The 144,179-nt window shown below is 42.3% G+C and overlaps 8 protein-coding genes and 2 non-coding genes across 24 annotated transcripts in view; 2 read left to right on the forward strand and 8 right to left on the reverse strand.

Annotated features, from left to right (window-relative positions):
- The first annotated feature begins 7,395 nt into the window (after nt 1–7,395).
- On the forward strand, nt 7,396–12,777 carry c31h15orf40 (chromosome 31 C15orf40 homolog). The gene is made up of 4 exons (XM_064951644.1): nt 7,396–7,737; nt 11,829–11,958; nt 12,132–12,259; nt 12,351–12,777. The coding sequence occupies exons 1-4, from the start codon at nt 7,540–7,542 to the stop codon at nt 12,441–12,443; spliced, it is 549 nt and encodes a 182-aa protein (XP_064807716.1). The 5' UTR covers nt 7,396–7,539; the 3' UTR covers nt 12,444–12,777.
- Nucleotides 12,778–23,958: 11,181 nt separating this feature from the next.
- On the reverse strand, nt 23,959–30,434 carry LOC135524261 (small ribosomal subunit protein eS17). Its single transcript, XM_064951645.1, has 5 exons — nt 30,348–30,434; nt 29,269–29,420; nt 27,417–27,522; nt 24,435–24,500; nt 23,959–24,082 (listed from the first exon to the last, which is right to left on the reverse strand). The coding sequence occupies exons 1-5, from the start codon at nt 30,348–30,350 to the stop codon at nt 24,005–24,007; spliced, it is 405 nt and encodes a 134-aa protein (XP_064807717.1). The 5' UTR covers nt 30,351–30,434; the 3' UTR covers nt 23,959–24,004.
- Nucleotides 27,681–27,810, reverse strand: LOC135525369 (small nucleolar RNA SNORA71). The gene has a single exon (XR_010453139.1). It is a non-coding gene; the product is annotated as a small nucleolar RNA SNORA71 (small nucleolar RNA).
- On the reverse strand, nt 29,494–29,625 carry LOC135525370 (small nucleolar RNA SNORA71). Its single transcript, XR_010453140.1, has one exon. It is a non-coding gene; the product is annotated as a small nucleolar RNA SNORA71 (small nucleolar RNA).
- A 2,605-nt stretch (nt 30,435–33,039) lies between the features above and the next one.
- Nucleotides 33,040–91,686, reverse strand: LOC135524262 (casein kinase I-like). 9 transcript variants are annotated; one of them, XR_010452924.1, is made up of 16 exons: nt 91,600–91,686; nt 91,356–91,480; nt 75,163–75,510; nt 69,508–69,548; nt 69,173–69,242; nt 53,868–54,019; nt 53,453–53,687; nt 48,943–49,028; nt 48,512–48,596; nt 47,872–48,020; nt 47,412–47,519; nt 44,076–44,180; nt 42,920–43,026; nt 41,981–42,004; nt 39,115–40,723; nt 33,040–33,718 (listed from the first exon to the last, which is right to left on the reverse strand). XR_010452924.1 is itself a non-coding variant. In XM_064951647.1 (15 exons), exons 3-15 carry the CDS (start codon nt 75,338–75,340, stop codon nt 40,669–40,671), a joined length of 1,392 nt encoding a protein of 463 aa, XP_064807719.1. In that variant the 5' UTR covers nt 75,341–75,510; nt 91,356–91,480; nt 91,600–91,686; the 3' UTR covers nt 33,040–40,668. The 9 variants fall into 9 exon arrangements, 8 of the variants coding, with proteins under 8 accessions (XP_064807719.1, XP_064807718.1, XP_064807723.1 ...); XM_064951647.1 differs by having other exon boundaries at nt 33,040–40,723; nt 47,872–48,017; XM_064951646.1 differs by having other exon boundaries at nt 33,040–40,723.
- A 993-nt stretch (nt 91,687–92,679) lies between these two features.
- On the reverse strand, nt 92,680–94,749 carry LOC135524263 (PCNA-associated factor-like). The gene is made up of 5 exons (XM_064951655.1): nt 94,558–94,749; nt 94,405–94,476; nt 93,711–93,794; nt 93,328–93,502; nt 92,680–92,853 (listed from the first exon to the last, which is right to left on the reverse strand). Exons 1-5 carry the CDS (start codon nt 94,565–94,567, stop codon nt 92,811–92,813), a joined length of 384 nt encoding a protein of 127 aa, XP_064807727.1. The 5' UTR covers nt 94,568–94,749; the 3' UTR covers nt 92,680–92,810.
- A 13,177-nt stretch (nt 94,750–107,926) lies between these two features.
- LOC135524264 (cytosolic carboxypeptidase 2-like) lies at nt 107,927–132,102 on the reverse strand. Of its 7 annotated transcripts, none has more exons than XM_064951657.1 (24): nt 132,050–132,102; nt 130,081–130,185; nt 126,126–126,172; nt 125,003–125,069; nt 124,474–124,620; nt 117,866–118,045; nt 117,559–117,666; nt 117,288–117,438; nt 116,482–117,148; nt 116,176–116,318; nt 115,860–116,019; nt 115,585–115,711; nt 115,409–115,509; nt 115,182–115,300; nt 115,029–115,095; nt 114,827–114,940; nt 114,504–114,590; nt 114,263–114,379; nt 113,949–114,006; nt 112,838–113,065; nt 112,544–112,568; nt 111,996–112,379; nt 111,643–111,783; nt 107,927–111,196 (listed from the first exon to the last, which is right to left on the reverse strand). In XM_064951657.1, exons 2-24 carry the CDS (start codon nt 130,088–130,090, stop codon nt 110,929–110,931), a joined length of 3,516 nt encoding a protein of 1,171 aa, XP_064807729.1. In that variant the 5' UTR covers nt 130,091–130,185; nt 132,050–132,102; the 3' UTR covers nt 107,927–110,928. The 7 variants fall into 7 exon arrangements, with proteins under 7 accessions (XP_064807729.1, XP_064807730.1, XP_064807731.1 ...); XM_064951658.1 differs by lacking the exon at nt 132,050–132,102 and adding an exon at nt 131,835–132,034 and having other exon boundaries at nt 114,827–114,937; XM_064951659.1 differs by lacking the exon at nt 132,050–132,102 and adding an exon at nt 131,835–132,034 and having other exon boundaries at nt 112,838–112,960.
- A 1,055-nt stretch (nt 132,103–133,157) lies between these two features.
- On the reverse strand, nt 133,158–134,853 carry gdpgp1 (GDP-D-glucose phosphorylase 1). Its single transcript, XM_064951664.1, has one exon. The coding sequence runs from the start codon at nt 134,373–134,375 to the stop codon at nt 133,260–133,262; it is 1,116 nt and encodes a 371-aa protein (XP_064807736.1). The 5' UTR covers nt 134,376–134,853; the 3' UTR covers nt 133,158–133,259.
- A 72-nt stretch (nt 134,854–134,925) lies between these two features.
- LOC135524266 (calcium and integrin-binding protein 1-like) lies at nt 134,926–137,456 on the forward strand. The gene is made up of 7 exons (XM_064951665.1): nt 134,926–135,101; nt 135,488–135,522; nt 135,826–135,925; nt 136,426–136,579; nt 136,687–136,805; nt 137,021–137,109; nt 137,196–137,456. Exons 1-7 carry the CDS (start codon nt 135,051–135,053, stop codon nt 137,215–137,217), a joined length of 570 nt encoding a protein of 189 aa, XP_064807737.1. The 5' UTR covers nt 134,926–135,050; the 3' UTR covers nt 137,218–137,456.
- A 3,906-nt stretch (nt 137,457–141,362) lies between these two features.
- The window catches only part of LOC135524267 (protein unc-45 homolog A-like), a 10,238-nt gene continuing 7,421 nt past the window's right edge, over nt 141,363–144,179 (reverse strand). The window contains exons 14-17 of the mRNA XM_064951666.1: nt 144,104–144,170; nt 143,893–144,006; nt 143,308–143,697; nt 141,363–143,175 (exon numbers count right to left, since the gene is read on the reverse strand). Of these exons, the coding sequence (XP_064807738.1) occupies nt 142,900–143,175; nt 143,308–143,697; nt 143,893–144,006; nt 144,104–144,170 (847 nt within the window). The 3' untranslated portion in view covers nt 141,363–142,899. The remainder of the gene's footprint in view (nt 143,176–143,307; nt 143,698–143,892; nt 144,007–144,103; nt 144,171–144,179) is intronic.

Genomic DNA, 144,179 nt, shown 5'->3' on the forward strand with positions numbered 1-144,179 from the left:
AGTGAGACTGCACTTGTGAAGGTGGTAAATTACCTTTTCATGGCGTCAGACCGAGGCTCTGCATCTGTCCTCGTGCTCCTAGACCTTAGTGCTGCTTTTGATACCATCAATCACCACATTCTTTTGGAGAGATTGGAAACCCAAATTGGTCTACACGGACAAGTTCTGGCCTGGTTTAGATCTTATCTGTCGGAAAGATATCGGTTTGTCTCTGTGAATGGTTTGTCCTCTGACAAATTAACTGTAAATGTCAGTGTTCCTAAAGGTTCTATTGTTTTCACTATATATTTTACCTCTTGGGGATGTCACTCGAAAACATAATGTTAACTTTCACTGCTATGCGGATGACTCACAGCTGTACATTTCAATGAAACATGGTGAAGCCCCAAAACAGCCCTCGCTCGAAGCCTGTGTTTCAGACATAAGGAAGTGGATGGCTGTAAACTTTCTACTTTTAAACTTGGACAAAACAGAGATGCTTGTTCTAGGTCCCAAGAAACAAAGAGATCTTCTGTTGAATCTGACAATAAATCTTGATGGTTGTACAGTCGTCTCAAATTAAACTGTGAAGGACCTCAGCGTTACTCTGGACTCTGATCTCTCTTTTGACGAACATATCAAGACTGTTTCAAGGACAGCTTTTTTCCATCTACGTAACATTGCAAAAATCTGAAACTTTCTGTCCAAAAATGATTAATCCATGCTTTTGTTACTTCTAGGTTAGACTACTGCAATGCTCTACTTTCTGGCTACCCGGATAAAGCACCAAATAAACTTCAGTTAGTGCTAAATACGGCTGCTAGAATCGTGACTAGAACTATTTTTTTTAAATCATATTACTCCAGTGCTAGCCTCCCTACACTGGCTTGCTGTTAAGGCAAGGGCTGATTTTAAGGTTTTACTGCGAACCTACAAAGCATTACATGGGCTTGCTCCTACCTATCTTTCCGGTTTGGTCCTGCCGTACATACCTACACATACGCTATGGTCACAAGACGCAGGCCTCCTAATTGTCCCTAGAATTTCTAAGCAAACAGCTAGAGGCAGGGCTTTCTGCTATAGAGCTCCATTTTTATGGAATGGTCTGCCTACCCATGTGAGAGACTCAGACTCGGGCTCAACCTTTAAGTCTTACTGAAGACTCATCTCTTCAGTGGGTCATATGATTGAGTGTAGTCTGGCCCAGGAGTGTGAAGGTGAACGGAAAGGCTCTGGAGCAATGAACCACCCTTGCTGTCTCTGCCTGGCCGGTTCCCCTCTCTCCACTGGGATTCTCTGCCTCTAACCCTATTACAGGGGAGTCACTGGCTTACTGGTGCTCTTTCATGCTATCCCTAGGAGGGGTGTGTCACTTGAGTGGGTTGAGTCACTGACGTGATCTTCCTGTCTGAGTTGGCGCCCCCCCCCTTGGGTTGTGCCGTGGCGGAGATCTTTGTGGGCTATACTCAGGCTTGTCCCAGGATGGTAAGTTGGTGGTTGAAGATATCCCTCTAATGGTGTGGGGACTATGCTTTGGCAAAGTGGGTGGGGTTATATCACACCTGTTTAGACCTGTCCGGGGGTATCATCAGATGGGGCCACAGTGTCTCCTGACACCTCCTGTCTCAGCCACCAGTATTTATGCTGCAGTAGTTTATGTGTCGGGGGGCTAGGGTCAGTTTGTTATATCTGGAGTACTTCTCCTGTCTTATACGGTGTCCTGTATGAATTTAAGTATGCTCTCTCTAATTCTCTCTTTCTTTCTCTCTCTCGGAGGACCTGAGCCCTAGGACCATGCCTCAGGACTACATGGCATGATGACTCCTTGCTGTCCCCAGTCCACCTGGCCGTACTGCTGCTCCAGTTTCAACTGTTCTGCTCTGCCTGCGGCTGTGGAACCCTGACCTGTTCAACGGACGTGCTACCTGTCCCAGACCTGCTGTTTTCAACTCTCTAGAGACAGCAGGAGCGGTAGAGATACTCTGAATGATCGGCTATGAAAAGCCAACTGACATTTACTCCTGAGGTGCTGACTTGCTGCACCCTTGACAACTACTGTGATTATTATTATTTGACCATGCGTGTCATTTATGAACATTTGAACATCTTGGCCACTTTCTGTTATAATCTCCACCCAGCACAGCCAGAAGAGGACTGGCCACCCCTCATAACCTGGTTCCTCTCTCGGTTTCTTCCTAGGTTTTGTCCTTTCTGGGGAGTTTTTCCTAGCCACCGTGCTTCTACACCTGCATTGCTTGTGCTATAGAGGGACAGGCTGCCCAGAACAAGGCAGCACGGCTGGCCCTTAAATGTACACAGACAGCTAACATTAATAATATGCATGTCAAACTCTCCTGGCTCAAAGCAAAGGAGAGATTGACTTTATCACTACTTTTTTGTAAGAAGTATTGACATGTTGAATGCAGCCGTGCTGTCTGTTTAAACTATCACACAGCTCAGACACCCACACAGCTCAGACACCCTTCACAAAGTACTACATAGAGCCATGACTACATGGAACTATTCTACATCAAGTAACTAATGCAAGCAGTAAAATCTGATTTAAATACACACCTTATGAAACAGTGGGGACTGTGAAAAGGCATAGACATGCACATGGATTTTGTGTTGTAGGTATTTTTATTTTACCAGGCAAGTCAGTTAAGAACACATTCTTATTTTCAATGGGGCAGAATGACAGATTTGTATCATGTCAGTTCGGGGAGTTGAACTTGCAACCTTTCGGTTTCTTGTCCAACAGTCTAACCACTAGGCTACCCTGCTGTCGTGGTAGTAAAGTAGTGGCTTGAGGGCACTAACTGTTGTGAAATCTGTTGTGAAATGTATTGTAATGTTTTTTAAATTGTATGTGGGGTGGCAGGATAGTCTCGTGCTTAGAGCGTTGGACTAGCAACCGAAAGGTTGCAAGATTGAATCCTGGAGCTGACAAGGTAAAAATCTGTCTTTCTCCCCTGAACAAGGCATTTAACCCACTGTCATTGAAAATAAGAGTTTGTTCTTAATTAACTGACTTGCCTAGTTAAATAAAGGAAAAATATATACACTGCTGATTTTGCAGGTTTTCCTACTTACAAAGCATGTAGAGGTCTGTAATTTGTATCATATCATCAACTGTGAGAGACGGAATCTAAAACAAAAATCCAGAAAATCACATTGATTTTTAAGTAATTAATTTGCATTTTATTGCATGACATAAGTATTTGATCACCTACCAACCAGTAAGAATTCTGGCTCTCACAGATCTGTTAGTTTTTCTTCAAGAAGCCCTCCTGTTCTCCACTCATTACCTGTATTAACTGCACCTGTTTGAACTCGTTACCTGTATAAAATACACCTGTCCACACACTCAATCAAACAGACTCCAACTTCTCTGCAATGGCCAAGACCAGAGAGCTGTGTAAGGACATCAGGGATAAAATTGTAGACCTGCACAAGGCTGGGATGGGCTACAGGACAATAGGCAAGCAGCTTGGTGAGAAGGCAACAACTGTTGGCGCAACTATTAGAAAATGGAAGAAATTCAAGATGACGGTCAATCACCCTCGGTCTGGGGCTCCATGCAAGATCTCACCTCGTGGGGCATCAATGATCACGAGGAAGGTGAGGGATCAGCCCAGAACTACACGGATTAAAATCATGCAGCGCACGCAAGGTCCCCCTGCTCAAGCCAGCGTATGTCCAGGCCCGTCTGAAGTTTGCCAATGACCATCTGGATAATCCAGAGAAGGAATAGGAGAAGGTCATGTGGTCTGATGAGACAAAAATAGAGCTTTTTGGTCTAAACTCCACTTGCCGTGTTTGGAGGAAGAAGAAGGATGAGTATAACCCCAAGAGCACCATCCCAACCGTGAAGCATGGAGGTGGAAACATCATACTTTGGGGATGCTTTTCTGCAAAGGGGACAGGACGACTGCATCGTATTGAGGGGAGGATGGATGGGGCCATGTATCGCGAGATCTTGGCCAACAACCTCCTTCCCTCAGTAAGAGCATTGAAGATGGGTCGTGGCTGGGTCTTCCAGCATGACAATGACCCGAAACACACAGCCAGGGCAACTAAGGAGTGGCTCCGTAAGAAGCATCTCAAGGTCCTGGAGTGGCCTAGCCAATCTCCAGACCTGAACCCAATAGAAAATCTTTGGAGGGAGCTGAAAGTCCGTATTGCCCAGTGACAGCCCCAAAACCTGAAGGATCTGGAGAAAGTCTGTATGGAGGAGTGGGCCAAAATCCCTGCTGCGGTGTGTGCAAACCTGGTCAAGAACTACAGGAAATGTATGATCTCTGTAATTGCAAACAAAGGTTTCTGTACCAAATATTAAGTTCTGCTTTTCTGATGTATCAAACACTTATGTCATGCAATAAAATGCAAATGATTTACTTAAAAAGCATACAATGTGATTTTCTGGATTTCTTTTTAGATTACGTCTCTCACAGTTGAAGTGTACCTCTGATAAAAATGACAGACCTCTACATGCTTTGTAAGTAGGAAAACCTGCAAAATCGGCAGGGTATCAAATACTTGTTATCCACACTGTAACTGCCTTTATTTTGCTAGACCCCAGGAAGAGTAGCTGCTGCCTTGGAATAATAAATACAAATACAACTCAGTTGCCAGAGTGGAAAGAAACCGCTCAGGGACTTCACCATGAGGCCAATGGTGATTTTAAAACAGTTACAGTGTTTAATGGCTGTGCTATGAGAAAATTGACGATGGATCAACAACATTGTAGTTACTCCACAATACTAACTTAAATGACAGAGTGAAAAGAAGGAAGCCTTTACATAATAAAAATATTCCAAAACATGCATCTTGTTTACAATAAGGCACTAAAGTAAAACTGCAAAAAAGGTGGCAAATAAATTTATAATAATAAATGTCCTGAATACAAAGCATTATGTTTGGGGCAATCCATCACAAGACATCACTGAGTACAGCTCTTCATATTGTCATAACGTTGGCCTCTTTGGGTATAGCAAGCCCATCCCCCTCCCTGACTCCCCCTTTCCTCCAACTAGGTTGCTGTGGTCAGAGAGATGTAAATTCCTGAGGATCTCCTCATGGACACATAGTAGAGAGAGAGTAAATTTTCACAGATGACAAAGGAAATCCTTCCACCTCACAGAACTTGAGGTACGAACAAATTTCATGTTCCTTTCATGTTCCGGAGAAAGTATAAAAGATTGAAGAATCCAGCTACGAACTGGTCCGTTTGTCACAACTTGGGAAAGCTCATGGGAGACATTACCATAACGCTGTTTATATAATAGCCTCAGATATGAGGTTTACATCTAATTGTTGTATAAGATGAATGAGTGAGTATAATACTGTTTGTATAATTGTGTAATATGATTTTGGACTGTTTAATGAAGAAAAATACAATTCCCTTTTGATTTGAACTAAATCAGAGGACCGCCCCTGAGCTCAGTTAAGGTCAGGCCTCCTGGGACAACCCCTTTTCTGCCATTCCGAATAAAACCCAACTTTGAGAAATTATCAGCAGACCCGAGTTTACCTCAATTACGAGATGGCTAAAGGTTGTAGACCATGTTTTTCTCCATTAGGAGGACAAAGGTTGTAGACCATTGCTGAATCTTTTAACCATACCACGTGGTTAAACTCTTAGACTATCGATACCGACAGAATAAGAACAAGTCTTTGATATTAATTACTAGTCTGCAGCTAGGAATACGGTATCATTGAATGCGAAGAACGACAACCGCCGAAACATCCATTCTATAACGAATGTCACTCTGAACAATCCCCTCTAAACAAAAACCGAGAGAGAGAGGGGGAGAGAGACGGACAATTCTACAAAAGAAACAAACTTTTCACCAGCGATCAAGACGACACACTGAGCGTAAATATATATATTGATTGCAATTGTTCCCGAATGAGTGAGAGTTCATGTGTAAAGGATTAGCATTTCAATTGTTATAATTATTAACTCTGTAGTGACTTCTTAGTCGACCCCCACTTCCCCTTTTGTCTAACAAGCCACCATGCCAGTTTAGCCCACTAGGGCACATTCTCCTATCATTTCATTTAACCACATTTACCTTGTTTGTTTGTTTGTTTATGCATTTCTGTGAATTACTTAGTTAGTAATAAATAAATGCTTTAAGACAATTGATGTATGGATGACTCATAGTGAAGACTGGGTTCGTGCAGATAACCAACCATTTACAACGTTTGGAATGAGACTAACGTGAGGTAAAGTAAATAATTAATTAATTCGAAGACTAATTGATCAGATAAAATATCTGAAAAGTTATTTTAGGAAATGATAACTTTGTAATCTGAATATTTTTCCTTGGTGCCCTGACTTCCTAGTAATTACGGTTACATGATTAATCAGTCTAATCGCGTAATAACTAATTACAGAGAATCTTTGATAAAAACTATCAGTCTTCAGTTAATGATAGTAAAGACACGACAATATGTTCAAGCGTGGTGGTGGCTGCTTCATGTTATGGGTATGCTCGTCATCGGCAAGGAATAGAGAGTTTTATAGGATAAAAAGTAACGGAATAGAGCTAAACACAAGTCCTAAAGGAAAACCTAGTTCAGTTTGCTTTCCAACAGACAATGGGAAACAAATTCACCTTTCAGACAGGACAATAACCTAAAACACAAGGCCAAATATACACTGGAGGTGCTTACCAAGAGGACATTGAATGTTTCTGAGTAGCCTAGTTACAATTGACTTAAATCAGCTTGAGGATCTAAGGCAAGACTTGAAAATAGCTGTCTAGCAATGATCAGCGACAGAGCTTGAATATGTTTTTTAAAGAATAATGTGCAAATATTATACAATCCAGGTGTGCAAAGCTCTTGCTGTAATCGCTACCAAAGGGATGTGAATACTTATGTAAATGAGCCACTTTATTTTCAATAAACTATCTAAGATTTCTAAAAACATGTTTTCACTATCCTCATGTAACACAAAAATGTGGAATATGTTGAGGGTTATGAATACTTTATGAAGCACTGTACAGCCTAATCTATGGATTGTGCACCCATGAAATGCTAATATTTGTGTAAACTCTACACAGTTGTGTTCTGCGAGTGTCAGTGAGTAGGCTGATATCCCATTTCATGAGTGCACAATTAATAGGTTAGGCTGTACAGTGCCTTCATAAAGTATTCATAACCCTCAACATATTCCACATGCCCCAAATGCAATTCTAAAGTATAATACATCCACCGTGAAATTTCAAAAGATTTTTACTTTTTTGTGTCAAATTAACTAATTATTGCATTTTACTGAATTTATATAACAACATTCCGACTTTGTTAAGTATTATCTAGTCCAAACATGGCATGATTCCACTATTTCAATTGGGACTTTTATTTTGAAAGCAAACCGGAAATTACACTATTGTTGCTAATCTTTAGTCTGGCTAGCTTCACATAGGTCCCAGACAGCACTGTGTGCAGTAGCTTTGTTAACATTTTCTGACCGCTGTGCCTTGACGTTACTGGAGATAAAAAAAAAAAATAAATAAAAGCACTATAGTTTGAAGTCACTGAGATTCCTTGATGTTCACCCAAACCCGTTCTCTTCGTTTAACCCGGACAACATTATTTCAGGTGTTACATTTGAGCAACTTTATCCAAAAGCATCTGGCTCTCTACTTCTATCGGAGACTGTCCTCATCATCACACCAGCTTGAGGGACCTTTGGAAGCAAGAAGAAATTACTCTGGAAACCATAACATGCCCAAAAAGGACAAAACGGTAGGGCTGTGCTAAAACAATGTCCGTGTAGTACAACCTCCGCCCAGTACAGTACCCTGCCCAGCCCAGAATTTAGTTACTATTACTAGCCGGCTACCACCTGCGTTACTCAACCCTGCACCTTAGAGACTGCTACCCATACTGTTTTACCCACTTCACATGTATACACATGTATATACTGTATTGTAAAAGCCACTTTATGCTTGATCCGAAAATGTGGTCGGAGACTTCCTATGGAGGTTGTGACGCAATTACGGAGCCTCTGGGGCATGCAGAGGCCAAATCAAACTCTGTTCCGTTCTAAAATGTTGTAACATTGCGGATGGCTCTGTATAGCTCCGCATTGACATGCTTGGCTGACAGTAGGCGGGGTGGTATGTGCAGTATAAACACTAACTTCTTTTAACAACGTCCTTCACAATAGCTCTGCTCCACTAAGCTATGAAAGCCTTAAAGTCTATGGAGGCTGCATTGCAATAAATTCTGTACGGCCACGTCAATTACAGATTGACCATGGAGAGCCTATAAGGCTCATCCTATATAACTACTGTAGGCTACACACTTTTTCTATTCATATACTGTCCATAAACTGGCCAGCAGCATACCACCCTGCATCCCACTGCAGGCTTTCTTCTGAAGTTAAGCAGGTTTGTTCGTGGATGGAAGACCAGATGCTGCTGGAAGTGGTGTTGGAGGGCCAGTAGAAGGCACCCTTTCCTCTGGTCTAAAAATATATATCCCAATGCCCCAGGGCAGTGATTGGGGACATTGCCCTGTGTAAGGTTCTATCTTTCGGATGGGACGTCAAACGGATGTCCTGACTCTCTGTGGTCACTAAAGATCCCATGGCACTTATTGTAAGAGTAAGGGTGTTAACCCCAGTGTCCTGCTAAATTCCCAATCTGGCCCTCATACCATCACAGTCATATGATCATGCCCAATTTACAATTGGCTAATTCATCCCCCCTCCTATTCCCTGTAACTATTCCCCAGGTTGTTGATGTAAATGAGAATGTGTTCTCAGTCAATTTACCTGGTAAAATAAGGGTAAAATAAATCATGTCTATACTGTAGCGACCCAGGTTTATAAGGGAGGTTATCGACTCAGTCCAATGGTGCTTCGGGACAGATGTTTGTGAGTTCAGGTCGCGCTCCCTGCCAAAATGAATGATGTCCTATTGTATAGACAATAGAATGAAAATGAACTAAACTTTTAAGAGATCAGATTTTTTTATTCATAAATACTTTAACACACTTAGCTAGCTACCCACTTTCTTCCTTTCTTGTAAGCATGTATTTTCAGATTCCACAATGATTATTTAGTTGTGGACACGACGCCACCGCATTCCGTCTTGCTCTTGGCTCTCCTCATCTTTGTAAGTCACCTTGATTTTGCACCTGTGTGCTTTAACAGTTTCCTTATTAAAATTAGCGAGCTCCATGACAGCAGCTAAAGCAAGCATGAGGCTACAGCAGAACACAGGAAGACTACAAATGCATGCTGGGCGGGGCATGCCCTGAGCTTGTGAAGTGAGCACTACTTGGAGCCCTACTGGAGCGGGCGAGAAGTCCAACACTCCAGCCTTTGGGAAATTCGAAACTCGCTCCAGTTAAAAATTGGGCACGCTCCGCTCCAGCTTCGCATGCAAGCAACAACGCAGCTAACTTGGCTAGTCTTATGGGGTGAGCAAACAAGCTAGCTAATTAGCTAGGTAGTCTTGTTAGCTAGCTAGCTAGCTTGTTATCTATGCTGGTTGTTAGCTTACATAACTGATTTGTATAATTGTAAGGGATACTTTTATGGAAAATATTAACATTTACAGAGTGGGTGAGCTCCATTCCTGACAGGCTGATCAGATTCAATAGCAGCCTGAGAGGTTGATACAGTTAATTCGGAAAGTATTCAGACCCCATCCCTTTTCTACATTTTGTTACATTACAGCCTTATTCTAAAATTGATTAAATATTTTTTCCCTCATCAATCTACCAACAATACCCCATAATAACAAAGCGAAAATGGGGGAAGGTACCAAAACATTTCTGCAGCATTGAAGGTCCCCAAGATCACAGTGGCCTCCATCATTCTTAAATGGAAGAAGTTTGAAACTACCAAGACTCGTCCTACAGCTGAGCAATCGGGGGAGAAGGGCCTTGGTCAGGGAGGTGACCAAGAACTCGATTGTCACTCAGAAAGAGCTCCAGAGTTCCTCTTTAGAGATGGGAGAACCTTTCAGAAGGACAATCATCTTTGCAGCACTCCACCAATCAGGCATTTATGGTAGAGTGGCCAGACAGAAGCCACTCCTCAGTGAAGTGCACATGACAGCCCACTTGGAGTTTGCCAAAAGACACCTAAAGGACTCAGAACATGAGGAACAAGATTCTCTGGTCTGATGAAACCAAGACTTAACTCTTTGGCCTGAATGCCAAGCATCACATCTGGAGGAAACCTGGCACCATGCCTACGGGGAAGCATGGTGGTTGCAAAATCATGCTGTGCGGATGTTTTTCAGTGGCAGGAACTGGGAGACTAGTCAGGATCAAGGGAATGATGAATGGAGGAAATTACAGAGAGATCCTCAATAGAAACCTGCTCCAGAGCGCTCAGGGCCTCAGACTGGGGCAAAGGTTTACCTTCCAACAGGACAACGATCCTAAGCACACAGCCAAAACAGTGCAGGAGTGGCTTCTGGAAAAGTCTCTGAATATCCTTGAGTGGCTCAGCCAGAGCCCGGACTTGAATCCGATCAAACATCTCTGGAGAGACATGAAAATAGCTGTGCAGCGACACTCCCCTTCCAGCCTGACAGAGCGTGAGAGGATCTGCAGAGAAGAATGGGAGAAACTCCCCAAATACAGGTGTGCCAAGCTTGTAGCGTCATACCCAAGAAGAGTTGAGGCTGTAATCGCTGCCAAAGGTGCTTCAACAAAGTACTGAGTAAAGGGTCTGAATACTTACATAAATATAATAAAAAGAAATTTGGTATACATTTGTAAAAATGTCTAAAAACCCATTCTTACTTTGTCATTATGAGGTATTGTGTGTAGATTGATAAAGGGGGAAAAATATTAAATCCATTTTAAAATAAGTCTAACGTAAACATTTGGAAAAAGTAAATGGGTCTGAATACTTTCTGAATGCTCTGTAAATCAGGATTCTACCTTGTTGGCTGTTCCATAGGTTAAGCTCCTTGCAGAAAGATTAGCAAAGAGTGCATTATGTAAATTATCAAGAGTTAATTCCTGGCAGTCTGATTAGATTCAAAAGCAGCCTCAGAGACTGGCAAGTCAGGATGCTGCCTTGTAGGCTGTCTGCAAGGATCCTTACAAATAAAACAGCCTACAAGGCAGCATCCTGATTGAATCTGATCAGCCTGCCAGGAATAGAGGTCACTCGCTCTGGTTTATATTCATCAGCCTATAAAGCGCTGACAGTTAATCTGCCTGCAATGAGCTTTACCTATAAAACAGCCTAAAGCATCTAGATATCAGCCTTTGAGTCTGAAATTTAATCTGATCAGCCTGTCAGGAATGAAGCTCACCCACTGTGAGTGTAAATATTATACACAAAACATGAAGTGTCACTTATAATTACACATATATCAGTTACGTAAGCTAACAACCATCATAGATAACAAGCTAGCTTGCTAGCTTGCTAACAAGACTACCTAGCTAACTAGTTAGCTCAAAAGACTAGCCAAGTTAGCTGCGTTGTTCCTTGCATGCGATTGGCTGTAGTCTTGGGGGCAGCAAGCAGACTGGGAGACGAGGTTGTCTGTCAGGCATCGTTCAGGGCTTAAATACCCTGCATTGTAATCAACCTGTGGCTGATTGATGAAGTGGTTATCATGCATCTGAAGAAATTAATAGATCATTCATGGTACATTTTATTATTTTGTGATCTCAACAAAACAGCTTTTGTTATGTAGTGATCATGAGATAAATACGTTGTGATCTTGACATAATGAGGTCTATTTTTTTATTTTATTCATATGTCCTCTCTGGAGAGGTTTGAGTCAAATTAACTTTCATGCAGACCAATGGCTACTTACTACTGTACTGTAAAAATGTTGTCCCTCTCTCTTCATCAGAATAAAACTGTAGGCCTACAGAAGCCGTCAGAGAAACCTTCACCTTCTGGGCCAGTAGCTCGAAACAAGAACGGAGTGGTGACAATTTCAGTGCACGCGAAGCCTGGATCTAAACAGAACGCAATTACAGGTGCACTCTTTTTGTATAGCGAAAAATGATGGCAATAGAAACTCAACTTGGAGACTAATTGAGGGCTAGCCCCATATTTGTGTGCCCACATTATTTGTGTATTTTTTTGTGTGTAATACATTTAACGTAGCTGTGCTATGTCATTTTTAAAAAACAAAAATGATCTTTACCAGATGTGTCTATAGAGGCAGTAGGTGTCGCTATTGCCGCACCGCCAACAGATGGGGAGGCCAATGCGGAGCTTGTGCGGTATCTCTCCAAGGTGCTTGAGTTGAAGAGAAGTGAAGTCGTTTTGGACAAGGTTTGTTTATATAGCCTACTGTGTTGCCCATAACAGAACAGTTTTAAATTGAAACTAAAATGCTGCATCATGTCCTTATGTCTCTCTGCAGGGCTCCAGATCCAGAGAGAAGATTATTAAAGTGACTGGGTCACTAACCCCGGAGCAGGTGTTGGACAGGTTAAAGCAAGAGACTTCTAGATGACATCATGGAGGACATTGTATTCCTGGTCCTATGCACCTTTACAGTATTGGTTGATTTTAAGACATCTATGGAAAACAGTTCAGATAAAATAAGATTGTAGCTATGTGTTTGCATCAGCAGATACATACACCAATAAATACACAATATGTGACATGCCCTATATGGAAGCATTCTATAATTATTTGAAATGTGTAGGAGTCTGAAATGATTCCCAAAATGTTGAAAGAACCCTTGTTTACGGAGGCCATCCTCTCTCTTTTCTCAGAAATAATTAGCTTATCATCTTTTGCACTATGATAGTTAAAATAAAAAATAAACATATGAATCACAATGAGTCTTGCCTCAGGTGTGGTTACTTATTTGATTGCTATTGATGTATCATGTTCATACTGACAAAGTTATCTTAAGTTACCACCTTTTCAGCCCATCTACCTTCAGTGCAAGAGATAGCTCACGGTATGTAGAAATGTCACTGGAATGTATAGCGTCCGTTTAGGGGCTCCTGTCCAATTCTGATATTTTGTGGGGTTTTTTTGCCGCTGATATTAACTTTCTTTGTACATAATGTTTCTGCCACCGTTTCCTATGACCTAAAATAGCTTCTGGACATCAGAAAAGCGATCGCTAACCTCGACTTGGATGAAGAGTTCTACTTCAATCAGTCGGCGGCGCAGGACATACTACCCACCCCGGACCAGGCCCTAATCCTGACACTCGGAAGAGAAAGAGATATAGAGGCCGATGTGCAGGTACCCTGATGAAACTATGGCGGCAAGTTAATAATCCACCTCAACCCTCTGTTCTATTGGCGAATGTACAATCACTGGAGAACAAACTGGATGAGCTCCGTTCAAAACTACCTTATCAACAGGACATGAAGAACTGTAATATCCTGTTTCTTGTAAACCTGGCTGAACAAGTATGTGGATAATATTCTAGCTTGTTTTTCTCTATGCATCGGCAGACAGAACGGCAGCGTCGGGTAAGCACAAGGGGGGTGGTGGTGTGTGTCACTTTGTTAACAACAGCTGGTGGGCGATCTCAAATATTAAGTTAGCCTCAAGGTTCTGCTTGCCTGAGTTAGAATACCTCATGATAAGCTGTAGACCATATTATTTACCAAGACATTTCATCCATATTTTTCGTAGCTGTTTATTAACCACCACAAACCGATGCTGGCACTAAGACCACACTCAATGAGCTGTATAGGGCAATAAGCAAATAGGAAAATGCTCATCCAGAGGCGGTGTAAGACTGCTAAATAGTTAACCAAATAGCTACCCGGACTATCTGCATTGACACTATTTGCACGAACTTTTTTGACTCATCACATACTCTGCTGCTACTGTTATGATCTGTCACTTTGTCTACCTCAATTACCTCTTACCCCTGCACATCGACTCTGCACTGGTACCCCTTGTATATAACCAACTTATCGTTTCTCATATGTATCTATTATTACTTTTATTTTTTACTTTGTTTTACTTTTCTGTTATTTCTCTATTTTCTTTCTCTGCGTTGTTGGGAAAGGCCCGTAAGTAAACATTTCACTGTTAGTTTACACTGTTCACGAAGCATGTGGCAACTAAAATTTGATAACATTTGATTTGGTTAGTTAAATCTTTTAGAAAATAGCTTAGATCCTTTTGCCAGTAAAATGTTTTCCCTGCATTCTATTTGTTGCCCCTAAAACCTACATGAATATACCAAACATTAGGAACACCTTACTAATATTGAGTTGCTCCTTTTTGGCTGGATGTCCTTTGGGTAGTGGTGGACCATTCTTGATACACACAGAAAACTGCTGCGCGCGAAAAACCCAGCAGTGTTGCAGTTCTTGACCAAACCGTTGCACCTATTACCATACCCTGTTCAAAGGCACTTAAATCTTTCGTCTTGCCCATTCACCCTCTGAATGGCACACACAAAATACTTGTCTCAAGACTTACAAATCCTTCTTTAACCTGTCTCCTCCCCTTCATCTTTACTGATTTAAGTGGATGTATCAAGTGACATCAATATGGGATCATAGCTTTCACCTGGATTCACCTGGTAGTTTGTGTCATGGAAAGAGCTGGTGTTGTTAATGCTTTGTATACTCAGTGTATGTTTTGTTTATTTTTTTTGACCTCATGTAGGTACCAGTATTTATTTCTGTATCTGTTTTTCTTCTCATTATTTTACCCCCCTTTCGTTGTATCCAATTGGTAGTTAGTCTTCGCTCCTGTAGGGACTCGGGAGAGGCAAAGGTCGAGAGCCGTGCATCCTCCGAAACACAATGCCCACTTAACCCAGAAGCCAGCCGCACCAATGTGTTGCAGGAAACACCATCCACCTGGCAACCGTGTCAGAGTGCACTGCACTCGGCCCGTCACAGAAGTTGCTAGGGCGCAATGGGTCAAGGACGTCCCTGCCGACCAAACCCTCCCCTAACCCGGATGACGCTAGGCCAATTGTGTGCTACCCCATGGGTCTCCCAGTCGAGGCCGGCTGCGACAGAGCCTGGACAAACCCAGAATCTCTAGTGGCACAGCTTGCAGTGCCTTAGACCACTGCACCACTCGGGACGCCCTTTATTTCTGTATCTTATTGCTGTAGTTGTGGTAATGGAAATGGCAGTGAATTCTCAATGACTCTATCTCCCCTGTGGTGTGACAGCAGGACAAGGCAGTCTGCCTGAATCCTGTACTTTTAATCAGGCTGTGGATGAATTTTTGATTCACAGCAGGAATTAACCTTTATTTTGAATGCCCTTCTATTTACTTTTATGCAGCTGCTTACCAAAAAAAGTGACAGGATGACTGCTATATTGTTGTTACATTTTTAAAATCTGATGACATAGTCCAGATAACAACATGTACAGTAATCCGTTACTACCCAACCTGCTCAGCTCCAGAGGACCCAAGTAAGGGCCTTCAGCCCTGTCGGAAACCGAGCAGCTTGCCACGTGAAGGCGCTCCATTCCCTGGGTCTCTCTCATCATGCTGGGCTCCACTGTGTACAACAGTTCCCCGTCGATCTGCAAACTCCAAGGCTTGGCAGTACTGGCCCAGTTTGAGCAGTCGCTGGCAGGAGTACACCTCTGCCACACTCATGTCCGGTAGATTAGAGAGCACTCTTATTAAAGAGCAGAATACTGGGTGCCATTAGCCGAGTTCTCCAATGATGGAGGAAGGGTTGGATGTTTGTGTCTAATGATTTGTAAATATTGCTGCTTTTCTCTGTAATGTAGGGGGCTCGATTGTCTCCAAGTAAAGGTGTTGGTAGAGGTTGATTTCATCATCCTGCTTCTGAAGGCTCATGTCAATTGGCTTCACTCCATGTATTCATGACCAATGTTCCCTCAACATTTTTGCAGCACTGAGAAAATGTCAGGTCTGCTGAGCGCAAATTTGAACGTTGTGAAAATTCTGAGCAACTTCCAGTTCTTGTTTACTGTGAACACGGAGGGTGAACCTGCTTTAAGTTATAGTTTTAACAGTGTCCATGGAGGTTAATGTGGCTATTTGATCATAATGTAGGCTTACCAGACTGTCCTACCATCAAAAACAAGTTGGGATGAGGTTTTGATGTTGGTGTGCTGTGCGTTCATTCCAGACAACTGAACTGTAGATTCGTCTGTCCGCAGAATATTTTGCCAGTAGCGCTGTGGAACATCCAGGTGCACTTTTGCAAACGTCAGATGTGCAGCAATGTTTTTTCTGGACAGCAGTGGCTTCTTCCGTGGTGTCCTCACATGAACACCATTCTTGTTTAGTGTTTCACGTATTGTAGACTCGTCAACAGAGATGTTAGCATGTTCCAGAGATTTCTGTAAGTCTTTAATCTGCCACAATCCTTTCAATAACAGTGATATATCTTTTCAGAGATTCATCTGGACATAGAGCGTGAAGAATTTTGAAAAGGTTCATTGGCAAATGTTGCGCACTCCAGTTGTGGAAAGCTCTTAGATACTTACCCAGAAAGACTCAACTTTAAACGCTGCCAAAGGTGACTAACATGTATCGACTCAAGGGTGTGAATACTTACGTAAATGAGATGTCTGTATTTCATTTGCTAACATAAATATTTTTTAAATCACTGTTATTATGGGGTATTTTTTTGTAGATTGGTGAGAAAATAATGTGTTTCATCCATTTTAAATTCGGGCTGTAACACAACAAAATGTGGAATAATAATATGTATTTACAGGGCCTTCAAAGTATTCACACCCCTTTACTTTTTTCCACGTTGTTGTGTTACAGCCTGAATTGAAAATGTATTTGATAGTGGAATTTCTAAATTCCTGTATGTTTTGTAGCCAAAACCAAATTCTCACTCATTCTAATTCATGAATGAGTTGTAAGTTCATTAATTATGCATGAAGTAGATTGAGACCAGTCTTAAAAGCCAAAGGTAACAGCGTTTATTTCAAGAGAGTACTAACTACATACACATATTTCCACAGGTTATAAACTGAAAATGACATCAGTTTCCCACACTCTCTCCGATTCTCACAATAGCCCAGTGTTTTTAGGTCCGGAGATGTTTTCTACTCCCCTCATAAACCAGACATTCCAATCTGTCTAAAAGATATCTTCTCCTCCACAAATGGTACATCAAGGACCATTCTTATCTGTCAGAAAAGATACGTCATCTCTCTCCCTTAAACTTCCCGAGAGGTACAGACAATTAATTCGTTTTGCTTACATTTTCAGTAACAGCTTAACCAAGAGCCCATACATAATAGATTTAGAATAGATGGTTCTAATTGAAATTTATACATTATTAATCATTTCAACTATAATTTCCTCCAACAGTATTAAATTGAGATTGTACAGTGCCTTGCGAAAGTATTCGGCCCCCTTGAACTTTGCGACCTTTTGCCACATTTCAGGCTTCAAACATAAAGATATAAAACTGTATTTTTTTGTGAAAATCAACAACAAGTGGGACACAATGAAGTGGATGGACATTTATTGGATATTTCAAACTTTTTTAACAAATCAAAACTGAAAAATTGGGCGTGCAAAATTATTCAGCCCCGTTACTTTCAGTGCAGCAAACTCTCTCCAGAAGTTCAGTGAGGATCTCTGAATGATCCAATGTTGACCTAAATGACTAATGATGATAAATACAATCCACCTGTGTGTAATCAAGTCTCCGTATAAATGCACCTGCACTGTGATAGTCTCAGAGGTCCGTTAAAAGAGCAGAGAGCATCATGAAGAACAAGGAACACACCAGGCAGGTCCGAGATACTGTTGTGAAGAAGTTTAAAGACGGATTTGGATACAAAAAGATTTCCCAAGCTTTAAACATCCCAAGGAGCACTGTGCAAGCGATAATATTGAAATGGAAGGAGTATCAGACCACTGCAAATCTACCAAGACCTGGCCGTCCCTCTAAACTTTCAGCTCATACAAGGAGAAGACTGATCAGAGATGCAGCCAAGAGGCCCATGATCACTCTGGATGAACTGCAGAGATCTACAGCTGAGGTGGGAGACTCTGTCCATAGGACAACAATCAGTCGTATATTGCACAAATCTGGCCTTTATGGAAGAGTGGCAAGAAGAAAGCCATTTCTTAAAGATATCCATAAAAAGTGTTGTTTAAAGTTTGCCACAAGCCACCTGGGAGACACACCAAACATGTGGAAGAAGGTGCTCTGGTCAGATGAAACCAAAATTGAACTTTTTGGCAACAATGCAAAACGTTATGTTTGGCGTAAAAGCGACACAGCTCATCACCCTGAAAACGCCATCCCCACTGTCAAACATGGTGGTGGCAGCATCATGGTTTGGGCCTGCTTTTCTTCAGCAGGGACAGGGAAGATGGTTAAAATTGATGGGAAGATGGATGGAGCCAAATACAGGACCATTCTAGAAGAAAACCTGATGGAGTCTGCAAAAGACCTGAGACTGGGATGGAGATTTGTCTTCCAACAAGACAATGATCCAAAACATAAAGCAAAATCTACAATGGAATGGTTAAAAAATAAACATATCCAGGTGTTAGAATGGCCAAGTCAAAGTCCAGACCTGAATCCAATCGAGAATCTGTGGAAAGAACTGAAAACTGCTGTTCACAAATGCTCTCCATCCAACCTCACTGAGCTCGAGCTGTTTTGCAAGGAGGAATGGGAAAAAATTTCAGTCTCTCGATGTGCAAAACTGATAGAGACATACCCCAAGCGACTTACAGCTGTAATCGCAGCAAAAGGTGGCGCTACAAAGTATTAACTTAAGGGGGCTGAATAATTTTGCACGCCCAATTTTTCAGTTTTTGATTTGTTAAAAAAGTTTGAAATTTCCGATAAATGTCGTTCCACTTCATGATTGTGTCCCACTTGTTGTTGATTCTTCACAAAAAAATACAGTTTTATATCTTTATGTTTGAAGCCTAAAATGTGGCAAAAGGTCGCAAAGTTCAAGGGGGCCGAATACTTTCGCAAGGCACTGTATCACTGATCTACACACAATACCCCATAATGTCATATTTTCAAAGATGAAATGTCTTGAGTCAATAAGTATTCAACCCCTGTGTTATGGCAAGCCTGAATAAGTTCAGGAGTAAAAATGTGCTTAACAAATTGCATATTAAGCTGCATGGACTCATTCCGTTGTCAATAATAGTGGTTAATAACATGATTTTTTTTAAACTACTCCATCTCTGTACCCCACACATACAATTATCTGTAAGGTTCCTCAATCAAGTAGTGAATTTCAAGCACAGATTCAACCACAAAGACCAAGGAGGCTTTTCACAGTCTCGCAAGAAGGTCCCTGATTGGTAGATGTGTAAAAACATTTAATAAAGCAGAAGCTGAATAACCCTTCTTGCAATATGGGTCTCCCGAGTGGCGCAGCGGTTTAAGGCACTGCATTTCAGTGCTGAAAGTATCATTACAGACCCTGGTTCGATTCATGGTTGTATCACATCCGGCTGTGATTGGGAGTCCCATAGGGTGGCGCACAATTGGTCCAGCGTTGTCTGGGTTAGGATTTAGCCAGGGTAGGCCGTCATTGTAAATAAGAATTTGTTCTTAACTGGTCAGGGATTTCACCATGAGGCCAACAGTGATTTTAAAACATTTACAGAGTTTAATGGTTGGGATATGAGAAAGCTGAGGATGGCTCAACAACCTTGTTGTTGCGGCAGGTAGCCTCATGGTTGGGCCAGTAACTGAAAGACTGCTGGATTGAATCCCCAAGCTGAGAAGGTAAAAATATGTATTTCTGAACAAGGCACTGTTCCTCCCGTAGGTCGTCATTGTAAATATGAATTTGTTCTTAACTAATTTCACTAGCTAAATAAAGGTTAAAAAAATGTAGTTCCTCCACAATACTAACCTGATAGTGAAAATTTGGAAGCCTGAACAGACTAAAAATATTCCAAAACAATTAAGTAATACTGCAAAACATTTACCAAAGAAATTCACTTTTTTGTCCTGAATAGAAAGCGTTTTGTTTGAGTACCACTCGAGTACCAAATCTGTCGTTCTGCCCCTGGCAGTTAACCCACTGTTCCTCGGCTGTCATTGAAAATAAGAATTTTTACTTGCGTAGTTAAATAAAGGTAAAATAAATAAAAAAATAGTTATGCTTGTCAGAATAGGATCAAATGAAACGGACTAGACACTGGGAGACGAATTCACCTTTCAGCAGGACAATGACCTAAAACAAAAGGCCAAATCTACACTGGAGTTGCTTACGAAGACGACATTGAATATTCTTGAGTGGCCTAGGTACAATTGACTCAAAATTGACGTGAAAATCTATGGCAAGACTTGAAAATGTCTGTCTAGCAATGATCAACAAGCAGCTTGAAGAAGGTCAATCCATTTGATTAGCAGCCTTGTTTTCCTCTGAGGTCCTGGGTGGCAGGAAGCTTGGCCCCGGTGATGTACTGGGCCGTACTCACCACCCTCTGTAGCACCTTGCCATCGGGTGCCTTGTCGTTACTGTAAGTTACTGTTCCTTGTAGTTACCAAGCGATGATGCAGCCAATTAAGATGCTCTCAATGGTGCTGTAGAACCATTTGAGGATCTGAGAGGCCCTTATGTTGATGGTCAGCATGGCGGATGTGTTGTTGCCTACCCTCATCACCTGGGGGCGGTCCGTCAGGAAGTCCAGGATCCAGTTGCAGAGGGAGGTGTTCAGTCCCAGGGTCCTGAGCATGGTGATGCGCATGGAGGGGTGCTCAGCTGTAGTCAATGAAGAACAGTCTTACATAGGTATTCCTTTTGTCCAGGTGGGTGGGGGCAGTGTGCAGTGCAATAGAGATTGTGTCATCTGTGGATCTGTTGGGTGGTATGCAAATTGGAGTGGGTCCAGTGTGTTTTGGATGATGGTGTTGATGTGAGCCATGACCAGCCTTTCAAAGCATTTCATGGCTATGGATGTGAGCGCTATGGGGCGATAGTCATTTAGGCAGGTTACCTTGGCGTTCGGGGTGGTCTGCTTAAAACAAGTTGGTATTACAAACCGGGTCAGGGATAGGTTGAACATTCATTCCAGTGAAGACATTTTCCAGCTGTTCAGTACACGTCCTGGTATTCCCTCTAGCCCTATGGCCTTGCTAATGTTAACCTGTTTAAAGTCTTACTTACATCGGCTATGGAGAGAGATCACACAGTCGTCCGGAACAGCTGGTGTTCTCATGCATGGTTCAGTGTTGATTGCCTTGACATGAGCATAGAAGGCATTTAGCTCATCGTCTGGGTTTCCCTTTGTAATCCTTGATAGTTTACAAGCATGTCAAGTTTCATTAAGATTAGAGGTGAGCTCAACTTTGTAGCAAACTCTATAGCAAACTAAATGTAACATTAAAGCACAACCGAAAAGTAATTAGGAGACAAACATTTAATGAGTGTCTTAATTGATAAGAGACCTTGTTTTGATCGATGGAGGAAGTCAATGGGATTGATTTCGGTTGTACGGAGGTGAATTTCTGTTCCTGGGGATGAATTGAGATTGATTGGGTCAGTTGGTGTTATTGAAGTCCTCTCATCTGGCAGTGGCATTGGTCCTCCTCAATCACTACTGCTTGATTCAGAATAGGTAAAGCAATAATTTTCTGTGAGATTTTCCTGGTAATCTGGCTCATTTTCTAAACTTTTTTACAACACAGAGGAGATTAAGGATGGAAGCTGTTGGAGGATAGTGGGTGTGTTGGGGAAATGGGGATGGGGTGTGAGCACAGTGAGTTTTGAAGATGGGCTATGTAGGCAGCGCTAAACAGACTTCAAAAGAAGACAAGCGGGAAGCAAATTGTGGCCAACAGCCTGGCGGAAATTGGCAGAGGAACAAGGGGAGGACTTTAAACCCTTTTACTTGCCCCTCTTTGATGGATATTTATAGCAGGAGGTTTCACAGCACTGAATAGTGGAAAACCCATTTTTATTGTGCCCCGGGCACACAGAACTGGAAAATAAGATTTGGCTTTCATTCTTGATGCGCTTGTTGAGACGAGATTACATGATGTCGAATCCTAACTTTAAATAACTCAGATTTTTTACTGCACGTCAATGCATGATTTTATCAGTTTAAGTTAAGTACTTATGACTCAAATTGATAATCTGCCCTATGCAAAGATGAAAAATACTGTATATCCTAATCATAGTACTACTTTTTTACCCTGTTTTCTCCCCAATTTCATGGTATCCAATTGGTAGTTACAGTCTTGTCTCATCACTGCAACTCCCGTACAGACTCGGGAGAGGCGAAGGTCGAGAGTTGTGTCCTCTGAAACACAACCCAATCTTGACACAATGCCCCCTTAACCCAGAAGCCAGCCGCACCAATGTGTCGGAGGAAACACCATGCACCTGGCGACCTGTGTCAGCGTGCACTGCGCCTGGCCCGCCACAGGAGTTGCTAGAGCGCGATAGGACAAGGACATCCCTGCCGGCCAAACCCTCCCCTAAGCCGGACGACGCTGGGCCAATTGTGCGCCAACCCATGGGTCTCCCGGTCGTAGCCAGCTGTGAGAGATCATAATACATTGAACAGTCCAATATCTATATCACTGCAGTTCTACCTGCTACCAGTGGTGCTTGTGTTATTGAATACCTAAAAATAAAGTATAAAATAGGTTACTTTAACTGTGTAATAACCATTTTACCATGTCATATATTCTTAGTGATTACCTGGTATTTGCTATAAAATATAGTTCCAATAGGGTGCAGATGGGAAATGAAAACCAGATCCCAAGGGTATTGTGGTTTGTGTCTGTCATTTCAGATATGGTCTGATAACCCCCCCCCCCCTTTCTCAATCTCTACTGATTGGCCTGGTGCACCCCTTTCAAATCCACATCACTTCACCAGACCCATAACCTGCCAGTGGACACCAGGGTACGCTATTCATCACAGCCCATGCAAAAAAAGGGATGTAGCATGAAATGGGGCCTTTTATCTGTGCTTGAAGACTGTCATATAGACACATCTGCAAAAATAAAAACAAAGTGACCAGAGGAAAGAGTCACCCCTACTGGCCTTCTAACACCACTTCTATTTGATCTCTCATCCATGGATTGAGCAAGTCCAAACCTGTTAAGCTTCAGAGGTAAGTCAGCAGTGGGATAGAAGGTGGTATGGCTACTAGTCAGTTGTCTTCTATCTTAGTAGTAGACACATTTTTGAGTGATTTTCTCTAGATGGTTGACTGAAGTGTGCAGATGTCACCCTAGCTTCCCATTATACTATGTTTGAGTGTAATATGTTTACCTAGCTATTATTTTCAGGGGTCATTGAATTCTAGAGGGTTTACAATAGGTCTTCTACCTGAAGAACCAAGTGAAAATGCACAAACTTCATTGATCTAAAACTACTTAGTCATGTTTTTCTATTAACACATAATTGTAAATAATGGAATATAATCAGGTCTTTCAATATTCACATAAGTGGATGTGCAAAATGTAAAGATGCCATTTGATCATAGAGGGAAATGAGTTTTAAACTTCATGGGTCAAATGGAATGTTTGTTCTAATCCACTCAATCCAAAACCCTACAAAGATTTTAACAGTACTGTGCACAGTACTAACTCAAGAGCTCTCAAATGTAAAGTTATGTTAATCTCACTTCACAATGCTGCTGTAGCAGTGAATGAGTAATACTGGAACCCAACCTTATTGCACAAAGCCTGCAATGACAGGTCGGCCAATTGAAACAAGCACATTAACAAGGACTAAACACATATATCCAATTCACATTTTCCCACATAGCATGATTATTGCTTTCCCCTTTCTGAAAATGTCTAAAATACCAATTATCCTGGAGTGTGCACTCATGCGTTTCTACTTGTTCTTAACCAGGAATGGGTAACTCCAGTGCTCTGGGGCCAGAGTGGTGTCACTTTCTCCCCATACCTAGCTAACACATCTGATTAAACTAATTGCATTCTAAACTGAAGATCATGATTAGTGGATTATTGGAGTCAGGTGCGTTAACTGGGGCAAAATTGTGACACCAATCCAGCCCTTGAGTTGCCCATCCATGTTCTAAACAGCAACACCACTAGGAAACACTGCTTTTTGTGTACTTTTTCATTTTATTATTAAGCGATATGACAAATGCCTAGACTCCTCTTGGTGTCTTGAAGTTCATTCCGACAGTTGGCTGGGTGACTTGCAGGTTCGACAAACTGCCAAAGTCCTGGAGGAAGATAAAAATCTAATTTCACCAACAAGTTACCACCAGAATACACAACAGGTTAATGCTAACAATGTAAATTGCAGAAGACTGGTCTCGTAACGCCGAGTAGTTTCACCCTGAAGTTAAGACTGAGGAGGACGTGGAAGATATTTTAAAGATGCAGGGTTTGACAGGTACTGGTATTCCAACAATCATGGGAAAATCTCAGTCATGGTTCTTGTACGATCAATGACTATGGCAACAATCATGCCATTGTCACTTTTTATACAGGGTTAAAACCAAGGTGTCATCTTCACGCTGCACATATATTCATCATTAAGACACCAAACGTAGCTGCCTGTAATGGACTTACCAGTAGCTTGAGCATCTCCTTGGTGTCTGGGTCGACCTCGATTATCTCCTGGTCGAGTGCAGACACCTGGAAACAAAAACAAAGATTTAGTTACTGCGCTAATGGCATGTCAGCGCTGTCCACAAAATAATGTATTAATAGTGTGCATGTTAAACAGGCAACACTGCCACATGACACCAATTCAACAGGGCATACAGCAGTTACTGGCTGCCTGGGACAAGGTTTGCAGTCTTAACACATTTATTTTTATTTTTTAATATACAGGGTTTGACAGGAACAGGTATTCCAACAAACACGGGAAAAGCTTTCAAGATCACTATTCCTGAACTTTTAATGGCAACAGTCATGCCATAGTCACTTTCGATACCGGGCAAATCAAAAAGAATTTCAGATTTGAATCAAAAGGTGTCACATCCTATCCCAACTATAGACTTAAGATTCCCAATGGCAGCAGCGCAAGGCGATTGTTGATGACTAAAAGCAGTTTATGAGAATGCATCTTATGGTGCCTAGGCAAAGTAGAAGCATGCATAGCTATCAGGGCTTGACATTAACGCTTGTCCACTTGCCCGGGGAAAAAAAATAAAAGTCAGACAAGAAGAATATAGATTTAAGTTGGCTGAAAAAAACATGTAAAAACAGAAATATCAAACATCAAACTGGATGCAATTATTGTAGACCTGCATTGACAGGCACAAGCATTCTTTCAATCATGTAGTCATTCGCAAGATGCGTTTTTGAGATCAAAGCGAGCCTAGCCGCGTGTGCACATTTGTTGATATTCATTGCGAGTTAGTGAGTTATTTGCCCAGTTATAGCTAATGAAAATCCTGGTCATTCATTGTGTATGCATCACCTCCGTGTGCCAGTGGGCCATTGACAGAGGAGAGCGAGACATTTACGCAGCAGGTAAAATAATGACGCAGCGCTCAAAATTGGTTAGAATTCTCCTCTATTCAATACTAGCCATGTAATTCTGACCAAGTAAAAAAAAATATATTCTTAGAATTGCCTAATTGACAAGTAACTCCAATGCTGTCAAGAAGTGAATACAATATTTGAACCTTACAAATAGATGAACATCTTAGTTAGCTACCTCACCCACCTTAGCCATTTGATCCCTGTTTTATACAGTAGCCTATCGGTGCAGTATTTTACTTCAAGGCCACAACGGCAGGAGATACTGTACAAAATATTGGATCAGAGACTAGCAGCCTTCCATTGTCAATACCAGTGATAATGAATGAATGTTACACTGAACACAAATATAAACACAACATGTAAAGTGTTGGTCCCATGTTTCATGAGCTTAAGTATACCAGAAATCTTTCATACGCACAAAAAGCTTATTTCTTTCAAATTTTGGGCACAAATTTGGTTACATCCCAGTTTGAGAGCAGTTCTCTTCTGCCAAGACAATCCATCCACCCGACAGGTGTAGCATATCAAGAAGCTGATTAAACAGCATTCTCATTGCACAGGTGCACCTTGTGCTGGGGACAATAAAAGGCCACTAAAAATGTGCTGTTTTGTCACAGCACAATGCCACAGACGTCTCAAGTTGAGGTAGTGTGCAATTGGCATGCTGACTGCAGGAATGTCCACCAGAGCTGTTGCCAGAGAATTGAATGTTGATTTCTCTACAATAAGCTGCCTCCAACGTTGTTATAGAGAATTTGGTAGTACGTCCAACCTGCCTCAGAACCGCAGACCACGTGTATGGCGTTGTGTGTGCAAGAGATTTGCTGATGTTAATGTTGTGAACAGAGTGCACAATGGTGGCGTTGAGGCTATGGGCAGGCATAAGCTACGGACAACAAACACGATTGCATTTTAATTGATGGCAATGTGAATGCACAGCGGTACCGCGATGAGATCCTGAGGCCCATTGTTGTACCATTCATCTGCCACATTTACCTCATGTTTCAGCATGATAATGCACAACCCCATGTCGTAAGGATCTGTATACAATTCATGGAAGCTGAAAATGTCCCAGTTCTTCCATGGCCTGCATACTAATCAGATGTGTCACCCATTGCGCATGTTTGGGATGCTCTGGATCAACCTGTGAAACAGTGTGTTCCAGTTCTCGCGAATATCCAGAAACTACACACAGCCATTAAAGAGGATTGGGACAACATTCCACAATCAACAGCCTGATTGACTTTATGCGAAGGAGATGTCGCAATGCACGAGGCAAATAGTGGTCACACCAGATACTGACTGGTTTTCTGTTCCACGCCCCTACTTTTTTTTTTAAAGGTATCTGTGCCCAACTGTATTACCAGTCATATGAAATCCATAGATTAGGGCCCAATTAATTTATTTCAATTGACTTACTTAATTTTTGCATGTTTTGTTTATATTTTGGTTCAGTATATTGTGTAAAGAGGCTCATTGCGTCATACAGCACCTTTTTGGCCCATGGTGTTAGACCTTTAACAATTTAATAGGATGAGAAAAAAGAACAAACCCACTCTTGCTAGTATCACTGCTCTTTATTATGCTTTACGTATCGGCCTCAAGGCCTTCGCCAGAGCTTGAAGGCCGATACGTAAAGCTTAATAATGAGTATTGATACAAGCAAGAGCAGTGTGCTGGTTTCTCAAGCTAGGTTGCTTGTCAATGTTTGAGTTTGCTTCTACAGCTAGCAAAGAGACATTGTCTGCCTCTACTAGTGAGGTTCTCACAGGCACATGACTGATGGCCCCATTACCATGGTAACCTTAAAGGGGCAGTTGAAAATGTGTCTGATATTTTGGTTAAAAGGTCACAGAATATTAAGTTCAGCAATATACCACAAAACATATGTAAAAAAAAAAAAAAAAAGCAAAGCAAAGCAATTTCATGTTTATTTTTTTCTTTTGGGGGGGGGGGCAATATTGGCACAAAAATATATTTTGGCTGGTATGAACTGTGGTTGGTAGATTTTTGTAAATCTAAAGTTATTTTTAAGCCCTGTGTGGGTGGGGGCACACTTGCCTCTGGGACGTAGTTGTCCCTCCTCTCCCTCTCCTCCTCCTGGAGCTTGATGGAGATGCCTCTGACGGGGCCCCTCTGGATGCGCTTCATGAGATGGGTCACATACCTGAGTGCACAATCAAGAATCCAGTTCATTCACATTCAACTTCACAATTGTCACAGCATTGGATCACACCAGTTTTTTTAAATTGCAAGATCACTAAAAACTAGCCTAACATGAGAATGAGGTTTCACACAAGTTCAGATTGTTGCGGACGTAGAAGATGTTTGAAAGATACAGGGTTTGACAGGAACAGGTATGCCAACAAACACGGGAAAAGCTTTCAAAAATCACTGTTCCTGTACTATCAATGACTATGGCAACAGTCATGCCATAATCACTTTCGATACAGGGTTTTAAGTGGCGAACTAGCAATAATTAGCTCGGTCAGGGATATGATAGAATGAATGAGTCTGTTCCTCCAAGCCAGTGCAGCAGACTGGCTGTGATTCACCCATGCTATTACAAGTAGTGTTGAACTCCAACCTGATTGAACTGCAGCATAGTCAATGTTAATTAAATTAACAAATGTAATGAATGAGCTACTTCGGGGTTGACCAATATGCTTTATGTTGACATAAGCTCAAATTCAATCCATAGGCAACACTAGCCACAAAACACAGCATAGACTAGCTTCTTTTAGAATCCAAGAGAGAAATACTTACTCTCATCTCTATCATGTAGGCTCAGCATTACCGAACAGTCCTACTACAAGTCCTATGAACAAACTTAATTTCAACTTTACCTGTTGTCTGCTGATTTTATCTCCCAATCAGACAAAATATCCAAGGGGAATCGTCATCAACCCAACCTTCAGTACACTGGTCTGTTTATCTGTTTTTCGCATGTGAAAAACACTTGCACAATATGGCCGAGACGAACCGAACGTGGTCCCACACAATCAGCTGGCAAATTTCACAAACAGTTCCAACAGATGGAGAGGAAATGTGCTTTGGTCAACTACGTTCAGGTTACATTCGGCTATCATTTACATATTGTGTATCAAGTACAATGCGTCAGGAGATTGAAAAAAACAAGCGACAAAACCTATAGGTGCAGCAAAAAGTCAGACAAACACTTTTCTGTGGATACCCCATCTCCACCTCCTACTGTCAAAAAGACCAACAGCACAGACAACCGGTAAAGTGTAAAGATAATTGTATTCAACATTCTGGCTTGTAGAGACTCCTGAGTCTTTTTCAGGCAGATTTAATCAAGACTGAATATCCATGGGGTAACCGTGGAAACAGTCTGAAGTTCAAGCAATGTCTAAACATGAGTCATTCAACACAACAAATTAAAAGGGGAAGAGCAATGTAAAATAATTTTATGTCATGTTATGCATCTCAGTGGTGTTGGTGTCCTGATGACAGTATGGGGTGTGTATGTATGTATGTATGTATGTATGTATGTATGTATGTATGTATGTATTTATAGTTCAATGTGATAGTGCCTCATCCCATAGCATCCATAAAGATCTCAGTACAAAGGGGAAACCCCTAAACAATCCATCTCAAACACAACCACCTTAATCATGTTTATGTACATGCCACCCCATCTCATTCACATACACAAAATGCCCACTTACCCAGAAACACTACCATGGTGTGATCAAATGACAAGTTACGGTCATCCTTTTAAAAGACTACATACAGCCAAATCTGACTTCTTCAAAGTCACTGGTCTAAAGATTGAATCTGTTCAAAAGGCCAGTGGTGCCACCAAGATAAATGGTTGAGAAACACTGCTCACTTGGTCTCCTTCTATGCTCTAAACATAGACCATATGTCTAATGTCTAAAGAAAGACTCACCCAGCTATCTTGTTGCGCAGCTTCTTGCTGGGGATGATTGCGATCTCCTCGCACACCCTCTTGTTGGTGTGGAAGTCATTTCCCAGCCTGGTGTAGTACTTCTCAATGATGACCCGGGCGGCCTTTTTCACCGTCTTAGTCCTGACTCGTCCCTGTTGTAAAGTTGTACAAATTACTTTCACTTTCCCGAATACTTAGAATGGCCCAAATTCTACACATTTAAAATGTCTGAGAGAACCAGGGTTCAGTTGGGATTGAGGACCCATCAAACACGGGAAAGGCTCTCATTTCACTTTTCCTTGTACTATCAATGACCTGGCCACTTAAATCAACACCATAGCCACTTTCGATACAGGGTTTAATGTAAGAAATTAAAGTACAGAAGCTGCTGAAATTGTAGGTTTCAGTATCCCCACGGCTGACATGCAACCTACATTTAGCTTACTAACCAGAAATGCAAAATCGTAACTAGCTAGCCCAATAACGTTACTACTTGTAACGTTACTAGTTATCTGGGTTGCAACTTTGTGTATACTGGCTAACTAGCGAGGTACCTGGCTAGTAAATGGAAGTCATGACTAGTTACACCAGTGATTAATCATAACTAGCAGGCTAGTACTGTATATGGATAAATAACTACCGGTAGCTAGATTTGGCAATAAGGTACCGTTAGTTAGCCAATTAACCAGTTCTGCTTATCAGTATCACGAATGAAATTCAATTCCTTTACACACAGCTTAAACCTAGGTGCAACACCACCCAACACACATCGGATGATTGTGCAACATTGAAGGCACTGCCAGTTCTCTACTGATTTTAATCAAATCAAGATATGGAAAACGAGGTTGTTCATGGACAGCCAAATGCCAGCGTACTGCTTCTTCCGTTAACATGTCGGGGAACACTCTACATTAAATTGTTCATAAAAACTGCCAGGAACGGCATTCCAACTCAATATGTCAATGTGATTGTATAATACATCCAACATGTTACTATTACAGACCTAAATACCCTTACGGTTGGTTAAAAAGCGCCGATTACGATAGATTTAGTGGCGTTGTAAATGTTTGAGTACCCACCATATTGAATCGGGTTAGTTGAAGAGGCCAAACAAATTCTTGAGCAGAAGTTTAAAAAAGAGGGCATGCGGGACTGGCAAACCAAGGCGAAAATGCTTTGCTGGCCCCTAGTGGTGGAGGAATTCGTGAAACAATTATCAGATTTAATTTATTAGGAAAGATTTCTATTCCCAAACTGTTTACGTATATAGGATTATGAATTCAAATTGGTGTGCAGCAGTGTACATAAAAGGTATTGCTCAAAATAAAGTGAAGAGCTACAAAACACACTTTAGGCTACTTTATAATAATGCTTGAAAACAGAAACATTTGGTTTCCCCTGTTGAGCTTCAGTTCAGTCCGGTCCATCTTCAAATAGTGCATAAATATTGCACATCTCACATTGTACAGTCTGAGTATTAACATGAGAAACAAATTCAAGTTTCATTGTTCCTTATGCCGATTCTGTCTATGGCTGATATGGATTCTTATGGAATCATTCTGCCAATGCTTTGGTTCTCATTCAGGTGATGTCACACCATAAGTTTAGTGAAAAGCAAGAGCTGCACACCCCAAAAAGTTAGTAGAGGTGCTGACTAATGGTGAGTAAACTGTAGGCTTTGTACACTGCTCAAATAATGGGAACACTTAAACAACACAATGTAACTCCAAGTCAATCACACTTCTGTGAAATCAAACGGTCCACTTAGGAAGCAACACTGATTGACAATACATTTCACATGCTGTTGTGCAAATGGAATAGACAACAGGTGGAAATTATAGGCATTTAGCAAGACACCCCCAATAATGGAGTGGTTCTGCAGGTGGGGACCACAGACCACTTCTCAGTTCCTATGCTTCCTGGCTGATGTTTTGATCACTTTTGAATGCTGGCGGTGCTTTCACTCTAGTGGTAGCATGAGACGGAGTCTACAACCCACACAACTGGCTCAGGTAGTGCAGCTCATCCAGGATGGCACATCAATGCAAGCTGTGGCAAGAAGGTTTGCTGTGTCTGTCAGCGTAGTGTCCAGAGCATGGAGGCGCTACCAGGAGACAGGCCAGTACATCAGGAGATGTGGAGGAGGCCGTAGGAGGGCAACAACCCAGCAGCAGGACCGCTACCTCCGCCTTTGTGCAAGGAGAAGGAGGAGCACTGCCAGAGCCCTGCAAAATGACCTCCAGCAGGCCACAAATGTGCAGGTGTCTGCTCAAAAAACAGACAGAAACAGACTCCATGAGGGTGGTATGAGGGCCCAACACGGTGCAGGACATTTGGCATTTGGCAGAGAACACCAAGATTGGCAAATTTGCCACGGGCACCCTGTGCTCTTCACAGATGAAAGCAGGTTCACACTGAGCACAACTGACAGACGTGACAGTCTGGAGACGCCATGGAGAACGTTCTGCTGCCTGCAACATCCTCCAGCATGACCGGTTTGGCGGTGGGTCAGTCATGGTGTGGGGTGGCATTTCTTTGGGAGGGTCGCACAGCCCTCCATGTGCTCGCCAGAGGTAGCCTGACTGCCATTAGGTACCGAGATGAGATCCTCAGACCCCTTGTGAGACCATATTCTGGTGTGGTTGGCCCTGGGTTCCTCCTAATGCAAGACAATGCTAGACCTCATGTGGCTGGAGTGTGTCAGCAGTTCCTGCACGAGGAAGTCATTGATGCTATGGACTGGCCCGCCCGTTCCCCAGACCTGAATCCAATTGAGCACATCATGTCTCGCTCCATCCACCAACGCCACGTTGCACCACTGACTGTCCAGGAGTTGGCGGATGCTTCAGTCCAGGTCTGGGAGGAGATCCCTGAGGAGACCATCCGCCACCTCATCAGGAGCATGCCCAGGCGTTGTAGGGAGGTCATACAGGTACGTGGAGGCCACACACACTACTGAGCCTCATTTTGACTTGTTTTAAGGACATTACATCAAAGTTGGATCAGCCTGTAGTGTGGTTTTCCACTTTAATTTTGAGTGTGACTCCAAATCCAGACCGCCATGGATTGATAAATTTGATTTCCATTGATACTTTTTGTGTGGTTTTGTTGTCAGCACATTCAACTATGTAAAGAAAAAAGTATTTAAGAAGAATATTTCATTCATTCAGATCTAGGATGTGTTATTTTAGTGTTCCCATTATTTTTTTGAGCAGTGTATATACATACACATTTCAATGTCACATGCACAAGTTCAGTGAAATGCCTTTCTGGCAAACTCCAAACACATGTAAGTGTCCAGTAATTTATTGGGTAAACCAACGTTTCGGGATCACACTGCTGGAGATGCCGTGAAGAAGGCACTGTGATGCCAAAACCAATAAATTGCTGGGAACAATTATTTTTATATCCTACACATCATAATAAGTTTACACTTTATTCTATTGTACAGTGTTTTGAAGTGAAAGGATTGACAGTGTTCCCATATTCAGTCACCTTTTTATACCTCCAGTTCATTAACATGTTTTGGGGATATGGTTATTAGGGCTGCACATTTCACACAATGCAACATCGTCACCCCTCACCAACCCTGGAGCACTATAGGGTGCAGGCTTTAGCTCTAACCTACTCAAGTGAAACTTGGACAAAGTGCATTTGAGCATCCCGATAGACAATGAAAAAGTAAATTAATTGAATCAGACGACACGATCTTGTGTATTTCTAGGACAGCAAGAAGTCCGCAGCACAAGGACAGAAACACAGGGCCAAGAGTAAAGGTTAAGAGAGATTTTTATTTGACATAAAAAAAACGGGTGCAAACTTGAGTTGAGTTATTGTGAAGTAGTGTAGTGAAATTTTGGAAAGGTCCCATGACATGTTTCACTTGAGGCCTCTGGGAAGTAGGCATAATAAGACAGTCCACCCCCCCCCCCCAAAAAAAAGTAATTCAAAAGCCTGACGAAATGAAACGAGGGGTTTTTCAGGATAGGAGCCCTTAACTAGGTTGGTTAAAGCGTTCAAATACATTTTGAAGTAACATTCATGTTTCAACACAATATTCACAATACGATTTTAAGACTTGATTCTTATATTCATAGCTTTGAAACCATTACCAGAGAACACGAGACATAAGCTCTCATAGCACTGTACAAGTTTGTGTTCCACAGCTTTGAAGAGGGTGAAAAGAAAACCAGGCTGAGAAAATAGACTCCAATTTGAACATAAAAACAAAATAAACTTCACATAATTTACTATTAAAAATAATCATTACAATATTGCAGTCTTGTCTCTAACCACTGGAGGTCTACAGTATATAAGCAACTCTGAAGGTAATGTCAGGAAGTCTTCACTTGAGCAGTATTTGCAGCTTGCACCCTACACAGTTCTGTAGACAAATGCAAGCAACCGTTGATAAATGGTCCCTCAAACACTGAGAAAGTGCAGAGATTATCTGGAATGACAGTAAGAATGAAAAATGGTCATTAAGGCCCTGGTGGACCTTGCTAATTTAAGCAGGACAGTATTATTTAAAAGTACAAAGTATACCAATACAATAACTTTGTGCTTAAAACCAATGAGAAGACCTCAGGTAGAATTAAATCTACCCCTTTATGCAGTATGCAGAAGGCATGAGGATACAACCAGCCAAAGCCATCTGACTCAGTGTCATCTTCTGGTTGCTGATGGGAGGGTAAAAAGCCATGCCCCCTCTGCAGCATCTAAATAATTTAGGGAGGACTTCTCATATGTACACAAAAGTTGGCAAAACATATATTGATAAAGTGGTTTCCTTAATAAAAATTAACAATAATAAGAAAACAGGGATGACAAAATAATAACTTTGGTGGTTGGGATCAAGCAAAACAAGCAGGCCTAGAATACTTAATGAAAGAAGCAAATCATCTGCAATCATAAGCAATATTACTATAGTAGAAACCTCGTGTCACCTAAATGCGCCAAAGCAAAATAATTTCACTACACAAATTCTGAGATGGTATGGTTGTCACACAAGCATAACATGGCAAATTATTATTATTTTGAATGGCTTTTCAGAATCACTTGCAATGATCCAGCTAACCCACCGAATGGGTCTAAAATGACACCATCTTAAGAGCAGAGAATAGGGCTCATGTCTACAACACGCTAACATTTCAGCGCCCTTGGCACCAGAGGTCAACAAGCTGGCACTGGGGAGCAAAGACTGAGTGAGCGAGCAAAAAGGAGAAAGGGAATGAGAATGTGCATGTGTGTGGTGAGAGTCAGAAATGGCTTCTCTGAGGTATACATCTATCCATAGATTATCCCAATACAGTGAGTGACATCTCAAACAAACCCTGCCATTGGAGGGGGTTATGTTAACATGTCATGGAGCAATGGGAATGTAAGGCTTCAAAATGACCCACAGTGGGATCAGACAGCTCTATGGGCAAATATAGAAATATATACTGCCACCAGGGCCATGTGGAAGTCAGTGGAAGTCCTCTGTCGTTTCAAGAAACCCTAGGGTCAGCACCTTCGTGCTGCACCAGCCTCATAGCATGTCAAAAGTCCTGGTACGAACACTGTCCTTTCTCCCTGTCCTTTAAGTAATCACTAATTAGATATGACTGGACAGGTGAAAGCCATGAGGGAAAAGTCATCACTTTCACCTGTCAAATCCTTACTGATCGAACCAGAGGAGGACAGGCTCATTGTAATGGCTGGAATGGAATACATGGAACGGAGTCAAACATGCTGTCTCCATACGTTTGATGCTGTTCCATATATTCCATTCTAGCCCTTAACAATGAGCCCATCCTCCTATAGGACCCCAGCCTCCTCTGGTTAGATCAGTAATTACTTCAAGGAAGGGAGGAAGTCCTCAACAAAGAGTTGAATGAGAGCAAAAGGGAGAAAGGGCGAGAGATAAATGACAACAGCCTCAGCCTGGACTTTTACCCACTACACAATTAGCCTGCTGTGGTCAGCATTGATGTCTAAAAGCCTCAATGACATGTGGGTAAATCAACCAATCAATTGACCAATCCATGCATAAAGAACATTGCTCATACGCACATAATTTAGTCCGACAATGGCATCTGAGTAAATCCTAACATTCCACCAAGACTCGTCCCATATCTTTCCATTCAAGTACATTTGAAATAACTTAAATCCACACACAGCACACAAAAACTCTTTGTTACTCAAAAATATACAGAACATTTGTTTGTCCATCCATAAAAGGCAGCTAGGGAGTGGACATGCCAAAGATAAAATGTGTCATCATAGGAAATACAAGTCATCCTGCACACCAGGGGGCATTAGTCAGTGTTAACTTGGGATCCCGCCAAAAGACAAAAAAGTAAAAATAATGAACACTGTGCTTGGGTTTCACGCCTGTGTGTCTGTGTACAAGGGAGTTATTCCATAGAAGCATATAAGGAAATTGACAATTCCCCCAGCCTTGCCTCAAGTTCTTTTCACCATTTCCATAACACACAAATGAAAGTGGATAGTACCTAGATCACGTGTCAAACTCATCCCACAGAGGGCCAAGCGTCTGCGGGTTTTTGCTCCTCCCTGCACTTGAGTGATGAATTAAGGTCACTAATTAATAAGGAACTCCCCTCATCTGGTTGTCTAGGGCTTAATTGAAAGAAAAAAAAGAAAAACCAGCAGACACTAGTCCCCTCCATGGAATGAGTTTGACACACCTGATCGAGACCGTAGAGAACGAGACCGGCATCCTAACTACAGACAACAGTAGGTGCAGAAGTAGTGCACTCAAATCACTGTTTAAATACCTTCCCCCATCAAAAAGCAAGGTCATTCAATGATTACATTTTGTAAAATTACAGTACATCATACATTTTTTGTTCACATTAACAACAAAACAATATATCGAAACAGACAAGATAACCCTTCAGGAGTTAACACTGGGGTGGGTTGAATATCATTCTCAACTTTAGCATTTCACAGCCTCAAATGTTTTGACTGCAGAGGCCATTCACTTCCTTTCACTCCGATGACATTACATAGGACACAAAGGAGGTTCCTATATTTTAAATATTCAAATTCTGCTTTCTCAACCATGTCTGCGCTAATATTGATTTAAAGTGAGACACACCACAGTATCATCTCACAAAATGCGACCATTTCCACAGGCTAAATAGTGACCACGTTTACATGCGCACAGTAGCTCATATTCCGCTTAAGTTCTTATTCGGGATATGCTTTTTACATGCACCTTCGATATCCCGTTCATGAGTATAAACAGAATATTAGTCATTATAGTTAATATGGGTTAAATGGAAAAGTAACTGAAATATGGACACTTACTGTAGGCCTATAACCTCTCACATGTAGCATAATATAATATTAACTCCTGCAGAATTATGGATTTCTTGCAGTACAATGATACAAATTATAATTTTGTCTCGGGAACAGGAGAGGAGAAATATGATTTCTTTCTATCAGCATCTCTTGAGAAAATGCTTTGGCGATTGTAATGTGTTATTTTTGACACAGTTATGCCAGAAGACAGTCTTTCAAGCACATAAAATATGCACCCAAGAACTGAAGTCTTAACAGAAATGTTTCATAGTTCTCTGCTTTTAATTTCCTTTAAACCGGTCAAACTGATGACATTGGACATTTTGCTCAGGACCAATCTTTCCAGTGTTTGAGTTATTGCGTTTACTCCCGGTCCCTAAACGAAACACAACTTTGCTGGTGTTAACTAGATTACAAATGCAGCAGTCAAAGCTGCTGAGGGGAGGACGGCTCATAATAATGGCTGAAACGGAGCGAATGGAATGGCATTAAACCATGTGTTTGACACGTATACCGTTCCAGTCATGACCACGAGCCCATCCTCCCCAATTAAGGTGCCACCAACCTCCTGTGTAATGCATTCATTCTATCGATGTAAGACATTCTGGTGAGCACTACTTTATTTAGTCTTCTATGGTAACACGTTATGACAGAAGAAAATATGCATGTATCTAACTATAGTTGACAAAGAAATGGCCTACCAAATGTCCGAAATGATTCGACCTACCAAATGTCGGAAATTATAAGCAGAAGAGTATAAATTAGGGGTGAAAGTAGCCAGCATGCTATACAGTCCAGTGCAGAGTATCAGCAAATTCAATTATTATGGAATTATGATGGATCGAACAGCGCAGATCGCCTTCTCTTTGGAGTGATTTGTTTGACTTATGAAAACATCACACAACACCAATGATATGCGCAACTGTGCCTGTGTAGACTGCAAAAAACAGCAGCAAACAGTGATGAGATGTTTACATGCCACAGTATCCCGTCTAAGATCAGCATATCTCAGGTATCTTATCCTGGTTTCACATAACGGGGACTCTATTTTTCAGGTTATTGTAAACGGAATTATGGCTGTGTATGTAAAATTATGGCTGTTTCTTCAAACATATTTCCTAACGCCCACATGGTCAGAAAGCATTTCAAGGGCCAAAGAAGGCTCAGGGTATTAAATGATCAAAAATATATTTGTTATTTTCATGAAATAAACAGTGATTTATTAGACACAGTGATGATTTAAAATTAAATAGTAAAGACTGCATGGGGGGCTTTAAGTCCAGGTCTTGAAGGTCCACACCGCAGCACTGCAGCTTTTTTTGTTCAGGCCCAGCACTAACAGACATGATTCAAATACTTAAAGTCCCAGTGCAGTCAAAAACATGATTCTTCTGTGTTTTATATACATTTCCACACTGAGGTTGGAATAATACTGTGAAATTATGGAGTTCCAAACCACTCTGCCAATAACAGCTCGTTTACAGTTATCCCTTCCCCACTCAGATCACTGACAGTCCGAGCAAAAAAATAGCTTGAGAAATTGCTCTTTAAGAGTCTTTCATTTTGACCATTTTAATTTAAAACAATGCCAGTAAGGTACTTAATTGTTACCCAGAACTAATTTGATATGGAGATAAAAAATAAATGTAAAAAAGGCTGCATTGAAGCTGTAACTTAGTTGACTCAGGTGTGTTAGGGCAGGGCTAGAACATAAATCTGCAACACCAGATGGTACTCCAGGATTGGAGTTGAGAACGGCCGCTCTTTTGGAATCAGACTCGTCAACATGCATGTCTTCTTATTGGCTGGTATGTTGTTGCAGTGACCAGACACCTATCCTGATAGGCTCTAATGAGAGGTGATCTGATTAAGGCATTCCATGTTAAGGCCAGAAGAGGGAGCAGTAGCATGTAAATCAATGGGAGAGCTAAGTCTGTTCTCCTTATCCAAGATTCTGTATAGACTGGCGGTAGAAGCTGACCCGAAGTACACATCTGGGATCAGTTCATTCCATCCCAATCCTAGCCTTAAATATTAGGAGGTAAAAAAAGCTAAACTGACCTTAGATCAGCATTTGGAAGCAACTTTTCCTTCATCCACAGAGAAATCTAAGTGTTTGTGGATAACAGGGACCAGTTTAGGGATACGTGCAATGTTAACTAAAGCAATGCAAAATGCAACTCGTAACTGATCTATTGTCGATAGATTGTCTCCCCCAAAAATGTACAATAGACCAAGGCCTGAAGTTAAAAAGGAGCAAGTGGTTACAAGCAATGATGTGCATTTGCTATAATGAACAGTGCATCAAACACAGGGATCTGGAATACAAATCATTTTCAGAAACAAATCCCGATCTGTTAACAACTGGTCCTCTGTCCACACACATCCCTTTGGTCACTCACCAACTGCTGTCTTACATTTTCTTGCTTATCCTTCTAATTAGCACTTTTAGTAGTTTTTAAATACAAATATGGAGGTACCAGGCAAATGTAGTAAGTGACTTGTGAGGTGAATAGTACAAGCAGGTTTATTTACCTGGCAGGGATGCATTAGGAACGTGCTGGTCTTTCGCTGTTCCCTCCTTTTCTTTCTGCTTTGACCACTTATGCCCAATCCCAAATAAACCCTTATAGATGTGAAAGAACTGGATGTTTGTTGAGCAATGTGGTGGAAACTTCACCTAGCCAACCAGAAGCAAAAGTGTAACTATTAACATACTGCTTACACCGGTCACGTCTTTGCAGATCTATGAGGGGACATGAAGCGACGTCTCGGCATTTAGCAAGAGGTTACTTTAGGACTTTGTAGTATTATTTATAAATGGGCCATTCTATGCCAGGACAGCCCGGAAATATTTTTGGGACACTTGGATTGCTATGGAAATTCTCATATAGAAACTTCATTTGAAGGAAGGATGTTCGACATGCTTTTTAATTATTATTATTTTTTTAGATAATCATGATGTAAGTAGCAATTTTAGGCCCTTTTTAGACCTATACATGCCTCCTGTAAGATCTTATGATCCATGCACCATACATGACACAGAACATCTTGGTGTCATTATACTCCTTATAGTGTGCTCTAACATATGGACTATGTCTACATTCTGAAATACAATTTTAGATTTGCTCATTTTAGGACATTGTTTGAAACAATATATATATACATACACTCTACAAGTACATCACATTTCCAGAGTAGGCTTTCATAAGCACCACCAACACAGTGAATGGGAAAATGGATTCAAAAGGGAACTCCCTCTGCTGGTGAATTGCTAAATGTGCAATTCTAAAGGAGGGTTGTAATTGGTTAATGACCTATAATGTCAACTTCTATATATAAAATGGGTCATACTGTATCTTCCAAAGTACCAGAAAACCACTTTCATTAGGATAGAAAAAAAATGATACAAATGTAAAAAGCATGTCAAACATTCTTCCTTCCAATGAACTTTCTATGTGAGAATTGCAAGAACAATTTGATACTCCCAAAATATTTGCAGGCTGTCCTGATGTGGAATTGCCCTAATACCTCCTATACTTCCAAGACAGTCAAACAGGGCTAAGTGGGAGGGGCTGGGTGGCATATGAATCAATTAACCATTAGGACACATTCATACATCCACACATATGTACAGACATAAATATGCATGAACAAAAAGCAAACAATTAGGGACAGCTTAAGACCTGCTTTTACTGGGGATGTGAGTGTGTTTGGTGAATGGGGAGAGAGAGAGCGCAAGAGAGACGTGAGACAGAAAAAATATGAGGTCTATAGACTGCAAGATTGGTTTCCTCAGTCCCTCAAAGAGAGGGAGGGATATTTGACTTTGATCTCCACTTGAGCAAAAGGGGGAAAAAAAAACTGAGGAAGATTAAGAGATGTTCTCTGGTATCCAGAGGGAGTGTCAGTGGTCAAATTATCAAAGAAAGGTCTCTGTGGCGAAGGTCATTCAGTAGGTCCGGGTCATTAAGAATCGCATATCTCTCGTAATAAAAAGTCGCTCTCCCAACTACAACTGGAAATGCCCCTTAATTAGTTTCCTTAAAACCAAACCCGCTCAGTGACATCGGACAGAGTAGCAGGAGCTCATTTCTGCCGTGGAGTGTTCTTCTTCCGTTTTCGCTTGAAGAAGCAACAGCACCTGAGAGGAAAGGAATGAGAAGAGGGAGAGAAGGAAGGACAGTTACTTGGCAATCTACACTGAATATACCAAACAGTAGGAACACCTAAAGAACTGAGGCTGTGCCCTCAGAACATCCTCAATTCGTCAGGGCACGGACTACAAGGTATCGAAAGCATTCCACTGTGATGCTGGCCCATGTTGACACTAATGTTTCCCACAGTTGTGTCAAGTTGGCTGGACGTCCTTTGGGTGGTGGACCAATCTTGATACAAACGGGAAACTGTTGAGCATGAAAAACCCAGCAGCGTTGCAGTTCTTGACGAAAACCAGTACGCCTGGCACCTTCTACCATACCCCGTTCAAAAGGCACTTAGTGTAAATGTTTTGTCTTGCCCATTCACCCTCTGAATGGCGCACACACACACACACACACACACACAATCCATGTATCAATTGTCTCAAGGCTTAAAAATCATTCTTTAACTTGTCTCCTCCCAATCATCTACACTGATAGAAGTGGATTTAGCAAGTGACTACCATAGCTTTCACCTGGATTCACCTGGTCAGTCGGTCATGGAAAGAACAGGTGTCCTCAATGTTTGGTATACTCCGTGTGTATCTCTCACTAGCTCTCACTATTATCCCTTAAGACTCATGTTGCACTCAACTCAACTTAAAATATTCAAAATGTGAGCTTGTAAACAAACCCAACAGTGGCACGTACGGGTTAGAGGTCATGAAGAATGGACGTTGAACATTTAACAGGTATAAGAATGAGTGTGAGAGTGTGACGGTGAAGAAGAAAGCAAACATTCAATGGGGAGGGAATACACCCAGACTCTGTATGCTACCCAGCTGGCCCAAAAACATTTGTCAAGTTCTGCAATTAGATTGTACAAGGACGCAAGTTAATAACTGTAGAACCAACGTTCTAATTCTTTGCGTGCCCTGTAAGAACGCCATTCGCAAATGCGTTCTTGACAGAAAACAAAATCTTTGTGTGGCCCAGGCATTAGTCCTTCCAGTTCACTCAACAAACTCTCAAAAGCTTTACATTTGAGCTACATAACCATCCTTCAGCTCCTCTCAGTAGTGTGAAAAGGATATTAAATCACATCATGTGAGAGGCCTAAAACCCAATAGGAAAGTAACATAGTAATTTGTTTAATGGAAGGGGTGAAGCCAAGAAACCAACACAGTGCTGGATATGTTGTCTAGTGCTAGTCTGGTCCACTCCCTTTTGAATGGCTGATGTGCATGGGAGCGGAGACTCACCACAGGTTGAGCATTTTCACGCAGCTACAGAGTGTGAGGAGAAAAGACATATTAATACTGTACAGAGAGAGAAAGAGAGGGACAACAACTCAAGATAGTCCTTCTGAAATGTAGAACTGCATGCACATACATACACACGGGTAACAGACAAAACTGTGTCTGGGCAATGGAGGAAAGGACAATCATAGGGAATAATCAGAATAGGGATATCATCTGTAAATCTACAAGATGACATTGAATGTGAAGTTAGGTATATGGTACTTATTCACTATTTTGAAATGATGATTGAACAGGTAGAACAGATTCTTACTAAACAAGGAAGTGGCTTTTTATTTTGAAAGTTTTTGTTTTAGCTAGTTGGTATATTTTCAGAACATTAAGAAAATAATTCAAATAATCTTAATAACTTTTCCCCTCATATTGTAATTGAAACTAACGGAATCAAATTTGGATTTGTTGCAGATGATCAGTTTATCAGGAGATTCCCCATCAAAACCCCATCCGGTCCGAACAGGTTCCATCCACAAGAGACAACTTGTTTGGACTTGATCCTGGTTCAAGCAGTTTGACTTCTTCCAATACAAATAATAACAAAGTGCTACTGAAAGAGACAGAGGGCTAGCTACGACAGAGAGCTAGCTACGACAGAGAGAGAGAGCTAGCTACGACAGAGAGAGAGAGCTAGCTACGACAGAGAGAGAGAGCTAGCTACGACAGAGAGAGAGAGCTAGCTACGACAGAGAGAGAGAGCTAGCTACGACAGAGAGAGAGAGCTAGCTACGACAGAGAGAGAGAGCTAGCTACGACAGAGAGAGAAAGAGAGCTAGCTATGACAAAGAAAGAGAGCTAGCTATGACAGAGAAAGAGAGAGCTAGCTACGACAGAGAGAGAGAGAGAGAGAGCTAGCTACGACAAAGAGAGAGAGAGCTAGCTACATACTTGGCCTCTTCCACCACCTCCACCTCGGCCTGCGCTGTGATAGGTGCGTTGGAATGGGCCGTCATTGGGTCGTCTGCATTCAGGTCCCCATTGGTGGAGGTTACCACCTGGAGGCACATGGGGGGGAAAGGTCATATCAATCAAGCCAAAATAAGGATTATTCTGCTAGGAGGATTAAAAACAGACAAATACAACATTGAGGTCAATCAAACACTGGCATGATCATAATACAGCGCAATGTGTCACGATTACATGAAGTGCCTTGCTCAAGGGCACATAGACAAATGTTTCACTTAGTCGGCTAGGGGATTCGAACCAGCAACCTTTGGATTACTGGCCCAATGCTCTTAACCGTTAGGCTACTTGCCTCATTTTGTGACAACTAACTTAACACCGTCACAACATAAAATTGTTTCTCACATATGCACACTAGCTTGCAGTAGGTCAAGCCAACTATCTCAACAACAACAAAGTGTCAAGTTAGCGTAAAGCGGGTTGTCATAAGATGTTACATTGACATCAGCTGTAATAAATGCTTACGGTATCTCGCCTGCTCGGTCACGCCCATGAAAGTAGTATGTAGGTCCTCACCACAGAAACATCAACTAAAGTGAAGTTACCAATCTCCCTCCATACAGTTTAGCCATTGCCAGACATCCATGTGTGGCACCATTTACCCATCTCATTAGCCTTTACCTCTACTCCTTTACTACCGGTCTCCCTTAATGGGAAAGGTTCTTGTTCGAATGTGACTGAACGTGTTTGTCTGATGGGCCTTGTGAACCTGTCTCTCCCTGTCTGCCTCCTCCTCAGACAGAGTGTCTGCTTGCTGCTGTCCCTCCTCTCTTGCTGCTAAACACAGAAACACAACACGGACAGCCTCCGCTGTTGCTCATCATAACAGCGTCACATATACAGCACAACATTTTATCTTAAGTGCAAAGAGCAGGTGGTGCAAGCAATGTGGCGAGGGCCCCACCTAGCAATTCAATAAGACGTTTCTGCCATATTGCTTTCATCTACTATGTCTATGTCCCTTCTGATCTGTAAGCTAGAGGGCTATCAAGGACATAGGGAATGAAGCAGGTTTGTAGGTTTGAAAGGCAGCCAGTGTACATGTAGTTAACATTCGGGTCTCTCCGTTGTTGGTGTATACCTGCACAGAGCCCCCATGCCTGTCTGCAGCCAGGTGTGAGCTGCTCAGGTAGGAGGAATTTGTCTGCCGTGCATCCCATGCTCCTCTGCGGTCTGATGCTGCCATCTGGTTGGTTGATTAGGGAGGCGGATGGGCGGGGGGGGACGTGGGTGGGCCGAAAGTGAGCGAGAGAGGAAGGCGCCGACAGGCCATGCAGCACAGAAAAAAAGCAAAAAAAATAAGGTGAGACGTATTCACGGCTTTGCCAAGCGTGTAAGTTGAGAACAACCAGGTCAAAACAAAAAAGTAAGCGTGAAAAGGCAAAACCAACAGCTTTAAAATTAGATACATTTGTGTATTTAAAGCAAAACGTTTTTAGCCAGTTAAGAGAAACCCTGTATGCATGTTTGACATCATCTTTTTTTAAATTTCCTTATTTTATAACCCTGGTTTCTTCTCTAAGAGACTTGTGTTGTTTCTTTGACCTGAATCCTGGCTATATTGATTGAAATGTCTGGACCAGGCAGGCTCTGCTTTGTCCCCCTGTAATTCTTTTATCACCGTTCCCTTGGACAGGACAGGTTGTACGTGACAGGACATTGAGGGATTAGCTGCTAATAGAGTTGTTGCAGGAGTTTTGGCAGGTGACTTACGCAGTCTGGGAGCTTTCAACTGGAAAACACTGTGTTCATTTCAGACTGACTGGCATCTCCTGTCTCGCGAGGCTGAAGCCCTTGCTCAGTAAAATGACTCACCTAATGGGGTGATCTAGGTCGACCTCCTCAAAACCAAGGACGTTTCCTTTCTCTCCCCCTCTCATTCTCTTTCAAGTACACTCTGCCTTCTTCACCTTCCATCTCTTTCTGCTTTCTCCCTCCACCTAAATCCCCCCTCCATATCAATTCCTTCCCACCCTCCCTCTGTCTCTCCATCTCACAATCTCTGTCTGGCACATACTGTAGCACCAATGGTGGCACAGGTGGAGTACTGATTAGAGATTAGTCTGGGCCTCCTGGGCGCAATGCAGTCATAGGACAATCAAGTAGCACCACTCAAGCTGCAGCCAATCAGATTTGAGACAAGCTTCCCTGCCTGTCGGGAGCAAAGTTGGAGGACTTCCAGCGGAGAAATTCATTTTGCGGCTCTCCATGCCTCTCCGGTCGAACAGTCAGGCAGAGGCGGATATGGACAAGGTATTTTGGTGCCAACATTTGAAATATCAGCTGAGACTACATGCTAGGATCCCTATTTTGACCTGAAAGCTGATTTGCTTCTGTATTCTTCCAAACGCAAATATGCAGAGAAATATAATTCACTTAAACAAGCCAAATAGGACAAACCCAAAACAAAAGATGATTGAAAGCAAGGCTTGAACTCCATGGAGCATAAGCAGAGGCATCAAGTTGGAACAAACTATATGGTCTACTACTTGCACTAATTTAAATGATGGTGGATGTACTGTAGTGTAAACTATAAAAGCTTATTGAGATCAAATTTAGACAATCCCAAAACCATGTCATTCAACTCAATAGCATTGGCATGAACCTTTAACAGCATTGCAGCTCACTCTAGGTCAATTATACAATTACACTCCCCTTTATTTGGACAGTATTGCTTTCTTGAACACCATATGCACTCCCATATTATTTGGACAGTGAAGCCTGAATTTTCAATTTGGATCTACACTACAGCATTATGGATTTGAGATCAAATGTTTTGAGGCAACAGTACAGAATTTCCCCTTCTAAAAGTTAAAACAGATGTATGAAAATACCGTAAAATAAAGAAGGTGACATTGTGCTTGCTGCCTCATATGAAACATCGGATCTAAAATCCAAAATGCTTAGGTATAGAGCCAAATTGAAAGTTCAGGCTTCACTCTCCAAATAAGATGGAGGGAGTGTACATGGTGTTCAAACAAGCAATGCTTATCGATTGTCAGTGTGCTAAATACAAGGTTGTGCTAAATACGGCTGCTACGATCTAGAACCAAAACATTTGGTCATATTACTCCAGCGCTAGTGGCTTCCTGATAAGTCTGTCTGATTTTGAGATTGTACTGCTAACCTACAAAGCATTACATGGACTTGCTCCTACCCATCTCGTCGATTTCATCCTGCCGTACATACCTACACGTACGCTACGGTCACAAGACATAGGCTTTCTTATTGTCCAGAGAATTTCTAAGCAAACAGCTGGAGGCAGGGCTTTCTCATATACAGCTACATTTTTATGGAATGGTCTGCTGATCCATGTGAGAGATGCAGACTCGGTTTCAACCTTTAAGTCTTTACTGAAGAGTCATCTCTTCAGTAGATCCTATGATTGCGTGTCGTCTGGCAAAGGGTTGCGAAGGTGAACGGAAAGGCACTTGAGTTAAGAACCACCCTTGCGGTCTCTGCCTGGCCGGCTCGCCTCTCTCCACTGGGATTCTCTTCCTCTGACCCTATTATGGAGGCTAAGTCACTGGTTTGATCCCATCCTTACTGTCCTCGGGATCGTGTGGTGGGGGAGAACTTCATGGGCTGTACTTGGCCTTGTCTCAGTGTAGTAAGTTAGTGGTCTTTGATATACCTTTAGCTGTGCTTTGGCAATATAGGTAGGGTTATATCCTGCCTGGTTGGCCCTGTTCGGGGGTAAGCTTTGGACGGGACCACATTGTTGTTGTCGTCACCCCCCCGTCTCAGTATCTATGCTGCAATAGTCTATGTGCCGGGGGGCTTGGGTCAACCTGTCCCATCTGGTGTAATTCCCCTGTCTTATGTGGTGTCTTGTGCTATCTTAGGACACCCTCCCTCTCTGAGGACCTAAGCCATGCCTCAAGACTACCTGGCCTGACGACTCCTGGCTGTCCCCACCCATCCCACTTAGTCGTGATGCTGGTCCAGTTTCTGAAGTTCTGCCAGCGGCTATGGACCCCTGACCTATTCAACAGTTATGCTACCTTCTCCCGGACCTGCTGTTTTGCCCCTCTCACTTTATTCCTAGGTTCCTGCCTTCCTAGTCACTGTGCTTCTACATCTGCATTGCTAGCTCTCTGGGGTTTTAGGCTCGGTTTCTGTATAAGCACTTTGTGACAACTGTCCATTTCAAATCTCTGTCAATTTTGGAATTGGATTCCATGTCCAATTCAACTGACAGGAGTGGAAATAGAATTGAGTAAAACCATTGGGGTTGATGACATTATAGGAAACAGACTGAAATTGCATTCATGAAGTGGCTCCAAAACAAATCTCATTATTTTCTGAGGATTTGTTGACTTATGAATTGGATTTTAGTATATTTATGTGAAATTATTGGCATTTTCAGATACAGGCAGAGCTGAAGTGAACTGCAATGTTAGACTACTGGATTTACCTGGTTCCGTAGGGGTTGTTGCTGAGAGGGCCTGTCTCTGTTAGCGTGGCTCTCTCTCGTGATGGCAGACGCACCCGAGTCCACGTTGACAGACCCCACTGGAGTAGGCTGAGAGCGAGAGAGCCCATTGGAGCAGAAACAACAAAGTAAATATAACGTAGAGCGCGAGACAGCGAGAGAACGAGAGACAAAAAAGCTCAAGTGAAGAGCTGCCCAAGGAAAGTATGTTGTCTTCTTTCACTTGTGTTTTAAATGTCTATTGTACTTTTGATTTCACAGCTTCCCAGCTATGAACGGTACACAAATAAAGTTATTACTACACCAAGACATATGGGACTGAACAGTTAACAAGCTGCTGCTAATCAGCACATTTTCTCTAGTCTCTTTCAATAGCCTCTGTATGACTATTGTACCTGAGACTACACTTATGCTATTTAGCACGTGAACGCTAGCTACTCACAATCGCTCTGCCATCCCAGTCGTAGGTGTAGTCAAAAATGTATCCTTTGCGCTCAAGCAGCTCGGTGAACAGAGTCCTCAAATACTCGTAGTCGGGCTTCTCGAAGAAGTCCAACCGCCGCACGTAGCGCAGGTACGTGGCCATCTCTTCTACAAGGGGTTGACACAGTCAGTCAACATGGTTCAGGCAAAACAAGAGCTCCATCTAGTCACACAGTACCGGACAATAGACTGCACCAAGGCTGCATGGAGTTGCAGCACCTTACGTAACAAAGTAGAATCATTTTTTGGTGGAACACAATTGAGCCATTCCAACAGATATACTTGAAAGACAAGGCCAATATCTTCCGAGAGGAGATAGAGGAGAAAATGTGGTCACTGAGCATTCAAAAGGTCAAGGAAACATTCGCAAACATTGTCTTGCAAGTGCATATTCTTCCGATCCCTCCCCGGTGCGCCTTTCCTTCAAGAATCATCTTCTGCTCACTTAAGCCCATTTCTTAGTACAGCTCGCTCTTGTACGTTCTATTGCAATTATTTACTGCCATTTTACTACGTATGCTGTGCGGAACGTGTTTTAGGAAATGTAACCATTTCACAAAGGCAGGCACTACTGTCAAGGTCAGGAAGATTGGCAATACCTGGAAAGCTTTCACAGAGGACCTCGATGGGAGTGTTGCGCTTGGTGTCGCCAATCTTCTGGTATCGCTCCTTCAGTGTGTCAGCCTGTAGGTAGAAGGCACACTGAATTCAACACACTTTTGCCATCTTATCTCCTTCCCACTAATGTTGAACTTCCTCAGCAGTCTTTCGATCTCCCTTTTTTTTTGCTCGTCTGGTTCGTTTAGGCTACCATTCCCTCGACCACTCTCTGAATCACAAGTAGTAGTGCATCACACTCTCCTAATATCTGGGTTGTGATTATTAGAGTATATCGTAGTAAAATGCCAGGCAACAGGAAACAAAAATGAGCGTTTCCGAATTGGACAAATTCAGATAATGGATAGAAAAACAGACTGCACTTTGTGCCTAATGAAAACAACCCAGCTGATATCATGCCTAGCTCCCCTACCTTGAGTCCTTGCCACGGCAGACTCCCTCGTAGGAAATACATGAACATGTGGCCCAAGGCTTCCAGGTCATCCCGTCGACTTTGCTCTGAAACAAAAAGGGAGGGGTATCCGCTTTAAACTGCAACCGACGTCTATCCCACCTACCATATCCTTGGGTATCCTTATGTTGGACTTTCAATGCGTTGAGCTCCAAATGTGGAACAAAATAGAACCTTTCTGAATTTGAATTACCTATGGCTTACAGACATGAAAGGCTATGTATGTACACATACACTACCTGTCAAAAGTTGAGGGTTTCTCGTTATTTTTACTATTTTCTACATTGTAGAATTATAGAAGACATCAAAACTATGAAATAACACATATGGAATCATGTAGTAAGCAAAAAAAGTGTTAAATCATAATATATTTTATATTTGAGATTATTCAAAGTAGCCAACCTTTGCCTTAATGACAGCTTTGCACACTTGGCATTCTCTCAACCAGCTTCATGAGGTAGTACCCTGGAATGCATTTCAATTAACAGGTGTGCCTTGTTTAAAATACATTTGTGGAATTTTTCCTTCTTAATACGTTTGAGCCAATCAGTTGTGTTGTGAAGGTAGGTAGGGGCGGCAGGGTAGCCTAGTGGTTAGAGCGTTGGACTAGTAACCGGAAGGTTGCAAGTTCAAACCCCCGGGCTGACAAGGTCCAAATCTGTCGTTCTGCCCCTGAACAGGCAGTTAAACCACAGTTCCTAGGCCGTCATTGAAAATAGGAATTTGTTCTTAACTGACTTGCCTATAAAGGTAAAATAAAAAATAAAATAGGGGCTATACAGAAGATGGTCTTTTACCAAATAGGACTAAGTCCATATTATGGCAAGAACAGTTCAAATAAGCAAAGAGAAACGACAGTCCATTATTACGTTAAGACATGAAGGTCAGTCAAACTGGAAAATGTCAACAACTTTGAACGTTTCTACAAGTGCAGTTGCAAAAACCAGCAAACACTATGATGAAACTGACCTCCACAGGAATGGAAGACCCAGAGGTACCTCTGCTGCAGAGGTTAAGTTCATTAGAATTACCAGCCTCAGAAATTGCAGCGCAAATAAATGCTTCACAGAGTCCAAGTAACAGACATCTCAACATCAACTGTGCAGAGGAGAAATCAGGCCTTCATGGTCAAATTGCTGCAAAGAAACCACCACTAAATAATACCAATAAGAAGAAGAGACTTTCTTGGGCCAAGAAGCACACGCAATGGACATTAGACCGGTGGAAAGTTGTCCTTTGGTCTGGAGTCCAAATGGAAAATTTTTGGTTCCAACCGCCATGTCTTTGTGAGATGCAATGTGGGTGAACAGATGATCTCTGCATGTGTATTTCCCACAGTGAAGCATGGAGGAGCTGGTGTTAAATACAGAAATATCTAATTTACCTAAGTATTCACATCCGAGTCAATACATTGTAGAAACAGCTGTAATCAATGCCAAACGTCTCTAAGAGCTTTCCACACCTGGATTGTGCAACATTTGCCCATTTTGTTATTTTGAGAAGTCTTCAAGCTCTGTCATTTGTTGTTGATCATTGCTAGACAACCATTTTCAGGTCTTGGTGTAGATTTAAGTCAACTGTAACTCGGCCACTCAGGAACATTCTCTGTCTTGGTTAGCAACTCCAGTGTAGATTTGGCCTTATGTTTTAGGTTATTGTCCTGCTGAAAAGTGAATTAATCTCCCTGTGTCTGGTGGAAAGCTGACTGAACCAGGTTTTCCTCTACAATTTTACCTGTGCTTAGCTCCATTCTGTATCTTTTTTTATCCTGGAAAAACTCCCCAGTCCTTAATGATTACAAGCTAATCCATAACATGATGCAGCCACCACTATGCTTGAAAATACAGAGAGTGGTACTGAGTAATGTATTGGATTTGCCCCAACCATAACCCTTTGTTTTCAGAACAAAAAGTTAATTGCTGTATAATTGCTTTATTTTTTATTTTTTGCAGTGTTAGACGGCACCGGCAGACATTTTACATGCCCCCAACAGATTGTGTTTATTTGCATTGTTTGTTACTTATTTTGTACATAATGTTGCTGCTACCGTCTCTTTTGACCGAAAATAACTTCTAGACATCAGGACTGCTATTACTCACCACGGACTGGCAGAATCCTTTTTTTTCCTTTCACGACTCTGACAAGCCCAACGCGAAGGTTATACCGCTTCCTCGGGAACAGGACCCGGTCCCAGTGATCTGTATGAAGAGGAGGCGGCGAAAGAGGGGCCGAAGGGCGGCTACCATCTGAGAATGCGTAGGTGATCGAATAAACCCCCACTTCCCTCCATTCTGCTAGCAAACGTACAATCCTTGGAGAATAAAATCTATGAGTTATGCGGAAGATTAAACTACCAGCGGGACATTAAAAACTGTAACATCTTATGCTTCACGTGGCTGAATGACGACAATATCAACATACAGCTGTCTGGTTATACGATGTACCGGCAGGAAAGAACAGAGGCGTCCAATTTGTAAGTCGCTCTGGATAAGAGCGTCTGCTAAATGACTTAAATGTAAATGTAAATGTGTTGTGGTGTGGGGGTGCTTTGCTGGAGATACGGTCTGTGATTTATTTAGAAGAATTCAAGGCACACTTCACCAGCATGGCTACCACAGCATAATGCAGTGATACACCATCTCATCTGGTTTGGGCTTAGTAGGACTATCATTTGTTTTTCAACAGGACAATGACACAACACACCTCCAGGCTGTGTAAATGGCTATTTGACCAAGAAGGAGACTGATAGAGTGCTGCATCAGATGACTTGGCCTCCACAAATTGAGATGGTTTGGGTTGAGTCGGAACGCAGAGTGAAGGAAAAGCAGCCAACAAATGCTCAGCATATGTGGAAACTTCTTCAAGACTGTTGGAAAAGGAGTTTGCAAAGCTGTCATCAATGCAATGGGTGGTTACTTGAAGAATCTCAAATATAAAATGTGTTTTGGTTACTACATGATTCCATGTGTGTTATTTCATAGTTTTGATGTCTTCACTATTATTCTACAATGTAGAAAATAGTAAAAATAAAGAAAAACCCTTGAATGAGCAGGTGTTCTAAAACTTTTGACCGGTAGCGTATAGCTGCGATAAGTAAAACAAATCTAAAAAAGTAGTAGTTCACTGGGCCTTTACTAGTCCTGTATTAACAGACCAATATAGCCTTCTGTAGCGCAGCCCGCCCAAAAATTACAGCGCCGCAATATACAGTATCTCAGTTTATTGCATAAATCGTGCATGCATTGGATTACAATGCTGGGGTGGTAAAATAATCCAGTACAGTTTAATGAATTACAATGTAGGCTAATCAAAGTGTAGGCTATGACACAATGTCAATGGAGAAGGCTAAAACATGGTCAGCAGCAGATCGAAGTAGCAGCACCAAGTCTCTGGGTGGGATAAGTTGTCCATGGTGCTGTCATTCAAGGTCCTTTATTTACCCTGTTCGCAAGAGCACAGGAAGGTTGCATTTTGGCTTCTGCTCAGCTGGATAAAGCCAGCGGGGCACACATGCAGTTTACAGACACCATCGGCCACAGAGCTACCACAGATCTGACTTGCAGTGGTGTAAATGACGTCATAATTTCCTCAATCAAGGTTTGTACCGACAGAGAACAGCCTATCATAACAGGGTTCACCAACCATGCTCTTGGAGCACTACCGTCCTGTAGGGTTTCACTCCAACCCCAGTTGAAACTAACACCATTCATCTTATAAAACCAGCTACTTATTAGAATCAGGTGCGCTAGATTAGGGTTGGAATGAAAACCTACAGGATGGTAGCTCTCCAGGAACAGGGTTGGAGATCCCCGTTATAAAATATGCATAAAATGCATCCTCCAATAGCATTGTCTGCTTATGTCCACACATATTGTCTCAAGAAAATTGTATATTTTTTTTAAACCTTCAAACACCAAGTTAGACATACCTATTGGCCATCATCACTGTCAATCATGAATGATAATTATTCACATTTTACGGGTGAAACTGCATCAGTGCACACATGTAGCCTACGGTTCTTCATTGGCCAGAGAGAAGACGGGGAAGAAACCACAATTAACCTTGGCTGCTGTAGCTTACATATTTATTTGGTTTGTAATTGTATAATTTTTCATGGATTTTTTGTGGTGATTAAATATAATTTAGTTAGAACAGATCAGAATAAAAGTGAGGTCCCTCAGGCTCCCCCACCATTACTCACCTGTTTACTGGTGAAGCGAAGGCAGCTGCACTATTTCATCAATACACATTTTTGAATTGTGTGTCACCCCCCCCCCCCCCCACCCCTTTTTTGCAGCACCCCCACCCCCAAACTACTTCCCATGGCCATGTGTAAACAGGACAGACTACAAAAAAATTGCAAAGTTCAGCCAATCAAATATGAGAGTAGCCTATACTGTATCCATGTAAGTACCACACAGGGAAGTTGAGACAAGTTGTCTGGTAGAGGGGGGAAGTACTGTAGCCCTACCTTTTCCCAAGTGGGTGTTGATAGACATGTAGCGGGCGGTCCCTGTGAGACTCTTGTGCTCCCTGTAAGGAATGTGTTTTTTGGTCTCGGGATCGATGTACTCTTTAGCCAGGCCAAAGTCGATGATGTGGATGATGTGCTCCTGCTTGTGCCCCTGCCGCCCGATGAGGAAGTTCTCGGGCTTCACGTCTCGGTAGATGAGGTTCTTGGAGTGGACGTACTCCATCCGTGAGAGCTGGGGAGCGTAGTGTGTGTGACGGTCAAACGTATGCACTCAAATAAAGGTGTACACACAACTCCATCCACACCGAAAAACTGAATGGACATCCACACTGGGACATACAATCAGAACAGACACATGGGCATAATTCACCAAAACAAGCTTCTTTGTCATTTGGATGTAAACTTTACTTACCAGCTGAATAGCCATCATTAAGACTGTCTTGAGAGAGAAGGTTCTGTCACAGAGGTCAAAGAGGTCTTCTAGACTGGGGCCCAGCAGCTCTAACACCATGGCATTGTATTTCCCACACGGCCCAAAGTAGAAGACCTGAGGAAGACCCTCCGCTGAGATAGAGGGGGATGGATAGAGAGGGCGAGAGAGGGATGGATAGAGGGAGAGGAAAATAAAAAAAATATATAGAAGTCCATTTAAACTGAAATTGAAAAGACTATCAGTAGAACAAATCCTATGACAAACAATTTAGAGTTGTGATTATGCAGTGTTCCATTAATTCCTTTCGAATATGCATCAGGGTGTGGCAGCGCAGCTCACATGCCCATTTAACGGCTCTACCGGTGAGACCACATACCTGGGTATTGTTTCATCATTAGCCTATTTGGAACTAGTTTGTACTCCAGTCACATGCAGGACTTGAGACGAGCAGTAGTTATGCTGTACATAACACTTCACAAGTGGCATCTAAAGATGGCCCAAGCTGTTTGGTTGGGGTTTGTCATGAGTGTTGTTCTGAATTGTCTGTTGCAGCTGTTAGAAGCCATCTGCTGTACCCATCTCAGGAGAGAACAGAGAGGAATGGTGCCCAGAGGAACCTGGGCAAGCTAATAACGACGGCCATGAAACCCACAACTAGAACCGCCCCCATTCTCCAAAGCCAAGTAGCCATTAGCGCAAAACTACAACAGCGATGGGATTGGAAAAAATATCCAGAATTATCTCTGCTGTGTAACAACTCGAGGAGAACTGCTGCTAAAAAAAAAACTATTAAGAACAGAGGCAAGGATACATTTTGGGAATTTTATAGTGGCTCAATCAGTTGGGATTGCAACCTGCTCCGTACTCCGCTCCAATAACATCCCCGGTGTGATGTTACTTGTACGAGCTGAGCTCAGTGAAAAAGTGAGCTTTTTCCCCATCTCAAAGAGTGCTCTGGACGAGTACGGCGGATGAGTTTGTGCGTTTATCAACAGTATAGGTGTGAGAGTGGATTTCAGATATTTTCTCCTGACTGATCATATTTTAGTCACAAATTGTTGTGTATAGGCATAATTTAAATTAAAATGTAACTTAAGAGTGCTTCAGAGAATATCATTGAAATTCATAACGCCCTGAAAATGACTGATGCATTTTATTGGACGACAGAGGCTAACTAGAGAGGTTGAGAGCTCCAAAACGATCCAATAGCAAACTCCCATCTGTACAGCAAAATACCGTTATTCTGGAGTAGTGCAGAAGTATCCTAGACATTATTGGCGGCTCTGGGAATGATACAGTTGCCCAGTGCATCAATGGGGTGAGAGAGTGTGCAGGAGAAAGACCGTGATGCCCAAGTTACCTTTTACAATGATTTGAACAATGGGGATTTCATTCCCAGCATCATAAACAAGACGAGAGAGACAGCATGGTGGAGTCGAGGAAGAATAATATTCCCCTTAGGCAAAAGAAAGATGATGAGCCAAAGAAAAAATAGTTGTGGAAAGTGTGTGTCTATGACAAGAGGGGCCCAGACAAGCAGCAGCGGAGTAGGTCAACAATTAGCCAACGTGTACAAGCTTGGTGGCTCACAAACAGAGTAATGTGACAGAGGTAAGTGAACAAGCAGAATGTGGGAGTGGGCAGGTGTTTCCAAGCTTGACGGAGGGAGGGAGCGAGGGACTTCGGGTGCCAGAGAAATACGAACTCCTGAGAAAAGCCCAGTGGTCCTGAAGGCTCGCTCTGTGTGTAATGTGAGAAATGACAATGTCGACGACAGCAAATGGCCACATGTTCTCATGTCTTCTATATGCTGCCAAACTGTCGAGGTATTACAGGAGTTCCACTCTACAAGCTATTAACACAAATGTGATTTCCTTACCCCTTTTTCTCCCTAAACCAATTCGTATTTGCACCATCTTTTTACCAAGTTTCGGAATGATGAAAATGGCAACTGGTCTCAGATCCCATTAAATTTAAGCAGAGGCGGGATAAAAGCCTGTTAATGCCATGAGAGTGCATCTTTTGAAATGCTTTGGGGAGAAATGAATTCAGTCACACAGGAGCAAATGTCGGCTTATCCTGAGACACGCAACCAATCAAACCATTAATCCACCCCCACACTCAAAGAACAGTCAGGCCTGAGTCACCTAGCTAGTCACCAATAATGGCAGCTCTGTCTGTATGCATCTCATGTCATTTATACCTGAATAAAAACTCAATTTAGCTCTCCAGCAAAGGTAGGCACATAAAACATACTCCACACCCACACTGTTTCAAAAACGACAACACACCATGGACCAATGCATGTCGGAGATATGGAATCTCTCCTGGCTTGAGAGCATGTTCATGAGTTTTAGATTATTTCAACACCCTCATGTACGAGTTTCGTCCATTTTTTTCTTCTTCCATTTTCTTTTGTTTGGAGTGCTCCGTGTGAGCAATGAGTGTGTGACTGGTTTCTCTGTCCTGATAACGTTGAAGGACCATGCCTGAGCACGCTTAGAAGTAGGCCTACCTGGCCTGCTGTGCACCAACATAGGAAAGCGCACATTTGGGGATGTCTGAGTCTTAGCTCACCACGTTTACCACTAATAAGCTGAGCTTCTCAGTCGTTTTTTTTTCTTAACCTCACATACTAAGTCAACGAAGTCTGTTTATCATGATCTGATGACCCCATATACCCAGTGAAAACATTTTAAAAAAAGAGCTGTCTGTCCCAAGCTCACTGGCACAGGAAACTCGGAGGGGCCAGGAATTGGCTAGTTGATACAATGTTACACTTCACTAGTGATTGCTCAAGTCAAGACAGACTGGTGGAAAGAGAGATAGTGATTGAAAATGCAGGTTCTTTCATCAGGATATTTTCTACTATTTTTCTATGTTTTATGTACAGTTTATTAACGTGTCCATTATGGCTGATGCTGGTGCTCTCGCATTCGTATTATTTTAGTCAAATTTTTGCTTTATTGTTTAAATTCTGATCTTTATGATTAACCATGTGACAAAGATTGAGGAATAAAAGCATTATTGAATTGAAAAACTCTTCCACAAAAATGCATAAAAAAATATTCATAAATGACACGCAGGTAGGTAGAAATGGAAGGTTAAATTGTAAGCTTCCCCAAACTTGAAACTCATGAGCCACCTACGGTCTTTACTATAACACCCAATTATATAATAATTCAGAAGTTGTTGCACACACAGGAGGTCCTGTGAAAAAACAAAACGCCCACTGACAAATCATTCACTAGCCCTAATTTAGCTCTCCCTACCACTAGTGTCTCCATTTTCGACTTCTCCCCCACTGACGGGGAAGGCTAAGGGGGAGGGGGTATAAGGATTGAGGCTAGACAGAGAAGAGGCTAAACGGGAAGGATAACTGGGTCCAAAAATCGGTTTTCTCCAGCAGGTGGCAAAAATAAAAATTGTAATGGTGCGACTGTCAAATTTGGTGAACCAGATTTTTTTAATGGATTATTTGCCACGTGTGGCTTATTTGATCTAATAGAAGTTTCGTAATGATTAGGTTGAGTGTACTGATATAAGTAGGACACGTGACATTCGGGCAACTTTGAGAAAAAAAAAAACTTTGTATATATCGGAGTTGTGCCTGGTCATCTGCTAAACTCTGTGTCAAACCGGTTAAGTCCTCTCAGCCATGATCACACCCAGATGGCATGGTGGTTGGCACACCATGGACCCTTTCCACTTACTACTCATTCATCTCAGAAAGAAAGGCCTGTGAGCTGAGCCAATGTACTGTGCAGGGCATCTGGTGTCACACACACACACACCATTGTGACGGTCTGAAGTGCCGGGTACATTTTCAGAATTGTTTTGTAACATGGACCACATCAAAACATCAAACACAAGACAAGTCATTAAAAGTGCCTTGGGTCGTGCATGTGAGGCTGTACTACCTCACATGCTGACATTTATGCAACTCCGCCCATTCTTTCCCCTCAGCCAATCAAATTCAAATTGCAGATGGAGGGACAGCAAGAATCATTTTTAAATATGTAATGTGGTGCCTTACTGATGCAGCTTTTTTTAAAGCACATTGTATCCAAAAACACAAAATACTACTTGCAAAGACTATTTCAAATGTATACAGGCTGATATACACTGCGTGTACAAAACATTAGGAACAACTTCCTAATATTGAGTTGCACCCCCCCCCTTTGCCCTCAGAACAGCCTCAATTCATCAGTGCATGGACTGGCACATGCTTCCCACAGTTGTTTCAAGTTGGCTGGATGTTCTTTGGGTGGTGGACCATTCTTGGTTGACACAGGAAACTGTTCATCGTGGAAAAACCCAGCAGCGATACAGTTCTTGACACACTAAAACCAGTGCACCTGGCACCTACTCCGCTTAAAGGCATTTAAACATTTTGCCTTGCCATTCACCCTCTGAACGACACACATACACAATCCATGTCTCAATTGTCTCAAGGCTTAAAAGTCCTTCAAAACCTGTCTTCCCCCTTTATCTGCGTGGATTGAACAGAACACATCAAATAAGGTATCACAGCTTTCACCTGGTCAGTCTGTCATGTAATGTTTTCTACACTCAGTGTCGATTAGCTAGCTGCTTTGCTGGTTATACATTTTCAAATAAGCCAACTTAGCTTGCTAGCTAGCTGCATATGGCTGCTATTTGGATGTTTTTTCATCTAACTTGATGCAGCAAGAACAGCTACAACTGTTACAAACTCTTAGCTACCTATTTTGTCTGAAGCAATGTTCTAATCGCAAGCTGCAATTTACCAGGCTGGTTAGATAGTAGGGTTGGGCGGTAATCCAGACTTTCACATCTTCATACCATCCTTCTCTCACGCCGGGATTTGCAAGTATTACCGGCTTAGTACACAAGAGGGTGCCAAAAACGCAAAAAGCCCATTGGCCTCTTATCAGAATGTTAACCAAATTAGCACAACAGCGATCTTCCATGGAATCTGCTAGCTAAATATGCTAACGAGTGCAAAGACACGCAATCCTGCAGATAAAGGTATACATATATAATGTAGGAGCTATCGAATGTCATTTTTGGTGAGTTTGGACATTCACAAGCAAACGTGAACGAGAAACATTGTGCAAATGAACAGTGCTGGCTCTGGAGGAGCATGTGTACAAGCTGTCTCTGTGTGGAGTCTGGAGTCGATAGAGCAACGGGCCTGCCTGCTCTGCTCGGAAAAGACGGGGGAGGAGCAGAGCAGATGGGCCGAGAACGGAGAGGAAAAAAAACGCAAGGAAATCAAAAGATAGCAGTGGCATCTGTACAGATACAAAACCCTTTGGATGAGTTAAAACTGCTTCTTATTGTAATTTCTGCTCGGGATCACACTAATTTTGTGCTTCAATTGCATTTCTTCACTCAGATGCAAATTCACGGACGGGTATTTTATCATTAGACAGCGCTCTAATGTGTGTAACTACATTTCTCTGGTAAAAATGCTAGATTAACTTGAAGAAAAACATTAGGATATGGAGCTGGCTACATTCTATGATGAACAGAAATATGATGGCCATGCATTAGGTTTAGCAAAATAAATACCTTGATTTTTCATTAGAAGCTCATTTAGCCTACTCGTGTGGCTGTCAGTCAAATAGCATTGCACTTCTGTTGTCATCTGATGAAAAATAAGCTTATTTTCTGCCGAATGTGTAGTATTATTGTATTCTCTGAAGGTAAACTAAAGTTGCTGATCACTCAATTGAAGTAAAAAACAGTTGACTTTCAATATAAAATGCAACCCCTGTCAATACCCAGCTGGACTCACCTGCTTTCTCCAGTTGTGCTATTTACAAACAAACACGTGGTTGGCTCAACTTTTCTGGGGAACTACTGTAAGCTTCATAATGTAAAATAATGTGACAGGTGAAAAGAAGAACGTGATCTACTTTAACATATTGCACAAGTCGACTGCAGGTATTTACTTAAGTACACATCACGGACAAACTGAATTGGTCCACCCACACAGACAGCGTTGTGAAGAAGGAGCAGCAGCGCCTCTTCAACCTCAGGAGGCTGAAGAAATTTGGCTTGTCAACAAAGGCACTCAAACTTCTACAGATGCACAATCGAGAGCATCCTGTCGGGCTGCATCACTGCCTGGTACGGCAACTGCTCCGCCCACAACCGTAAGGCTCTCCAGAGGGTAGTGAGGTCTGCACAACGCATCACCGGGGGCAACTACTTGCCCTCCAGGACACCTACACCACCTGATGTCACAGGAAGGCCATAAAGTTCAAGGACAACAACCACCAGAGCCACTGCCTGTTCACCCCGCTATCATCCAGAAGGCGAGGTCAGTACAGGTGCATCAAAGCAGGGACCGAGAGACTGAAAAACAGCTTCTATCTCAAGGCCATCAGACTGTTAAACAGCCACCACTAACATTGAGTGGCTGCTGCCAACACACTGACACTGACTCAACTCCAGCCACTTTAATAATGGGAATTGATGTAAAATATATCACTAGCCACTTTAAACAATGCTACTTAATATAATGTTTACATACCCTACATTACTCATCTCATATGTATATACTGTACTCGATACCATCTACTGCATCTTGCCTATGCCGTTCTGTACCATCACTCATTCATATATCTTTATGTACATATTCTTTATCCCCTTATACACACACAAGTGTAAGGTAGTAGTTTTGGAAATGTTAGGTTAGATTACTCGTTGGTTATTACTGCATTGTTGGAACTAGAAGCACAAGCATTTCGCTACACTTGCATTAACATCTGCTAACCATGTGTATGTGACAAATAAATTCGATTTAAGTAGCTACAAATATTATCAAAGAACTGGTTTCAATAGTATTCACAGTATTGAAAAACCAATCCGTGGCTATTTCTAAATACCATATATGGTATATACCCCAAGCCTAGCAGTTTCACCCGAACCCTCAGAGGCTGGTCTATGTGCAAGGCTCCTTGGAGGCTGATCAGGTGTAAAATCGTCATAAAAAGGTTCCTTGCAGGCTGGTCAGAGTAAATAGCAGCCTCGGCGACTAGTCTATATTAAGCTTCCTCCAGTGCAAATAGGGGCCTCGTGGATGGATTATAATAAAGCGTTCTAGCAAGCTCGCCAGTGTTAATAGGAGCTTCTCTGGCCCATAAATAACGATGGCTGGTCTTTTTTAAAAGCAATGATTGTTCTATAAATGAACAATAAAGTAAAACGCAACATGCAACAATTTCAAAGATTTTACTGAGTTACAGTTCATAAGGAAATCAGTCGATTTGAATAAATAAATTTATTAGGCTCTAATGGATTTCAGATCACTGGGCAGGTGCGCAGCCATGGGTGAGCCTGGAAGGGAATAGGCCCACCTCACTGGGGAGCCATGCCCAGCCAATCAAAATCTGTCCACCACCCCAGGACGATTCCGCGTCGGATGTGGAGGTCCTGGGCTGGCATGGTTACACGTGGTCAGTGGTTGTGAGGCCAATTGGATATACTGCCAAATTCTCTAGAGCAAAATTGGAGGCGGCTTATGGTAAAGAAATGTACATTCAAGTTTCTGGCAACAGCTCCGTTAGACATTCCTGCAGTCAGCATGCCAGTTACATGCTCCCTCACTTGAGACATCTGTGGCATTGTGTTGTGTGACAAAACTGCACATTTGAGTGTGGCCTTCATTGTTCCCAGCACAAAGTGCACCTGTGTAACAACCATGCGGTTTCATCAACTTCTTGATATGCCACACCTGTCAGGTGGATAGATTGTCTTGGCAAAGGAGAAATGCTCAAACAGGGACGTAAACAAACATTTGAGAGAAATAAGCTTGTGTGTAACATTTCTAGGATGTTTTATTTCAGCTCATGAAACATGGGACCAACACTTTACATGTTGCATTTATATTTTTGTTCAGTGTAGAACCAGGTATAAACAGACAGACCTTGTGATCTGATAGTGATCAGACCTTGTAAGTGTAAACAGAGAATATTTTGCAAATCAGGTCAAGATCAGGACGAAGGATGCATGTTAACAGCAGGTATAAACAGAGCTTCTGAAAAATTTTACATATTCAGAGCAAAAACCATGTCATGAGGTTGAAGGAATTATCCGTAGAGCTTCAAGACAGGATTGTCGAGGAACAGATCTGGAGAAGGGTACTAAAAAAAATGACTGTAGCATTGAAGGTCCCCAAGAACACAGTGGCTCCAATTTTAGAAGACCCTTTGTAGAGCTGGTCAACCGGCAAAACTGAGCAATCGGGGGCAGAAGGGAGCTTGCCAAAAGGAACCTATAGAACTCTCAGAACATCAGGAACAAGATTCGCTGGTCTGATGAAACCAAGATTGAACCATTTTGCCTGAATGCCAAGCATCACATCTGGTGTAAACCTGGCACCATCCCTACTGTGAAGCAGAGTGGTTACAGCTTCATGCTATGTGGATGTTTTTCAGCGATAGGGACTGGGAGACTACTCAGGATCGAGGGAAAGATGAACAGAGCAAAGTGCAGAGAGATCCTTGATGAAACTCTTGAGCAGGTTTCAGGACCACAGACGAGGGTGAAGGTTATCCTTCCAACAGGACAACAACCCTAAGCACATAGCCAAGACAGCACAGCTGTGGCTTCAGGGAAAAGTCTCTGAATGTCCTTGAGTGGCTCTTAATCAGAGCACGGACTTGATCCGGATCATACATCTCTGGAGAGACCTGAAAATAGCTGTGCAACGATGCTCCCCTTCCAACCTGACGGAGAGTGAAAGGATCTGCAGAGAAGAATGGGAGAAACTCCCCAAATACAGGTGTGCCAAGCCTGTAGCGTCATACCCAAGAAGACTTGAGGCTGTAATCGCTGCTTCAATAAAGTTCTGAGTAAAGGGTCTGAATACTTATGTAATAATTCCATTTTTCCACTTAAAATGGAGGCCACTGTGTTCTTGGGGACCTTCAATGCTGAAGGATTTTTTTGGTCCCCTTCTCCAGATCTGTGCTTTGACAAAATCCTGTCTCGGAGCTCCACAGATAATTCCTTCAACCTCACGGCATGATTTTTGCTCTGAATACGCACAACTTTCAGAAGCTGTTTATACATGCCGTTAACATGTATCCTTCGTCCTGATCTTGACCTGATTGGCAAAATTGTTTTTTCTTTGTCATTATGGGGTATTGTGTCGATTGAAGAAGGAAAAAAAACTATTTAATCCGTGTTAGAATTAGGGGTCTGAATACTTCTTGAATGCTTGTCAGCTCTGAGTCAAGTACCATTGGTATACGCGCATCAGGGTTAGGGTCAATTCCACAAACTCAATTCTAATTGAATTCTCTCTCCCTGTAAATTCAACATATTCAATTCCTCGGAATTCCAATGTTAGATCAATTCCAAGAATTCAATATTATCCCCAACAAAACCACTAATTCCAATTTGAATTAAATCTCAGGCTTTCAGGCGGCTCATGTCACTGTTTAGACAGAAACTCATCAGGCCTGAGCTAGACTAAGAAAAGTAGACAATGAATGTAGGGTGTTGCAGAAAGAGTGGAAATCGAAATATTTCTTTATTGAGGTATCAGGGAAAGCTGTATGCTTAGTGTGCAAAGAGAGCATCGTTGTCTTGAAAGACGACAACTTGTCCCGACAAGGCATGCAGAGAAATATAGGAATGTCTTCTGAGCAGAGTAGGGCAAGGACTTTTCACAATACTGCATTCAGCAATCGACGGAATTGCGAGAGCTAGCTTGGTACTGTCCCACAAAATTGCTAAAGATAATCAAGCCAGTCGCTGAAGGTGAATTCATTAAAGAATGTTTAAATCAACTCTGCAGCAATACTTTCCCCCGACAAGAAAGAACTGTTTGAAAATGTTTCCCTGTCAAGACGAACAGTGACACGGCGTGCTGAGGACATCGCAGAGAATATGGAACAACAAGTGAAAGACAAGGTAAAGGATTTCTCCTATTTCTCCCTAGCCTTGAATGAGAGCATTGATGCACGTGACACAGCGCAGCTGTTGATATTCTTATGAGGCATAACCCCAGACTTTTAAATTACAGAGGAGCTTGCTTCAGTGTAGTCAATGAGGAGCACAACCACAGGGAAATATTTATTGGAGGATGTTAAGTGTGTGGCAAAGCTGAGACTGAGTTTTATAAAGTTATCCAGTGTGACCACTGATGGGTGCCCAAACATGACTGGAAAAAACATTAGCCTTTTGAAAAAGATACAAGATCTGAGCTGAAACCAGATCAGAAAATGTTTTTCCTGCATTGCATTATTCATCAGGAGGTTCTCTGTAAATGTGCCTTGAAAATGAGCCATGTTGTGGACAGTCACTAAAGTTGTAAACTTCATAAGAGCAAATTCTTAAAAACCACAGGCAGTGTGTCTCACGGTTGGAAGAGAGTCGGGCCACGCAGATCTCCCCTACCACACAAAACGTGAAATGGCTTTGAGGAAGGTACTTAAAAAAGGTGTGGGACCTGAGGTTGGAGATTGTTGAGTTTGCTAATGAAAGGAAAATGTGAGTTTCCCTCAACTGCAAGAGAAAATAAAGTTGGTTGATTTTGGCTTCACCGATGACATCATGGCCCTCATGAATGAAGTGAATTCCAAACTACAAGAGAAGGGCCTTTTTGTACATCAGATGTACAGCCTTCTCAAAGCCGTCAAGGGAAAATTACTTCTGACCCGCCAAGTAGAAGGCAACAATCACCCACCTTCTGACACCACTAGTCTGTTCCCTATCAGATGACCAGCGATAGAAGTATACGTCGCTGATGCGTGCTTTGAACGGTCAGTTCTCGTCGTTTGAGGATTTTAAAGCATTGGAAAATGACATGCTGTTGGTTTCCTCTCCTTTCACCTATAATGTGGATAACATTCCCACTGACATGCAACTTAAGCTTATCAATCTTCAGTCAGATGCAGTGATTGGAGAACTATTCCAAACAATGTCACTGACAAGGTTCTATGCATCTCTCGAACAAAACTTTCAGAAGATTAGGAGTCATGCTCAGAAGATGTTTGTACTGTTTGGGTCAACCTACGTATGTGATCAGACATTTTTCAGTGATAAAATATAATAAGTCAAGACATAGAACATCTCTTACTGACTCTCACCTTTCAGCAATCCTGCGCATAGCGACGTCAGAAACTACACCTGACTTCACTGCTCTAGTCAATGACCACCAGAGAATTCACTCCTCACACTGATTGAGTAGTTTAAATGTAATGTAGAGCTCTCTTGTGTTTTTGTGCATACCAACATCTCAAGACATCAGTCAGGAAGTTAAAGCTTGGTCGCAAATGGGTCTTCCAAATGGACAATGACCCCAAGCATACTTCCAAAGTTGTAGCAAAACGGCTTATTAAGGACAACAAAGTCAAGGTATTGGAGTGGCCATCACAAAGCCCTGACCTCAATGCTATAAACAATTTTTTGGCAGAACTGAAAAGGGGTGTGCGAGCAAGGAGGCCTACAAACCTGACTCAGTTACACCGGCTCTGTCAGGAGGAATGGGCCAAAATTCACCCAACTTACTGTGGGACGCTTGTGGAAGGCTACACAAAACATTTGACCCTAGTTAAACAATTTAAAAGGCAATGCTACCAAATACTAATTGAGTGTATGTAATCTTCTGACCTGGGAATGTGTTGAAAGAAATAAAAGCTGAAATAAATCTCTACTATTATTCTGACATTTCACATTCTTAAAAATAAAGTGGTGATCCTAACTGACCTAAGACAGGGAATTCTTACAAGGATTAAATGTCAGGAATTACGAAAAACTGAGTGAAAATGTCTTTGGCTAAGGTGTATGTAAACTTCCGACTTCAACTGTATACCTACTGTAAATCCGTTCAGATATGCTACTTATTTTACTTTTTAACATGCACAGAAATAAACCACATCCATGTTCTCCTTCTGGTAGGTATTTTTATTATTAAAACGCAATGAACTACACGGAGGGAAAAGTAAACTGTGCGTTCAGCACCACGGACAAAACTTTTGTTCATGGTTCAATATATCCACAATTTTCCTTCCTCATGATGCCATCTATTTTGTGAAGTGCACCAGTCCATCCTGTAGCAAAGCACACCCACAATACGATGTTGCCACCCCCATGCTTCACAGTTGGGATGGTGTTCTTCGTCTTGCAAACCTCCCCCGGTTTCTTCCAAACATAACGATGGTGATCATGGCCAAACAGTTCTATTGTTGTTTCATCAGACCAGAGGATATTTCTCCAAAAAGTACGATCTTTGTCCCATGTGCAGTTGAATACCATAGTCTGTTTTTTTTATGGTGGTTTTGTAGCAGTGACTTCTTCCTTGCTGAGCGGCCTTTCTTATGGGGATATCGGACTCATTTTTACTGTGGATATAGATACTTTTGTACCTGTTTCCACCAGCATATTCACAGGGTCCTTTGCTATTGTTCTGGGATTGATTTGCACTTTTCGCAACAAAGCACATTCATCTCTAGGAGACAGAACGCGTCTCCTTCCTGAGCAGTATGACGGCTGAGTGGTCCCATGGTGTTTATACTTGCGTACTATTGTTTGTACGGATGAACGTGGTACCTTCAGGCGATTGGAAATTGCTCCCAAGGATGAACCAGACTTGTGGAGGTCTACAATTTTTTTCCCTGAGGTCTTGGCTGATTTCTTTTGATTTTCCCATGATGTCAAGCAAAGAGGCACTGAGTTTGAAGGTAGGCCTTGAAATACATCCACAGGTACACCTCCAATTGACGTCACTTAGCCTTTCAGAAGCTTCTAAAGCCATAACATCATTTTCTGAAATTTTCCAAAGCTGTTTAAAATGCAAGGTCAACTTAGTGTATGTTAACTTCTGACCCACTAGAATTGTGATAGTGAATTATACGTTAAATAATCTGTCTATAAACAGTTGGAAAAATTACTTGTGTCATGCACAACGTAGATCTCCTAACAGACTTGCCAAAACTAGTTAGTTAACAAAAAAAATGTGTGGAGTGGTTAAAAAAAACAAGTTTTAATGACTCCAACCTAACTGTATGTAAACTTCCGACATCAACTGTATCTGTCAATACAGACATACACATGATGTATAATCCTGTAATATGATTCTGGCCCGCAATGGCAAAAATATATTCTAATGTTGCCCTCCATGAAAAATAATTGCCCAGACCTGGTCTAGCTATACAAATACATATAGGAATACAGTTTGGAATTATTAAAAACAAACCCTACTGTCAATTTGATACTATGTGGATTAATTCCTTTAACTGTGAAATTTAAATAAAATTCAAAAAATGAAGTGTTAACAAATCCAATCCAAAAAGTTTAAACTCCAAATTAAATTCAATGTAAATTCTCCACTTCATGAGAGAATTCAAGAATTTAAATTTCTAATTCAATTGGAAATGGCACAAACTATAAATATAATAAAATCATTGAGCAAATACAAATTCTAGTCTAGCGGTTGATAAATGTATATCCATTTTAATTCACAAATACATTTAGAAAATGGACTACAATTTCAGTACATATTGCAATACACTGTACATAAACAAAAATGACTACTTTTGTTGGGACATAGATAGAGATATATATAGATATATATAGATATATATATATATATATATATATATATATATATATATATATATATATATATATATATATATATATATATATATATATATTCGCCTATCTCACAGAGAAATAAGTAGCACTGCTCGGTTTTACACAGTCAAATGTAACAAATAACTCAATTTTAAATAAACTGTACAAATTATACATTTGTGACATCTATATAATAATTGTTTTAATAAATAAATTCAATACAGTAATATGAGATCTGTACGCAAAACATTAACATTTGACTTTTATCAGGTGTGCTTATCCAGAGGGACATACAGTAAGTGCATTCACCTTAAGATAGCTAGATGAGTGAACCACATATCAACGTCAAATATACAGCATACGGATATTATCCGCTCGTGTCTTTTTACTTTCGGTTTTGTAGACAAGCTTCAAAGTTATATATATATATATATATATGGTGTTATTGCAAAGCCATACACGATTCTCGTTTGGACACAAACTGAAATTAGGTGAACATGATCGAATTTTATCAACCAGGTAATGGCAGGGGGATTTCTACATATTGCACCTAGGAAATTTCTATTCTCCGTCTGCTTAGCTAACTTTTGTTTCAACTCTGACTTTGCATTAAAAATGTGACTGATACAACTCTGATGTACCCATTGATGGATTTATTAGTTCATTGATTAATGACACTTGCTTAGCCAATACTGCCCAAGAGGAAATGGCCAGAACCCACCTATGCAAGACCTTATATTTGAGATGTACATCTCCCTTCCCCCAATACTGACATTATCTCTGTCTAAACACTGGTCCTGTCAATGACCCACATGCAAAGGTAACACAGGAAGCTGTGTCACAACAGCTGTGCAAGTGTGAACAGACTGCACTTCCTGTGATTGTCTTCAGTGAATGGGGGGTTTCAAGCAGAAAGCAGTCATCCCATATAGAACTGGACTACTGTTCAGAAAAGTAGTAAAGGTGATTACCATCACAATCAGACTTATCAAAAGATAATATAAAAAAGACAACTACAGCCAAATTTGTCAGATTTTTTTTATTTTTAACAATTGAGTGTGATTGGTAAAATAGCGTAACTGTTAAAGGGAACTCTGCAGCATATTCAGGGAGACAACATGGCAACGTGTCGCCTCCCGCAGAGGTTCTGCAGGTGTCTCATCAACACCACAGGACTAGTGCTACATTCTGTACCTGAGCCAGGAGACTGACAAGTGTGTAGGAAGTTCACTGACTGAAGTGTGACTGGTTGTGTATGTGAGGGAGAGGTAATGTATGTGTAAGAGAAATATATCTCAAGCTCTCTCCCAGGCAACCGTTCCAATCATTAAACCACAACACGCAGAACCACTAAAAGACTGTACACCTGCACAACATTACCATGTCCTTGCAAGCCTAAATATTCTGGAGCAATATAATGCCTGAGATTCAGGTATTCTGCGTGAGCAACCGACAAGAGGAAACACACACATGCAGTAATTTATTAATATTGAGGGCCTTCACCCTATCAGACAGAGGCACAGTGAAATTGATATAACAGGAGAGCTTGATAATTCTTCTTTTGCGTGACAGTTAAGAATGGGCACAGTCTTTCTTCATACAAAACATCACCAATCTGAGGTGACCTCAAGTCAGTTGGAGTGATTAGTGAACAAGGAAGAGAGAGGATGGAGATAAATATGTGGCATACAGAGTGAAGGTCTTACCTGTGCTGCCTAATGTTTTGTAAAACCGGTACTCCAAATGCAGCTGTGGTGCCCTTGACTTTATTGGTTCCTGGAGGGGGAATACAGAAGGAAACACTTCAGTTGAAGGGCGTCTTTTCATACATTACACGTCAAGAATAAGTAGTACACCTAAATAGGTACATTATTCAAATGAATTATCCTTCAACAAACTATTTTCAAATTCAGGTTTACAAATACATATATATTTTTTAAATAAAATCATATGTAAATAGGCTCTTCACTCAAAGTATGGTTTTAAGAGCTGCTCATTGGGTCACTCCACAAATAATACAGAAATAAGAACACATACTTACCAATTTTATTGCAACATACTCATTGGTGTAGAGGTTTTTACCTAGAGGGGGGAGGAGGAGGTTATTATTTCAAAACAGATGTGAGGTCGCACCATAGAAATAGAATGAATAGAACGGGCTTGGATGCTCTAACCCTGTTATTTTGACTTGCAATCTCATGGGTACAGTCACATTGCATTTCAATACCAGGAAGTCAATCATTTCTATCAACTGATATGCCGAGTCGATATTCACCTCATAAGGAGCATCACCCCTCTACCACGCCCACAAATCTGGGAAAATAAACACTTTCCCCATTGCAAAAGAGACAACTTTGTCTGCGTTTTTTTTGTTATACAGAAAATCACAAAACATGCCAAAAAGCTGCTGATTGAAAAAATGACAACGTTTTTGGTGTGAGTCAATGGGGTAACCTAGGTAACCACAGACTGTTTTCCCCACAGGCGGGCAAGGCCGAGACCTTCTAATACTATGCTGGATTGCCATGGTAATGTAGACGCTAACCGATGTGGCTCATGCAATTGAGTGTACTTCTTGTAATGTCAGTTGACTCAACAAATCACAGCACGGATTGAAGGGTACACTTCCTGCGTTTACGTCCTGGCATGGGTACACTCAAAATGTCTGCCAGTACACCCATTAAGACCATCATTGACTTGAATGGGGACGCCCGTTATATTCATTATACTTCTATGGTGGCACATCCAGTGCAGCCACCAAGGAACCATCTTAACTCCCACAGCTCTAAGACACATGCTTCACAAATAACAGCGATGACTGAACAAACAGTGACTGGAAGGTCAGAGGCGTGTAAATTTGATAAATGCGGAGGTTCCCATTGGACAGTTGAGGTGAGGAGGACAACCAGGAGCATCTAATGCACCATTAGGCATCTGAATAAGCCCATTGTGCAATACCATGAACCCCATCATGCGTATTCTATTAGGTGCACGTCTTGCACAAAACTACCAACTTCGGATGATTTAATAAAACCAGTAACTTTGGGCCTCCATTTTACTCCAATTACCTGTCTCTGTCGGAAATTGGAGTGACTATAGGCCTTGCTCACTAAGTCACATCGCATTACAAAAGATGTCATCTTGGAGAGAGAAGTGAAATGCGTTTGCGGAGCAAGCTGAGAATGAAAGAGCTAATGCCAACAGTGCGACACCAGCTGGGAAAGTGAGAACACGGCTTGTGTTTTGATGTAATGATCCTGCGCATAGCAGTGCAATGATACTTTATATAAATGTGGGGGAATTACGTAGGGCAGTGGGAGAATATGTTTCATTGTCGAATTCAAATACTTAGCGCAGCACATCACTTCAGTTTGTGTGTTATGAAATAGACCAAACGTGTTTTGAGATGCCAGGCTTAAAGGAAAGATTCACCCATGTTGAATGTTATATCATACTTTGCCATCTCTGAACAATGTTCTATCGATTCCTGGAGTCATTTCATGTTTATCTGAGCTCTTGCTGTTCACGAAGGCAGAAATACACCCTTTGCAACGTATGATCCAAAAGGTGTCATACCAGCTACATTTCTGCCTGCTTGTAAAGTGCTATATATTGAAAGCTTGACTGCTGACCAGCCAACATTTTTGGGACTGTATTTATAGTGGACTAATGAAGAAAAAATAAAATAAAAGATACTCTGAGATGATTATTCCTTGAAATTTCAAAGTGTACAAGGTTTAGTGTCCATGTGGAGGCTTCTTCCCTGGTTAACACCGGCTCCAAAAGACACCTTGTGATATTTGCTATTTTACAATCCTCCACGTTCAATGTTGAAATGCCAACGATTTGTGGTGAGGTTTCCTGATTAACAAAGTCAAATTTGATGAATTCTAGTCAGAAGAGAAGAATACAGGTCTGAGTAACAACTCCCTCTCAAGACAGTCAGTATTCACATCTGCTTTTTAAGATGTCTTGCCCCTGTAGGCTTATCTCTTCTCTACTTTAATCTAGCAACAGCAGTCCAGCATTCTAAATGTCAGGGCAATTTAGGCCATTCTTACATTTCTCATAAGTGAGCAGAGGAGCCTATGGAACCCAGCCACACTCAGGCTGAGTGACAACGCCAAAGGCAAACTATAGGCCTCAGAGAACCTCTGACTGCTCAGCAGCACAGTTCATGCGTGGAGCATACCAGAGAACAGGCCACTCTCTCGCTCACCCCCTCCTGGACTAATATCCACGTGGGAGGCAGCAGAGTAGAAGGGAGGAGAATCTCAGTCTCTCAACCAGTTTCAGAACAAACAGTAAAGCCTTTCTGGCTATAGCTCTTCATTTCATGGCTTCATGCTCCTCACTGTTCTGCTTGGAGAATATGTTCATTAGACAATCCAGTCTTAGTCAGTCACAGGCTACAGGTGATGTGAAATAGGCCCAATGAGCTTAACATATAAGCAAAAACCGGTTAAATTAAATAAAAAAATATAAAAGATAGGTCTGCTATACTGTACCCAAATGAACTACTCTTCTCTCTCTTCTCTAAAAGAACAGCCTCCTCCTATTTTCCATGCAGGTACTGTATGTCCCTTTGCTGACTGGGTTAAAAAGGAAAGCTTATTATGAATTATATTAGATTCTTTCAGCATACATGAAACAAGGCAACATTAACGGCGTATTTGTGGAGAAAGAAGCAGAGGGGTCTTCTTATGAGCAGGCACACACATGCATAAACCCAGGTAGGGTCACAGTTTGGGGAATATTCAGAAGTGGAAAATTTCCATGGGAAGATATGCAAAGTAGTATTAATACCATTTAAAAATGTAGATATTTTTTGCATTGGATATATTTACCATATCATAAGGAGACAGAAACAAACCTTTAACCTTATCATAAGTAGACAATTGCAAATGATTAAATCCTTCCAAAAGAAACAAAAAAAACTATTTAGTTATGAATTGAACTTTAATTAAATTAGTTCACATGGGATGACTTCACTGAACAACAAAAGGAAATATTGAAGGATCCCTAATGATCCATTGCATCTCCTAAAAACATTTTAAACATGTATAGTCTAGAAACTAAAGCTTTGATTGTCTTCCTCTCAGGCTTCCATGTCTTCTCCCTGAACCTCCTCAATGTCCACCTCTTGAACATCACACTCGGAGGCCTAATCTTCGCTGTCAATTTCCAACCTTGTTGTCAGGCTCAAAAAGCCTCAAATTTGACCGGATGGCCACCAATTTTTCTACCCTTGTATTGGTCAGCCTGTTGCGTGCTTTGGTGTGTGTGTTCCAAAACAAGGAGCAGTTGCGCTCTGAGGCGACTGATGTTGGTGGGATTTGGAGGACGATGGAGGCAACAGGGGAAAGAGCCTCAAATCCACAAAGTCCCTTCCACTAGGTGGCTGATGAGATGCAATATGACAGTCGAGCCAATGTATCTCCACCCCAAAGCCCTTGCTTGGAAGTGTTCTTCGCCAGACTGCCAAGAACCTTGCCAACGTACAGGCCAAGATGGCGAGACACGGTAGTGATGACACCATGAGCCTTGTTGATCTCTGCACCAGACAGGATGCTCTTGCCAGCATACATGGGGTCTAACATGTACGCTGTGGCATGCATCTTCACACTTTTTGATGTATTTCAGTACTGCAGTTTCCTCTGCTTAGAGCAACAGTGAAGTGGGCAGGGCAGAACAGACTTCTCTTACATCTGCAAGCAGAGTCTGAACATCAGACAGGATGTCATTGTCTCCCTCAATCCGTGAAATGGCTACTGCTATAGGTTTCAGGAGCTTCAGGCTGCTTACCACTTTCACAAAATACATCATCCAGGATGTTCCTCTTGAAGGGGCTGTCCATGTCGGCAGACTGTGATATGGCCATATCTTGGAGAGAGAGATACCTTCTGTGGTTCAAGGTCATTGATGACTGCCTTCAACTCATCTGCAATGTAGAGACCAGTGTGGCTGTTGTCCCTTGCGCCTGTGCTCTTGTAGAATACTGGTTGAGATGTAGTTAATTATTCCTTGCCCACAAACATTCGACCACCCATCAGAGATTGCAATACAGTCTGCTTTCTCTATGATTTGCTTGACCTTCACTTGCACTCTGTTGAACTCTGCATCCAGCAAATGAGTAGATAGAGCATGTCTGGTTAGAAGGATGTATGCTGGGCCAAGAACATTCAGAAATCTCTTCCAATACATATTGCCTGTGACCATCAGAGGTGAAACAGTTGCATACACAGCTTGAGCAAGACATTAATCAGCATCTCTATGTTCCTCCATTGAATAAAAAAAACTTCATATTCCAGGAGGACCATGAGCTGTTGCTATCGATAAGGTGTCCGATACATAATTTTCACCTAGAATAGAAGTAGAGGGACTATTGTCAGAGGTTCATTGTTGTGAGCATTGAGGGAACTTTATGCACTTGGCCAGATGATTCTGCATCTTTTCTGCTTTCTTCACATTTGATTTGGCACAATATTTGCAAATGTACACAGCTTTCCCTTCTACATTCGATGCAGTGAAATGTCTCCACACATCAGATAGTGCCAGTGGCGTTCTCCTGTAAAGATTAGAAAAATAGTTCAAAAAAAAATATATATATATACACACACACACACACACACACACACACACACACACAATTCCATGGACAGATAAATAGTTAAGCAGTTAGATTAAACAACTCCTTTGTAAGATAAATGTATTAAAATGAAACATGTGTGGAAACAGGTGAAATAACACTCAGTTAGCAGGCTCAAGCAAGCTAATTTACCCACATGGTAGCAAAAACTAAATAGCAGAAATTGTTAACAAGTTAGAAATTATTTAAACACTTTGCTGTAGGCTACTATTTAATAGTTTGTTTTTTTTAAATCACAAATGTCATGTAAAATATATTCACCCCAGCCAGTATTGTAATCAAAACTTACCAGAAAGCATGTAGTCCTTGCCTCAGACCGTGTAGTAGTGTGGGCTCAATAGCATCTCATTAGTGTTTAAGATCTTGAGAATCAGCTGTACATGTGATGGATGAGTGCACTGCACATGTGATTAAGAATGCACAGTGCATGCAGAGGGTTGCAATTCCATTGAATTTGGAATAGTTTAACCAAAATATGCCACAAGACCTAAAATTGCTTTATGTGTATCCCATAAAAAAAGGTTCACTGTTGTAAGCAAACTTTTTTGATGAATTTAAGCAAAATTCTCAAGATTCCCATGCTTAACTTCAGACTGAGAATTTCAGGAAATTTACTGGGAAGTTTCCGACCTTAAAGGCTTAAAAATGTACCTGAGTTTAAGGTCACCTCAGGCTGCGAGGTGTCAGATGTGATAATGAGTTGAAGTGGAGGTGCAGGGGGGATAGACATTCAGCTCTCAAAGTGAAGTAATTATCCATAACGAAAATGAAATGCATCTTATTTGCCACCAATGTAATCTGTGTCTCAATTCCAGTGTCCACAGCCTTTGCAGAGTAGCTGGGGCCTGACCTCATCATGAATCAGTGATTGCATCCAACTTGAATTGTCGTGTTGAGATATTATGATAGCGAGGGTGAGAAGAGGGCACTGACTGTCATTAGGAATTCATTCATTATGTTACAGGGGCCCAAAATTGTAAAACCAATCTTCATACATACACCAAAAAAAGTTCCAAATGTATTCTTGAAAGGGTGGCGAGTTCTTACCTAGCTTCAGCTCTCCAAAATTACCACAGCCAATCTTCTTGCCCACACGGAAGTTGGGCCCAACCATGAGCACTCCGGAGGAGCCTGATCCAGAGGGGCGCGAGTGCCCGCTGCGCCCCTGACCTGCCTTGCTGCTGCGCGCCGGTCGCTCACCCTCTTTTTCCCGTGGATGCTCCATGGCTCAAAATGCCCCCCAGAGAACACGAGGCACAGGGAGATGGTGCGCTCCCTGTCAAGGGCTGCTCCTCAGCTGGGCAAAGGGGCCGGGGCACCGGGCTCTGCCTCTGCCCAGCCCCGTCACTGCAACCTCGACATTGGGGTGGGGGAGCGAGAGCTTTCACAGGTATCCTGGAAACAAGGGAAAAGGAAATGTCAGAAATTGACCAATTTAAGTGTCCTGCTGAGATAAACTATGGAGCGAATAGGTACTGAGAAACCATGACAACCCCACCACACAAGGACCTGCAGGATAAAAGAACTCTACAAAAAAAAGTGTAGTCCTAAATTGATACTGTCAGGATACTGAAAATGGCAAAAATTGTGATGAGGGAGCTTAGGGCTGGGCGATATCAAATTCATTCAAATGTATGTTTTTGCGTGATATTCCAAGAATCAAGGTTTTGTTATTTTTTGTTTATATGTCCGCTTGTTCTCATGTTGTATTTTTGGTCTCGTCCCTGTCGCTCCTCTGTGCACCTTCCGCATTTACACCAGAGATCTGTATATAATGACGAGATGTAAAGTACCATTCAAAAGTTGTACTTTTTTTTTTTTACATTGCAGAATAATAGTGAAGACATCAAAACTATGAAATAACACACATGGAATCATGTAGTAACCAAAACAAGTGTGAAATCAAAATCTAAATATATTTGAGATTCTTCAAAGTAGCCGCCTTGATGACAGCTTTGCACACTCTTGGCATTCTCTCAAATCAGCTTCACCTGGAATGCTTTTCCAATAGTCTTGAAGGAGATTCCACATGTGCTGAGCACTTGTTGCCTTTTCCTTCACTCCGCGGTCATCCCAAACCATCTCAATTGGGTTGAGGTCGGGTGATTGTGGCGGCCAGGTCATCTAATGCAGCACTCCAATCTCCTTCTTGATCAAATAGCCCTTATATAGCCTGGAGGTGTGCTGGGTCATTGTCCTGTTGATAAACAAATGATATTGGGACTAAGTGCAAATCAGATGGGATGGCGTATCGCTGCAGAATGCTGTGGTAGCCATGTTGGTTTAGTGTGCCTTGAATTCTAAATATATCCCTGACCGAGTCACCAGCAAAACTCCCCCACACCGTCACACCACCTCCTCTATGCTTCACGGTGGGAACCACACATGCGGAGATCAGCCGTTCACCTACTCTGCGACAGACCAAAATGACAGATTTCCACCAATCTAATGTTCATTGCTTGTGCTTCTTGGCCCAAGCAAGTCTCTTCTTACTGGTGTCCTTTAGTAGTGGTTTCTTTGCAGAAATTCAACCATGAAGGCCTGATTCATGCAGTCTCCTCAGAACAGTTGATGCTGTGTCCATTACATTACTTTGAACTTATCCTCTGCAGAAGAGGTAACTCTGGGTCTTCTATTCCTGTGGCGGTTCTCATGAGCCAATTTTATCATAGCGCTTGATGGTTTTTGTGATTGCACTTGAAGAAACGTTCAAAGTTGTTGAAAGTTTCCGGATTAACAGACCTTCTTGAAGTATTGATGGACTGTCGTTTCCCTTTGCTTATTTGAGCTGTTCTTGCCATAATATGGACGTTTTTTCACCAAAGCAGATCTTCTGTATACCCCCCTACCTTGTCACAACACAACTGATTTGCTCAAACACATTAACAAGGAAATAAATTCCACAACTTTACTTTAAACAAGGCACACCTGTTAATTGACATGCATTCCAGGTTATTCCATTCCAAGCTGGTTGAGAGAATGCCTTAATGACAGCTTTTCACACGCTTGGCAAAGGGTGGCTATTTGAAGAACCTCAAATAGATGTTGATTTAACACTTTTTTGGTTACCACACAATTTCATGTGTTATTTTTATGTTTTCACTATTATTCTACAATGTAGAAAAGAGTCCAAACTTTTGACTGGTACTGTAGATATATGTTTTTACACACTTTGTGGTGAAATCATAAGGAAGGCTTACTATTAACAATAAGGACCAAAATGGGCCATACAGCCTGAGATTTCCAACGGTGTGACAGGAAGATGGTGTCACAGCAGAGGAAACAGCGGTCACTCCAGGGGACATAACCTATTAATAAACATTTCTAAACATTTCATTATAATCAAATAACACTTATTTGCATTAGACCTATCTGTATCCTGCTGCAATTTTGATGCTTTTAAGTGATTCTGAGTGCAATATTTATGTATTCATTCTCCCATGCCTGGTTTCTCACTCTCTGCAACCTCTGCGTCTGTCTCTGCCCTCCGGGGAGGGTCTAGTTTCTTTACCTGGTCCTAGTGATCGTGCAGGCAGACATTGGGGAATAGCTGTGGTGCTCCCATTCCTGGTTCTCACTCCCTGCATTAGAACATCCATCCCATTGGTTCCTTTATGTCTGTCCTACCAGTTTCTCTTTTCCTGACCGATTGGCATACGTGATCCACCCTGGGAGCCTTCATCAGCCATGCCTCTTTTAGAAACTGTTCCCCCCCTGCTCTACCTGGTTGATCCGGTCATATTCTTGTCCCAAAGATTAAGCCAAGTCTAAATACACACGGCTGGTACAGTGAAACTTTGCATGGCTCATTAAATCAGTTAAGGTTCCATTAATTCGCTCCAATGTTACTTGGATAACTGTGGCAATTGTAGCGAAGATACGCCAACAAGTGCTGGCCCAAAACCGATATGGGGACCCTTCGTGGCACTGGCGTCTCATTCGAATGTCTGCCCGATCAACTTTCAATGGTACTTTGTGCCTACCATGGTGACGACTGGTAACGGAAAATCAGGGTTCGACTCAGTAGAGGGAGCCTGAGAAACGGCTAGCAGAAGGAAGGAAGCAGGCACGGAAATGAGCCACTCCCAGTTCGGGGAAGTAGTGACAAAAAATAATATGTGACTCTTGGGAGTATCTGTAATTGGAATGAGTACACTTCAAATGAGGATCCATTACTGATGTTTAGAACTGATGTTCAGAATCATTTTTACAGTGGTCAAAAACTTCTGAAAGTGTCATTATGTTTTAACTGTACAATTTGGACTGCCTGTTGTGTATTGTCCATCGGTGTGACAATGTCCTATGGGGTGATGCCAATAAATGAAAAAAAAACAAAACAAGTGTCATCTTAGACCAAATGTAAAAGACATTATCAAGCATGAGGCAGGTAACATTATAATACACAAGTAAGATAAAAGCAATTATCTAAGTTCAGTGAAATTACTGTGAATCTTACTTAACATTTTTGTAAAGCTTTACACTCGGTTATCATCATTATACAAGAAAATTGTGTGTATTTCATTTGAAGTGCCGGAATATGATTACTGATTTAAAGACAGAAGTAACTAATGAGTAAAATAATTATTATTTTGGAAACAAACTATTATATTAAAATTAATTGTAATGTCACCCCAGAGGAAAAATTCAAGGCACTAATACAGGTCCACTAAACTGGATATAAAATCAGAATTGAAAAGGCTATATAACATTAAGTTGTAACTTTTGTTTTGGCCATATGGGAACTACCTGTGTACAGTTTCAAACTGTACTTTGGCTCACATTGATAAATTCCTATTCATTATGCTGTGAACATTAGCCTTAGCATTCAAATGTAGAAACTAGAAACCAGGAACTGTGTTTTAAATATATCCACGAGTGACCTTGTTTGTCTGTAGAGGCAAAGTTACAGGACCTTTGCTCTAACGTGGAGGGTATAACTGCCATGAGCATAGTCACTCATATTATTCAAATGTAATATATATTTTTAAATATAGTTTGGACTATTTGTAACTTTTATGTAGGCTACCTACCCAGTGAGGGTTTAGGCTATTAACTACAGCCATTACACGGAGTTTACAAAACAATTAAGGACATTGCTCTTTACATGACAGATTGACTAGGTGAATCCAGAAGAAAGCCATGCTCCCTTACCTATGTCGACTTAAACCCACTTCAAATCAATGGAGATGAAGGGGAGGAGACGGGTTAAATAAGGATTTTTAAGTCTTGAGAAGTGGATTGTGTATGTGTGCCATTCAGAGGGTGAATGGGCAAGACAAAAGATTTAAGGGCCTTTGAACCAGGTGTGGTAGTAGGTACCAGGCACACCTGTTTGTGTCAGGAACTGCAACGCTGCTGGGTGTTTGACGCACAACAGTTGCAAGAATGGTTCAAAACCATCCATCCAACTTGACAACAATGGGAAACATTGAGGTCAACATGGGCCAGCATCCCTGTTGAATACTTTCGACACCCTGTAGAGTCCATGCCCCAACGAATTGAGGCTGTTGAGGGCAAAAAGGGGTGCAACACAATATTAGTAAGGTGTTTTTAAATGTTTGGTATACTCAGTGATTTGTCTACATACCAAGTGCATACATTTCCCACCATACATTAATGAATTAGCCTACACCCACATACATTTTTTGGAATAAACCAAGCCTCAGTAAATCATGGTTTATGTTACCGTTGCCAGTACTAGACCTAAATGAAACATTGCAGGACAGGTCTCACCAACCTGCAGAGAAAAGTAGGCATTTGGTTAATAATTCATGGAAGAAAGTCAACGTCTTCAGATCCCCTTTCATTTCCCACAATTGTCTGCTCCATTTCCCTCTGACAATGACAGGAGAGGGCCTTGGTGCTGGAGTATGGCGATCAGTCACTGTTCTCCACAATGTGGGTTGGTTATCGCTCTCAGTGACTGGGATCGCACAAATTAGGCCGGCTTCCTATGAGATATTTCCTGCGCCTGGATCAAAGAGTTTCTATCCGCAGAGGAAAAGTGATAGATGGAAAAAGTCGCTCTGAGATGACCAGCAGAAGACAAAGATAGCTTTCTGTGCTTCCTGCACCCTAGATGCAAGACCTTGAAACCTTTGTTTCACTGAGGCCATAGCAGTTTGTTATAAAGCTTGGAAGCCCTCATCTAAATGTAAAACGATACTCATGCTCGGTTCGCATCCGACAGCGACTGCCCAGCAAGGCATTTTTCCTCCATTGTCTATGAAAAGCATTGATGGAAAGAGGTTAGACAGCCACGTCAAATCAAACTAGCGCAAATAACCCTTGATGTGCAATATCCAATCAGACCTGGGGTCAGAGCTTTGACATAATAAACACAAAAGGTACTCAGCATAGAGGGGCTTCTTGAATAATTTAAACCCGTAAAAGGTTGAGTTGGGATTCACCAGTCAAGTGGGGGGAGGGGAGGAGAATACAAACCGTTAAACACATGAGTTGAACAAGTGGCCATTATATCAGCTCCCCTTCCAGTTTACTACACTTGAGACCATTCACACTTAAACAAATAGCTTACTGGTAATGTGGAGGAAAGCTTTGGTAAAAAAGCAGTACCAGCAACAGTCTAATACTGGAGGAGATTAGAGTTTGACTAGCCGATTTCTTTAAGGGTTGTTTTCAGAGCGGTCATGTGCACTAATTGAAGACATTCTACAAATGAATTACTATTTTTCAGGTTCTTACTATTTCCATTGTTTTCAGTTCTTTGGAGTAACAGAGCTGGAGGGGATTTTACACCACAATCCAGTTAGTGTTGAGTAAAAAGAGGTAGATGTTTTCTTAAGGTAGGACAAACAAAAGTACAGGGAAAGGTGTTTTAAATGCCATTGTGAGAATAAAGGCTGTTTTTTCAATATAGAGAATGTGTGTGTGTGTGTGTGTGTGTGAGAGACTCGCCTGTGGAAGCAAAGTCACTGATTCACACCATCCTCTCTCTACCGGCTGTTATGCAAATTCCAGCTCTGTGCACGTTGCACACGTCATGGCTCAGCCTACAATAGTGTGTGGAAAGTCAGGGATTAAATTGCTCAATGTGACACAGTGTGTGTGTGTGTGTTTTTCTAATGCATTCTCTGCCTGAATAAATGTGTATTATTTTTCATCTAGGTGTGCTAAATCAAATGTAACGTCACAGTCATGGAGTGAAGTCGTTATGCAATGTTACAATGGACAATGCAAGCTAAGAAAAATGAACAAATAAAATATACAATTACAATTCATTCGTAACTAACAGAATGAAGGTTTGTTACATTTGGGCCTTCCCGGCCCTCCTTGTACTAAATTCAAACTTAAAATGATAAAACCAGAAAGTATGTAGAAAAGAATGAACAGTTATGGAATAAAATATCTCAAATAAAATAGCATGGGGGCCTCACTGAGTTTGTTAAAATGTTTAAATCAATCAGACCACATTAGAAAACCATACAAGACATGGCAAAAATTGTAGAATTGCAGGAAATGAGCTTTAAAATGTATTTTTCATCTCAGCCCCATGACAAAATGTGTAGAAATGCAGGTAACTAGCTATAAAAACTGGAAAAAACAAACAAACAACAAATTAATAAAACTCAGTCCATGGCAAAATGTATAGAATTTAAGGAAATTACCTTTAAAAAAAGGTAACATTTTTGTCTCTGCGGCCAAGAGGACGGTTTCAAAAGATTTGATCTCCAGTGTTCTGGAACACAACATTTTTTTTGTTGTACTTTTGCCACTTTTTCCTCACAAATTTCGTGATATCCAAATTGATAATTATAGTCTTGTCATGTCTCTGCAACTCCCCTACGGATTCGGTAGAGGTGAAAGTTGAGAGCCTTGTGTCCCCGGAAACACGACCCTGCCAAGCCGCACTGTTCACTTAACCCGGAAGACAGCCACACCAATGTGTCAGATGAAACACCGTCCAGCTGGCGACCGAAGTCCGCTTACAGGTGCCCGGCCCATTACCCGGATGATGCAGGGCCAATTGTGCACCGCCTCATGGGTCTCCCAGTCACGGCAGGCTGTGACACAGCCTGGGATCAAACCCAGGTCTGTAGTGATGCCTCAAGCAGTGCAAAGCAGTGCCTTAAACCGATGCGTCACTCGGGAGGCTTCAGAACCATTATTTTAAAAGCATGGGAACCGGTTAATGTTATTTTACGTCACATACATTTTACTCAGTCCAACAAAAAAGCGAAATCCAAGTGCCTATACAAAGCACTCACTGTCACTCAAAAACATCTCCTTCCACTGTCTGCCTGCCAGCTAGTTAAGAATACTATAGCGATCACATTTCACAGTGGATTTTATTAACCTCTCTGGGATATGTGGGACGTTGGTGTCCCAACTGGCCAACATCCAGTGAGCGCAAAATTCAAATAAATTACTATAAAAATTCAACTTTGATGAAATCACACATGCAATACACCAAATTAAAGCTACACGTGTTGTGAATCCAGCCAACGTCTCAGATTTCAAAAAGGCTTTACGGCGAAAGCAAACAGACCATCATATTTCAAAACTCCAGGCGCTACACAAAATGCCGAAATCAAGATATTTTATGCCTTAACTTTGACAAGCTTCTTCTGTTGGCACTCCAATATGTCCCATAAACATCACAAATGGTCCTTTTGTTCGATTAATTCCGTCAATATATATATCCAAAATGTCTATTTGGCGCGTTTGATCCAGAAAAACACTGGTTCCAACTCATGCAACATGACTACAAAAGTTACCTGTAAACTTTGTCCAAACATCTCAAACTACTTTCTAATACAACTGTAGGTATTTTGTTACGTAAATAATCAATCAACTTTAAGAGGGGATATACTGTGTTCAATACCGGAAGAAAACAATGTGTAGTTAGCTTTCAGGTCACGCGCCTCTAACAAAGATTCCCTCTAGCCTCGTTCTGAACAGTGCTACTACTTCGTTTCTCAAAGGAAAAACCTCAACCAATTTCTAAAGACTGTTGACATCCAGTGGAAGCGATAGGAACTGCAAGAAAGTCGCTTAGAAATCTGGATTCCCAATGAAACGCCATTGAAGAGAGTGACTTCAAATGGTTTGTCCTCGGGGTTTCGCCTGCCAAATAAGTTCTGTTATACTCACAGACATGATTCAAACAGTTCTAGAAACTTCAGTGTTATCTATCCAAATACTAAAAATATGCATATCTTAGCTTCTGGGCCTGAGTAGCAGGCAGTTTTTGAATTCACCTAAGTTTGTTAGCTACATCTGGTCCAGGGTGTTGAGCTTGCCCCGGCATCAGGCCAACTCTCGGACGTTCAAAGTTCCTCCATAGCTGGGTACAGTGAGCTCTGAAAGTATTGGGACAGTGACACATTTGTTGTTGTTTTGGCCCTGTACTCCAGCACTTGGATTTGAAATTATACAATGACTAGGAGGTAAGTGCAGACCATAAGCTTTATTAGGAGGTAAGTGCAGACCATAAGCTTTATTTTGAGGGTATTTTCATCCATATCAGGTCAACAATTTAAAAATGTCACAACTTCTTGTACATAGTCCTCCCCACATTTTAGGAGTCCAATAGTATTGGGACGAATTCACTTATACAGTGCATTCGGAAAGTACTCAGACCCCTTCACCTTTTCCACAAATCTTAGTTTCATCAGACAAGAGGATCTTGTTTCTCATGGTCTAAGAGTCCTTTAGGTGCCTTTCGACAAACTCCAAGTGGGCTGTCATGTGCATTTTACTGAGGAGTGGCTTCCGTCTGGCCACTACCATAAAGGCCTGATTTGTGGAGTGCTGCAGAGATGCGAGAACCTTCCAGAAGGACAACCATCTCTACAGAGGAACTCTGGAGCTCTGTCAGGGTGACCATCTGGTTCTTGGTCACCTCCTTGACAAAAGGACCCCCCCCAGATTGCTCATTTGGTCCGTGTCAGACTTTACATACCCAAACCTCGTCCATGCGACCGAAGTAGCCCCTCTTTTCGGTACGAGCTTCGTGTCTCCATGCCACGTTCACTCTCCATGTTTGTTTGTGTTGCAAATTTCCTTCCACAAGAACACAAAGCGTCATCCAATTAACTAAAAATATTGCCGTGAAGAGTGCGATTTGCAACAAAGAAATAAACAAAAGACCATAATATAAAACGATATAAAAAGGTTTATCGTCACGAGATACATCGTCATTATGCCCAGCCCTATCTACAATACAAAATTCGTGTGTACGTGTGTGTGTAGAGTGCGTGTTAGCATATGTATGAGTGTGCCTGTGTGTGTGTGTCTCCTCACAGTCCCAGCTGTTCCATAAGGTGATTCTACAGCTTGCGTCAGTTACCAGAGTTCCATGTAGTCATGGGTCTATGTAGTACTGTGTGCCTCCCATAGCCTGTTCTGGACTTGGGGGTTGTGAAGAGACCTCTGGTGGCAAGTCTGCATGGGTGTCCGAGCTGTGTGCTAGTAGTTTAAAAACAGAAAGCTAGGTGGTTTCAGCATGTCAATACTTCTTACAAAAGCAAGTTAAATCTCTCCTCTAGTTCGAGCCATGACAGTTTAACATGTATATAAATGTTAGCCCTCTATGTACATTTAACGGCCAGCCGTGAAGAGGTGACTCCGGGATGCTGGCCTTCTAGGCAGAGTTGCAAAGAAAAAGCCATATCTCTGTCCAGTGTGTGTTATTTTGCCCATCTTAATCTTTTCTTTTTATTGGCCAGTCTGAGATACGTATCAGCTTCCATTCGGTAAGTGCATAAAACCAGTTCGCCAGGCCAAGTGTGTGTGTGTACACACACACACACACACACACACACGTTCCTTTCTTAAGACATTAATATCTATTATTATAGACGTGTTTACTCAGTGGTGAACCTATTGGACCTGCCATTTCCAGCTACAATAGTCATTTACAACATTAACAATGTCTACACTGTATTTCTGAGGATGGAGCTGATTTCCTAGTGTTCACAATCTTACGTGCCAAAATAATTGCTCAGAGAACTTGGGGGCCTAAATGAAAAATTGTACGCTTAGATTGAAGATATGGCAAATAGGAGCGGCAATATCGTCCGCTATTTACCCTCAATAATTTTCCATCCAAGATGTCAGACCACGGTGGCTTGTCATTGTTGACAAATTTTCACCTCTTCCACACTCACTTTACAGAAGTCAAAATTACAATGCTTGTCTTCTATAAATTTGATCAGTTATACTTAGATGTGTAGCCTCAGTATTAGTTGCTGGCATGTCATGCCTAAATTTGCTAATTTTGCCAATTAAAAACAGAGGGGCGCTGTTTCGCACACAGATGCATTCTTTGGTGAGATAAATTTGCATGAGGCTGAACGATGAAAGAGAAAAGCAATGTTCTTTTTTTAATCGCTAAATTTGAGGAAGCCTGGCTTCCCTTAGCATCCATGAATACACACCCCCGCAAAACATGTTTTATTGTCAACTGAAAAAATATGTTCCTCCTGTCTTGAATGAAACATTTCTAGTGTTATGAAACCCTATCCTATCTGTCCAGTAGCGGGACACGATTGCATGAAGTTCACATAAGACGCAATGAAATGCATCATGATAGAAAACAGGGCATAAATTGATCATCACTAGTTACCACAGCCACAAAGTCATAAACCCTTTTCGTCAATTTCTGTTTTTAAAATGTGATTAACCCTAAATGCACTGATATCCCTTAAAGCAAAAACACAAAAGCCATTCACTTTTTGGCTGTGGTAACTAGTGGAAACCACAAATTCCATTGGTAAAAATCGGGAAACCAGCCGTGGTTGGTTGGCTAACATAGGTAAATCTAGATACACTAGTTTCTTTAGAAAGGGCTGGATTAGCTAGCAGTTGGAATGACAAATCTAGCTAGATAAAAAAAAAAAAAAAAAAAACTCAACCCGGTAGGGTTTCAACCACTCTGCCCAGAGTGGGTGAAAAAAAATACTTCCAACGCGTGTTACGTAAGGAAGATTAATCATATTTGTATTGGTAAAATGAATTTCTCATGTTCTGAATCATTCAGTGGGGTCTTTAACCTAATGTCCAAAACGTAGTATTTATTTACATAATAGATCGTCTGGGTTGATTGTTTAGCAACAAAAATTCAACACGCGCAACAATGGGCAAAACAGCTGGCATTCGGCTTAGGTTGTTTACAACATGTATATTCCGTCCCCAATGTTGATTGAAAGTGTAAATAAATGTGCACAATTACCACTCGTCTCAACTACATCGTTACAGTTGTTGGTTAGCCAGCTAGCAAATTGCCATATTAGCCTTGACATGAAATCAGTCAAAACAACACAAGACATGGTATCAATAACATGATGAAACAAGCCGATTGAGCCACATATAATCCCCACATGAAGTTGTCATCTTTGCTAGCAATCTGCCATCAAAAATCACAACAGGCTGACTTCTGCCCCATGGCAGCGCACACTTCGTTTGTGACATTGTCAGCCAACCCATCTATCGTGGAGCAGGCTTTCTGTAACAACTTGAGGATTTTACATTTTGTGGTCCTCGCAAAAAGCTAAATTACCATGACATGAGCTAAATGATAAGGCTTTCAAAATAAAAAGCTTGGTATATTCTCAGTATTCCATTGATATTTCACAGAGATACACTTGTTTTTGTGAGGAATCTTGTAAAAAAACATGAATTTCTAATCAATGCGAAAAAATGGTATACTTAAGCAATAAGGTCAGAGGAGGTGTGGTCTAATGCCAATATATACCACGGCTAAGGGCTGTTCTTAGCACGACAACGTAGAGTGCCTGGACACAGCCGTTAGCCGTGGTATATATTGGCCATATATCACAAACCCCCAAGGTGCCTTATTGCTATTATTAACTGGTTACCAACGTAATTAGAGCAGTAAAAAATGGCTGTCAGCTGATCGGCATTCAGGGCTCGGCCCACCCAGTTTATTATAACACAACACACACATAACATAAACACGCACATATATACACTCAACAAAAAAAGAAACGTCCTCATTGTTAATTAACTGAGTTTATTTTCAAACTTAACATGAGTAAATATGTGTATGAACATAACAAGATTCAACAACTGAGACAAACTGAACAAGTTCCACAGACATGTGACTAACAGAAATGGAAAAATGTGTCCCTTAAGGGAGGGTCAAAATCACACACACGACTCAAATGATATCCATCTTACCTGGCTCTATATTGTTTTATGTCCTGCAGATTCGATAAGAAAGATTACGAGTTCAACTGGAAAGTGAGCATGCATGTCGGGTAACCAGTAGCCTTAATTCTGGCACAGAATTGAGCATAGTTGACACGATGAGAGAAATTAGGTTTGGACTACTACTTGCAAATGTGCAATCATTGGACAATATTAGACAAATATTAAACTAGAGGAGGTACAATCACAAATATCCTACCAACAGGATATTACAGTTTTTGATGTCCCCTGTTTCACGGAATTGTGGCTGAATGACGACATGGATATTCAGCTAGCGGGATATACGCTGCACCGGCAAGATAGAACAGCACACTCTGTTAAGACGGGGGGGCGATCTGTACATATCTGTAAACGCTGGTGCGCAAAATCTAAGGAAGTCTCTAGATTTTGCTCGCCTGAAGTAGAGTATATTGTGATAATTTGCAGGCCACACTACTTGCCTAGAGAGTTCAGCTATACTTTCCGTGGCTGTTTATTTACCACCACAGACAGTGCGGTATTAGTGCCAGCATCTAAGTCAGCTGAATAAGGAAATAAGCAAACAGGAAACCACTCCCCCAGAAGTGGCGCTCCTAGTGGCCAGAAACTTTAATGCAGGTAAACAAATCAGTTGTAACAAATATCAATCAACATGTTAAAATGTGGCCAGATGACGCAGATGTTAAACTACAAGACTGTTTTGCTATCACAGACTGGAACATGTTCCGGGATTCTTCCGATGGCATTGAGGAGTACATCACATCAGTCACTGGCTTTATCAATAAAGTGCAGTGAGGACGTTGTCCCCACAGTGACTGTACGTACATACCCCAACCAGAAGCCATGGATTACAGACAACATTTGCACTGAGATAGAGGGTAGAGCTGCCACTTCCAAGGAGTGGGACTCTAACCCGGAAGCTTACAAGAAATCCTGCTATACCAGGCGACGAACCATCAAACAGGCAAAGCGTAAATACAGGGCTAAGATTGAATCATACTACACCAGCTCCGACGCTCGTCTTATGTGGCTACAAAGGGAAGCAGAGCCGCAAGCTGCCCAGTGACACGAGCCTTTCAGACCAGCTAAATCACTTCTATGCTCGCAAACAACACTGAGGCATGCATGACAGCATCAGCTGTTCCGTGCGACTGTGTGATCACGCTTTCCGTAGCCGCTTTCCTTCTCCCATCAGTCTGTAATACCAACATGTTTCAAGCAGACCACCATATTCCCTGTGCCAAAGAACAGAAAGGCAATGTGCCTAAATGACTACAGACCCTGACAGTTGTGAATTTGATGCAGCCGAAGAGCTACTGCCCCCTTACCCTGGAAAGCACTGAACAACAGACAGGGACATTGGACCATCGAAGAGGTACAAATATGATGAGAACTACATTGATTTGGGATTCACTTATATTGGGAGTAGTGCATTTCCTCAGCCACTGTGTGTTATATGTGCAAACGTACTATCTCACAACTCGATGAAACCGTCACGGTTGCGTAGACATTTAGAAATAAAACATGCCAATTTGAAAAATAAATGACGCGAGTTTTTTGAGCGAGAACTGAGACGACTTTCGAATAGTAAGACATGTATAAAAGCAACAGATACCATTAATAAGAAGGAGCTAGAAGCGTCTTATATGGTGAGCTACAGAGTGGCTAGGAGAGGCAAGCCCCATACTATTCTGGAGGACTTATTTCTTCCTGCTGCCGCGGATATGGCTGGGACAATGCTGGGGGAAAAGGCCATAAAAACTATACAGACAATGTCTTCCTCAAACAACACTTTCACGGCATATCAGTGACATGGCAGGAGATGTTTTCAAACAATTATTGCGTCGCACCAAAGCCAGTGAATTCTATGCGTTACAGCTGGATGAGTCAACAGACATGGTATATGTCCATTACATTTATGGGAGGTCAATTAAGGAAGACATCTTCTGCAAACCAGGAGAGGATATTTTTAAGTACAGGACAGCCTTGTGACATCAAATGGACATTGGTGGTCAAGATGCGTTGGTATCTGTACTGATGGCGCAAAAGCCATGACAGGGAGACATAGTGGAGTGGTAACGCGCGTGCAAGCAGTTGCTCTCCACGCCGCTTGGGTACACTGCAGCATCCACTGAGAGACTCTTGCTGCCAAAGGAATGCCTGACAGCTTGAAAGACATTTTGGAAACTACAGTGAAAATAGTTCATTTGTTAAAGCAAGGCCCCTGAACTCCTGTGTATTTTCTGCACTATGCAAAGATATGGGCAGTAACCATGTAACGCTTTTACAACATACAGAAATGCGCTGAATATCAAGGGACAAAGTACTGACACATTATGTTTTAAAGTCATCTTTACTGACCATCATTTTCACTTGTCTGACCGCTTGCATGAAGACGAGTTTCTCACACGACTAGCCTAAATTAATAATTTGAATCTAGGATTACAGGGACTCAATGCAACAATATTCAATGTGCGGGACAAAATTTAGGCTATGATTAAGAAGTTGGAGCTCTACGCTCTGTCTGCATTAACAAGGACAACACAGGTATTTCCATCATTGTATGATTTTTGGTGTGCAATTAACTCAAGCTTACAGGCAATGTCAAATAGCGAAGCACCGGAGTGAGCTGGGTGCGCAATTCCTCATGTACTTTCCTGAAATGGATGACACAAACAACTGGTTTCGTTATCCCTTGCATGCCCTTCCCCCAGTCCACTACCAATATCTGAACAAGAAAGCTTCATCAAAATTGCAACAAACAGTTTTGTGAAAATTGAATTTAATCAGAAACCACTGACAGATTTCTGGATTGGGCTGCGCTCACAGTATACGGCCTTGGAAAAATCGCACTGTTAATACACTGATGCCCTTTGCAACCACGTACCTATGTGAGAGTGGCTTCTCGGCCCTCACAAGCATGACAACTAAATACAGGCACAGACAGTGTGTAGAAAATTAAAAATCTCCAATACAACCCAACATTGCAGAGTTATGTGCATCCCTTCAAGCACACCTTTCATTAACCTGTGGTGAGTTATTCACAATATTCAATTAACAAATAAAGCTTGATATGTAAGATGGCAAAATAAAGAGCAAAATGATTGATTATTATTTGTGCCCTGGTCATATAAGAGCTTTTTGTCACTTCACACGAGCCGGGTTGTGACAAAAACCCACTCATTCTTATGTTTAATAAATGTATTATGTAGTGTGTGTGGCAGGCTTCCAATGAAAGCAAAAAAATACTTTTGAGAGTGAGCTGACCCTGGTACGCAGCTGGAGGTTGAATGATTGAAGGGGTACGGGACAATAAAAAGTTTGGGAACCACTGTTTTAGAGGATTACCTACACAATTAACAATTGATTGTTGACCCGTTGGTCAACAGATCATTTTTGATTGACACCTCAATTAAACTAGTAGAGTAGGAGCCGTAACACACTTAATGTTTTGTGTAATCTGTGGTGAATGTATTGTAAATGTTTTTATAACTGTATAACTGCCTTAATTTTGGAAGAGTAGCCCTAATAGATTCAAAACACAAACTCAGACACCTGGCGAGCTTGGTTCTGACATGGGTTAGAGTAACGTGCCAGATTACTGGACATAGATAACCACTTGTGAAAAACGAGCGTCCCCGTGTCCATCATTCGATAAACTAGCGATTTTAGTCATTATCCTCCTAGCTGGATCACCAGTTACCGTTCGCTAACTACAGTAGTTAACTAATGACGGAAACTCGCATTTGACAAACACTAACGTTAGTCAACCACTCACAATCCCATGACATACCATGTATAGTACTGTCTGCACCACAGACACAAACAAAACAGTGAATGCATTTCCTTGTGGTTCAACGCTCTCTAGCCTGGGTAGGTGGATCGTTAGCTAACTAACTACAGTAGCTGGCTAAATGTAATTGCCCAGGCAACGTCTTCAATTCAGGCCAGCAAGTTGCTAGCTAGCTAGTTGCTTCTAGCTAAACCTAGCCTAGGCGGCGTTCAGAAAACGCAGATAAGCTAGTGTTAGCTGTTAGCCAATTTTAGCTTGTGGAAATGTTACTTACTTTCAATGTGGTCCTGGATGCATTTAGTCATTTATTTTCCGTGTAGCAATTACGCCAGAAACGAGGAAGCGAAGTCAATTGGTGTTTTCAGTTAGCATCCCAGAGCCCTCTTCAGTTCGCCTCCACTGATATAAAAATCAAAGATGGTGCATAAAGGGAAGATAGCTCACTCCGGCTATTTACCATTGAAAAAAGCGTCTCCCGTAGACGCCAATGCAATAGCAGAGGGGTCTTGTATACTTACGTTCATTTAAACAGAATAAAAAATATGGAGTGTCTCGATTCCTCTTCAGTCTCTGTAAAAATGGTCCCGGAAGTGTTGCTCCAACATCCTGCGAGAAAATCAGTTCCAAGTGTATCCTGCTAGAACATTGTCATCATGGAAATTACAGGTTAATGTGCTTTATGGGCGGCAGGTGGCCGAAAGGTCGCTGGTTTGAATACGAGCTAAGGTGTAAAAAAAAGTGTATTTTTTGTATAAAACTCAATGTGCCCTTGAGCAAGGAACTTAACCCTAATTTGCTCCAGGGGCACTGTACTACAAGTGACCTTGCATATGATATATGTCACACTTGGCACTTCTCAACGATGAATTGGTTCCACCAACCTTTCCTGATACTGGTTGAAAATCTCATGGTAATGACCAAACATGTAGCACTGGAGGTTCACCTTACTGTACAAAAGGTCAAGCATTTAAACATGGGGCAGCAGGGTAACCTAGTGGTTAGAGCGTTGGACTAATACCCGGAAGGGTGCCCCTGAACAGGCAGTTAACCCACTGTTCCTCATTGAAAATAAGAATTTGTTCTTAACTGACTTGCCTCGTTAAAGGTAAAATAAAATATAGGGAGAACTGAGGGCCACCACTCATAGAAATTGGACAAAATGCAGGTAGTCTAATCATGGAACACTAACCAACATCAAGCATTGCTGAGGCAGTCATCCTCATTACAATGAACCAACAAAAAAAGGTGACTGAATCTTTCAGGGTGGGTGCTTATTTGTCCCATTTCATTGATGTAGAAGTATGCATTACATCCTGTCCCCATACATGTTGATATTCTTAATGATTTAGCACCATCTACTGGTATGTAGAGGTTACCCATATGACAAGAAAAATATTGGCTCATAAATTAGTAGGGGCATGATTGCCATAGTTGTTGGACAGGCAGGGAATCCACTGATACATTTGCTAATTCTACCATCATGGCTTTTCAATAACAAAAGAAACATTGTTTGCACTGAAAACCTAAGTGCAATTTAGATTGAGAAAATAGATTAGGTATTGTAAACAGGAAGAGTAACAAAACAAAAGGTAATGGAATCAGGCATACAAAAAAAGGTTTATTAAACTTCTGTACAAAAACCACGAATTCATCAATTATATACAAAATCTGCCAGCCCATTCAAGTACTAGAAGCAATGGCTTTTTAATTGGGAAACGATTGGTAAAGCTCATTCATCAGCATCCTCATCTTCAGCAGGCAGTGGTCTGGATCTGAAAAGTGAGTGGTTGACATTAGATGGGACAGCAATGTTTGGCCCATAATCACATTTGAACAGGCTCTGCAGCACAGTTAAAGTCATAGAGGTGCCAGGTTTCACATTTTTCAGGGTACATCACCCAACGTACATACACGCTTACGAAGAATCACGAACAGCCAGATGCGCCTTCAAACTTACATTACATTTTTACAGAAACAAAAATAGCACGAATGCACACGAATCCCCAGAATCTGTAGCGAAAACATTGCCAAGTTATCTATGGTGAACAGACCAATGCAATATATTAAAGTATCAGAATGAGTTCTTAATATTAGTAACTTTGGCAACGTTTTTTGGAACAGATTCTAATGAAAATGCTCTAGAATATACACCACTTCCTCCAGATCTGCAAGCACTAAAGAGGTAGGCATTTCAGGGCTGCTTTTGGACTGGCTCTAAAACTAAGCTTAATAGAATTCAAATGTACTTCTTGGATGCCTTGGACACTCCACTGCCTCCAGCCTCTTCATCATTTGACTGGGGGAGCTGGTTCTCTTTTTCAGGCTCCCTGCAGGGCCCACCAAAGAAATCCCCAATGCCTTTTTGCCAAGTTGGGGTGGGCCGAGGACACACAGGATTCCCTCCAGCAAATTTACTCTTCGCTGTAAAACAATGCCAGCATTACAATTCACAATTTAGAGGAATATCTGCCATGACTACTCACCACTTGGACACATGAGAAAGAAATGCATTCGGAGGCAGATAGTTGTTAGCCATCTACCAAAAATTGTTATGTAGGTATCTAGCTTACATGGAAATATGGGCTATTAGACAATTTAAAATGTAAGCCTGAATGAAATCATGACTCACCAGGCGTGCCTGCTTGTGAGCCGCTTGATGCATTTGCAGAACTCGAGGCACCCAATGACTTCCTGGGTGCAGATGCAGCCACAGCTGAAAAATGGATAACTGTGTTAGTTATCAAGTAATTTTATTAAGCAAAAGCCGTGTGTTGAAATGCAGAGTTATAGTGTATAGTAGTAGCAAAGTAATATTCACCGACACATTTGTGTGACTGGTTTGTTTGGGCGGTGAAATTGGCGCCAGATTGAGGATAATGAATAGCAAGTAGCTAGTTACCGAAAATACTTCAAAAAAGACACTTGACTACCACGTTATTTTATCCAGTCTTTCGTTGTAAACAACACGCTTTATAACGTTAAGGTAACAATCAAATCCGGCACAAAAACCATGATGCGAGTACGAACGCGTCTGGGTTAGCATGAGCGCCATCTGTGTTCACAATTCTATTGAATTGGCGGGAGACAAATCTTACCTAGTCAATCAAGCCATCTAGTTAGCTAGCTAATTACTAAAATAGAATATAAGCAGTTAGTTGTTCCAAAATAATGGAATGCAGGGGTTGAAATTATCTTCACAAAACTCACTAGCTACAGTAGCTAGCGATTCCAGTTTCGTACAATGAATATCAATTTAACTAACGTTAGCTAGCATGCTATGAATCAAAATAAGTAACAACTTCAAGTTGATTGTAGAACATTACCTTTCCTATAAGTTCCGGGGACACTGTCTGCCTTCGTCCTCACCATGTTAAACTTTTTTTTTACCCCACAACCTGAAACAAAACGGGACGGACACTTTCAATATAGACTTCTACTTTCCCGCCTGGGTTTAAATGACGAATCTCCTGGCTCACCTGACGTCATTGGTTACGTGACTATTGCCCTCCCTTCACGAAAGCCTCGCCCGTTTCTTCTGTGCTTGCCTCTGGGCAGCTCAAAGCACACACAAGCATGTTATGTACTTCGATAGGTTATTACATTGAAAACTGCTTATGGTCTGAATAGAGACAAAGCCTCAGATATAAGTGCAAGTTAAGCCGAAATCAGCCTACCGCTGTGCCACTAGAGAGTCGAGGTTCGAGTCCAGGCTCTGTTGCATCCGGCTGCGACCGGGAGACACATGGGGCGGCACACAATTGGCCCAGCGTCGTCCGGGTTCGGGGAGGGTTTAGCCAGCAGGGATGTCCTTGTCGCAAGGTGTTGGGTGTTTCGTCTGACATTGGTGCGTCTGGCTTCCGGGTTTAGTTTTTTTTTTTTGGCTTCCGGGTTTAGTGGGAATTGTGTCAAGAAACAGTGCGGTTGGGTTGTGTTTCGGAGTATGCACGACACTCGACCTTCGCTTCTCCCGAGTCCGTACGGGAGTTGCAGCGATGATACAAGACTAACTACCAATTGTATACCACGAAATTGGGTAGAAAAAGAGAAATCAAATCCAAAAAGTTTGGCCCAAATCTGCCTCAAAAGAATAGTTTGTTAAGTGTTCAAGTTCCTTCACTATTCCATATTTTGTTATGTTAGTCTTTTTCTAAAATGGATTAAATCGTTTTTTCCCCCCAAATCAATAAACACACTATCCCATAATGACAAAGCATTATCGGGTCCCTCTTGCTGCACAGCTATTTTCAGGTCTCTCAAGAGATATCAAATCAAATTTTATTTGTCACATACACATGGTTAGCCGATGTTAATGCGAGTGTAGCGAAATGCTTGTGCTTCTAGTTCCGACAATGCAGTAATAACCAACAAGTAATCTAACTAACAATTCCAAAACTACTGTCTTATACACACAAGTGTAAGGGGATAAAGAATATGTACATAAAGATATATGAATGAGTGATGGTACAGAGCAGCATAGGAAAGATACAGTAGATGGTATCGAGTACAGTATTTTTTTTTTTACCTTTATTTTACTAGGCAAGTCAGTTAAGAACAAATTCTTATTTTCAATGACGGCCTAGGAACAGTGGGTTAACTGCCTGTTCAGGGGCAGAACGACAGATTTTGTACCTTGTCAGCTCGGGGATTTCGGTTACTAGTCCAATGCTCTAACCACTAGGCTACACTGCCGCCCCATATGAGATGAGTATGTAAACAAAGTGGCATAGTTAAAGTGGCTAGTGATACATGTATTACATAAAGATGCAGTAGATGATAGAGTACAGTATATACGTATACATATGAGATGAATAATGTAGGGTATGTAAACATTATATTAGGTAGCATTGTTTAAAGTGGCTAGTGATATATTTTACATAATTTCCCATCAATTCCCATTATTAAAGTGGCTGGAGTTGAGTCAGTGTGTTGGCAGCAGCCACTCAATGGCCTTGAGATAGAAGCTGTTTTTCAGTCTCTCGGTCCCTGCTTTGATGCACCTGTACTGACCTCACCTTCTGGATGATAGCGGGGTGAACAGGCAGTGGCTCGGGTGGTTGTTGTCCTTGATGATCTTTATGGCCTTCCTGTAACATCGGGTGGTGTAGGTGTCCTGGAGGGCAGGTAGTTTGCCCCCGGTGATGCGTTGTGCAGACCTCACTACCTTCTGGAGAGCCTTACGGTTGTGGGTGGAGCAGTTGCCGTACCAGGCGGTGATACAGCCCGCCAGGATGCTCTCGATTGTGCATCTGTAGAAGTTTGTGAGTGCTTTTGGTGACAAGGGACAAGCTGGGCTACTCAAGGATATTCAGAAAACTGTCCCAAAGCCACTCCTGCATTGTCTTGGCTGTGAGCTAAGGGTCATTGTCCTGTTGGGAGGTGAACCGTCACCCCAGTCTGAGTATCTCTCTGTACTTTGCTCCATTCATCTTTCCCTTGATCCTGACTAGTCTCCCAGTCCCTGCAAAACATCCCCACAGCCTGCCACCACCATGCCTGCCCCCACCATGCTGGTTTCCTCCAGATGTGACACTTGGCATTCAGGCCAAAGAGTCCAATCTTGGTTTCATCAGACCTGAGAATGTTGTTTCTCATGGTCAGAGTCCTTCAGGTGCTTTTTGGCAAACTCCAAGCGGGCTGTCATGTATCTTTTCCTGGGGAGTTGCTTGCGTCTGGGCACTCTACCATAAAGGCCTGATTTGCAGGAGTGCTGTAGACATGGTTGTCCTTCTGGAAGGTTCTCCCATCTCCACAGATGAACTCTGCAGCTATGTCAGGGTGACCATCACTTCCTTGACCAAAGCTCTTTTGCCCCGATTGCTCAGTTTGGCCAGGCAGCCAGCTCTAGGAGGTTCCAAACTTCTTCAATTAAAGAATGGAGGCCACTGTTCTTGAGGACCTTCAATGCTGCAGAATTGTTTTGGTAGCCTTCCCCAGAGCTGCACCTTGACACAATACCGTCTTGGAGCACGACGGACAATTCCTTTGACCTCATGGCTTGGTTGTTGCTCTGCCATGCACTCAACAGTGGGACCTTATATAGACATGTGTGTGCCTTTCCAAATCATGTCCAATCAATTTAATTTACCACAGGTGGACTCCAATCAAGTTGTAGAAACATCAGGGATGATCAATGGAAACAGGATGCACCTCAGCAAAATTTTGAGTCTCATAGCAAAGGGTCTGAATACTTATGTGAATAAGGTATCTGGTTGTCATTAAACAGTTTTTGCTTTGTCACTATGGAGTGTTGTGTGTAGATTAATGAGGACATTATACATATACCATTTTAGAATAAGGCTATAACGTAACACAATGTGGAAAAAGTGACGGGTTGTGAATGCACTGTATGTATGTATGTGTGTGTGTGGGGGTGTGTATCCTGTAGAACACTGAGGCCAAATGTCTTTAGCCTCCTGAGGTTGAAGAGTCGCTGCCGTGCCTTCTTCACCACGGTGTAGGTGTGGTTTGACCATTTCAGCTCATCTGAGATGTGTACGCAAAGGAATTTGACATTTTTGACAGTCTACATGGCGACCCCGTTGATGAGGATGGGGGCGTGCCCAACCTGGTTCCTCCTGAAGTCCACAATCAGCACCACACCATCCGTGTGCCTACCTCCTATCTCGTCAGCAAACTTGATGATGGAGTTGGAAGGTGTATGAGGCCGCTCAGTCGTGGGTATACAGGGAGTACAGGAGGGGACTGAGGAAACACCATTGTGGGGCTCCCATGTTGAGGATCAGTGTGGAGGAGGTAATGTAGCCTACCACCACTACCTGACATAACAAGCACACTGACTACGATATCTGAGAGGAGAAAAAGGGAAGGGAGGGAGGAAGGGGAATGGGATAGAGGCAGAGAGAGAAGAAGAATGATTTTGATTTGGTTTCAGTTGACAATTTTGATGCCAGAGAGCCTGGATGTTGCTTTTGGGGCCTTTGCACCCCACCTGGAAAGTAAACTAGGGGAAAGGCTGACCTGTTCCAGCAGGGAGTCCTTCCAGCCTGACCTCCTCCAACTCCATTATCTACTTCTCCAGCTCTGTCACACCAGCTCCTTTCCTTCTCTCCTCCCTCCTCTCTGCCTCTAGCTGTTCCAGCAGTCTGGCCCACCTCCTCTGGTTATTGGCCACAGCTACAGGCCCTGTTGGTAGGATTGGCACAATCATCAATACCACTGAATTACTGGGGGGGGGTTTCTATCATATTTCATTTTAAATCAATGTTATTAAATCATTCGCAGAGTCACATGGAGATAGTCATGTAGGGAAGAGTGAAGACAGTGATTCTGAAGGACTAGGAAACTCCACCAGAGGCCATATGATAAGACTCACAGTTCAGCCCACTCCTTCATCCTCTTCTCTGTCTCAGCCGGGCTCACTCTGCCTTCTACATAGCTTTGCAGAGTTTTTCTACCTGGCGGCTTGCTGCCCCCTGGACGAACCACACGAGCCGCAAGAACAGCCTCCTCACCTTGGTCTTCCTGGTCCGCTGGCCAGGGACACGCACATTATGCTATATAAACAGTAACAGGTAGGTATAATACACACACACTTTCTCTTACCTGTGATGTTGGAGCGGTCTTTGTCAGCCTCGGCTTTGTTCCTCCAATGTTCCTGTACCAGAGCCCCCTGCCATCCCTCTCTGTTTCAGCTCGTGGAACCTCTGGAACAGTGCCATGATGGAGATCCTCTGGAATGCTACCACGGTAATCCCAGAACCTGGAAGAAACAATGGGCAAATATGAAATGGCACCCTACCAGGTGAGAGTACACACACACACACACACACACACACACACACACACACACACACACACACACACACACACACACACACACACACACACACACACACACACACACACACACACACACACACACACACACACACACACACACACACACACACAACCATCTTGCTCTGCCTGGTGTTTAGTTTGTCCTCCATGTCTTTCTTCTGGCTCTTTTTAAACTGACTCTGCAGCTCAGCCAGCTTCTTACATCTCTCAGCCCTCCTCAGCTCAGCCTCCCCATGCATACGGTCCATCTGCGACTTCTGTTTAGCCTTCTCGAAGCTACAGAGAGAGGGAAAATGTCAAGGAGGATCTGGAGGTAGGGAGGGAGAGAAAGAGCAATAGAGGAGTGGATGAAAAAGAGAGAGGGAGATGGGAAAGAGAGAGGGACTGGTTTTCCTTTAGCCAGGTGTGTCTATGTATGTTGTTTGTCTCTCTACTAGGAATCTCCCTTACCTGTATGCTGATGGGTCCTTGATATCCTGTGCCAACCTGTTTCACCAACAACAATGCACAGTCAACCACAGAACTGACCCTCCATTTTGTGTTATTCATGTCTTTACTGTCCCTCTAACCCACTGGCCCATGGTGAGGGGTCTTTGGCCTTGCTGCGCTGCAGGGCTTTCAGCAGGTCCTCCTGGGCAGCAGGCTGAAGGAGAAGATGTTGACGTCCTCCCCGTCGTCAGGACAAACTGGCCATCAAAGCTTCAGCACAGCTGTCCGTACTGGTTGTCGTGGAGACTGAGGGCCAAGGAGGCCTGCATGGAGGTCGCATGGCTGCAGAGGGGAGGCCCTGACACTGCCGGACTGCATACTCTTCCTCCTCATTTTCCTCCTGCGGCTCCTCATCAGTGGGCTCACGGGCCTGCTCCTTGGCTTGCTTCAGCCGGGCCTCTCTCTTTCTGCCTTTTCTCCTTCAGAGCCTGCCTGAATGGAATCTCCTCCTCCATCTCTAGTTTGTGTTTAAAGTTTACAGTACAGTTAATCTCAGACAGTGAGGGCCAAACCCTGATGCGTAATTTGATGCTGCTGAAGGTAAAGTGTCAGAGGTGTGGTTGGTGGTGCTGTGGTTCTGGGCCTCCAAGTCTGGAGACTGCACTTCCACCATTTCACCACTCCAGTACAGTGCCAGCAGGGTGTTCTTGTCCTGAACACTCATGTGCACACACAGAAGGAGGGTTATAACTTATTAACTAGTGATGTGCAGTTTGCATATTATTCGTTATTTTTGAACGACTCTTTTTACTGACTCGAGAGTCATGATTCGTTTTTCTGTGTGACTACTTCATTTTAGTTGTTTGATTGACCTGCTAATCTCGGTTAACCCAGAACTAAAGTATTGCGTAATTGGTCAGATGCTTGATTACCATTTATGTTTGCGGAGTCTGTCCATGAGAGATTAAAATGAGTTCTAGAGCAAGATTGATAAATGTTCCTCCAGCTCAGCGGCTCCATCGACGTCTTCCGAAAAACAAATGTCTGTCACATATGCCCACAGGAAAATAGATCATGCTGCAGGCAGCATAGATTAGAAACATACATGTTTAGAACTGGTAATTGATCGCATGGATAAGAATAAATGCAATTAATTGATTATTTACTGTTATGATGGACACAGCTTTGTATAACCAAAAAATATGCAGCCTCTGTTCAACAAACTCGAACTCGAGAATTAATCGTTTGTGGGGCTGCAGTTCGTGAACGATATTGTGTTAATCACCCCACGGCAGTCAAGCAATGCATTCCACCAAGAGTCGTTCACAATCTAGTCTGGTTGCTGCCACAACTAGACCTCGTTTCAAAAGTATCAAGAAAGTATCTTATTTGTAGCGATCAACACATGTAGCCTACAGTGTTTAAAGCACACTTTTTTTTTCAAGTCTCAGTCACAAATGAGACTATGGTGAACGACATGTGAACGAGAGTCTTGTAGAATTATGACTCTTGAGTTTTCAGTTCATCGTTCGCCGATAGTGTGTTCTGCGTGCTCTGGGAATTACTGGCTCAAATTAACTAAATTAGTCATACAAATTATTTATTTTGACTCAACGAGTCGAAAAGATCACAGTCAGTTAAAAGAGCCAAACTTCCCATCACTATTATTAACCTTACATGCCATTGTCTTTTGTCAATATTTCACTGATCTAAGATCAGAATGACATGTGTCTGGGGGTAACACTCCAGCCCCTGTACATGTCCTGGGACTGTGACAAAGCCAAGGTCAAGGTCGTACCTGTCCCCCGTGGTGAAGAACACAGTACAGTCTATACTTTAGAGCCGGGTTTCCCAAACTCAGTCCTGCCCCCCCCTGGGTGCACGTTTTGGTTTTTGCTCTAGCACTACACAGCGGATTCAAATAATCAAAGCTTGACAATGATATGGTTATTTGAATCAGCTGTGTAGTCATAAACAAAAACGTACACCTAGGGATGTCCCCAGGACCGCGTTTAGGAAACCCTGCTCTGGAGAGGGAAGGAGAGATTGTGGAGGGGAGGTTTATTGATATTGGTTATTGTTGCATCCTAAGAAGCTGGGTTCTTTTACTGAAGACTCCGAGGCGTACTTATAATAACTCGCTATACACCAAGTCACTTGGCTCTGTCATCACCTCACATGGTCTCTCCTATCATTGCTATGCAGACGACACACAATTAATCTTCTCCTTTCCCCCTTCTGATGACCAGGTGGCGAATCGCATCTCTGCATGTCTGGCAGACATATCAGTGTGGATGACGGATCACCACCTCAAGCTGAACCTCGACAAGACGGAGCTGCTCCTCCTCCCGGGGAAGGACTGCCCGTTCCATGATCTCGCCATCACGGTTGACAACTCCATTGTGTCCTCCTCCCAGAGCGCTAAGAACCTTGGCGTGATCCTGGACAACACCCTGTCGTTCTCAACTAACATCAAGGCGGTGGCCCGTTCCTGTAGGTTCATGCTCTACAACATCCGCAGAGTACGACCCTGCCTCACACAGGAAGCGGCGCAGGTCCTAATCCAGGCACTTGTCATCTCCCGTCTGGTTTACTGCAACTCGCTGTTGGCTGGGCTCCCTGCCTGTGCCATTAAACCCCTACAACTCATCCAGAACGCCGCAGCCCGTCTGGTGTTCAACCTTCCCAAGTTCTCTCACGTCACCCCGCTCCTCCGCTCTCTCCACTGGCTTCCAGTTGAAGCTCGCATCCGCTACAAGACCATGGTGCTTGCCTACGGAGCTGTGAGGGGAACGGCACCCCAGTACCTCCAGGCTCTGATCAGGCCCTACACCCAAACAAGGGCACTGCGTTCATCCACCTCTGGCCTGCTCGCCTCCCTACCACTGAGGAAGTACAGTTCCCGCTCAGCCCAGTCAAAACTGTTCGCTGCTCTGGCCCCCAATGGTGGAACAAACTCCCTCACGACGCCAGGACAGCGGAGTCAATCACCACCTTCCGGAGACACCTGAAACCCCACCTCTTCAAGGAATACCCAGGATAGGATAAAGTAATCCTTCTCACCCCCCCCCTAAATGATTTAGATGCACTATTGTAAAGTGGCTGTTCCACTGGATGTCAGAAGGTGAATTCACCAATTTGTAAGTCGCTCTGGATAAGAGCGTCTGCTAAATGACGTAAATGTAAATGGAACAGATTTATTTAATGTTCTCCTTAACACATTACAGTCGACTACACTCTACAGTATCTTCAGCCCAACTCTTCCATACATCATTGAACTTTTACCGCCCTTGCATCTCGTAATCCAATCACTTCAATGCAAGAACGGAAACCCCATTGTCATTTGTTAATTCAAATAACTGAACCCCTGCATACAAATCCAATTGGCTATTTGCAACCATTTTAAATCTAAACTCATTAACACATAATACATTTCTCAATACACCACAGTTATTATACCCATCCAGTCGGTTTTTGATCTACAAGTGGATTGTCTATAGATGGGAGCTAATGATTGATTTCACATTGGTCAACAGTCTGCGGCACTCGCTAGTCCGAACCGGTTGGCTGCCACAGGTGCATTGTGGGGTATGAAGGTCTGTTTGAGAAGGAGCTCAGCTTCGCCATAGAGACTGCGTCCGGCAACCACCCATAAGATCTGGGGGTTGTAGAGCTCCGGCAGACAGACCACTCTGTCCTGAAAGCCCACCACCACCAGTCCCTCCTCTCGGGTTCACCTACACACATAGGCACGGGCAAACACTCTCAACACACAGTACATTACACAGATAAGCAAAGCGCTTTGAGACCTAGTGAAAGGAAACAAGGCATTACATAAATTATTATTTTACCATACTGTTAAGTCTGACAACTGTAACTTAGTGAGCTCAAAAAGTATTGGAACAGTGATGTTGTTGTTGTTGTTTTGGCTCTGTATTTTCATCCATATCGGGTGAACGGTTTAGAAATAACTGCACTTATTGTACATACTGTTGTTCAGCCATTTTAGGGGACCAAAAGTATTGGGACAAATTAACTTATGTGTATTAAAGTATTTGGTCCCATGTTCATAGCAAGCAATGATTACGTCAAGCTTGTCACGACACATTTGTTGGATGCATTTGCTGTTTGTTTTGGTTGTGTTTCAGATTATTTTGTGCCCAATAGAAATGAATGGTGAGTAATGTTTTGTGTCATTTTGGAGTCACTTAATTAAATTGTAAAAAAGAATAAGAATTGAATATGGTAATCCTGAATGGATTGAGAATAATGATCAGAGAGAAAGATGGAGACACAAATACTGCAGGGGGGTTAGGATTTTTTTGGGGGTATGATATGTGTCTAACTTTCTCACTCGTCATTATTCAAGATTCATTCAGGATTACCCATGATCATGGAGGACATGCTAACGTTGCGTCCGATCACAATCTTGTTCATGGGCTCGATCTCAAACAGACCGATGTCATCGTTACAGTCCGCCGTGTCAATACTCTCAAAGTCTCAGCCCTGCACAGGGTGGAGGAAGTGACATCATCAGGGAGAAATATTACACAGCAGGCAAAACTGACCACAGACCAGTTGTTCAGGCCGGCTTTTTAGGGTTAGCAGAGACCTCTTAGACTGGGGCTGAGAGGACTGTACTATATCTGAAAGGTTACCCTAATGGCTCCGTCAGTGCCAATGGTCATGAGTTCCTCCTCGTCCAGGACAAACTGCTGGGTGGTGCCAGAGTGGCACGTCCTTCCAGCCTTATGGCAGATCTCCACCTTGATCAGACCCCTGTCCCACACTAGCATGTTCTCCCACTCAGACCCAGACACCACTTGGCACTGTTAGGTTCTAATTCTCAGAGTAAAAACTCAACGGACACTATGAAAGCTAAAACCAAGTTAATTATTCCCAGAGGATCAATACAGCTGCATTAGACGATGACATATTCACACAAGCACTGATATGTAACTATGTTGAGTCTCCTCCTACACATCTGAACAGTCAATGCATCTCTGCTGCTAGACAGAACCTTAGTGATATCTGTTCTTCCTCACTTCATCTGACCTGACCTCTACCCCAAAGTGCTCACTCCTCCCCAACTCACGGCCGTCATGGTGATTGGTACCAGACTGTCTCTCTTCTCCTCGGATCCCTGATGGCTAATAATAACTTTTTCTGACATAATGTAAATGTTATGCATTACCCTCTTTCCCTCAGTGACATGAATAAGTATATTTCATATTCTCAGAACCCAATAACACACAGACAGAAGGGATGTGATCGGGACAACATAGAACAACAGGAAAAGAGCATATTGCTTTGGGTCATTTTCAATGGAATAGTAGGAATTGCATGATAAGAGCAGTGGACAGACCTTCCCCACGATATCTGTCAGGGTAGTCTACTTAAACCTATCCAGAAGGCCTTTCAGTTTGAAACCAGTAAAAGTGCTGGCCATTTTCCAAAGCCTATAGAGGAATGGATGATAAGAGATCAACTCACATGGTGTACGACGACTCTGTACACATAATAAGCCATTTATGGATTTATTGTCCATATTTCATTTTGAAATCTGTTTTCTCTTTGGGGGTTTGGCGTTCTATAAAGTACTTTTTGACAAATTTATAAAAGTGCAAGTACACAAAAACATTTGGATTGATTGATTGCTACTGACTTCATGTGTCCTGATCCGGAGTTGGTGAGTTGCCCGGCGTTGTCAGGTGACCCTTAGACGTCCTGTGAGAACGAAGGCCTTGCAACGCAGCATCACCTGTTCATGCCTCCACTCCCAGTGTCAGCAAGTAGTCCGGAGCACTACCCACACTGACCAGCAGGATGCCCTCACGGTAAGTTCCACAGACCAAATGTCTTGATCGTTGATCATATGCTTCATAAATTGTTAAAAATCTAATAGTTTGTGTGTGTGTTGTAGTTCCCATACCTCTGAGAATGCGGTAGGGTTGTAATGAGGGATATTCATAGATGACGATGTTGGGCTGGTCTTCCTTCTCTGCCAAAGCAAAGTATCTCTTACTGGGGTGGGCCTGCAGAGAAACACAGTGACAGATGGGTTTAAAATGAGGGTGTGTCAAGGTTATCCAGGGCCAGTGTATTTGTTTGACACTACCATGATGGTGTGATACCTCCCCCACTGCAGGAGTGGAGGTAGCGTTGCTCCTTGGTCCGGATGTTCAGGAAGATAAGCAGGCTTTTCACCCACGATGGTCAGCACTCGCTCATCCAACAACTGCAGGTTTGCCTTGCGCCCACAGTAATACCCAAAAGAGTGCCTTGGACTCCACAATGTGAAAGGATACGTTAGGTGCTCCTCCTCTTTCTCCACAGTTTTACTACTCCCACAAGGCTCAGTGGTTCTGGTGTGTCAGGTCTAGCTCCTGTCTGATAACCGTGGCATGATTTACATTGTCTCTGCTTCCTTTTCCATGCCAGGCCACCAAACCTTGGTTCTGAGATGCTGCTTTGTGCCCACTATTCCCAAGTGTCCTTCATGAGCTAGTGCAATTGCCTGCGCATGTAATGCCTGTGGCAGCACGATGCCTGTTCTGCGAAGAACTAGGTATCCAACTACATATAAATTACTCGCTATTGAGGCATAAGCTTTACAGTTCTAAAAATGTCCACTTGCAATAGCATTACCTCTCTTACCTCTGGGTCTTTGGCTGAGGCTTCCTCTACTTCTCTGGTAGTCAGTGCTTTGGGTGTAGCTGCTGCAATCCTCACATTCTCATCGGATCCATGTGAGTGTTTTTCCAGCTGTGCAGGAAAAAAACAATGTGGGACACATGCCAGCAAAGCCACTACACAACACGAAACAATACATTCATTGCACTATAACAGTGACAAACAGTGCCCGCAAACTGTTAGGGCCTACATAAAGCTGCCCCAACACCTTACCACTGCTACACCTGGCTATCAGCAGAGCCTTTTCTGGCAGCGAAACAGTTAATTCAGCCTCATTTACTGCCTTTAAAAAAAACATAGCTGATATGGCTGACTTGCTTGAACAAATGTGGTTTCCACGGACAATTGAGATGTACAAACTATGGCATAAGGGTACGACAAGCGGATAAGAGGCAATACGTAATTTCAATTAAGACAATGAGCAAGCGACGATGGACGTAGTCAATATAACTATTTGTTCAGCACTTTTGAAATGTATAGCGGCAGAATTCAGAACATGGGCCATTCTTACAGTATTCTCCCTGTACACCAAGTCAGAACCATAGAATAAATAAGGGGACATATAAACAGACAATGAAAGCTCTTACAATATTGGATTATTACATTTCTCTAAAACAGAATATAGGCTATATGTGCACCATCAAGTTAGAACAGTAGGCTAAATTAAGAGGTGAAAATAGACCAAATTATTAGGGTGAGGCACACTGAACACCATTTGGGTCTTTGCGTGTCAAAAACAATACAAGTCATATAACACTATTTGACATGTTAAATAAGCTTTTAATTTGACATGTCAAATAACACAATTATATTATAGAATGTGTGTGTAAGCCAACCGCCACCACTACAATCAGTAGCACTGTCAAAGCTGTACAAAAAAAGTAACCAAACAAGCATGAGCGATGTGTTTACAATACCGCATTGGTGAAAATAGACCAAATTATTAGAGTGAGGCACATGGGTTACTAACAGTTTACTACACAACATACACTTAGTATTACTTTCTTAGCCACAGTATACATACCTCCCTGGCATATTACATCATTTATGCAGCAGCATACAATACATATTTGGACTCCCCTTGTGAAGGTGGCGCAGCGGTCCTTTGTTGATGAGCAGGCTAACGTTAGTGGTTTCTTTGAAACGCTTGCAGTTCGCCACTGATTCCCTCGAAACGAATCGTTGTTGAATTTGCGATTTCCAACTTGTTGTGTAATCTTTATGTCCAATGGCCGATGAGCACCGATACATTTTATCTATAATTTCTCTTCATTAATTATCTTCATATGTCAAGGATTAATTAGGATTTGCCAGTAGATTGTCGACTTGATTCATGATGATTACTGCTAGCTAAGACTTTGAAAGTAAGATGTTGACATGATCAGTCCAATCAAAGCTACTGTACATAAAATGTAATTTGACGTCATTTTATCTGTGGACATTGACCTTCAGCCTTCTTGGATGGGCATTGGTAATATAACTCTATGGCAGAACCCAAAAGGCTGACATTTTTTATGTATACCTTTACTAAGCACTTAAACTTGGAGATGACGTACTGTCCCCATGAGTGACAGAACACTGAGCCAATCATGGCGCAACGCTCCGTATCTTCTGCTGGCTCGCCCCACCACCATAGAAAGCACTGAGCTAGGCTGAAACACCTGCATGGTAGAGCTGCCTTGCTCAAGAAAACAAAAAAAAGAGACCATGTGTGTATGCAGCTTTAACAAATCCTCTTAGGGATCGGACCCTTTTTATCAATTTTCGCCGAAAATAACATACCCAAATTTAACTGCCTGTAGCTCAGGACCTGAAGCAAGGACCTTAACCATATTCTTGATACAATTTGAAAGGAAACACTTTGAAGTTTGTGGAAATGTGAAACATAGGATAATATAACACATTAGATCTGATAAAAGATAATACAAAGAAAAACATGTGTTTATTTTTTTTTGTTCCATCATCTTTAAATGCAAGAACAAGGCCAAAATGTAATATTCCAAGTTAGGCGCAATTTGGAAGCAGTGTACTGTTTCAATGAGCCATTGCATTTCTGTTCAAATGTTGTATTGACTGCCCAAATGTGCCTAATTGGTTTATTATTACATTTTCAACTTCATAACTGTGCACTCTCCTAAAACAATAGCATGGTATTCTTTCAATGTAATAGCTACTGTGAATTGGACAGTGCAGTTAGTTTAACAAGAATTATCCATATCAGATATGTCTATGTCCTGGGAAATGTTCTTGTTACTTACAACCTCATGCTAATCACATTAGCCTACGTTAGCTCAACCGTCCCGTGGGGGGGGACACCAATCCTGTAGAGTTTTTAACTGAATTTTATATATATATATATATTTATTTTTGAAATTGTTTGCAAACTGATATGTGACACATATTAATGCCAAAATAACATGCAAAACAGGTAGGCCAAAAATATATAAATATTTATATATTTTTTTTTTGTTGCTAAAAATCTGGGGCTAATTGTCAAACTAATATTAATGTACAACAATATAGAAGATACATAACTAAAAGTTATGCAATATGGGTATATGTCCACTGCACACTTCTTAGGTGTGTTATTGACATGAGATTACAGTACACAAACAAGAGTGTGCAATATATAAGGCTAGTCCGTGAACCTTCTGAAGTTTGTTTGAGGTCATATAACCAAGGAGCTATTGAAATTCTAAAGTTTGAAAAATGCATGTAAAAACGTGCGAGATGAAAATGGACAAACTAATAATATATCCCATTTAGCAGACGCTTTTGTCCAAAGCGACTTACAAGTCGGCTGGGGCCACTACTTTTACATATGGGTGGCCCCAGCGGGAATCGAACCCACGACGCTTGGCGTTGCAAGCGCCAAGCGCCATGCTCTACCGACTGAGCCACACAGGACAACTAAAGGGTGTGCAATGTGTAGGCCAACTGAGTGGACATTCTGAACCAAGGAGCTCTTGAAATTCGAATGTAAGACAAGATTGTACTTTGTTTACGCTCCCTAACTAATACGGAAAGCTGCTCACGTTTACACATTTACTAGCTTTGAAAAGTTAATTATTGTCCAAATCGTGAAAATAAGATCTGTACAATGTTTCCAACATCATGACACTTATTTGGAGTCTGTGGCTCAAGTGGTTTGAAAGCTATTGAGGTTTGAAAGTGTGAATATCTGGCGAATATCCAACCTGAAACTGTCTTTATCAGTGGATATTCTGAAAGGGTTGTAGGTCATGACGGTAAGGAAATATTGAAATTTGAAACTTCAAAAAATGTATCATAAAATCTCATGAGATGCATATGGACAAACAAAAAGGTGTGCAATGTGTAGGCCCACTGAGTGTACATTATGAACCTTATTTAAGGTTTGTGACATGACCAAGGCGCTATTGAATTACAAGATGTTTTATAAATAATTTAAAATAGTGCGAGATGTAAATTGACAAAAAAATAATGTGTGCAATGTGTGTCTCTGCCATCAGGTTAGCTAGAATCCGTTTTGAACGTTTCAGGAGTAATGGTTAAAGAGCTATTGGTCCCTAACTGCTGTTGGTGGACGTTAGGATAACTACAGGCGAATATCCGTCGAATATCCAACGTGAATAAAGTCTTTACCTCGGTCGCAGATTTTCCAATTTCAAAACGATTTGGAGCACAACACGAATTAGAAAAATAAATGCAGTACTTTTCAATGTGTGAGATGTAAGAGGTGTGTCGTGGGAGCGTGAGACGAGGGTCAAATCCATGTCTCACGGTCAATGCGCGAGAGTTGGCAGCTCTGGTTTGATGGGATTCAGGAGCTGAGGGCCGCCTGACTGCTCGGCTGAGCGGACACACAGAAACAGAGATGAACACTGGGAAACACAGGGAAGAGAGTCGTGTATACTGTATCTCCTACTAATGTTGATTATGATTAAGGAGAAACTTACATGCTACTTACATGTATGGGGTGGTAGCCTAGTGGTTAGAGTGTTGGACTAGTAACCGAAAGGTTGCAAGTTCAAGCCCCGAGCTGACAAGGTACAAATCTGTCGTTCTGCCCCTGAACAGGCAGTTAACCCACTGTTCCTAGGCCGTCATTGAAAATAAGAATTTGTTCTTAACTGACTTGCCTAGTAAAATAAAGGTAAAATTAAAAAAAAAAAAAAAATGTATCTCAAGTTAGGATTCAGCCCTCAGTTTTGTTATCAGTGGACCATGTTCAGCAATTTACAGATGTATTTTTATACCATGTGTACCTTCAGTGATTTTTTTTTTGTACAGATGTGAAGAGATTAAATGTTTGTCTTTTTAGTCACATATACTGTATATATTTTTTTGTCACGTGATATGTGGATGTCTCACCCAGCTATCTTAAGATGAATGCACTAATTTTAAGTCGCTCTGGATAAGTGTCTGCTAAACATCTATGTTTCACAAGGTTTATGCTACAGTAACATTGTGTCTGAATGATGAAGATATGCATACACAGATTGATAATATTACGCGGGCTGCCCAGTAATACTGAGACAGTATTTTTTGGACTGATGTTATATGATACTTTGTGATTAATGATGAACTGTCTCTTGATTAACAGAAATAACTTCTGCATTTGGAGTGACTCAATCTGATTACGCCCCCATTTGAGAAATGAAAAATAAATAATTTACATTATGAAAAATGGATACAAAATATTATAAAAAGCATGCAAAACAGTTCAGTTAGATTTAAAGTGACACGTAGACTCATCAAATAAGAAAGTCACACAATCAAGGCAAAAATACATGTAATTTCGATATCCACCTGAAAGGCAATGAGCTGTACATCTTCTTGTGGTCAAAATAGAGCAGAAACTTCCTATAGTCTCCGCCCATCTTCAGGGGTTCGTATCAGCAGTCTGTCTGGTACATTTGCCAATGTGTGTCCCTGCCTGGTTCTCAGCTCAAAGGTGCTGTACTGCGAGGAGGGGCAGACCCTGACGGTCTGGCGACCATCCTCTTCTCCAGATCCAACCCTGTCCCTGCTTCCGCCCCTCTCCCACTGGAGTGGAACCTGGAGGTATTGGCCAGGCTGAGTTTCTGGAGCCTACGTAGACTGTCTAGCTGTCGGGGCAGATGATCTATCTTGGTGTGGGTGGTTGAGGACATCTGGGGTAAAATGCCCATTTCCTGTTTATCCTCCTCTTGCAATGTCTGCTGGGCCAACCTGAGAAGAATGGGTACCATTCAAATTAGCTCTGAATGCAAGTTAAGCATTCCACTGAGAGCAAGCAAGTTCAGCGTTTCACTGTAGTTTTTAGACGTATTAGCTGGTAAGATAAAGAACCTTATAAACTGGGTGAATCGAGCCCTGAATGCTGATTGGCTGACAGCCGTGATATATCAGACCATATACCACTTGTATGACAAAACATTTATTTTTACTGCTCTAATTACATTGGCAACCAGTTTATAATAGCAATAAGGCACCTTGAGGGTTTGTGATATGGCTAATATATCATGGCTAAGGGCTGTATCCAGGCACTTCGCGTTGCGTCGTGCTTAAGAACAGCCCTTAGCCGTGGTATATTGGCCATATATAACTCCTCGTCGGGCCTTATTGCTTAAATATAAAACTGGTATAAGCCAAGGGGTGGCATATCCTCTCAGTACCTGTGGTTGCTTTTCACACGCCTTGCTGCTGCATCTCCTCCACATACATGCCTGCCTTCTCCCCCCCTCAGCGGCTCTCTCTTTGAGGGGCCCTGCCTCTGTACTCCAGCCCCTGCCTGGTCTCCCCATAGACAGCCATGGCTACAGAGGAAAGATGGAGGGAAGAGGGGTTATAGCTGGGGCAGGACCTCAGAAGGAGAGAGTTATTCTCACATGTAGAGTGAAAGAAACATAAACATCTGTTGTATATGCACTGTATTACACTGTGTATACCAATATACAGTATATTATGTACAGCACTATAACTAGACGCACTAGAAAGTCAAAATGCCTGGCGTGGAGAGGACAGTAACCTTTTCCCTCTGAAGTCTATGTGCCTCAGGTCTGGCAGGAAGGAGTTACCGTCTGTCCCAGGTTTACTCGGTGGCTTCTCAAAGGCTGCTTGAGGTCCACTCTGGTCCTGCTCACCCACAGGCATAGTGTCTGATACACCTGCTGTGCAGTCCCTTTCTGGGCTCCTCCATAGGGGCTTTAGGGCATCTGTGTTAGAGGTTGGAGCCTCTGGCATGTAGTAGCGTTTGGAGACCCGGGCTGCATGGCCTTGTTTCTCTGGGCGTGGCCACAGGTGGTGGGACTTGGCTGGGTAGACGTTGGAAGAGCGGCAGGGCTCCAGGCCTTGTGGCGGGATGAACTCAGGGACCACCCTGCACTGCATGCCCGGAACTACTGGGGGAGAACTGACACATTTCCAACACAAAACACACGTGTGTGACAGACTGTCCAATTTAACATTGACATATTTATGAAGACAATGTACGGTCCCAGTCCTGTATGTTTAGTCATAAATTAAGTCAACTTTCAAAAAAGAGCATATTTTACCGCTATGTTTTGCTGTAGTTACCTGGTGTGTAAAGCAGGCATCCTCTCTGAAAGACAAGAGTAATAACAGCATTCATACTGATCGAACATCTTTACAATAGCAATATTTGGAATGTTTGATTAGCATCTGTTAAACTGTGGGGTGGAAAAGAATGCCACTGACGACACTCCTGATTGCAGTTCTTTGTCATACTACATTAATTCTACTATCATACTACTTTCCAGTTAGCGAACACCTAACTTCATATTGGGTGTGTGTTCTTCATGTCAATATTGTACCATTCATTCTACCCACTATTTCTGCGCTCCAACCCACCTCTCATCCCAGCGTGGCTTCTGTGATCGGGGCTGAAGGGCATGGGTTGCTGCTGAATGGGGGTGGTGTGAACCCTGATCTTCGAGGTGGGCACAGGCACAGAGAAGCCGCGTTGCTGTACAGCTGTAAAAGATAAGGGGCGCCGCTGAGGTCCCGGCCGCGGGGCCTGGGAGGAGCCAAACTGCAGCTGGGGACTCCAATACTGCAGCCGCTCCTCCTCCGGCTCCTCTGAGGAAGGGATGTTTATTGTAATAAATATTGCCCTGGAGGCTGAACTGGGCGATTTCTGCTATATGAGCCAGTTGCAAAGTACAAATGACTTAATTCATTTAAGGGTAGGGTTAGGCATTAGGGTTAGCATTGTGGTTAGGGTCAAGATAATATTGTATTACTTTGTGACTGTGCCAGCAAGTGGCCACTCTGCAGAGGGTGTAACGTCTGATTCCAACTCACAAACACGTAGATACCCTGAATGCAGCTCACTTTCCAGCTCACACTCTCAAACACATAGATCCCCTGAACGCAGCTCACTCTCCAGATCCCAATCACCTGAATTCTGATCACTTGTTCACACACCTGTATGTCATTGTCACACACTATGTAGTTCAGTTCTTTGCACCCCATCATTGTGAAGTATCGTTTGTTTTGTGACACACTTCTATTCGAAGCGCTGGGTTTCCTGTAATTAATCCTCCTGTGTATGATAGTTTTGGCCTGCCTCCCTAACGACGCCATTTGCCTATTCCCTGCCTGTACTTTAGCCTTCTTCGGATTTCTTGTTATCAACCTATTGCCTGATCTCCCGGACTACGTTACTAGCCTTTTCCCTGCCTGTACTGTTGCCTTTTTGGACCCCTTGTGTATGACCTTCTGCCTGCCCCTGGACCCAGCTACCTTCCTCCTCCTGTGGTCCATTACAAATAAACACCTGCTGCGCTTGAAACCAGCTCTCTGTCTCCCATCGTGTTCATTACACAGGGCATGATTCATGACAATAAATGTCAACCTGAACATTCTGCATGTAAACTGGGAAAGAAAAAAAATAGTTTTTCTTTAGTCACGTGGCCAGAAAACTAAATATATTCCTAATGATAAAGGTCTATCCATGTACCTGTGACAGGTGGCTGAGTACGCAGGTATGCGGCCCTTACAGCATCCAGGTATTCATTCTGGAACACAGTTAATGCTGAGCATCAGACTAGGACAAAACAATCACTGCTCTTTCATGCCTTTTGTCAAGTTTGATGGGTGGGGATGCTCAGAGTGCATTGACCTACTGAGAAGAGGTTGGAAGGGAGGTGGGGGGGTTCTAGGCCCAGGTTGTTGTGAAATACCTTGAGAAAATATGAACTGTAACAGTACTTTAAATGACAATGCAAAACTATCAACATGCAGTAGGGCTTGAAGGGTGAAGGCAGCCACTACCTTCTCTGACTCCTCCTCCTGCCAGAGGGTCACATGGCCTATGACCCCGATGTGAGTGGTGGGATGGGGGATCCAGGAGCGTCCTGTCTGACGGCTCACTTTCACCACAAACGGCACCTATACCGTTACATCAGAAGTAGAAACGCATGTCTTCAGGAATGAGATACTGGGGAAATGCAAAAGCCACAATCTGTCTAAGCAAATGAGGAAGAGTGTGAGCTTCTCTCTCTCTAATCCATACCTCTCTCTTCTTCTTCTCTCTGACCATGGCCACTGTCTTTTCCTGGATCCTCACCTTCACCATGTCCTCAGTGGGTAGCACAGGGTCCTGCAGAGAACAGACAGGAGGAAGAATGTAATTTGGCCAGTTTGTTTTGTTCCTAAAGTGAAATCTCCACCCTTCCGGGGCAAAAGGCAATGCAAAACGAACTCGCCCAATCACGCTATATTGTCTGTATGTCTCTCCCAGCCTTTTATGTATTAGGGACCACTGTATGTTTCATTGTAACTGGTGGATGAGCTGCACTAATGTGTTGTGTATGTGTGTGTGTGTGTTCTTCTCACTATGTTCTTGATGTTCCTGTGGAGGACCTTTGGGTCGACGTTTCTCAATCTCTCCTGTCTCAGTCTGTTCCTCTCCTTACCACTCCTCAGGTGTTTCTTCTTCACTTGGCTCTGCTAGAAAATAAGTAGGCATTAGACTCAGTTAAAGCTATTGTACACAAACATAACTGAGGTCATACGAAGGTTAAGGTTCAAACGGCACCTCATCAATTCGGTTCAGTAGATGGACAGGCAGGCCATCAGACTCTGTGCTGTTTGAGCCGCTGGTACTGTGGAGGAGACACAAAAAGGACATGTAGGTGTATGTGTGTGTGTGTGTGTGTGTGTGTGTGAGATGCTCTAAAACCTTCCTTACCTGGACTCAATGTCAGAAATGGAGACGCTGAGAGATCCATCAGAGTCGACCTCCCGGCCCAGCCTCTCTCTGAGCTCCTGCCTTAACATCGCCCGCAACTCAGCTAGGCAGTGACTGGTCTAACACACACAACACACACACACACACACACACACATTATGGTTCATCAACATGACAAGCTGAGATGTAACCTTGGTCACTGTGGTAGTGAGGTTGACTCCACTCACCTTGGTTGGGTCGGGATCACAGTAGTCCAGCAGTGTGTCACATAAGTAGTATCCCAGAGACTTCAGGTCCCTGGTGGTGAAATGGGTCCCCTTCCTGTTCCCTATAATACAGAATGGAAATTAAGCTCTATAGCATGCATACACATATACATACACTACACCCTGTGCATGCTTACCCAGAGTGGAGCCTCCGAAGGTGGACTCCATGGTGTAGCTGTTCCTGATGCCTAGCCTCCACATGACGACGCGTCCTGTTCCCTCTTTACTCTGATGAACTCTGAACTTACAGCTCCTGAACGAGAACTTCAGGAAGAGGGCACAAACATGGTGTTTGACTCCCTAGCTGTGATTTATAACATAAATGTACTGTGGTTTTATACTGGAGATGCCTTCTTGGCCAGGTCTCCAGTAAAAAAATATATGATTTTCTTTATTTCAATGGGATTGGAACCTTGTCATTGGCGTTCTTGCTCATCATGAGCGGGAAGACTCTCTCATGGAGCCGTTGTGTGGCGTCATCGCTGTTGGTACAGCCATACATGAAGACGTTGTTCTTACGACTGTGACCATGGAAATCACAATACAACACCACGTCCCTCTCAGCCATCAGTCTTGGGTGCCAAGGCAACAACAAGGACAGAGGGAAAACCATGGCAACAGGGTCAGAGGTCAGAAAAGGCAGAGTGAACTGACAAACCTCTCCATAGGTTAGAAAGGCATGACTGTGTCACATCTGTTTGAGTATCCTCCTGCTTCCCGCCTCTCACCTCTTGACCATGTTCCTGGTGTGCCAGACACAGGGGAAGGAGTCCCTCAGCAGGGTATTGTAGTTCCTGTTCAGGTCCCTGCCGGCCAGAGAGCAGCGATAGTTCCCCACAACCACCCCGTCTGGGTTCAGCATGGGCACCACCTGCAAGTCCGCAAGGGAGAAACACAACAATCAACATGAGTGTCTTTATTGGGTGTTTCTAATTCTGAAGGGAAAACGTAATTTATCCCACATGGCAGTCAAATACATAAATGAAACACATGGATATTTACAAAGATAAAAAGGCCCAAAGTGCGTCAGCGACCTTAAACACAAAAGTCTCCCTCAGCAGCCTGGCGTCGTCTGACTCTCCTAGCAGGAAGTCCAGGAAGCCCTGCATCATCCAGGAGCTGTTGGTCTCCCCGGGGTGCACCCTGGCTGTAACCACCACCGCCCGCTTGGCACTCCTATCTATCCACCCCCCTCCTGGTGATGTCACTGTCAGCACGTGCACAGCATTGCCGGCCAGGCTGCGACACAGCACCCGCAGCTTGCAGTAGGCGCCGGTGGCCGAGTTGGAGGTGAGGCGGCTGAGGTAGCGCTGCAGGTGGGAGTAGGTGTAGGGGTAGCAGTGGGCCAAATAGCAGGTGTCAAAGTCGTAGGGGAACTGGCCGGTCCATGTAAGGGAGTGTAGGGACTTTGTGTTGGTGGTAGTGTTGTTGTCCTGCTCAGCCTGGTGGTGCTGGTTGCGGTAGTATCTGATGTTGGAGCCAGTTCGGCGCCAGCCCTCTCCCTTCTCCCAGGCGGCTCTTTCAGAGTAGAGCAGAGGCCTCATGCCCAGGCAGTACAGGCTGCTAGCCTTCATCAGGTTGACTATGGTGAAGCGATAGGTGACCCCAGCCTTCATGTTTCTGACCCGGAAGTAGAACCACTGCGTGTGCTTGGTGGTGTACATGTCGGTGCGGAGGGTGAGCTCATAGTCATGGACACCGCTGTGTAAGGGGGAGAGGGGGATAGAAAGAGAGTGAGAAGGAAAGATTCTTCCCTACACACAGTTACCCTCCCTGCAACTTAGCAACAATTTGTAAATTGTAAATAGGTTAAACAGTTATACAGGCTCAGTAGACTCACACTTGAACTGCCTTCTGCAGGTTGCCGCTCTCAAAGCGTGACTCAAAGGCCAGGGTGGACTTGTCCTGATGCATGGCACAAGAGGTGGAGCTCTTGATGGGCCCCCGGCTTCCTCCCACACGAGAGTAGGTGAAGTAGGAGGTCTTTGTGCCTAAACAGGGGAAAGAATAAGAACAGGAGCTGGAAGGACAGGTGAGAGAGGTAACACGGTCAGAAAATGAAAGCCTACTAAGGGCACCACTATATACCTTACTGACATAGTTAGGGTTACCTGGGTCAATGCAGTAAACCACGTTCCCCTTTTCCTCCCCGACAGGCATGGGGGCCCTCTCATGGCCCGTGGGCTGGTAGAACGGCTCTGGGTCTGGAGGGTCCCACTCTAGAACACAGCAATATACAGTATTTCAATAACAATAACATTTCAATTTGGATTAACACGATACTGTATAATAGTTCAAAAATGTGGAGCCCACTGAGAAACATAACTCTAAAGGATAGCTCTGGATTGTTCAAAACACTGCACAGGTCAAAACAACACTTAGTGTTTGTTACAGCATATACAGTTCAGTGGTATGTACCTATGTGGTGTATGGCTTCCTTGAAGACCTCATACTCAATGGGCCAGCGGACCCCCTGGAAAGGGGTGGAGGGGATGGCAAACAGGTCCAGGGGCTCCCTAAGCCGGGGGATGGGACGCTCCCCGTCAAAATCTATCACAAGCTGCCTGGTCCTGAGGGCCTGTCCCAGGTGCAAGGTGACTGGGGGGATAGATAGAAAACATCACTGCATCACAAAAAAAGGTGATAGAATTTCATGACAAAAATATACCTATGTACAGGAAAAACATAAATGCAACAGTAGTGTAAGTCAAAACAGCAGCGTTGCAGTTCTTGACACACTCAAACCAGTGCACCTGGCACGTACTACCACCATATGTATATATACAGTACCAGTCACAAATTTGGATACACCTACTCATTCAAGGGCTTTTCTTTAGTTGTACTATTTTCTACATTGTAGAATAATAGTGAAGACATCAAAAATATGAAATAACACACACTAGTCACCCTTTGCCTTGATGACAGCTTTGCACACTCTTGGCATTCTCTCAACCAGCTTCATGAGGTAGTCATCGGGAATGCCTTTCAATTAACAGGTGCGCCTTGTTAAAAGTACATTTGTGGAATTTCTTGCCTTTTTAATGTGTTTGAGCCAATCAGTTGTGTTGTGACAAGGTAGGAGGGTATACAGACGATATCCCTATTTGGTAAAAGGCCAAGTCCATATTATGTCTCGATTAAGCAAAGAGAAATGACAGTCCATCATTACTTTAAGACATGAAGGTCAGTCAATTCAGAAATCCAACATTAAGTCCAACATTAAGAACTTTGAAAGTTTCTTCAAGTGCAGTTGCAAAAACCATCAAGCGATATGATGAAACTGGCTCTCATGAGGACCACCACAGGAAAGGAAGACCAAGAGTTACCTCTTCTGCAGAGGATAAATTCATTACAGTTACCAGCCTCAGAAATTGCAGCCCAAATAAATGCTTCACACAGTCCATACACATCTCAACATCAACTGTTCAGAGGAGACTGCATGAATCAGGCCTTCATGGTTGAATTGCTGCCAGGAAACCACTACTAAAGGACACCAATAAGAAGAAACTTGTTTGGGCCAAGAAACATGAGCAATGGACATTAGACCTGTGGAAATCTGTCTGATGAGTCCAAATGTGAGATTTTTGGTTCCACCCACCGTGTCTTTGTGAGATGCAGAGTATGTGAACGGATTATCTCTGCATGTGTGGTTCCCACCGTGAAGCATTGGTGAGGTGGTGTGATGGTGCTTTGCTGGTGACACTGTCAGTGACTTAGAATTCAAGGCACACTTAACCAACATGGCTACAACAGCATTCTGCAACAATACGCCATCCAATCTGGTTTGCATTTAGTGGGACTATAAGCTTCATTAAATAGTACCCGCAAAACACCAGTCTCAACGTCAACAGTGAAGAAGCGACTCCGAAATGCTGGCTTTCTAGGCAGAGTTCCTCTGTCCAACGTCTGTGTTTTTTGCCCATCTTTCTTTTTATTGACCAGTCTGAGATACGGCGTTTTCTTTGCAACTCTGCCTAGAAGGCCAGCATCCCGGAGTTGCCACTTCACTGTTGACGTTGAGACTGGTATTTTGCGGGTACTATTTAATGAAAGTGCCAGTTGAGGACTTGTGAGGCGGCTGTTTCTCAAACTAGACACTCATGTACTTATCCTCTTGCTCAGTTGTGCACCGGGGCCTCCCACTTCTCTTTCTATTCTGGTAAGAGACAGTTTGCGCTGTTCTGTGAAGGGAGAAGTACACAGCATTGTACCAGATCTTCAGTTCTTTGGCAATTTCTCACATGGAATAGCCTTCACCACTGTCAAACCCTCCCTAAAACACTTCTGCGAGCAGGCCTTTCTAATTGATCTGTCTGGGATATCCTGGAATGACATTGACCTCATCCCGTCAGTAGATGATGCCTGTCTATTCTTTAAAAGTGCCTTCCTCACCATCTTAAATAAGCATGCCCCATTCAAAAAATGTAGAACTGGGAATAGATATAGTCCTTGGTTCACCCCAGACCTGTCTGCCCTTGACCAGCACAAAAACATCCTGTAGCGTTCGGCATTAGCATCGAATAGCCCCCGTGATATGCATCCTTTCAGGGAAGTTAGGAACAAATATACACAGGCAGTTAGGAAAGCTAAGGCTAGCTTTTTCAAACAGAAATTTGCATCCTGAAGTACTAACTCAAAAATGTTCTGGGACACTGTAAAGTCCATGGAGAATAAGAACATCTCCTACCAGCTGCCCACTGCTCTGAGGCTAGGAAACTCTGTCAACACCGATAAATCCACTATAATTGAGAATTTCAAAAAGCATTTCTCTACGGCTGGCCATGCTTTCCACCTGGCTACCCCTACCCCGGTCAACTGCCCGGCACCCTCCACAGCAATCCGCCAAAGCCCCACCATTTCTTCTTCACCCAAATCCCGATAGCTGATGTTCTGAAAGAGCTGCAAAATCTGGACACCTACAAATCAGCCGGACTAGATAATCTGGACCCTCTCTTTCTAAAATTATCTGCCAAAATGGTTGCAACCCCTATTACTAGCCTATTCAAACTTTCTTTCGTATGTCTGAGATTCCCAAAGATTGGAAAGCTGCCACAGTAATCCCCCTCTTCAAAGGAGGTGACACTCTAGACCCAAAATGCTACAGACCTATATCTATCCTACCCTGTCTTTCTAAGGTCTTCGAAAGCCAAGTTAACAAACAGATTACTGATCATTTCAAATCCCACTGTACCTTCTCCGCTATGCTATCTTGTTTCAGAGCTGGACATGGGTGCACCTAGAGCCACGCTCAAGGTTCTAAACAAAATCATAACCGCCATCGATAAGAGACATTACTGTGCAGCCGTATTCATCGACCTGGCCAAGGCTTTCAACTCTGTCAAGCACCACATTCTTATTGGCAGATTTGACAGCCTTGGTTTCTCAAATGATAGCCTCGCCTGGTTTACCAACTACTTCTCAGACAGAGTTCAGTGTGTCAAATCGGAGGGCCTGTTGTCCAAACCTCTGGCAGTCTCTATGGGGGTGCCACAGGGTTCAATCCTCGGGCAGACTCTCTTCTCTGTATACATCAATGACGTTGCTCTTGCTGCTGGTGATTCTCTGATACACCTCCACGCAGACGACACCATTCTGTATACTTCTGGCCCCTCTTTGGAAACTGTTAACTAACCTCCGGACGAGCTTCAATGCCGTACAACTCTCCGTCCGTGGCCTCCAACTGCTCTTAAATGCAAGTAAAACTAAATGCATGCTATTCAACCGATCACTGCCCGCACCTGCTCGCCCGTCCAGCATTACTACTCTGGACGGCTCTGACTTAGAATACGTGGACAACTACAAATACCTGGGTGTCTGGTTAGACTGTAAACTCTCCTTCCAAACTCACATTAAGCATCTCCAATCCAAAATTAAATCTAGAATCGGCTTCCTATATCGCAACAAAGCAATCTTCGCTCATGCTGCCAAATATACCCTCGTAAAACTGACCATCCAACCGATCCTCAACTTCGGTGATGTCATCTATAAAATAGCCTCCAACACTCTACTCAACAAACTGGATGCAGTCTATCAGTGCCATCCGTTTTGTCACCAAAGCCCCATACACTACTCACCATTGCGACCTGTAGGCTCTCGTTGGTTGGCCCTCGCTTCATACTCGTCGCCAAACCCACTGGCTACCAGTTATCTACAAGTCTCTGCTAGGTAAAGTCCCACCTTATCTCAGCTCACTGGTCACCATAGCAGCACCCACACATAGCACGCGCTCCAGCAGGTATATCTCATTGGTCACCCCCAAAGCCAATTCCTCCTTTGGTCGTCTTTCCTCCCAGTTCTCTGCTGCCACTGACTGGAACAAACTGCAAACATCTCTGAAGCTGGAGACTCATGTCTCCCTCACTAGCTTTAAGCGCCAGCTGTCAGAGCAGCTCACAGATCACTGCACCTGTACATAGATGGGCTGTTTACAGATGGGCTATCTACCTACCTCATCCCCATACTGTATTTATTTATCTTGCTCCTTTTCACCCCAGTATCTCTACTTGCACATTCATCTTATGCACATCTACCATTCCAGTGTTTAATTGCTATATTGTAATCACTTCGCCACCATGGCCTATTTATTTCCTTAACTTACCTCATTTGCACTCACTGTATACAGACTTTGTTTTTTTGTTCTACTGTATTATTGACTATGTTTTGTTTATTCCATGTGTAACTCTGTGTTGTTGTATGTGTCGAATTGCTGTGCTTTATCTTGTCCAGGTCACAGTTGCAAATGAGAACTTGTTGTCAACTAGCCTACCTGGTTAAATAAAGGTGAAATATATATTTTTTTAAATTAATTTAAAAAACATGTCATTGAAACACAGGAGTGATGGTTGCTGATTAGGGGCCTCTGTACGCCTATATAGATATTCCATAAAAAAATCTGCCGTTTCCAGCTACAACAGTCATTTACAACATTAACAATGTCTACGCTGTATAAAGTATTTAGACCCCTTGACTTATTCCAAATTTTGTTATGTTACATTTTATTCTAAAATAGATCAAATCTATTTTTTTTTTTATCTGCTTCAATCTTCACACAATATGCTATATTGACATTTTTGCAAATGTATTAAAAATAAATTGAAATATTACATTTACATAATATCACATTTACATCTACCCTTTACTCTGTACTTTGTTGACGCACCTTTTGCAGTGATTTCAGTCTCGAGTCTTCTTGGGTATGAAGTTACAAGCTTGGCACACCTGTATTTGGGGAGTTTCTCCCATTCTTCACTGCAGATCCTCTCAAGCATTGTCAGGTTAGATGGGGAGCGTTGCTGCACAGCTATTTTCATGTCTCTCTAGAGATGTTTGATCGGGTTCAATTCCGGGGTCTGGCTGGGCCACTCAAGGACATTCAGAGACTTGTCCCGAAGCCACACCTGTGTTGTCTTGGCTGTGTGCTTAGGGTCGTTGCCCTGTTGGAATGTGAACCTTATCCCCAGTCTGAGGTCCTGAGCGCTCTGGAGCAGGTTTTCATCAAGGGTCTCTCTGTAATTTGCCCTGTTCATCTTTCCCTCGATTCTGACTAGTCTCCCAGTCCCTGCCACTGAAAAACATCCCCACCGCATGATGCTGCCACCCCCATGCTTCACCGTAGGGATGGTGTCAGGATTCCTCCAGACGTGACGCTTGGCATTCAGGCCAAAGAGTTCAATCTTGGTGTCATCAGACCATAAAATCTTTTAGGTGCTCTTTGGCAACTCCAAGTGGGCTGCCATGTGCCATAAAGGCCTGATTGGTGGAGTGCTGCAGAGATGTTTGTCCTTCTGGAAGGTTCTCCCATCTCCACAGAGGAACTCTGGAGCTCTGCTAGTGACCATCGGGTTCTTGGTCACCTCCCTGACCAAGGCTGTTCTCCCCTGATAGCTCAGTTTGGCCAGACGGCCAGCTCTAGGAAGAGTATTGGTGGTTCCAAACTTCTTCCATTTAAGAATGATGGAGGCCGCTATGTTCTTGGGGACCCTTAAATGCTGCAGATTTATTTTGGTACCCTTCCCCAGATCTGTGCCTCGACACAATCCTGTCTCGGAGCTCTACGGACAATTTCTTCGACCTCATGGCTTGGTTTTTGCTCTGACATGCACCGTCAACTTGGGGACCTTATATAGACAGGTGTGTGCCTTTCCAAATCATGTCCAATCAATTGAATTTACCACAGGTGGACTCCAATCAAGTTGTAAAAACATGTCAAGGATGATCAATGGAAACAGGATGCACCTGAGCTCAATTTCGATTCTCATAGCAACGGGTCTGAAAACTTCTGTAAATAAGGTATTTCTGTTTTTTAATACATTTGCAAACATTTCTAAAAACCTGTTTACACTTTGTCATTATGGGGTAGTGTGTAGATTGATGAGGAAAAACAATAATTTAATCAATTTAAGAACAAGGCTCTCACGTAAAATGTGGAAAAAGTCATGGGTCTGAATACTTTCCGAATGCACTATATGTATAATATTTGATCTATCCTGCTGAGAAAAACAAAGCCGATTGATGGTAGTAGACGCTAATAATAAGATGCTTAACCGTAACTAGCAGAGGCATTCAATAGAGATCTAATCTGGTCTTTTGGGATGACAGGGCTTTAAAAGATGACTAAAATGACACCGCCCTCTGTATCCTGTAATCAAGGTATTACATGGAGCAGGTGGACTGGATTGCTTTAATCAACTGGATTACACTGCTGCATCACATCCAAAAGTAACATGACCCAGCATTGGAGAAGCCTGGGAATCACGCTCTATTGTGAAATACAACAAGGTATACCAGCCCTCTTGTTTATCAGTCATCACTATCTGCCCATGACACAAACTTGTGGGCTTTGCTTAACACTTTAACCACAAATCCAATTTTAATAATTTAGCAACTATACACCGCTAACAAAAACCCTTACCCTACTACTATCCAGATGAAGAGTAAATTGTTATAGTTCAAGTGTAAAATAGCTTTATTCGCTATTTTGACCCATTTGTTCTTTTTGCATGTCCATATTGTGGCTCTCATCTTACATGCCCTCCTGCCAGGCTCCTGCTCCTCATCCTCCATGTTGGAATTAATGCTGTCAGAGGAGTGGGTGCCTGGGTGGCTGGAGCCAGGGTGGTGGGAATCCCTCCATCTTTGTCTTAAGAGGTTGCCTTGGAAATAATTATCTGTGCCTAAGGGGAGAGAATTTACATTTCTGAGGGAAGCACTCTGTAATGTTTTTTTTTTCTTGATTTATAGCAAAGAATGCATAAACATTTTATTTGTGTATGTAAACATGTTACATAACTGGCTAATATGGCAAGAGTAGCAGTAGCACAATCTCATGTACTATGCTCAACTACTGTATAAAAGGTCACAATGGCATCTTGTTTGTTGGGGTAAGATTGGTGCCCTTGAATTGATTGATTTGCAGGATTAAATTGCATGGTCATTTGACAGAGAGTGGAATGATGTAGGTCAGGTCTCACCAAGTAACATTTATGTAAACAAATGATGCAAGGCAAGCCTCTTGAGTTTCCAGTAATTGTGTCAGGTTGCCAAGTGCCAACCTACTTGTAAAGAGTCCATAGTGCTGTAGGTGGTGCAGGATGAGTCTCTCATAGGCATTCTCTGATGTCCTCTTAGAATAAAATCAGACGAAGCTTGCATTTAGCAGGCTAGGTGATAGACTACTGCAATTATTGTAATCATTTTGTAAAAATACTGTAAATATGTGAGTAACCGTAAAACATCTGGGGACGGTTTCCCAAAAGCATCTTATGGCTAAATGAATCGTTAGAACCTTTGTTGGAGCATCGTTAAATCTCCGAGACATTCCCAAATCCATCGTTATTAACGTTGCACTTGAAAACGCTCGTAATCTAACGCCCGCCTCAGACTATTCGTAGAACAGCTAAACATGAAATCACATGATTTACCCATCTCTCTGTGACCGCTGATAACTTCCGACCAAAGTTGACTAGAAAAACAAAATTGCCAGTGTCTTTGCAATTAATCAAAACAAGCAACCGAGATGGTGCATTAACATATAAACAGTTGGCTATAGGCTTATTTTAATCATATTGAAATATATTTCATGTTCAACCAATTTAGTTATATTTTATACTTTTAGGCTAAGGTCTGTAATTGGTCTCAATATATGATGTGTCGCCTAACGTGTGCAGTGATGTGGCAAATCGGTGATTCAGTGCATTTGGGGGGGGGGGTTATTATTAGAATAAGCCACCTCAATACTTAGAGCCGTAGGTAGTTCTCTCTAGGAGCTGATCCCTCGTCAGTTTTGTGAAATAATGATAATGTTAAGGAAAGATTTGAATGGAGAAATCTGATTCGAGAGCAGCGCTCCCTTTCTTTCTATCCTATCAGGATCGACACATCATGCTCCAACGACGCACAGCAAACCTCTCTGTGTGGTGTTTTGTGAAACGCATGTTACATCTTCTACCTCTGTAGGAAATATGCATAATTAAAACACGAAATTCCATCGCTATCGGGAAACCGGGTCCTGACTAGTAACGTTATAAGTACAATCTTACCTGATCACAACAACAATCACGTTTGTGTTTTGTTGGCATAGGATACTTTGTAATAAAATAATGTAGCCTATGGCTTCAAATATTGTACAACGCCTCATGTTAAAATGTTTCTCATCTAACTAACTAGCTATAGTACTGACCAGTATCTCTGTGTCTGTCTTCAATGCTGGGCACATCCTGGGTGGAACTGCAAAAGAGAATTCCCACAGAAGTTAGTTTCACGCGTTGCTTGCTAAATTAGCTAACATTACTAAAGCTAGGAACATAACTTTACACCAACAACAACAAGTGGTAACTGGTTACAGCTTCTCAGATATTATCACATATTATTGAACATTCCTAACAGCAAATAACGTTAGCCAAAACTCCAAACCTTTGAATGAAAAACACGTCTTGACTTGCAAGAAAAGTGTGGGTGAACTTCATAGCTAGCTAGGTCACTTGACTAGTAGCAGTTAGCAAAAGAATCATTTTCACTACAATGTTGCTAAGCAACTAATGTTCCGTGCGCCGTTGCCATGGGATCGGGGTGCGTTCAGTACGACAGAACGGTATTGAATGTTTAATTCAACGGAAACGATACTGTACTGAACGACCAGTTTGATACCTATGTGATTATGGGGGCCAGAGAGAGATTGTATGGTGGGCTGTGTGCTGCACGAGTTTTGCGATTTCAAGTGATCACACCCACCAAACGGGAGCAAACGCACCTCAAACCGTCACGCAACGTAGCACACGTTGAAATGAAATGAACGCACCCCGGTTGTCTTGTGTGTAGCTTTGCTTTGATCGTGGTGGCGGCAATACCTAGCGTGCTACTGCAAGATCAGGATAGCGTGCAGTGTTCACCTTTTGTTTTCAGCACGGGCATGGGTAGAGCACACGAAGGTAGCTTTCTAGCTGCAACTTGCATTATCTAAAAAAATATTCAATACAGTTGTTACGGGTTTTTCTCAACGATCGATTAACAGTTGCTGTTGATGAGATATTCTGGGCAGTTGAATAAAACGCAAACTGAGTACCAGGAAGAACTTTCCCCTTCAAAGGAGGAAAACGACTGTCTGCAAAGGCTGCTTGAAGTCGACGTTATTAAACCTGAGATCAGGCTACATATAGCAGGTTTGTTAGTTTGTCTATTTCGACTACTCTACAAAATGCACAGTATTTATTGGGCGACTCATATCAGCTTTTGTGTTTTCAATGTTAATGCTGTGTATTGTGTTTTGTGATTGCAGTCTACCCGAGGCGACTCTTGACGTTTACATTGTCATTTCATCCAGACCTCCAGCAGCTCACTCTCCATGGTGATCAGGAGGTTCCCCCTGATCAGCAGCACTGTGTGCAAGAGTGGAGCCCTAGTCTGGGACAGGAGGACCAAGAGCCTACACATATTACAGAGGAACGTGGGGAGCTCAGGACCAGTCCGTGGGAAGAGCAGCTTCCAAAGCTGGAAGATGATACCAAATACTCCATATTCACTCCTGCCTGTGTGAAAAGTGACTGTGATGAGAACCTAATTCTGCACTCATATCTTTATTGTGGTCAACATTAAGTTAATGAAGAAAGGGTATCTCTCCCCAGCACCTCAACTAAATAGATCCATACAGAACCTTATGAAGAGGACTACATAGTATCAGAACAAACCAGTGACTGTCATTCTCTTGCTGCAGTAATCCAGACTGTTCTGCAGTCAATGGGATGGAAAGTTAAGTCCCTCAGTCAGGTTTTAAGCCTGGCAAATCAAATATAACATGGACAGTAAAAAGAAAACTCCTGTGTCAATAATAAGGGTAGGAATTCTACAGTCATCCAATCTGAAATCACCCAGTCAACGTCATAATGCTTCTTGTCATTGTAAGGTGTGTGGCATGTCTTTTCGTTACATGTGTTCTTTAGTGAATCATGTGAAAATTCATACAATGGATATAGAACATCCTTGTGGTGTGTGTGAAAAATGCATTGAGTCCTCGGAAAGTATGAAAGATCACCTGCAAATGCACCTTACAGCGAAGTTTACGTGTAACATTTGTCATAAATGTTTTGTAAGGAATTGAAAGCTGACAGTGCACACAAGGACTCATTCAGCACTTGTTCCCATCTTAGAGTGCACATGAGGCCTCATACAAGGGAGAAATCATATGTCTGCCCTGATTGTGGCATAGGCTTGTTTCAGAGTGAACATCTGAAAGCAACACAAGGATCCACACAGGTGAAAAACCATACCATTGCTGTTTTTGTGACAAATGTTTGAGGACGGGCACTAATCTGACGGGTCACATGAGGACTCACAGGGGAGTAACCATATACGGTGCATTCGGAAAGTATTCAGACCCCTTGACTTTTTCCACTTTTTTTTGTTATGTTACAACCTTATTCTAAAATGGATTATATCGTTTTCCCCCCCCTCATCAATCTACATACAATACCCCACAATGACAAAGCAAAAACAGGTTTTTAGAAATGTTTGCAAAAACATAAAACTGATATTACATTTACATAAGTATTCAGACCCTTTACTCAGTACTTTGTTGAAGCACCTTTGGCAGCGATTATAGCCTCGAGTCTTCTTGGGTATGACGCTACAATCTTGGCACACGTGTATTTGGGGAATTTCTCCCATTCTTCTCTGAAAATCCTCTCAAGCTCTGTCAAGTTAGATGGGGAGCATCGCTTGATGCTGCCATTTCTACAGCATGATGTTGCCATTTCCACAGCATGATGCTTCACCGTAGGGATGGTGGCAGGTCTCCTCCAGACGTGACGCTTGGCATTCAGGCCAAAGAGTTCAATCTTAGTTTCATTGGACCTGAGAATCTTGTTTCTCATGGTCTGCGAGTCCATTAGCTGCCTTTTGGCAAACTCCAAGCGGGCTGTCATGTGCGTTTTACTGAAGAGTGGCTTCCGTCTGGCCACTCTACCATTAAAGCCTGACTGGTGGAGTGCTGCACAGATAGTTGTCCTTCTGGAAGGGTCTCCCATCTCCAAGGAGGAACTCTGGAGCTCTGTCAGAGTGACCATCGGGTTCTTGGTCACCTCCCTGACCAAGGTCGTTCTCCCACGATTGCTCAGTTTGGCCAGTCGGCCAGCTCTAGGAAGAGTCTTGGTGGTTCCAAACTTCTTCCACTTAAGAATGATGGAGGCCACTGTGTTCTTGGTGACCTTCAATGCTGTAGAAATGTTTTGGTACCCTTCCCCAGATCTGTGCCTCGACACAATCCTGTCTCAGAACTCTACAGACAATTCCTTCGACCTCACAGCTTTGTTTTTTCTCTGACATGCACTGCCAACTGTGGAACCTTACATAGCAGGTGTGTGCCTTTCCCAAATCATGTCCAATCAATTGAATTTACCACAGGTGGACGCCAAGTTGTAGAAACATCTTAAGCAAGATCAATGGAAACAGGATGCACCTGAGCTCAATTTTGAGTCTCATAGCAAAGGGTCTGAATACTTATGTAAATAAGTTCTGTTTTTTATTTAATACATTTGCAAAAATGTATAAAACCTATTGTCGTTATTGTGTGTAGATTGCTGAGGATTATTTTTAATGAATCCATTTTAGAATAAGGCTGTAACGTAACAATTTGGAAGAAGTCAAGGGGTCTGAATGCCGTGTAGATGGAGTCTGTCAAATGCACAAAAAAAGGGGGTTAAATACATGTAAAAAAATAAATAAATAAAACTATTCCTGATCTTTCTTATCTCTCAGATATAGGAGAGACACTTCAAAACCAACTTCCTTTTGATATTATCTGTTTCATGTAGTGAATATTTTTTTCAATCCGTTTGTATGGGCTAATATTCATAGTAAGGCCAACAAAAAATATATATATATTTTTGTTGTTACTGCAAGTGATCATAAAATTCCAAATCAAAAAGCTAAATTATCCTTTGTATGACCTTAAAACAATTCCATATAGCTTAGTAGAACCCCCGAGCAGGTTTGTGATAATGTTAGTCTATTTAACCTTTATTGTATGGAAGTTTATAGAAAAATAACACAGCTTTTACACGTACATAGCCATGTCGTTTGTCTGAATTTCCTATTGTAGGCTTACAGGTTTTCTACATCTCAGGTCCTTCCTTTCTACTTGCCTCCAGACATCCTCTGTCAACAGTCAGTCTCTGGAGAGGTTCCCCCTGAGCAGCAGCACTGTGTGCAGTAGTCTAGCCCCAGCCTGGGACAGGAAGAGCCAGAGCCTACACAGATAAAGGAAGAAATTGGAACCAGTCAGTGTGAAGAGCAGCCTTAAGAACTGGAAGATGATACCAAAGACTCCATGTTCTTTCCTGCCTTTATGGAATATGACTGTGAGGATCCAACTCTGCACTCCAATCTTTATCATGCCCAAAATGATGGAAAAGAAGAGTCTCTACCCATCACCTCAACTGCACAAACAGAAACTGGTGGAGATTACTACAGAGTATCAGAACCAACTAGTGATTCTCAGCCCATCTCTGCAGGGAATCCATACTGTTCTGCAGCGCAAGAGTAAAAACATGGATAGGATAGGAATTGGAGGACCTCGGGTTAAGCTAGTAAAATCAAAGAAAACATGGACAGAAAAGACAAAGCTCCCGTATAAACACTAAGGGTAAGAAATCCACAATGTTGCCCAATCTGAAATCACCCAGGCAAAATGACAATGCACTTTGCCATATAAGTGTGTAGAAAGTAGTGTATGGAAAATCTTTCCACTACATGGGTTCATTAGTGAAACGTGCAAACTCATACGAAGGAGAAATAACCTATTTGTGGTATATGGGAAATGTTTTTGGACCACAGAAAGTATGAAACACCACATCAAAACTCACATTGCAGATATGATGTTTGTAGTAAATGATTCATTAGCAATAGGGATCTGACTGTGCACATGATAAGCCACACGGAGCAGGAAGCGTATCAATGTTCTGTAATAAAAGTCACAATGGGGAAAATGTGTAAGAGTGCAATGATTGGAGTAAATATTTAATTGACAGGGGCTGCATGAACTTCCAAAGGGCCCATGCAGGCCACTGTCAATTATTTTGCTCACAGTGGTGGTCAGTGCCTTTTAAGATGAGGGAGGATGATATTTTTTTTAGGAGCATGGCCTTGTTTATATTACAGCATATTGGACGACTGTCATTCATATTTCATTCACCCAGCACCCAATGTAACATCGATAGGTTTAGGCTACTAAATGATACTCACATTTTCCCTCTACCCATCATTTCATTGCTAAAACAAAGCTTATGACTTAAAGTTTACAACGTATGTGCACTGGTCAAGATAATTTTAAGCAATCAAGGTAAGGCACAGTGACACATTCAATACCGCCTTGCACACTCTTGCCTGCATCTAGCTGATCTAGGGTGTAATCATTAGTCCCAACAGTTGGAAACATAAGTTTCTATTGGACAAATTCACGTATGTTTATCCCCGTTTTGTTTGCTTGTATTTAAGAAACATTTTTTATCAGAATTGAAGGAATGAATACACCCCTGATCACACCGAAATACAGTTCACTCTCATAGAAGCCACAAACAAAACAGAATGATCACGTTGCTCGTTGTATATATCATTCCTTCTCGCAACTATCTACGTGCTCTCCTCTCACTTTTTCCCTTCGCCTGTGGGCTTCAGTACACAACACATCAGCTGTCTGTAACCAGGCAAAAAAAACGTTCCAAGCCAAACCTTCATATCAAGACCGCTAACCACTACACACAGCCTACATGGTTGTCACGTCATAGTCAACATACCAGGACTAACACATTAGTAAACTATCATTCAGTAGTCAGAAATCAGTTTAGAAGTTACACCGGCACACCCTGGTGGCAATAAATTACTAAAACCAAAAGCTTACCTTGAAGTTCCAGTGTTGGATTGCCATAGCAAGCTAGCTAACATCGCATCCCTCTCTGTTAGAGCTGGGTGTTTGAGTAGGCTAAACTTGCTAGCTGCATTCACTAGCTAAGTAAAACATATATACAACCTAAAATAGCTAGCTCTCTCGCTTCTCAATTTTGTAATAAATTAATTTGTTCAACTATTGTCTTTCTCTTTGAGTCAACTACTCACCACATTTATGCACTACAGCGCTAGCGAGCTGTACCTTGTGCTTTCAGTGCTAGATTCATTCTCTGATCCATTGATTGGGTGGACAACATGTCAGTTAATGCTGCAAGAGCTCTGATAGGTTAGAGGATGTCCACTGGACATTGTCACAATTACTGTGTAATCTATGGAAGTGGGTGAGAACCATGAGCCTCCTAGGTTTTGTATTGAAGTCAATGTACCCAGGATAGAAGCTAGCTGTCCTCCAGCTACACCATGGTGCTGCCCTACAGTGCTGCTGAGGCTACTGTAGATCTTCCTTGAAAAACAATGTTTTCATCAACTATTTGGTGACCTGTGACTATATTTAGTAGTTGTATCTAAAAAGGATAACTTTTAATGTTTCACAATTTTTATGAAACTCACTGAGGATGGTCCTCCCCTGGTTTCTCACCTCGATCAGGAGTCTTAATGCTGGATGAGAGGAGTAACTTGCAACCTGTGTGGCCTAAAATTGTTTGTGAAGTTATTCTAATATGGTGGGGAGGAAAGGATGTAAGCTACTTATGCTCACTGACATACCTGTGCGCCTGTCATGGATGTAAAAAATATTTAAAGTAATAAATCATTGACAGTAACCCTCAAAAGCCATTAATACATAAACCTTTTTAATTTCCATATGTACTTGGAAGCTAGAAACGATTCGGTTGACCACTTTATGTGTGGATTCATTGGCGGAGTAGAGGACCTTGTGCATTTCTGGTAAAATAACAACGCAATGTTTATATCCCTGGACAAATTAGCTAGCAACAGCAAGCTAGCTAAATAGGACAAATTGGCTAGCTAGCTAGCGAAATTGCCATAAAGGTTTAATGCTTTTCGACCTGTCCCCAAATTAATGTAATTGGTTCAGAGTTTGTTTTGATATTTTAACCTGCGTGTTGTGATCGAGTTTGGTGTGGGGGGACAAAATAAATGTATGCACAAAGGCGCATATTATTTGGGTTTGGAGGACTGCTCCTGTCATGCAGGTTCAGGTATCCTATACAGGACAGTTGTACATTCTAAAAACAGAGAAACTGTATTACGCCAGTGTTGGTGGTAATACATCTGAAAAAGGAAAAAAAGTTACTGCGATTTCAAGTATGTTTTATTCAGTTGAGATTTGTTGAGTTAAACTTTAATGCCCATGAAATATAATAAACCAAATTGTTCACTTCCAGGTAAATCAGGCTTAAATGTCTTTCTGTAAATGTGCAATAAGTTGCTGTTCCAACTGAAGAAACTGTTGGTCAGGCAGCAGATACCTCTGAATGATGGCCATCACATCTTTTTCAGTGCTGTGTTCAAAGTCATGTCTGTTCTTGAATGGTAAATGTCCAGCCAGCTCACACAGAGCCACATTGAAGGCAGATTCATCTTTGGCACCAAAGCAGGACCTCCTAGGCCACACGACAATGCGCACACCACGCCTGGCACGCACATCAGACTTCCCAGGTGGGCAGCCTCGAGTGAAAAACAGGTTGTGTGCCTTGTTCCTCTCCACCAATGAGTTTGTGACCTGACTAATGGCACAGACAACTTTCTCAAGGTCATCCATTTCAGCGTAGAACATAAAGCCGATGGGGAAGTCTCTCAGACGGTAAAATCCCTTTTCCGGCACTAAGGGTTGAGTTGAAGCAGTTTCTAAGTTTAGCTCCTGCTTCATGTAGTATCCATGAAGGTGGAGATGATTGACAGATGCAAACGCACCAAGACTATTGAATCCCACCCGGAAGCCCGGGTCAGAACTCAGCAGCACAGATTCGATTCCGATTTGGATGGCAGCGGGGGTAAGGACCTGTGGTGAACACTGGGTGGGCTCTGGAACTAATAAACAGTGACCAAATTCCAATGGGCTAACATTGACCATCACCATAATTCTACAGAGTTCATCACATGGGTGTCCATTTTCTTTACAGGGGCCCCCACCTTTGGGTTGCGACGTAGGCTCAATTTGCTTACTCATCTCAAAAATGACTTCCTCTGGATTGATTTTGTTGAAGTTGAACTGCTTGGTGTCAAAGTTTTGTTTGATGCTTAATATTTCCTGAGGCTGTCTTCGCTCTATCCCTCTTTGAATATTCAGTTGGGCCACATACCGAGCCGGCCCAGGTAAAATTCTTGTCTCCAAGTCGCCCAGGTGATAACGGAACAGCCCCCTGTCCATCCTGTCAGTCCATCCGGCTTGAATTGTCGTGTCAAATTTAGACATCGAGGCAGTTCGGTCACCACATCCAGACCAGCACACATGGTCAGCAAAATCTCGGTTACAGTAGACGAAACGTGTTGGCGATTTGCCGTCCTCCATTGGTCTGCAATAAATATTAGCACCGGTAGCTACCCAGACGTTACGTGGCACGACGTATCTCGTTTCAACAATGAGATGAATGGCATGGAGTGACAACGCCGAGTCTTATCTCAAGTTAAATAGCATGTAGCTAACCGTTATCTGAATCAGCAGCTTAGAAAATAAATTACATTTCTGTTGAGTTTATGTAAAAATCGATATCTAACCGCTAATCTAGAAGTAGTTTAACCACGTTATTTACCACAACTATCAGGAAGCAACTAAAAACATGGCATATTTTATCAGCGTCTCCGCAACAACACTAAAAAGTACTTCCGGATCTCAGAATTTCTGAATTTTCTAAATAAAAGTTTTCCACGTAATAGTAGAAAAGTGTCAATGACCTGTATTTATTCAGGATTTATACAAATAATTGAAGGAAAAAATACGCTAACTGTAAGTCAATGTGGAAAGGATCCATCTTCGCTCTGCTTTTCTTCCTGCGTCAGCGATTTCTATTGAGGCACGTGATCGCCATCTGGCGGTGTGTTGGCGTGCTATATGCAAATCTTGTTACTATGGTATATTTCGTCGATTCAGAAAAGGGAAGTGGCTAGCTGCTTCGGAAAGTTATCGAAGCAGAAAGTGTTCTTTCTCTGAAGTTGGCTAGCTAATAACAAACAGAAGAAAAAAAACATGGGAACAACAGCAAGTCAATTAAGGAAGGATCTGCTCTCAGAATATCAGGTGATATAAAACAGTTAATCTAGCCAATGTAACGTTACACAACAAGTTGTTGGTCATTGTACTTTCTGGTAACGTGGTTAGGTTAACAAATATCTTACTTAGCAAGCTAGTTAACGCGATATCTAAAAACTAACCAAGTTGTTTTTTGCCAGCTAGTTAGTTATATCGTTTATGCCCTCATAAAGAGTCGCTATTCGGCTTGAATTAATTGCCTTAAATTAATTATCAGGTGTATTGTCAGTTTTTGATGACGTTGTTGGTAGGACAACTTCTTGAGCGCATTGCAAGCGACACGACACTGATAAAAGCAAGACGTTGAGGCATAATTATATCAATTTGGAATGTGTGGTGTATTTGAAAATAATGCACCAACTCTTCCCCTCCAGGAGCTGACGTTTCTTACAAAGCAAGAAATTATTCTGTAAGTAACTAGCGTTTTTCCCCATTATTTCAATTCGCAGATGCTATTGTCAATATCCTTTTTGATCATATAGTAAATATATAGGCTCCATCTTGCCAGTGACACACTTCCTTGTCAACTTTAATCCTTACGCAAAGTACTAAAGTCTAATTTACAAGGAAGTTTGACAGGCAAGATTAATTTACTGTAACTGTTTGAACTAGGTTGGAAATGTTTGTCATTGTAAATCTATTGCGAAAGAGACTTGTTGAGCAATCAACATCCATACAGGCAGAGTGGATGTTTTGACGCATGTTTTTTTAGTGCACACAAGAGATTCAGTGAACTCCTCTCCAAAGAGGACAGAAACATCCCCACCCCGCGAGTGCCCATGGAGAAAGTCCTTTCACTGCCAGAACTCAAGGTGACAAGATTGCAATTAAAATTATACTAAATTACTAATACAGCAAGCAAATTATTTTTAGTTAAAAAACATTATAACAAATGTTTGATTTACTTTTGACTGCACTGGCCCTTCTCAAGGAACAATGTGGTTTTCCTGTGTTTTATATATATTTCCATACTGAGGTTGGGATAATATTGTGATAGTGATAATGCCTTTTTAGTGTAAGCTGTTTGAAAAGACTGCCTGAAATGTCAGCCTGTTTTGGTGGGATGGAGTGTTGGCCTTTCCATGGTGACCTCACCAAAGCAGTAAATTAGTTAGTAGTTTTACCCTCCCCACTCAGACCACCCTGACAGTCCTAGCAAAATTCTTGCTTGAGAGATTTCTCTTTGCTAAGAAAATATTTTTGGCCATTTGAATTTAAAACATTAAGGTACTTATTGTTTACCCAGAAGTGATTTGACAGAGAAAAATGTCAGCATTGGACTTAATGTTTATGTTCTGTCCCCACCCTTTAGTCCAACCCTTTCAGAAAAAGGATCTGTCACGTATTCTCAACATCTGATATGAAAGATGGAAGTCTCACCTTTGAGGACTTCCTTGATCTCTTGAGTGCCTTCAGTGATTCAGCTACACTGGAAATCAAGTCCCACTACGCATTCCGCATTTTTGGTAATACAATTGAGACTTTCTTAGGTCTGCATATGTATGTAGTGTATTCATTGTTGTCTGGCAGTTTGAGGGGCTGGTGAAAATGTTGTATTGTTTTGTCTGTTCAGACTTTGATGATGATGGCACTCTGGATGGTGGGGACCTGGAGAAGCTGGTGAACTGTCTGACTGGTGAGACAGATGACACAAGGCTTACCACTGAAGAGATGAGGCAGCTCATCAGCAATGTGAGTTAACAGATTAAGGTCACTATTGCCTGGTTCTTTCCAATGTGGCACTGCCTCAGGGGAGACCATAAACTGGGAAGCTGTGGCAGATTTGAATACTGTCTCAACGCAGGAAATTGCATTGCTGAGTCTATGGTCCTCTCACTGAGTCTACCTTTCAGGTCTCTGTTTGCAGTCTCCAAGGCTAAAACAAATACTTATTTACAATATTGCAGATTCTTGAAGAGTCTGATATAGACAAAGATGGAACTGTGAATCTGTCAGAGTTCCAACACGTCATCTCAAGGTCACCAGATTTTGTCAGGTCAGTACAAATCTGATTATAATACTCTTCATAATCTCTTCATTGCACCTATGAGCCTCCCTCTAATGCTCTGTGTTGTTCTCTAGTTCTTTTAAGATTGTTCTGTGAAGTCGACAAATAAGATGCCAGGATATGGATGCCTTGGATTCTCTGTCCTATTAATACTCAGAATACCTTTTTTTTCTCCATTGTAATAATTATATATTTTTTGATTTTGCCTTAAATTCTTTATAGATTAATATTTTCTATTATGTTTGATAATGTATTTTTACATAATGTATATGCGATAAGAGCCCTCTAACTGTTTTTTCAATCTAAATATCTAGAATAAAAGTAATCAAGTCTTAGTCAATGATTTTGTCATTTTTTTTATTTTTTTTTATTTGTCTGAACAAATAACCATGAATAGTAGAAAGAGGAGGAAGGGAAGTGCTACTAAGGTACACAATAGTACATTTTGGTAGATAGGTGCTCTTTGGTAAAAGGGGTAAATTGGTCATCAAAATAACCATTAATATTTTAAATAACCATGAATATCTAGTCCAGGGCTCTCCAACCCTGTTCCTGGAGAGCTACCCTCTTGTATGTTCACTTCAACCCTAGTTATAGTGTAACTAACGTGATTCAGTTTATCAACCAGCTAATTATTAGAATCCAGTGCGATAGATTAGGGTTGGACTGAAAATCTGCAGGACGGTCGCTCCAGGAACAGGGTTGTAAAATCCCTGATCTAGTCAATCAAAATATGCACTGTCCTTAGTGCTCAACTCCTACAGACAGTTTTTCCATTCCATGCAGTCCTTAGTTATAAAGGATATGTGTTAGGATGGAGAGGGGTCCTCTGATAGCAGAAAAAAAAGTGTTCCATGGCCCAAACACTACATCCACCACACGCAGCCCCTGGTTCTTGAAGAACTCCACTCATCTTGGCTCGTCTGAGCTGCTCACAGTCCCCTGTCCCAGCTGGCCATATTCAGCTGAAACAGTGATACAAGCAGAGCTTGTAGCCGTGGTTATGAGGAAAGGCCATGTCTTTCCATTCCTGGATATGTATTGCGCTTTGGAATTCATAATGACTTTATGCAATGCTTAGGCCTACTCGAAGCCACCAAGAACAGGTGACATTTTCTAATCATTAATATTTTTTAAGCTTACCCCAGCCGCAAGTGTAGCGAAAAATAAATACCACACAAAAATAAATTTGAATATAATGTTATATTTCTAATTTAGCAGTTTGAGGACGCTTATGTGAAGGGCTCTTACTTGTGACTGCCGCAGTGTGGCGGGACCCACAGCTGATCTTGCTGACCTCACATGAATGAGTGACCCTGGTGGATGAACACCTCATTGCTGATCATCTCTTGATCTTCACATGTACTGTCACCACCTAAACAGCATACAGCAGTCCAGGTAGACAACATAAATAATATATGTTCTACACTGAACAAAAATATAAACACAACCTGCAAAATGTTTGTCCCATGATTCATGAGCCGAAATAAGACCCTATAGATGTTCCATAGGTACAAAAAGTGTTTCTCTCCAATTGTGGGCATAAATTTGTTTACATCCCTGTAAGTGAGCATTTCTCATTTGTCAAGATAATTATTCCACCTGGCAGGTGTGGCATATCAAGAAGCTGATTTAAACAGAATGATTATTACACAGGTGCACCTTGTACTGGAGAGAATAAAAGGCCACTTGTGCAGTTTTGTCACAAGTTGAGGGATCATACATTTGGCATACTGACTGCAGGAATGTCCACTAGAGCTGTTGCTAGATAATTTAATGTTAATTTCTCTACCATAATCTGCCTCAACATAATTTTAGATAATTTGGCAATACTTCCAACTGGCCTCAACTGCAGACCACGTGTGACCACAGCAGCCCAGGACCTCCACATCCAGCTACTTCACCTGTGGGACTGTCTTGAGACCAGCTACCTGAAAGCTGATAATTGTGGGTTTGCACAACCAAAGAATTTCTGTGCAAACTGTCAGAAACCGTCTCAGGGAAGCTCATCATCCTCACCAGGGTCTTGACCTGACTGCAGTACGCTGTCAAACTACTTCAGTGGGCAAATGCTCACCTTTGATGGCCACTGGCACTTTGGAGAAGTGTGCTCTTCATGGATGAATCACGTTTTCAACTGTCCCGGGCAGATATGTGAGCGAGCGGTTTGCTGATGTCAACATTGTGGACAGAGTGCCCCATGGTGGGGTTATTGGTATGGGCAGGCATAAGTTACATACAATGAACAGAATAGCATTTTATCGATGGCAATTTAAATACACAGAGCTACCGTGATGAGATCCTGAGGCCCATTGTCATGCCATTCATCTGCCGCCATCATGTTTCAGCATAATAATGCACAGCCCCATATCGCAAGGATCTGTACACAATTCATGGGAGCTGAAAATGTCCCAGTTCTTCCATGGCCTGCATGCTTACCAGACATGTCAACCACTGAGCATGTTTGGGATGCTCTGGATGGATGTGTACAACAGTGTGTTACAGTTCCCACCAATATCCAGCAACTTCGCACAGCCATAGAAGAAGAGTAGGACAACATTCCACAGGCCAAAATCAACAGCCTGATCAACTCTATGCGAAGGAGATGTTGTGTAATGCTGCATTAGGGAAATGGTGGTCACACTAGATACTGACTGGTTTTCTGATCCACACCCCTACCTTGAAAACAAGTTATCTGTGGTGTCCTAGCCAGTTGTGCTATTGTATGTTTGTGTTATTTGTAACTTATTTTGTACATAATGTTTCTGCCACCATCTCTTATGACAAAAATTAGTTTCTAGATATCAGGACAGCGATTACTCAATTCATACTGAAATAAATTAATGAGTCGGACGCAAAGGATTTACTTAACACCTGACAAGGCCCTCATCCCTGTCATTCGCAGGAGAAAGACCGAGATATCAGGGACGTAGGTCAGGGTGCCTTGTAAGGATCCGACAGCAAGTGGGTAATCTGCCTTTACCATCAGTCCTATTAGCCAATGTTTTACCCGCACATTGACTCTGTACTGGTAACCCCTGTATATAGCATCCAACTTATTTTACTGCTGCTCTTCAATGATTCTTTACTTAAAACTTATTTTTCTTAACTGCATTCTTGGTTAAGAGCTTGTAAAGGAAGCATTTCACTGTAAGGTCGACATCTTTTGTATTCGGCGCATGTGACAAATCAAATTTGATTTGATATCTGTATTCCCAGTCATGTGAAATCCATAGATTATGGCCTAATGAATTTATTTCAACTGACTGATGCCCTTTTATATAAACTGTAACCCAGTAAAATAATTGAAATGGTTGCATCTTGCCTTCTTCATCAGAGAAAGCATCCGAGAGAGCGAAACAGCGCCCTTCTATATGTAGCCGTGCATCTGATGCTCTCTGGACCCTGTAAAACCTAAATATTTTGCAATTGTTTTAGATGCCATTCCCTCAGATGTTACTTTACTATTCAGGAATGTGACATAACCCTCAGAACCTGGCACTCAGAACATACCTACAATTAACCCCGTTGACCCAGCAATAGGAAAGTTTTCTTTTTCTTTTAGTCCATTCAACTATAGAGCTATTGGAGCCTTGTTTCAACAGGATGTTGTATACTATACGTTATGTCAAAGTTTGGATGTTGCCACACACACCTACTTATTAACAAGTATTTATAAATATTATCATGCCTACCACTATATGAAGTTTAAATATATATATATATTGTAATGACCACCCAGAAACAGCGTTGCAGCTTTTTTTGTTATTGTATTCATGTAAGGGCTCAAATGTCCTTTGTATATTCTTTCTATATACTTGTTTCCCATTTGTTAAACATGCTATGCTACTAGCCTCGTACCATGAATACGCAAAGCCATCTGGAGAACTCTGAAAGTTTTCGGGATGTCACATGTCCTACTTATATCCGTACACTCATAACTTAAGCATTACGAAATTTATATTCGATCAACTAAACCTCACGTACCAAATAATCATTTTTGGTTGACGAAATTCGACACTCATTGAACTCCATTCGAAACAATGAAAAAACGCCACCTGCTGGAGGGAGACACATTTTTCCGCTGTTGGGCCTCTTTCTCTGGTCTAGAAAAATGGGCCAGGGTTCGGGTCTCGAAGCACGATTTCGACTGCTGCTACACATTTGCTTCAGTACTTAAGTTTAGTTAACGCCTGGCCCAGAAATACAATTTTCATTGAAGGCCACATAGAGAAGTCAGATTTGAAAACCAAGTCACTTTAGTCATCACCTTTGTGCACAAAGCATCAATTGAATTATTCCCCCATAAAATTGCTGAGGCAGATTTTATTCCAACACTTGCAACCAAAGATATTTTATATTCATCCAATATCTCCCATGTTTTTGGATAACATCACAAGGTCTGTGCGCATGTGATGTTGGTCCAATGCTGGTCCAATTCATGCCAATGACTGGAACAAATTGCAAATATCAATGAAGCTGGAGATTTACATCTCCCTCACTAAATTTAAGCATCAGCTGTCAGAGCGTTTACGGAACACTGCACCTGTAAATAGCCCACCCAACTACCTCATTCCCCAAGTTGTTACTTATTTTTGCACCCTAGAATCTCTACTTGCACATCTATCACTCCAGGTTTAATGCTAAATTGTAATTATTTTGCCACACCTCCCTAATCTTACTACAGTTGCACATAGATCTTTCTATTATGTTATTAACTGTACATTTGTTTATCCCATGTGTCACTGCTTTGCTTCATCTTGGCCAGGTTGCAGTTGTAAATGAGAACTTGTTTTCAACTGGCCTACCTGGTTAAAAAAAATACAAAAATAAACCCGGATATAGAAAGTCCGTGAATCGGCATATGTGAACATGAGTGGATGACCTTGAAAACAATGGGCAAACATGTCTCATACCTCAGTGGTCTCGATGCAGTCTTTAGTGATAAACATTTGATACAATGGATTAGTTCATGAATAATCACTGACTTTACATAGCAACAGTTTTTGTCCACCAGCCTTCTAACTCGGTCATGCTGGTTGTTTAAAAACAACCAAGACATTGGAAATGTAGTGGAAAAAGAAAAGGCAAATAAAAACAATGATCCATATAAGGTGCAAGTAAATCATAACATAAATATTGTGTTGCAAACATTAAGGAAATACATGTATTGGAATACAAAAGTCAATAGACAAGTACAGCAAGATAAAGGAATGACTTGTGATGAATGCATGAAGTACTATATTTGGTTGTTTAAGTTGTGTTACTCTTGTTGGCTATGCATTGTGCCTCTAGCATCAAACATAATCATCCATGAGAGGAAGGTGGCACATCAGTTGAAGCATGTATAATGTGTCCTCTTTAGCCCAGGACTGGGAGATCTGTTATGATTGAAAGAGATTGGTGTGCTCAAATGTTTGTAGAGACAAAAGGTCATTGGGTGGCAGTTTCAAAAGGCATATACTTGAAGGAAAAGGCTGCTAATTCTTTTGATTAAAACATAATATTTAGGTGAGTGTGGGTTTTTCCCTTTCTTCAAGATTCATTATGAACATTCACCAACTCCAGCTCTCAGATTGTTGCACACCCTTAATGTTTGTATAGCATATCAGCCCTCAAACTGAAACCAGCACAGCCTACTGCCCTCAAACACCAAAACGGCTTGCCTCCTATTCTACAAAACACACCTCACACAGAACAGCAGTGGAACAATCATCGTAGGTCTTTTCTCCAGTAGCATCACACACACACACACACACACACACTTCCATACTGTCCTCAGGGCTCATTTCCTTCTCCCCCTTCCTCTGGCTTCTTGATGATGCCGTACTCAATGGCTTTATCCAGGCAGTGCTGTGCTGCTCTGGAGATGGGGCTCTGCTCTGTGGATTTAGCCAGGACGGAGAGGATCTCCAGCGCCTCGCTCTCCATCAGCGTCTCGGCCAGGCTCTTCTCTGCCTGCATTAGATTCAGCATGACCACCACTCCACGGTGACGCAGCTCCAAGCTGTCACTAAGCAACAGGGCCTGAAGGATCTCTAGCCAGTGACTGGTCTGGAATCAGAGCGAGGGAAGTAAAGTCAAACTCTGGACAGAAATAGTAAAGGAAAGTTGTCTGGTACAGTATATTCAATTTAACATATATATAAAGTAAAAGTAAAGTAAATATGAGGGAGGATGCATCACCGTTCCAGGAATGCGGGCACACAGCTCAGGCTGCTCTGCAGTCAGCATGGCCAGGGTTCCAGCTGCAGCTTTCCTCAGCCTCTCATCTTCCTCTCCACTGTAGAGCACCAGCAGCTTCAGACGGTCATTCCCCGTGGCCACGTAGAGCTGCTGCACCTCAGTGCTCAGGACCAGGTTACACATGCACTCTGTGGCTGCAGCGCGGACCAGCTCGTGCTCCTCAAACATGTAACCCTCTACCTTGGGTACAGCTTTCTCCTTGATGATCTTCTGTCTGAGCCGCTCGCTGATACCAGCTAGGTTGGTGAGGGCCATGAGAGACTCAAAGTTCTGCAGCAGGGTGCAGTCCAGGGTGAGCAGACTGACCAGGGGACGCACCACCTCATAGATCTACACACACACACACACACACACACACACACACACACACACACACACGAGAGAAAGGAATCAGGGAGTTTACATGAGCACCACCATGGATTGAAATGGTAAAATCTGAACAGGCTCAGCAATATCTTATTACTAGATCTTCACACAAACATATTTATTTCTCATCAGTGGAGCAGGATAGGGCGGTTATCTCACTCTCTCCCCAGGGAAGGCTATCTCTGGGTTGGATGTGATGGTGATCTTGGCAAGGGCCTGTGCTGCCTTGGTCTTCCCGACATCAGTACTCTCAGACACCAGAGGGAGAAGGGCCTGGCAAGACAGCATCATTAAATGCATTTTACTGGTCAATTAAATCAAGTAAGAAAGATGGTGTGTTTAGACATAACTGACGTGAGGATGGTCTCACCTTTCCTCCACCCTGTGCCACCACTGTGCCCCTGTCCTCCTGCCTCTCCACCAGAGCCAAGAACACCCTGCAGAGA

Source organism: Oncorhynchus masou, chromosome 31 (genome assembly GCF_036934945.1).
Source record: "Oncorhynchus masou masou isolate Uvic2021 chromosome 31, UVic_Omas_1.1, whole genome shotgun sequence".
In the NCBI taxonomy this organism is placed as follows: domain Eukaryota; kingdom Metazoa; phylum Chordata; class Actinopteri; order Salmoniformes; family Salmonidae; genus Oncorhynchus; species Oncorhynchus masou.

Coding starts and splice junctions, on each gene's coding strand:
- c31h15orf40 (XM_064951644.1), top strand. CDS start 7,540: ATGTTCACCCAAACCCGTTCTCTTCGTTTAACCCGGACAACATTATTT. Junction 11,959..12,131: donor TAAACAGAACGCAATTACAG/GTGCACTCTTTT, acceptor GATCTTTACCAG/ATGTGTCTATAGAGGCAGTA. Junction 12,260..12,350: donor GTGAAGTCGTTTTGGACAAG/GTTTGTTTATAT, acceptor GTCTCTCTGCAG/GGCTCCAGATCCAGAGAGAA.
- LOC135524261 (XM_064951645.1), bottom strand. Junction 24,501..27,416: donor GGGACAACTACGTCCCAGAG/GCAAGTGTGCCC, acceptor TTTTGTTTCCAG/GTGTCTGCACTCGACCAGGA. Junction 24,083..24,434: donor AGGAGATGCTCAAGCTACTG/GTAAGTCCATTA, acceptor ATCTTCCTCCAG/GACTTTGGCAGTTTGTCGAA.
- LOC135524262 (XM_064951646.1), bottom strand. CDS start 75,340: ATGGAGCATCCACGGGAAAAAGAGGGTGAGCGACCGGCGCGCAGCAGC. Junction 43,027..44,075: donor GGCATGGGGGCTCTGTGCAG/GTATACACCAAC, acceptor ATGTGCCTCCAG/GTGGTAACCTCCACCAATGG. Junction 40,724..41,980: donor GTGAAAATGCTCAACCTGTG/GTGAGTCTCCGC, acceptor CTTTCCTCTCAG/GTGCTGTTGCTTCTTCAAGC.
- LOC135524263 (XM_064951655.1), bottom strand. Junction 93,503..93,710: donor CTCACAAGCAGGCACGCCTG/GTGAGTCATGAT, acceptor ATTGTTTTACAG/CGAAGAGTAAATTTGCTGGA. Junction 92,854..93,327: donor GTGTCCAAGGCATCCAAGAA/GTACATTTGAAT, acceptor CTCACTTTTCAG/ATCCAGACCACTGCCTGCTG.
- LOC135524264 (XM_064951657.1), bottom strand. Junction 116,020..116,175: donor ACCAGGAACATGGTCAAGAG/GTGAGAGGCGGG, acceptor TTGGCACCCAAG/ACTGATGGCTGAGAGGGACG. Junction 111,197..111,642: donor CGTGTGAAAAGCAACCACAG/GTACTGAGAGGA, acceptor CATTCTTCTCAG/GTTGGCCCAGCAGACATTGC.
- gdpgp1 (XM_064951664.1), bottom strand. CDS start 134,375: ATGGAGGACGGCAAATCGCCAACACGTTTCGTCTACTGTAACCGAGAT.
- LOC135524266 (XM_064951665.1), top strand. CDS start 135,051: ATGGGAACAACAGCAAGTCAATTAAGGAAGGATCTGCTCTCAGAATAT. Junction 135,102..135,487: donor ATCTGCTCTCAGAATATCAG/GTGATATAAAAC, acceptor CTTCCCCTCCAG/GAGCTGACGTTTCTTACAAA. Junction 137,110..137,195: donor AGGTCACCAGATTTTGTCAG/GTCAGTACAAAT, acceptor GTTGTTCTCTAG/TTCTTTTAAGATTGTTCTGT.